The sequence below is a fragment of the Vombatus ursinus genome, unplaced genomic scaffold (genome assembly GCF_900497805.2).
Source record: "Vombatus ursinus unplaced genomic scaffold, bare-nosed wombat genome assembly UNPS02014830.1, whole genome shotgun sequence".
NCBI classification, from domain to species: domain Eukaryota; kingdom Metazoa; phylum Chordata; class Mammalia; order Diprotodontia; family Vombatidae; genus Vombatus; species Vombatus ursinus.
In genome coordinates, this window is record NW_020954608.1 from 38,340,934 (window position 1) to 38,481,765 (window position 140,832).

General features: G+C 37.7%; 3 protein-coding genes across 7 annotated transcripts; 2 read left to right on the plus strand and 1 right to left on the minus strand.

Moving 5' to 3' along the window:
- Nucleotides 1-15,034: 15,034 nt before the first annotated feature.
- On the plus strand, nucleotides 15,035-54,567 carry TM7SF3 (transmembrane 7 superfamily member 3). Of its 2 annotated transcripts, none has more exons than XM_027838847.1 (12): nucleotides 15,035-15,155; nucleotides 32,249-32,403; nucleotides 33,026-33,176; nucleotides 33,708-33,828; nucleotides 36,972-37,143; nucleotides 39,036-39,213; nucleotides 43,525-43,611; nucleotides 45,078-45,158; nucleotides 46,290-46,442; nucleotides 48,900-48,997; nucleotides 50,128-50,290; nucleotides 52,293-54,567. In XM_027838847.1, exons 1-12 carry the CDS (start codon nucleotides 15,065-15,067, stop codon nucleotides 52,553-52,555), a joined length of 1,713 nt encoding a protein of 570 aa, XP_027694648.1. In that variant the 5' UTR covers nucleotides 15,035-15,064; the 3' UTR covers nucleotides 52,556-54,567. The 2 variants fall into 2 exon arrangements, with proteins under 2 accessions (XP_027694648.1, XP_027694649.1); XM_027838848.1 differs by lacking the exon at nucleotides 15,035-15,155 and adding an exon at nucleotides 29,061-29,160.
- Nucleotides 54,568-57,230: 2,663 nt separating this feature from the next.
- FGFR1OP2 (FGFR1 oncogene partner 2) lies at nucleotides 57,231-88,949 on the minus strand. Of its 3 annotated transcripts, none has more exons than XM_027838531.1 (7): nucleotides 88,880-88,949; nucleotides 78,262-78,398; nucleotides 74,294-74,411; nucleotides 67,309-67,451; nucleotides 63,109-63,222; nucleotides 60,331-60,444; nucleotides 57,231-58,404 (listed from the first exon to the last, which is right to left on the minus strand). In XM_027838531.1, the coding sequence occupies exons 2-7, from the start codon at nucleotides 78,394-78,396 to the stop codon at nucleotides 58,267-58,269; spliced, it is 762 nt and encodes a 253-aa protein (XP_027694332.1). In that variant the 5' UTR covers nucleotides 78,397-78,398; nucleotides 88,880-88,949; the 3' UTR covers nucleotides 57,231-58,266. The 3 variants fall into 3 exon arrangements, with proteins under 3 accessions (XP_027694332.1, XP_027694333.1, XP_027694334.1); XM_027838532.1 differs by lacking the exon at nucleotides 88,880-88,949 and adding an exon at nucleotides 88,490-88,579; XM_027838533.1 differs by lacking the exon at nucleotides 63,109-63,222.
- A 125-nt stretch (nucleotides 88,950-89,074) lies between these two features.
- Nucleotides 89,075-121,532, plus strand: INTS13 (integrator complex subunit 13). 2 transcript variants are annotated; one of them, XM_027838528.1, is made up of 18 exons: nucleotides 89,075-89,334; nucleotides 89,762-89,908; nucleotides 91,508-91,743; nucleotides 93,997-94,071; nucleotides 98,092-98,294; nucleotides 98,691-98,771; nucleotides 99,586-99,676; nucleotides 102,479-102,607; nucleotides 104,736-104,820; nucleotides 110,340-110,429; nucleotides 110,647-110,736; nucleotides 112,079-112,257; nucleotides 112,866-113,036; nucleotides 113,983-114,137; nucleotides 114,393-114,623; nucleotides 116,545-116,684; nucleotides 119,536-119,671; nucleotides 121,156-121,532. In XM_027838528.1, exons 3-18 carry the CDS (start codon nucleotides 91,519-91,521, stop codon nucleotides 121,193-121,195), a joined length of 2,121 nt encoding a protein of 706 aa, XP_027694329.1. In that variant the 5' UTR covers nucleotides 89,075-89,334; nucleotides 89,762-89,908; nucleotides 91,508-91,518; the 3' UTR covers nucleotides 121,196-121,532. The 2 variants fall into 2 exon arrangements, with proteins under 2 accessions (XP_027694329.1, XP_027694330.1); XM_027838529.1 differs by lacking the exon at nucleotides 89,075-89,334 and having other exon boundaries at nucleotides 89,677-89,911; nucleotides 91,510-91,743.
- The last annotated feature ends 19,300 nt before the right edge of the window (nucleotides 121,533-140,832 follow it).

Genomic DNA, 140,832 nt, shown 5'->3' on the forward strand with positions numbered 1-140,832 from the left:
CCATTCTGGTTGTCCTCCTTGGGACACGGTCTACAACCTCTCTCAAAGATATACCTTTCTCCACTCAGCCACCAGACTCAGTTGGTCTCCCCACACAGCTGCCAAAGTGATTTCCCTAAAGCACAGGTCTGACCATGTCACCTTTCTGCCTAATAAATACCAGTTGTCCCCTGTTGTTTCTAGCATCAAATATAAACTGTTTGGAATTTCAAGCTCTTCACAGCATGGCCCTGTCTTACCTTTCCAGCCTTCTTACCACTGCTGTCCACACACACTACAATCCAACCATACTGGCTTTGATCCTACAGTCCTTCTTGCTGTTCTTCATTCATAACACTCTCATTTCCCATCTCCATGCCTTTGCACTGGCTGTCCCCCATGCCTGGAATGCCCTCCCTCTTCAGCTCTAACTCTTTGAACCCCTGGTTCCCTTCAAAATGCAACTGGAAGGTGGAGCAGTGGATAGAGCTCTGGCCTTGGAGTCAGGAGGACCTGGGTTCAAATGCAGCCTTAGACACCTAACACTTAATAGCTGTGTGACCCTGGGCAAGTCACTTGACCCTGATTGCCTCACCCCCCCCCCCAAAAAAATGCAACTGGAACATCACCTTGTATAAGGTCTTTCCTAGTTTCCCAAGGGGCTAATGCTTCTCCAAGGTTACTCTGTATCTGTTTTTATATACTCATGTGTTCAAGCTGACTGCCCAGTTAGAATGTAAGCTCCTTGAGGGTAGAGGGTTTTTTTGTCTTTGTATCCCTAATTCCTATTACATAGTAGGGGCTTATTAAATATTTGTTGATTGTTTGATACAAACCCTGGGAAGACAACAGGCTTCTCTAATGTCATTATCAGGTCTATAAACAGGTACTTTAGTCTTGGGAAGAGAATCACCAACTACTAATACTCTTTGTTTCCTCTTTTCATTGTAATGGGGGGGGGAAAGCACTGACTTCAAAAAACTAACCTCAGTCCTGTTATTTACTATCTGACCTTGGGTAACACACTTAATCTCTGAGGCTGTGCCCTCATTTTAAGATTAGGGATAATAATATCTTGTCCACCTAAATAATGCGGTTGTAATGAGGATGAAATGACTGTGTATCTGAAAGAAGTTTGTAAACCATCTGGCCTTAGATAAGAAGAGGCTAACATTTTTTGTCTGTTTCATGGACCCCTTTGGGTGAAACCTAGGGATTCTTCTCAGGATAACGTTTTTAGATACATAAAATATATAGGATTACAAAGGAAACCAATTATATTGAAATTCAGGAAGCAATATTAAAAAAACAAGTTCATGGACCTCAGGCTAAAAATCCCTACGCTACACAAGTATTATTATAGCCTTGTTACTTCACTTAATTTCCCTACTATCGTTACCTAGATATCCTTTCTAGCTCCCTTGGTGGCCCTTACTGCTTTCCCTATTGTACTCCTTGTTGCTACCCTGTTTTATCCAGAGAGAGTATGAGATGGGGGGAGGGGAAGAGAAGGAAATTGTTTGCACTTATACATGCGTTTATTTCATGCTACCATAAGTTGTGGGCCTATGATTCACCAAGTTTCTCGTAGAAAGATGTTGCCTTAAAGGAGGAGACCAATGGAGAATGAAAACAAAGAAACCAATAACAACTGTCCATCTTCACAGAAAGTTGTCTCTCCAATCTGGTCACACTGTTCTGAGCCCATCTCTCCTTTCCTCACCAACAATGCTTACTTCTGGCTTCAGTCTATTCCCATGGGCACCCCCATAAAACAGCTGGACTGCAAGGCGTATTACCTGATGGACACACCGGATATTTATCAATCAAGAAAGTTGGCAACAGGTGAGAATTGAAACTATGGTGGTACCTAAATCCTGAAAAGCCTCATCTTCACCCAAGAATCAGTTCCCAGGTTTGAAACCTAAACACATTCAGTCCAGTCAGATTCTGCTGCAAGCAGCATGGTTCTTACAAAACTACCGCTTAGCAATAATGCTAACCCACAATTTATATTGGCTTTAAGGTTTGCAAGACACTTTACATTTGATCTTCACCACAACCCTGCATTATTCCCTTTTTACAGATGAGGAAATCATGGCTCAGAGGAGTTAAATGATTTGCCCAGTCACACAGCTAAGTATCTAAGACAAAATTTGAACCCAGGTCTTCCTGACTCCGAGTCTATCGTTTCATCCACCGCACCAAATTGAGGTAATTTACTACCTGTGTGACCTTAGGGAAGATCTGGGGCTCGGTTACCTAATGTGGAAAATGAGGTGTAGTTGAACTGGATAACCTCTGAGGTGCATTGGAGCTCTAGCACTTTCAAAGAGATTGTTTCATTTTTCTCAAGCCCTCAACTGGTATCCAGTAATGAGGCAGGGTACTTGGTTGTTATGTCTTGACCATGCCAGAAACAGCTTTCAGTAATGTAAGTCAATTCTATCCAAGTCGTGACCTCAGAGGTATTCTCAGAAGCTTGAGGGATTAAGGGAAGGGGGCCGGGGAAGGTGGGAAATTGGGATGTTTTGTTAGATTCCTTGACCTCTAGGAGGAGTTAAACATGGGCCATAAAATAGACCACATGGGAAGCACATGAAAGAGTAATTTAGACTGTGAATTTACTCTTTCCTTATCCAGTGTCAGTAACAGACCAAGGTGAAAGGAGTGGGATTATGTTTCTGAGTCCTGGGCAAACTTTATTGAGTCTAGATGTCCCGGAGGCTTTAGAAGGAGGCTTTAGAAGCACCTTGGGTTGCTGATTCATTTGAGTTGATGGTGGGAAGAAGCCAAACCTCAGAACGTTAACTTCCCTCTGTATTGTGCAGACAGAGCTGGAAGAGTCTCTTCCTCTGGAGAGAGGAAAAAAATAAAAACACCATTGATGCCACGAGGATCTAGGAATTCCCACAGCTGCAGGAAGGGGTGACAATAAAAAACACCTGCTGGGAACTGGGAAGAATAACAGGGAATGCCTCGAGGCTCAGGGTACCACCTCTCCCAGGGACTGTGTTTAAAAGCTTCCTTACCCCTGGAACCTACTGCCTGAACACACTGCCCTGATTTGCAAGCTGAGTCTGTTCCCTGTTTTTCAGGCCTTCCTTTAACATCGAACACCTCGGTAGGGGCCTCTGTTCATGCCTAGGCTCCTGACTTATCCTCTACTCTTCCTTTCTTCATCATTGATCCTGGGAGGAGGACCTAGTTACTGTGCCCTGCTTCCCTGGACTATGGAAGAAAAGCAATAATGCTCCCGCACTTGGTAGCTATTGGATGTCCAGACACCAACACATCATAGCCTGCCATACTGCTATGCAGAGAAAGTGCACCTTGCTATGTGTTCGCTCAGGTCCCTGAGGTCCCTGTACCCAGAAGTTACCCCAAAGCCTGAACTTCTCTCCTTTCTTCTTGGTGTCATACTCAGCCTCATACTTACAGTCATATGTCACTCTAGAAGTATTGGTGCTAAATAGCCTGGGATCACCAAAAACTTGGGGTCATTTTGCAATTTCCCAAAGGCAATCCAGCCCCTCTTCTATACATTTCTGGACCCAGTTTACTGATCATTTGCATTGTCTGACCAACATGCAAATCCTACTAACTATAGGTTGCCCACTCAATTCATAGTCTGGATGATAGGTGTTCCTCATCCATTTCATTTTTCCTATGTGAATAATTAAGCCGAACTCTTTTGAGTGCCTATGGATCTCAATGGATTATGGATTAGCCATGTAATGTACTGGGGCTGGGATGCAAGGAGAAAAAAATTAAAACTATCTTGTCTTCTTGTAAATGTAAGCTTACGTTCTACTACAGTTGATACATGTAAAAGATACACAATAATTTTGAAGAAAGAATTAATAACTTCAGGGATCAAGAAAAATTTCATAGGAAAGGGGGTACCTGAACAGACCCTTGAAGAACACTAGAGATTCTAAGAGATATCAGTGAGGAAGTCAAATATTCCAAGCATGGGGGTCAATTGGTATAGAGGTATGGAGATGGCACATAGGAAACGAAGCTGGGAAAAGACAAATGTGGCTGCAATGTAGGTTGTATAAAGGGGAATAACTTGAAATAAGTTTGCAAAGATAGACTGGAGCTAGATTGTGAGGGACTTTAAGTGCCAAGGTGAGGAGTTATATTTTACCTTGGAGACATTACGATGTCTGAAGATAGTTTAGCAGGGGAGTGACATGGTCAGGCCTGTTTTTTAGGAAGTTTATTTTGGCAACTGTGGGACGATGGATTGGAGAGGGAAGAACTAGAAATTGGGAAACCAACTGGGAGGCTGTTAGAATAGTCAAGGCCAAAGGTCATAAGGTGTACCAGCCGCGCCGACCTTGTGTCGGCCACGCTGACCCTCTCCTCCTATAAGGAGCAGGCTGCCAGAGTCATACTCACTCTCGAGTCTTCGGTCCTCAGCCGGATAAACACACAGAGACGAGCCATCAGGAGGCACCAACACCAGAGCTTTATTCAGAGGCCATCACAGCAAGCCATCACAGCAAGCCCAAGCAGCAAGGCCAGAGCAACAGAGCGGGAGCCAAGAGAGAGCGCGTGATCTGACCACGCTCCCGTTCCTAAGTACCTACTTAGCCCCTCCTCCCCAGCCCGCTTACTAGCCAATGATTGTAGGGTCAGATACCGGAAGGGGCTGTCTGAGTTTAGCACACCAAGGGGGAGGGAGTGACGTAGGAGTTTAGGACCGGATACAGGAAGGAGGCATCTGGGATTAGTGCATAGACAGAGTACATGACCTAGGAAGTCAGACTCAGATACCGGGAGGAGGTGTCTGGGGTCAGTGCTACACAAAGGGACCCAGGAAGTCAGGAAGGTCACAAGATGGAGGCGTCTGGGGTTGACGTTGCATATAGGGAGGGGACTAAGCAAAGGGAACTCAGTCCTCTGCCGTCCCACTCCTACGTGGCACCACCCCTTGCCTCAGGAGCACAAGCTCCAGCTACTTCCTTGCACACAGCTTATCTCACATAGCACTGCCCACTGCCTCAGGGCTTCTCCGTACCCAGCCCATCCCAGTCCACCACGACTCTGCCTACCACAGTCCCTGCCTCGACTTCCAAAATACCCAGATCTTACCCTAATCTTGCCACAGCGCCCACCTGGTAGTTGCCAACATAGACAGTCCCTCACAATAAGGGCCTGAACTAGGAGGGTACCATGTGAATGGAAAGAAAGAGAATGGAATTTGAGACATTTTGTGGAGATAGAATCAACGAGACTTAACTAATCGAATATGAAAAATAAGGGAGAGGGAAGAGTCAATGATATCTCTGAGGTGATTGGAAGAGCAGTAGTAGCATCAATAAAAATAGGGAAAATTGGAAGAAAATCAAATTTAGAAGGGAAGTTAATGAGATCCATTTTGCATATGTTGAGTTTGAGATATCCATGAGATATTTCACTGGAGATAATCTGGCAGGAAGTTTATGATGAAGGTCTGATGTTCAGGAGCAAAATCAGGATAATTTAGGAAGTTATATGCATAGAGATAATAATCAAGCCCACGGAAGCTAATGAGATCACCAAGGAATCTTGCAAAGCAGAGGTACGTAGGAAGTGCATGCCAGACACGTGGAATGACCAGTGCAAAGGTACACAGAAGTGAGACAGTGTTGTGTTTTAGGAACACAGGAAACCACCACTTTGGCTGGATCATTGAGTCTGGGAGGTGGAGTCCAAAGAGACTGGACAGACAGGTTGGGGGCACATTGCATAGTCCTTAAAAAGCTAAGCCAAAGAGTTTATATCTTACGGGAGAGACAACCAGATATCCCTGAGTTAATTGAGAAAGGGAATGGTCTGCTTAAGGAAAATTGATTGGCAGCTGCATGGAGACTGAACTATAGTGGGGTAAAACTTGAGGCAGGAAGATATATTAGGGGATTAGTGCAGTAATTTAAACAGGAGATGATGAGTCTGAACTAAAATAACTGTGGGAGCAGAGGACAGGGTAAGATGTGAGAGAAGGTGTGGAGGTAGAGATAGAAAAATCTGATGACTGCTTAGATATATGGGGCAGGGACAGTGAGGAGTTCTGGAGAATGCTGAGGTTATAAAGCTGTAAGCCTAGAGGATGGTGGTGGTGCCTTTGCAAGAAACAGAGAAGTTAGAAAAGGAGAGAAGGTAAATAATGAGTTAGAAATGTCTCTGAGATATCCAGTTTAAAGCATCCATTAAGCAATTGATTACTTGAGATTGAAACTCAAGGATGGGACTAGGAATATATACACACACATATATGGATATATACATACTGTCAACTGGACTGAACCAGCTTCTAACCTGTACATGGTTGGAGCCGAACAGAGCAGGCTAGAGACGAGAACAGAAATTTAATTTCAAAGTCAGAGAAAAGGCTTTCAAGCAAGGAGGGAAATTAGACACATGTGCCTGGGCCCTTCCCATAGTGAGGGGACCTGCTTTAGTGTGGGGAGATCTCAGTACTTCTATCAATGATTACGCAGTTAGCTGTAGCCTTGGCAAGGGGGGTAAAAGCAACAGTGTGACAAGTTTGATTCATAGCAGGGCTTCATGACCAGAACTTGTCCAGAACTTGTCCGAGCTCAGAGAACACCTGGTGCTGTCAAAGCAATATTATAATTATGTGATTTTGCCAGAGGGTGAGCTGATCCAGACGGTAAGCATTGTTATGCCAAGCTCAGGGCACAGCTTACTTGCTGGGTCTTAGCTCTGGAAAACAGGGTGTCTCCATTATGTTGACAATATACACACATGTATGTACACACAGGTATGTATTGTGAATGATTTTGGGCCCCTGTCACCTGAGAAAGGTCTAAAACCTGGATTGGCCAATCAGGAGAAAGACATTTTTGGCCTACTCTGAGCTTAACCTACCATAATACTTTGTGTGCTCTGGCATAACAGACCATGGTTTGCTTTGCTCTGTAAGTGAACCCAAAATATCCTTTCCTGTGTCAGCAACTACTTGGCCAGATGAAGTTGACCAGGAGTATTCTTCTGTTTATGACTGCCAAGGACCAGGCATCTTGAAGCTACTCTATCTTGAATAATGGGACTTTTCTTATGTTTTCTTATGTCATATTAATGACAAAAGAAACACAGACATCCTGGATCTATAATTTCAATTAACACCTTGACATTCTCTTATCTTACTGTATTTACAACTTATCCTATTAAGAAATTCCTTGCTCATATTATGGTTAACACATATGGAGACTATAATTTGGTTGACACAGGCATCCTGAGTTGGGATTGCTCTAAGTGTATACAGGGTCTCCTTCAGCTTGCTTACCTCTGAGTTCAGAATTATTTTCTGACTCCATCATGCATGATTCTCTGCTTAATGAGAATAAATAAGCACCTTATAACACATGTACAGAGTGATTCTGTTTGTTCCTTGTTCAAATCTTTGGTAAGGTGATCCCCATTCTGTTTGTTCTTGAACAAACCTTTGGTTAAGGGGAAACTGACTCTTTTGTTTCTTTGGACCAAACTTTTTGTAAATTGTTGACAGTATACATATGCATATATGTATGCAACATACAAGTGTATATATAAGATGTACATATATTATTATTGTTGAGTTGTTTCAGTTATGTTCAACTCTTTGTGACACCATCTGGGGTATTCTTGACAGAGATACTAGAGTGTTTCACCTTTTCCTTCTCCAGCTCATTTTACAGATGAGGAAACTGAGGCAAACAGGGTTAAGTGACTTGCCCAAGGTCAGATAGCTAGTGTCTGAGGCCAGATCTGAACTTATGAATCTTACTGACTCCAGACCCAGCACTCCATCTGTTGTGGTCTGAGAGGTTGAGACCCCTTAAGGTCTGGAGTACAGGACGAGGTCGTCTGGAATGAATTCATAGACTCAAGCATTCTTTAAGTCAGGGTGGCAAAGATTTATTGTTACTCTTTTCAGCGCGCAAGGATTCTTAAGCAACCTGTGAGAGACTGAGGATGGAGCTAGAATTTATATGGAAAAGGGAATGGGAAAGGAATGCCGGGGATACTGATTAGGTAATCTAAAGGTCCAGGTGTCTTTGGGAGCTATGGATGGAAAAGTGTAGGGATTTTACCAGACAGGGAGGGAGATGTCAGAAGCATAGATCTTGGGAATATGGCAGGGGGAAGAATCCTTGGGCCAGCCAGGGACAAAACTCCTTGGGCCAGACAAGACACCCCTCTCTCTCTGCCCTGATTAGAGATCGCTCTGCAACAAGGGAAAGTTTTCTCACGAGACAGGAGCTTACTAAGGAATTGGGGGGCTTCCAGAGACATGATCTTAGGGCTGGAGCCTGAGCAGCCCAGCACTCTCTTCGCCAGCTTTGTGTAGCTGCACCAGGGAGAGAGATAAAGGGTCTTGCTGGGGCCCACTCATGAGTAATTGCTAGGCACAGTGTCGCTGGGCTGGGGAGTGGTTGTCAGAGACAGTGTTTCTGAGACTGGGGAGAAACTGGGGTCCAAGTACAAGCACAAGTACCCTATCACATCCACTTTCTAACTACTTATAGATACACATATATACATACAGACATGAGAGACAGAGCGAGAGGTTAGTACAGAACCTTGGGTGATGCCCACATTTAGGAAATGTGATACGGATTTTGAACCAGCAGAGATTAAGAGCAAGTGGTCAAACAAGTAGGAAGAAAAACAGGAAAGAGAAGTGTCATGAAAACCCAGAAAAGAGAGAATGTCCAGGAGGGGAGGGTGGTCAACAGTATCAAATGTAACAGATACTGCAACAACAACAACAAAAAAAAGGTGAGGACTAAGAACATATTATCAGATGGGCAAAAAGGGATCATCGGTAACTTTGGGGAGTGTAGTTTCAGTTGAGTGATGAGGTCAGAAGTCAGATTGCAAAGTCTTGTTGCTGAGCACATAGTAAGTACAATTATAAATGCTTTTGATTATACATAAATTATATATAGCCTTTGCATAGTGCCTTCTAAATCAAAGGTGTCAAACTCTCACTATAAAACTCCTGCAGTATGGCCAGAGCTAGATTAAAATGCAATTGGGAAATGTTTAACAAAACAAATAAAAATACAATACAACATAGATAAGGTTAGTTTGTGGTTTTCTAAGTCAATATGCAGGAGAATGTTTCTATTTAAATCAGATTTCATTTAAAACAAATTAGTTCTCTGCCTCTATTCCCTAGATTCCTGCTCCCTTCAAGAACTAAGCGGACCTAACATTTATATCGTAAAATCCAGGCTAGGTTTTCAACTTATTTTGCCAGACAGTCTACAGCGATCAGCTGTATACCTCACTGAGACAGCATGGCATATATAGAAGAGTATTGCACTGGAGATTGAAAGAAACCGAGGTTTGAATGCAAGGGCCAACACATACTCATTTTGTGTGTTCTTTGGCAAGCCTCTCATCCTTTTTAGGCCTCAGTTTTCTCTCAGGTAGAATGAGACTAATAATACCTCCCAGGGTTGTTGTGGGGATTGAATGAGATAATGTATATAAAGTACTTTGCAAACCTTAAAGAATTATGTACCAGGATCATAGATACAGAGCTAGAGGGGAAGGAATTCTGAAGCCATCTGGTTCAATCCCCTCATTTTACACCTGAGGAAACTGAGGCTCAGGAGGGTTAAGTGATTTGCCCAATGTCACATGCATAGTAAATATCAAAGGTGAGGTTTAAGCCCAGGTGGTACAGTTGATAGAGTGCTGGGCCTTAAGTCAGGAAGACTCATCTTCCCGAGTGCAAATCTGGCCACAAACATTTACAAGCTATGTAACCCTGGACCAGTCACTTAACCCTCGATGATGATAATGAACTCGAGAAGGAGACGGCAAACCACTCCTGTATCTTTACTAAGAAAACCCCAAATGGGGGTCACCAAAAGTCAGACTCAACTGAAAATGACTGAACAACTTCTGACTCCAGAGCCAGTGTTCTTCCCACTAATCTTCAAATGAGGGAGATATACTTTTCTCCCTAATAAGCAGTTATTTCCAGTTATCTTTTGTTTCCTAATAGATTCCTATCCTTTGGCCCAAGCAGGGCCCTGCCCTGAGCCAGTGGCTGGGGGAAAGATTATCATCCCTTTCCAGCAGCTGGGAGGAGTCTAAACAATGAGGGCTCCTTTTGATAGCTCACACCTCTAGACCATTTGCCCTTCCCAGTGACACCCAGCCCAGTTATATTCTCTAGGATCTTTTCTTAAACATTCTGGGTGACTTTGGGTAATCATTTATTCAAATCTGTGGAGATTTAAAATAAAAATATTACAGTCCTACCACGTCCTGAGACCAGGCCTCTTCCCTGTGTCAACAAAGTGATCATCAGAAACAAGATTTTTTTCTCTTAAAGGTCTTATTTAAAAACCTTTACTTCTTACTTAAAAACCTCCTAATTTCTTTCTTTCTTTTTTAAAGGCAACTGGGGTTAAGTGACTTGCCCAGGGTCACACAGCTAGTAAGTGTCAAGTGTTTGGTCTGAGGCCGATTTGAACAATAGAGAATTTTTTTTTTTTAATTTGTGGTGAGGCAATTGTGGTTAATAGAGCTACTAAGTATCACGTGTCTGCAGTGGAATTTGAACTGAGGTCCTTCTGACTCCAGGGCAAGTGCTCTATCCACTGCACCATCTATCTGGCCCCAAATAGTATTATTATTATTTTTTTTGTTTGTTTTGGCTAGGCAATGGAGTGACTTGCCTAGGGGTCACATAGCTAGTAAGTGTCAAGTTTCTGAGGCCGGATTTGAACTCAGATTCTCCTGACTCCAGGGCTGGTGCTTTATCCACTGTACCACCTAGCTGCCCCCACCTAATTTCTTTTTGCCTGGAACCAATTTTTTTCAAGCCCTGGGTCTTTGGGATCTTGATAATCACCATTACTGGGGAGCTGGAAATAACCTTTACTGGAACTATTGCTGAAGCAAGGAAATAGACTTCTATTGCACAAGACAGTTAACTTGGCATAGTGGGTTGAGCACTGGAATTGTAGTCCAGAGGATGTGAATTCAGATCCTGCCTCACACACTTACCAGGTGTGATGAGGGGGCAAATTACAATTTCTCAGCTTCAGTTTCCTCATCTATTAAATGGAGAATAAGAGTGTCCACCAACAAAGGTTGTTTTGAGAATCAAATGAAATAACATGTTTGTTTTGTAAACCTTAAAGTGTATATAAATATTAGCTATTATTATTATTGATAAGAATTAAAGAAAAGAGTCTCTTTTGTCCCAGTAATTTAGTTTTGAATACCTTCTGGAGGTTTTGCTGAGTTGTTATCTTTGAAGAATTTTTTCTCATTGGAACTTTCCCTTTCCATATATCCTAACTTGGTTTTTCCTTTCCAGTCCTGACCCTTCTAGACAGGTGAATTTCACCTCTGTGATTCTGTTTCCTTACCTGTTGGATGAGTTGGTTGGACTTGTTGACCTTTAAACTCCCTTTTGAACCTAACTACAATCCTATTCCAAACTGGTTAGATGGCTGAACTCAAAGAGTAGTTTAAAGATTCATTGTTAACATGACAGATCTCCATTGGAGTACACCAGGGATCCATACGTGGTCCTGTTGCATTTGATTAGTTGGTTAATTTTAAATTTTTCTATTTATTTTGAACTTGAAAACAAAAAGATCAAAAAAAACCCCATTTCCATGTACACAGCACAACACAAAAGGAGGATTCAATATGAAGCCATGGATCTTCATTTCACACAGTTCCTTAAAAACCCCAACAACTATGTAAGTACTATATATCATTTTCAAAGCTACCTTTCTTTTCTGTGCTTCTGTCCGAGTGTTCTTTACTGTGTAAGGTCCTATGGTATTTAACATTTTTATCAATGGCTTGCTATAGATGGCATGCTTATCAAAAGCATGCAGATGACACAAAACTGTCAGGGATAGTTAACATGCTACATGGAAAGTTATAGAGGGCCATTTTTTCCTTTAAAATATGTGAATTCCTATGAATTTTCTCTTATGATTTCAAACCGTCTTCTGAAATTGGTGGATCAGTTTTCAGATCCATCAATAGTGGAGATCTTGACAAGCTAAAAATAATTGGGCTGAATCTAACAAGATGAAATTTGATTAGGATAAATGTAATTCTCATACCTGACTTAAACAATCTACTTCAACAATACAGAATGGGAGAGCCATGGTTAGAAAACAAGTTGTCTGCAATGGGCCAAGGATAGCATATGTGGTAGAGAAGTGAAGGCATTGGGTACAGATGATTTGTTCAAGAAGTTTGGCAATAAATGATCAACAGTCAATAATAGTCAATAAACACTTATTAAGTGCCTACTATGTTCCAGGCACTGTGCTAAGCACTGAGGCTACAAAGAGGAAAAAGAAAGCTAGTCCTTGCCCTCAAGGAGCTTACAATCTATTGGGGGGAAGAAAATACAAAAGAAAGCTGAAAACTTCCAGATTAGGAGGCAAGGGAAGGTATAGCTGATATCTACCCTCTCACTTGAATTTCTTGTGACAAGCTCTTCTATGTTTCAAATGGTTTTGGGGCAGCTATCTGGGCTAGGAAAGAGAACTTTAAAAAAAAAATAAACATAAGGAATTTGGATTGAGGTAAGGTAAGGTCCAGGGGGAGAATCTATGAGAAGGGACTGAGGTTAGCTTGGTATAAGCAAAACATACCACCTAGGAATAAGTGCTAATTTGAAGGAGGCCGTATGAAGGAAAGAATGCTGCACTTGGAATCTGGAAGATGTGCATTGGAATTCTGTCTTTAATACTTCCTAGCTTTATGAGAAGTCTCTAAACCTCCAGTTTTTAACTTGTCTAATAAGGATAACATTATCCCTGTAATACTAGCCTTACAAGGTTGTTGTGAGGCTGAAATAAGCCAATATGTGTTACGCCCTTCAAGAATCCTAAAGTGCTGTCTAAATTTCAGTTTATAGAAGCTGATGGGGATAGAGACCATACCTGGGATTTCCCTGGCATAGGGAACGGTTGAAGAAAGGTACCTTCTCAGTAACTAAGAGTCATGGAGTTGCCTAGTTATTGTTCAGTTGTTTTTTTCAGTTGTATCTGACTCTTCCTTAGCCCATTTGGAGTTTTCTTGGCAAAGATACCAGAGTGGTTTGCCATTTTCTTCTCCTGCTCATTTTACAGATGAGGAAACTGAGGCAGACAGGGGTAAGTGACTTGCCCAGGGTAATACAGCTAGTAAGTGTCTGAGGCCAGATTTCAACTCAGGAAGATGAGTCTTCCTGACTCCAGGCAGGGCACTTTATCCCCTGTACCATCTAACTGCCCCCAGAATTGCCTAGAGCACTGAGAAAGGAATATAACCAAAACAAAAAAACCCCAATTTTAATTTCAAATATGAGTGGATTAAACTCAATAAAGTAAATGAATGTCAGAATGACCAAAATAAATAAAATTACTTCTACTCTTTTACCAAATGTAGGCTATTGTTGATGGACAGTCAAGAGCGTAACAGTCAATTTAACACCAAGTGCCTGCTGGGGTAAGGGAGGGGGCCATGAGGAGGTGAACAAAAGGGGAACACCAGAATTGGAAGGGGCCTCAGAAGCTCTAGTCCAACCTCTTTCTTTTTATAGATAAGGAAGTTGAGGCTTGGAGGTTATGACTAGCTAGAGGAGGAAAAAAAGGTCTGGTAAGTTGCCTAAGAAAACTGATAACACTGAAATTTTAACCAGGAGCCCTTATGACATAAGTTTCCTGCCATGGGGTACCATTTTGGCAAAGCCTTTAGCAAACCCTGTATCCAAAATTTCTGTCCAGTTGCATAAATACAGAGCATTCTATAAGTGGAGTTGTTCCTCTGGAGTTTAAGCAGCAATTTATGTCGTTCATAAATAAGATTACCAAAGAGTGTTCCCTTATAACGTATAAGAAATCAGTGAGTTGGTCCAACTAATCTATCATCATGAAGCCTAAAACCTAGGTGGCATAGCCGAGAAGGCCCAGGGAATGGGAATCAGGATAGACGTGAATTCAAATTCTACCTCAGAACCTTACTAGCAGTGTGACCCTAGGCAAGTAATCACAATCAGCCTGTTTTCTTTATTTGTAAAGTGTTGGAGAGAATTGGATGTGGGGACTTCTGGGGTCCTTTCCAGCCCTAAATTATGATACTACCATGCTAGACCCTTAGTTACAAGTACTAAGAATTTACATGCTAGGTGCCAAGATGAAATAATCCCTAAATGGCAAAGCAGTAACAAAGCCGCATCGACTTCCAGATTTTTCGTCTCGACTGACTCCCTTGCAGAATTAGGGAAACTACCACAAAATGAAACCAATCTTAAAACAATCCTAGAAAGCAATATGCCCAGGCTGGTCCATTTCTTTTCCTTTACAAAGACTCAGCATTTAAGAGGCTTGGCTAACCAGCATGGTCTCCTTACATGAGAGTTAAATGCTAGGGGCAGCTAGGTGGCACAGTGGATAGAGCACAGGCCCTGGATTCAGGAGGACCTCAGTTCAAATCCAAATTCAGACACATAACACTTACTAGCTGTGTGACCCTGGGCAAGTCACTTAACCCCATTGCCTAGCCAAAAAAAAAAAAGAGAGTTAAATGCTCCCAGGTGCAGGGGTCTACACGTGCAGAGAGAAAGACGTTTTAGGCTTTCTAGGAAGGATCCCCAAAAGCCTGGGGATTCGGTTAAATTGGTCAGCAACCTGGGAAACCTGGATCAACCTGTCCCCTCCCCTGCTGCCAACCTCATTACCTTTTCCCCTGCATCTGGGCATGCATTTATTAAGCGCCTACTATGTGCCGGGCACTGTGCAAAGCGCTGGAGGACGGACGGTGCTCAGGGCTGGCGAGCGCGCTGACCGGCTGGGAATCAGGGGGGAGGAGCCACCGGCTCCTTGGAAGACGCCCCTTCGCGCCATTCGGTGCCCCTCGCCCCCCGCGGGAGGCGGAGCCGCGGGGTGCCGGGACCGGGGCGAGCGCCGGAAGAGGAAGCCTTGAGCTTGGCCCTGGGAAGCGGCGGGGGGCTGCGGCGGGCGGCTGCGGCGGGCGGACAGGTGCGCCGCAGGGGGCGGTGATGCGGCGCCGCGGGGACGCCCCGGGCTGGCGGGGCTCGTAAGCCACCATGGAGCTGCTCGGGCCCCTGCACCTGGCTCTCTTGGGGCTGGGGTTGGTGCTGGCTGGTGCAGCGGAGACCCCGGTGAACTCCAGCTTAGGTAAGGAGCGGGCCTGGCTCGGGAGGGAGTGGGGCCTGCCATTGCAACTGAGACTCTCTCTATATATATATTTTGCGCCGTGCTAATTAATGCATTATTTTTTGCAACAGAACATTTTATATTTTATTTTAAAACATTACAAAATGCTATATCTAAAAATGCTCACGTGCATTTTCAAAAGTTTGCTGGGTGATCCGAATGAATGCCTTAGGGAGGAGAAGGGACCGAGGCCTTCGTTCACCCTGGGAAGAATGATCAGTTGCTTTCAGAAGGGGCTCTGGCCTCCGGGAAGCCTCTGCTGAGCCTCGTCCCCGCTGCCAGTACACGAAAGCCGGGGCAGAAGCTTGAGAATCCCTCTCCCCTGGCTCCTTTTCCCGAGGACATGGTAACCCAGGGTCTGGAGCAGTCATGTTTCTGGCTTTTCCATGCCATTTCTCCAAACTGGGGCGCGGACCTTAGGTAGTTCAGTCCAGGTGCAGAAATAACGGGGTTAGGGCCCCTCGAGAACGCAAAGGTAACCCCAAATGTGGAGCCTCCAAGTCACATCTTAGAGCAATCGTGGCAAGGGAATTTGCTACATCTAGAAAAGTTATGCAGAGAATTGGTCTTTATAAATTGTGTCATGTGCTTTGGTGCATGGAGTCTGACAACAATTCCTGGTTTGTTCCTTTTTTTTTTTCCCCCTTCGTACTATTTGGAGGAGAGATCATCAGAATCATTTAAACGCTGTTAACTTGCTTTAGCTATTTAGGGCCTGAAGGAGTATCTTTAATGCAAGCAAATGAAACAATCAGAACAATTAGAGTTTCAGAGATGCCCAGCTTTGGCAAAACTGAGTTGTACCAGCGGGAATGCTAACTTTTTTGTGCTTTGCTTTGTCTCAAGAAGATGAGATTATGTTTATGCTACAAAGCAGTTATAAAAATATCACAAGACCTTTGGTGTAGTGCTTCAAAGCCTTAGAAATCCTCGCATTAAATCTTTGATGCCCCAATGGCAAAGCATGTGGCGGTATTTTATCCTAATTTTGTATGTTAAAAACTAGCTTGTTAAAGGTTACTCATATGGGGCAGCTAGGTGGTGCAGTGGATAGAGCTATGGCCTTGGAGTCAGGAGAACCTGAGTTCAAATCCGACCTCAGACACTTGACACTTAACTAGCTGTGTGACCTTGTCACTTAACCCCATTGCCTAACAAAAAGAAAAAAAAAGATTACTCATCTGTCAAGTGATGCAGGCAGGGCCAGAACTCAGGCCTTCTGGCTTCTAACCTAGTGCCCTTTCTATTATATCAGGAACAAGATATTATACACGGCCTGTCAGAGCTAAAAACAAAACAAACAAAACACCAAAACTAATTAGAAGCACTTGGCATTTTTTTTTGTAGAAATTTGGCATTATTTTTAACCTGAAAGAGTTTGCTCAAGAACTGCATCAAAAAGTTGTTAATTAATACTTGATGCAAGAGACTTCCTGGCTTTAATGGAAAGAGAGCTCACCTCAGTCTGGAAGACTTGGGTTTAAGTCTCCCTTCTGACACATAACTTGCCTTTGATCTTAATCAGTCCTCACTTTTTACTATTCTAGGCACCTTGCTAACTAAAACCAATTTGCAGAAGGGTTTCTGATCTACATGATAGAGGAAGTTTCTTACATTATCGAAGTCACAGGTCTATTCTTCCCCAGCATACAAAACTCCCCCACCAAAACCAACAACCCCATGACATGTGAGCGTTGGGGAAGCTTTCTGGTATTTTCCTTCTTATCCCTTCATCTGGATTCCCTATGGCATTTCTTCTGGGCCCTTCTTGCATTTCCTTAAGAGGGAACTTAACTATACCCACTGTTAAGTAACCAGACCTATTTTGACATGTATATGTGAGCTAAAGGTGAATAAAGAAAATTAAGGAAGACTTTAATTTAGCACAAGCATTATCAAGATTTTTATGCATCTGGTAAAACCAGAGTTTCAGGTGGAAATGTCAAGTCCATAACACTGGCACTTAGAATGCCTTCCCAACAATTGTTATTGCTGCCTAAAGAGAGGTAGGTGTTTGAAATGGGCTGTGCATCTTAGAGTGGTGGGGTTGATCATAAAACTGATGGCTGGATTCTTTAGGTTAGGTAGCCTGATGCCTGGCATTTGAATGGTGCTGTACCATTGGCAAAGTGCTTCACATGTATTATTTCATTAGTGCCTCAGAAGTCTTTATTACAAGTTTTTATTAGCCCTGCTTTGTAGAGGAGGAAATTCCTGGAAGGTACTTAAGTAACTTACCAAGGTCACACAGTATCCAAACTGAAGTTTTCAGGACTTAAAATCCAGTACTCCATCCAGGATGGGGTGGCTTATAATTTATAGACCCTTAGCTGGTCAGTGAGTCAGTGACCTATCATTAATTAAGTGCTTACTATGTTCCCATCACTATGTTAAGGCTGGAGAATAGAAAAAAAGGCAAAAGACAGTCAATAAACATTTATTAAGTTTGCTATGTGCCAGGCACTATGCTAAGCACTGGGGATACAAAAAGGAAAAAAGAGTGAGAGTTCCTGCCCTCAAGGAGCTTACCATCTATGAGAGAAAGATAACACACAAAAGAAGGTTTCAAGGAGTTCCGTGGGGAGGAAATACAGGACTAGGAGTATGGTGTGGAAGTCTTTAAGAGAAGTTCCAAAGTAGTGCAGCCAAGTGAGAAAGGAGATGGCTGAGTTGAAGGTTGGTGTTCATGGCCCCACTGTTCAATCAGTGAGACACTCTTGTCTCACTGTAATTCGATGGAGAACCACGGCTGATGAGATCTCTTAGAGGATGATGAGGTTGGCCCAATAAAGAGCTTCCTGGTACGTGGTGGAAAAGTCCCTGCTCTCAAACAGCTCAGGGCCTAATGAGGGAGATAACATGCAAACAGCTATGTACAAACAAAATATATACAGGATAAATTGGGGCTAATATCAGAGAGAAGGAAAGGGGGGTGGATAGAGTGCTGGTCTTGGAGTCAGGAAGACTCATCTTCCTGGGATCAAATCTGGCCTCCAGCACTTATGAGTGGCAGTGTGACCCTGGGCAAGTCACTTAACCCTGTTTGCTTCGGTTTCCTTATTTGTAAAATGAACTGGAGAAGGAAATGGCAAACCACTCCAGTATCTTTGCCAAGAAAACCCAAATGGGGTCGGAGTCAGACACAACTGGAAAATGACTGAACAACATTAGAGGGAAGGCACTAAGATTAAGGGGACTGGGAAAAGCATATTGTTGAAGGTGGTCAAATTATGTGTTTTATGGTAACTTTGAGTGGGAGAAAGCCTTATGTAGAGTTAGGTGATTTGGAGTATTAGGCAGGTGTGGTCTATAGCTAATTAAAAATCCACAGATTTTCCCCAAATTTCATCAGTCTGATAGTCTACAGGGGTGAGGAACCTGTGGCCTCCAGGCCACATATGGCCTTCTAGGTCCTTGGGTCTGAGTCCACTTTTACGGAACAAATCCTTTCAATAAGGGGATTGTTCTGTGAAGTTTGGATTCAGTCAAAGGGCCGTGCTTGAGGACCTAGAGGGCCACACGTGACCTCAAGGTTGCAGATTCCCCACCCTTGGTCCCTTCTCCAGAGTTTTTACTAAAGTTAAGAAGTAACTTTGTAATAATGCCTTCCATTAACCCTATTCTCTCTCTTGTATGATGATGATAGCAGTTCTCAATTCACCTAGCACTTTGATATGGATGCTAATTAGCAATGAAATATGTCAGAAACATTTTCCCTGTTATCTGTGCTTCTCTTCTTTTTTCTTTTTTTAAAATTTCATTTATTTATTTATTTATTTTTGGCTAGGCAATGGGGTTAAGTGACTTGCCCAGGGTCACACAGCTAGTAAGTGTTAAGTGTCTAAGGCCGGATTTGAACTCAGGTCCTCCTGAATCCAGGGCCGGTGCTCTATCCGCTGTGCCACCTAGCTGCCCCTGTGCTTCTCTTCTTTAGTCTGTTTATAGTTAAATTTTTATAACTCTAGATTTTGAATCTCCAAACTCCCAGTTCTCACACTGAACATTTATATGTTATATTAAGAATTTTCATATTTTTGTTATTTTATGTCATATTGGTATTCTAATATATTATATTTAATTATATATAATATATAATGTATTAATATCTATGTATTATGATAACATTTTTATATGTTATATTAAGAAATAGTTATGTTGAGGTTTTTATTTTGCATAAATATTCCAGCATTGGTGTCCTTTAAATTCTCAGAGTGTGATATTATAAAAATTGATGTCTTGAAACACTGCAGAAGCCTCATACAACACTGGGTTTGGAATTAATGGACCCAAGTTCGACTCTTGGTAAGGTCACTTACCAACTCTGTGACCCTGGATAAGTCACAGGGTCTTACTCTTTGGGCCTCTGTTTTCTCATCTGTAAAATGAAGGACTTGAAATAGTTGGTTTCTAAGTTTCAAATGCTGCTCCAAATCTAAGATCTTTTGATGCTGTAAGTAGAGAGATAAGATGTGGCTATTCTCTCTCCCCAATATTCTCTCTGTCAGAAGAGATTCTGACAGAATCCTTTTGTTAACAAATCCCTTTACTAAGGGGATTTGTTCTGTGAAGTTTCGATTTGGTTGAAGAGTTACACTTGAGGACCTGGAGGGTCACATGTGGCTTGGAGGCCTCAGGTTCCCCATCCCTGTAACCCATCCACATGCTTTTTGATGCTGTGTAACTCCTGGCCACGTGGTCCAGTAAAAGTCTTCATAGAGGATCAGTCCAATGTGATTTATGTCAGGCCAGAGTTCCACAGGATAGGAGATTGCAGTCTGTATTGATGGAATGAATTGTACTTACATCTGTCATCCCACCAAAGTGTCTTCCCAGTGAGGGTAAGGCCCAGACCCTGACCTATATCCATGATATCTGGGCATAGTTGAAAAATTGGATCTTTTCCATGGCAGGGTCCAGGAGCTCCTCACAGCTCCTATTGGGCAATAAGCTAAGAAGCTCAGGAGAGGTTAGGGTTGTATCGTATTTCATTTTTGTGTCTACAACATCCAAGCACAGTGCCTTGCACATTTTAAAAATTTTACTAGACTTGGGATTTCTTTGGCATAAAGATGTCACAATCAAAAAACTGTCTATTAAAGCACTTTTATTCTTGCTCTGTATCTTATGCTTTTAAAGAGTTTCTTAACAGGAGTGGGGAACCTGTGGCCTTGAGGCCACATGTGACTTTCTAGGTCCTCAGGTGCAGCCCTCTGGCTGAATCCAAACTTCACAGAACAAATCCCAGTAATAAAAGGATTTGGATTGTAAAACTTGGACTCAGTCAAAAGGCCGCACCCAAAGACCTAGAGGGCCACACATGGCCTGGAGGCCGCAGGTTCCTCATCCCTGGAGGAGAATGAGAGGTTCTTAGCTAACTCTATCTACTACCCAGGTTGACTCTTGCCTTGCATATATTACCTGTTTAATAAACATTTGTTTCATTGGATTGGTTCAGGTGCCTCTGTTTCCCTAGGTAGCTATGGGCCTCTTTCTTACCTGTGGACCTGCTGTTGACAGAAGAGGGCCTGGGAAAATACCTGATGCCAAAGATACACAGTGTCCCAAAAGTCTTAGTGCAGTTTTAAGTTAGTAAAGCTTAGAAGTGCACTAAGATATTTTTGGACACCCTATAATGAAAAGAGGGCAGTTTTAAGTTTTTAGTAGCTTAGTTCTGTATTAAGACTTTTGGGACACCTGTTTGATGCATTTGATGGAAGCATTCTCTAATCAAAAGCATTTGAAGGCAAAATACATAGCCCTTCCTTTGTTAGAGGTGAATGACTGTGGGTGTGGAACATGGCATTACTATCAGAATCAGTTGATGCTTTAAGGTGGTCTTGCTGAGCTCTTTTTTTTTTTGGTAAATACTATTTTATTTTTTCCAATTACACATAAAGATAGTTTTCAACATTTCATTTTTTATAAGATTTTGAGTTTCAAATTTTTTCTTCCTCCCTTCCATTCCCCCCTCCCCAAGATAGCAAGCAATCTGATATAGGCTATACATGTGCAATCATGTAAACATATTTCCACATTATTCATGTTGTGAAAGAAGAAAGAGAATAAAAGGAAAAAGCCACAAAAAAAATGAAAAGAGTATGTTTCAATCTGCATTCAGACTCCATAGTTCTTTATCTCTATGTGGATAGCATTTTCCATCATGAGTCTTTTGGTTCTGACTTTGATCATTGTAGTCCTGAGAAGAGCTAAGTCTATCACAGTTGATCATCACACAGTGTTGCTGTTACTGTGCACAGTTTTCTCCTGGTTCTATTCCCTTTGCTCAGCATCAGTTCATATAAGTCTTCCTAGGCTTTTCTGAAATCTGCCTGCTCGTCATTTCTTATAGCACAATAGTATTCCATTACATTCATATACCACAACTTGTTCAGCCATTCCCCAGTTGATGGACATCCCCTCAATTTCCAATTCTTTGCTACCACAGAAAGAGCTGCTATAAATATTTTTGTATATATAGGTCCTTTTTCCTTTTTTATGATCTTTTGGGATACAGACCTAGTAATGGTATTGCTGTATCAAAGAGTACGCACAGCTTTATAGCCCTTTGGGCATAGTTGCAGTTCTCTCTCCAGAATGGTTGGATCAGTCCACAACTCTACCAACAACGCATTAATGTCTCAATTTTCCCACATCTTCTCCAACATTTATCATTTTCCTTTTCTGTCATATTAGCCAATCTGATAGGTGTGAGGTGATACCTCAGAGTCATTTTAATTTGCATTCACTGAGTTTTTTATTTTTTTAACTTAAAAAAAATTCTTTGTGATTGATAAGAGATGGTTTGGCTCTTCGAATAGTGTGCTCTCCCCACCTACCTTTCCCCGATTTTTGAAAATGAAAGTGATATAAAAACAAATATCAATAAAAATTTTAAAAAAATGTCAAAGAAAGGGAAACTTTGTTGGAGTTGAAGACTTGAGTCAGAATCCTGGCCCTGCAACACTTATTATTTTTCTTTTTAAAAAAATTTAATATTTCATTCCCCTTCCCGCCAATTACATGTAAACACAATTTTTAACATTAAAAAGAAATTTTTTTGAGTTCCAAATTCTCTCCCTACATCCCTATCCTCCACACCTCATTGAGAAGGCATGCAATTTGATACAGGCTCTACATCCAGCAACACTTATTACTATATTATCTGGGGCAAGTTACTTAAACTTTTTGGGCTCAGTTTCCTTATCTCTAAATTGAGGTTTGACTAGATCCCTGGTATCACACATGCACTGGCCAAACTTGGACCACAATACTCCTGAGCATGGTTTGAACTAGATTAAATTATAGTTCCTATCTGATTTTATTGTGTTGCTGTTTAATAAAAAATAAACACCTGTGGTTTTCTACATTGATATGTGGCCTGAAGGGATACTTGCCTGTGATTTTGTGGCCTCTGTTTCTCTTTGAGTTTGACTCCATTGGTCTAGATGACTTTAGAGCCCCTGCCCACCTCTGAATCTGTGATGAAATGAGCTCTTCAGCCTGTCCCTGGATAGCCAATGAATGTTCTCTAATTATGCACCTGTCAGTAATTCATCTCGAATACGGTATACAGTACATTCTGAAGGCTATGACTATAGGTTTTTTTGTTTTTTTGTTTTTTGCTTTTTGGTAAGGCAATCAGGGTTAAGTGACTTGCCCAGGGTCACACAGCTAGTAAGTGTTAAGTGTCTGAGGCTGGATTTGAACTCAGGTCCTCCTGACTCCAGGGCTGGAGGTCTATCCACTGTGCCACCTCGCTGCCCCTATAGTTCTTTTTGAGTGTCAAAAAGGAAGAAAAGAGAGAAAAAACATGTTGCTTTGTAATTGAATTGGCAGATTATGAAGTAATTAAGATTGGGTCAGGGGAGCAAGTATGGTGTTTTTTCTTTTTTTGATTAAGCTGAAGCAGGAAAATTCTACTCTTGGCACACAGGTATTTATTTTGTAAGAAACTGAAACTCTATGTATTATGATAAAGGTTCATAGCTCCTAGTAGACAGTGGTACAGAGAGAGATTTAATTTTTAAAAGGGAATCCGGGAGAAGTAGAGCATAATTTTAAAACCTTGTTAACCTGTATAAATGCCTTAGCCTGGTTTGTTTATCTCAGGTAGGGGGAGGGAGGTGGGGGAGTGAGGGAAGGCTGAATATACATTTATCTGGTGAAATTTACAACAAAACATTTTATTTATTTCTGTATGAGTAGCCTGCTGTAGGAAAGATAACCCTCTACCCTTCCTGTCTCCATTTTTCTTGGTGGATACATGTTTGAAGAGTCCAGGAAGGTGGAAATTGGGGCCTGTGGCAGATGATTGTTTAGCTACCTTTCTTTTCTTTCTTTTTTTAAAAATTAAATTTTTTGAGGTTACATTTTAAGTTCTGAATTGTCTCCCTCCTTCCCTTTCCACTCCTCACTAGAGAAGGCCACCATTTGGCACAAGTGTGTGTGTGTGTGTGTGTGTGTGTGTGTGTGTGTGTGTATGTGTATGAACCCATGCTATTCACACTTCTGTTTATCAGTTCTTTCTCTGAAAGTGGATAGCCTCTTCCTTCATAGGCCCTTTGTAGTTGATTTGAGTATTTTTAATGCCCAGAATAGCTTATTCATTCACAGTTATTCTTCAAACAATATTGCTATTACTGTATACAATGTTCTTTGGTTCTGCTCATTTTACTCTTCATTATTTCATGCTAGGCTTTCCATATTTTTCTAAAATCTGCCTGCTCATCATTTTTTATAGCACACTGGTACTCCACACTTAGCTACCTCTCTACCTGCCTGCTTTGGGGGTCATGTCTTCTCAGGTTTCTGTCTCCTCTTAGCTTCAAGGGCATTGCTCCATCTGTCTTACTGAAGAGGCAGAGTGGGTAGAGCAGAATGACCTGGATCTAAATCCCATCTCAGATACTAAATATGTGAGCCTGAGTAAGTCACAGCCTCTTTATGCCTCAGTTTTCTCATGTAAAATCAGGGAATTGGATTTGATATCCTCTCAGTGTCCTTCTAGGGCATGCTTATATATATATTTGGTGCAGTGGATAGAGTACCAGGCTTGGAACCAGGAAGATCTGAGTCCAGTGCTGGACACTTAACTGTGTGACTTAACAAGTCACTTAGCGAGTCACTTAACACCTATTTGCCTCAGTTCTTCATCTGTAAAATGAGGATACACTAGAGAAGGAATTGGCAAACCACTCCAGTATCTTTGCCAAGAAAACCTAGGGTTACGTAGAGTTGGACGTGACTGAACAATAACAAGGTCCCTTCCCGATCTAAATCTGTCATCCCCTGATCATCAATTTCTTTGGTTCCTTACTTACGCCAAACAAAACTGCTGAGGTACAATTGCACCATGGATCCTGTCATGCCCTCCAGCAGCTGCCCTGTCTTTCTTTCCTTTCACTGTTAAAACTTGGTGTTGCTGCTCCCTCAAAATTACAATTCAACCCTTTGCGATCTGGCATTCACTCCACCCTTCAGTCACCAGTTGGTTCCTAATTATCAAATCTGATCGGCCTTTTTTCCATTTCTTATCCCCTTTGATTTCTCTCTCTCTCTCTTTCTCTCTTTTCTCTGTCTCTTTGTGTCTGTCTCTCTCTGTCTCTCTCTCTTTAGAGAAAGTGGGGTTAAGTGATTTGCCCAAGGTCACATAGCTAAGTAAATGTCAAGTGTCTGAGGCAGGATTTGAACTTAGGTGCTCCTGATTCCAGGGCCCATGCTCTGCACCACCTAACTTCGCCTGATCTTTCTTTAGCATTGGACCGTCTCTCCTTCTCTGAAACCCTTTACCACCTTGGCTTTCAAAAAACCTCCTGTCTTACTTTAATTGAACATACTTTTGCTCAAGTATCCCATTTAAAATAGAAGAACTTACTTCAAAATGCCTTGAAACAGGAGTGGAAGTTGGAAGGGCTGACCAGAGTAGGCTCCTCACAAGAAAACTTCAGAAATTGAGTCATTAGTTCTCAGTAGGCAGGAGCCTACAGTAGTGATGTGTCTTGTCCAAATTACTGTTGAAGGTGCTTCAGTTACTCTGGCCCTTTTTTTTTTTTTTGCAAGGAATCTAGTAACTTTGCATTTGACATCTGCTATAGTGTGAATAGGTAGAACAAAAATGTCGTATTTGGTCCCTCTGCTAGTTAAGGAATGGGCTTCTGAAGAAAGTAATTGATAATTGTGACAAAGATATTCTAAAAACAGCTCTTATGTTGAGTTCTCAACCACCACAAAGTGCTTTCTGTAGGCAGCTGTCAATGCAGCTTCCAGGGCCACTTTGGAAAAGGGATATATCTGGGGCAGTGACCCTATTTTGGTGGTATTTTTAGGGGAGACTCATTTCAAGGGAGGAAGGAGAGGGAATAGTAATAATAGATAGCATTTACATAGTATTTTGAGGTTTACAAAGCATGTTATCTCATTTGAAATAGTAATTGGCATGAATTCTGTAGGCTGTTGACCTTTCTTCAGGAAGTTTTTCTGCCTTTCCACGGGATTAAGGTACCAGTACTGTGAGGTCTGTAGGGGAGGAGAGAACTTTTTTAATTGAATTGAACAAGTTGGGAACAAGAACACTGACCACCTAATTGGACCCTAGGTTGGTGTGATTCTGATTTTTTTTTTTAAGGAGTTTGGGGGAAGGATGCAAGTGGCCATGCCATTCCTTTTCAAAAACCTTCATCAGCTCCACAATGTATTTTCAAACCTGGGGTCCGTGGATTGTCGAGGGCTTCATCAAGATTTCAGGAGAGTCCATGAACTTGGGTGGAAAACACATTACCTATTTCTTTTCACTAATCTCTAACTGAATTTAGTATTTTTTTTCAATTTTTCACGTAGGCATCAAACATCATTCTTTTTTAAAAAAAATTAATTTTTAGTTTTCAACATTCACTTTTATAAGATTTTGAGTTCTAAATTTTCCCCCTCCCTCCTTTCCCCCCCTCCCCAAGATGATGTGCAATCTGATATAGGCTATACATGTACAATCATATTAAACATTTTCACATTGGTCACGTTGTGAAAGACAAATCAGAACAAAAGGGAAAAATCATGAGAAAGAAAAAAAGAGAGAGAAAATAGTATGCTTTGATCTGTGTTCAGACTCCATAGTTCTTTCTCTGGATGTGGAGATAGCATTTACCATCTTGAGTCTTGGAATTGTCTTAGATCATGGCGTTGCTGAGAAGAGCTAAGTCTATCAAAGTTGGTCCACCACGCACAATGTTGCTATTACTGTGTGCAATGTTCTCCTGGTTCTGCTCACTTCACTCAGCATCAGTTCATGTAAGTCTTTCCAGATCTTTCTGAAGTCGGCCTGCTCATCATTTCTTATAGCACAATCATATTCCATTACATTCCTATACCACAACTTGTTCAGCCATTCCCCAGCTGATGGGCATCCCTTCAATTACCAGTTCTTTGCCACCACAAAAAGAGCTGCTCTTAAATACTTTTGTATGTGTGGGTCCTTTTCCCTTTTTTATGATCTCTTCATCAAACACTACTCCAGGAAGGGTTCTGTAGGCTTTACCAGACTGTTGAAGAAGGGGTCCGTGATACATACAAGGTTAACTCCAAGGACTTGATAAGATAAAATATAAATTTGTATACAAGTTTGGTATTCAAGGCTTTCTGTGATCTGGCTCCAACCTACATTTCCAGTTTTCTTCACTCTGTTCTCTTTTAAGCATTCTGCTAAAATGTATGTATTAGCTTTTTCCTGCTCCCATCTTTACCCCTCCTGCCTCTAGAGGTACGGTGTAAGGAACCCAGGTTCATATCACAGCTTTCTTACGTACTATTTGTATAGCTGGACAATTGATTTCACCTAAGAGGCAGCTAGGGGGTGGAGTGGGTAAAGCACTGGGTCTGGAGTCAGGAAGACTTGAGTTCAAATGTAGCTATAGACACTTACTAGCTGTGTGACCCCTAACAAGTCATTTAACCTCTGTGTGCCTCAGTTTCCTCAACTGTCAAATAGGGACAATAAAAGCACCTACCCCAGAGTTGTTATAAGGATCAAATGAAAGAGTATTTGTAAAGCATTTAGTGCAATGCCTGACACGTAATGGTAGGTGCTTAGTAAATGTTTATTCTTTTATTCCCCTTAGCTCAGGCACCACTTCTTCCATGACATCTTCCTGGATTGCCTCCTTTCCCCCAATTGAAAATAATGTCTTTGTCTTCGGTTTCTTAAAAATTGGGGAAAAAATCCTATTTTTTGCCTTGTGTGTTTTATCTCCTCTAGACTATAAACTCAAAGATTGTTTTTCTTTTCTTCTTCTTGTTTGAGTGGAAGTTAGAAAATAGGACAGTTTTTTTAATTGACAATTTTCCTGTCTTTGTTGAAAGTAAATTCTTTGTCTTAATTTGCAGTCTTCGTTAATCATTTGAGATTAATTTTTTGTTGTTGTTTTTCCTCAGAACTGTGTAAAACATTGGTGTAAAGAACTCTTTGTGAGGGAACTTATTTTATCAATACAGATCAGCAACTGTTTTGCAGTTTATAAACAGAATTTCCTGGGGGCTGACATATTGTGACTTGCCTAGGGGTGTCTGTCTGTCTGTGTCACACACACACACACACACACACACACACACACACACACACAATGTATGTTTCAGAGGCTGGATCTGAACTCCCAAACTGGTTTTTTTTTTTGTTTTTTGTTTTTTCGCTTTTTGGTGAGGTAGTCAGGATTAAGTGACTTGGCCAGGGTCACGCAGCTAGTAGGTGTCAAGTGTCTGAGGCTGGATTTGAACTCAGGTCCTCTTGACTCCAAGGCCTGAGCTCCCCCAAGCTGTTTTTGAAGGCCATCTCTCTCCTCCACCACACCACACTGTCTAAATAACATCTGGATAAGTATCAAGTGGAAGAGAATTTTTTTAAAAAATCAGAAAAAAATGAGGTAGGAATAAGGAAACCCTAAATAATGAGCTGGATTTAGAAATGTCTCAGGGTCTAATTAGGGTCCGATAGGGGTAGAAAAAGGTAGATTAGTTTTCATTGTTTATTTGTGGACTGGAGGAAAGAAAAATTAGCCATGAGTGATGATTAAAAGTTGAGCTTAGACATTAAATGAAAAGTAGCCTCTTCCTGCTGAATCAGATTCCTGTGAAGACTTGCTAGAAGTATTTTTTTAAGATTTATTGCTTGATCACAGGCAAGATTCAGACTATGCCTATTCTCAGGACTCAATCTCAGGACAATCGTTCTGTAAATACTGTTTGATGTACCTTCTGCCTCTTTCTCTACCTCCTACTCCTAAAGTCTTAAGACCTAATTAAATCTCATGAAATCTTTTTCATGTATGCTTTTTCAGATGTGCTCAGAGGAGTGAGGTTTAGTCCCATTTCTACACGCTCTGTGTTGTCTTCAGGGCAGATGTCTGCCTTCGCTAGCCTGTCTCCACGGGTGGAAATTAATAGCATAGTATTATTTCACAGGGACCAGTTTTTTTTTTTTAGTATCTGCTTCCAATTTTTTTGTATTTCCAATTTTTTGTAATTGCAGTTTTTCATTGAGCAATTACTCTGTCCAAAAGCCCTGTACTAAACATTGGAAATAATGCTATGCTCCCATTCTAATAGGGGAGACAACATATGGGAGATTTCAGCCACTAGTCAGATGGATGGGTCCCATGGTCCTTAGAGTGAAGTGGCAAAACAGATGGCAGCGCTTCTTTTTTTTAATGTCATTGCCTCCAACAAAATCATATCAGTTTCTGATCTTGAACCACTTCACAGTGCCAGGACTTGGGTAGCAAGTTTTTTGGGTCTTCCTATATGGGTGACACACCGTCAAAAGCACAGACAGTTTAATGGTTGTGAAATATGCAATCATTCGTAAGACTTTTTCAGCTTGGTGCTGCTTTGTGTCAAGAGTCCAGTGGGAATTGCTGATGGGTCTTAACTTGCCAAGGTCGTTTCCATGAAAAGCAAATTGAGAGAAGTCAAGGATTATAAGGTAAAGAAAAGTAAAATTCACTGAGTAGCTTTTCTTCTTGCTTCACCTTTATTCCTTCCTGGCTTGGGCTGTAGCTTCCCAAAGAGTGGTCATTTTGTGGGATGCTTTTTACTTGGTTCTTGCCACTCAAGGCACATGAGGCTCCCCTGCCCCTTTTTTGGGTCATCTTCAGGAAATCAGTAAATAGAAAAAGGAAGTGGTATATAGATCCCAACTGTCAGACTGACTTGCTTCCTGAAAAGAGGTCAGCTGATGGAATTTTTTTTTTTCTTAAAACACTTTTATCTGTTCAGCTCATTACCTCCTATTTTGTTGAGCCCGAATGATTTGATAGAACACTATGCCTCGGTTTCTGTTTAGCCATTCAGGGACCAAAATCATAATTAAATGACAAGGCATTTCCTCAAATGAGTCCTCTCCGCAAATATGTGCAAAGTCAGTCTTAGTCTGGAGAGAACTAATTCTACTTCCTAGAAACTTTGGGAGTATTTTCAATTTATGCTTACTGTTTTTTATTTAACTTGTTATTCTTCCTGACCATTCCATTTTCTGTGAACTCTGCTACTGTGAGCATGTTTTTGATTGAAATATTTTGAAAAATTTTCATCATTTTAATTTTAAAAGGCACAATATGGCGCCAGTCATATGACATTGTTTTCCATGTCTACGTCTCTGCGGCTGGAATTCACTCCCTTGTGCACCTCTTTCTCTAAGAAGTCCTAGTTTCCCTTAAAACTCAGCTCAAAAGCCATCCCCTCCTACATTAAGCCTGTGCTAATTCTCACCTACCTTGACTGCTTGTGCCTCCTCTTAAAAACTACTTTGCATATAATTTGTTTGTTTATGAAATACCTGCTTCAGTGGCCTCCCCTGAGACTATAGTTTTTGTGTGTGTGTTGTCTCGCCTGGTGTAAGCTCTTTGAACAGGGATTGTTTAGGCTTCTAGATCCTGAGCTGCCAGGGAACTCAAAGGCCATGGAATCCAACCTGTTCCTTTTATAGTTAAGGAAACTGATATCTGTATGGAAGTTAAAGAACTTGCCCCAGGTTGAGAAGGTAGTGTTATTTTTGTCTCTTTATAAAAAGTGACTGACACATAGCATGTACTTAATACATGCTTGTGAATTAATCCCAGTATCAATATGATAAAAATTGAATTCGTAATCTCCCGCAAACTTGCTTCTACCCCAAACTTTGGTATTTGTATTGCTGTTTACATTTTCTCGCCCATCACCCTTGGCTTTATATTCTTCCTTTGCTTTGGGGAGAGTTCGAGAGAGGGCACGTGCGCACACACATACACACACACACCCACACACACACCCACACACACCCCACCTACCCCACCTACCCCAGTTGAGGGCCCTCATTACCCTTAGCCTGGACAACTGTAATAGCCTAGTCAGTCCCTCTTCTACCTCCTTCAGTCCATTCCCATTTTCCTAAGGCACAGGTCTGTACCTGTCACCTCCCTGATCAAGTGGGTCCTTGGATGCCCCAAGGATGAATAAAAACTCAGCCTGGCATTCATGGCATTCTACAGTCTGGCTGCAACCAGCCTTTACATCCTTATTTCATGTTTTGCCCCTCCTGGCTGTCGCCCAGCAATGGTACTACAGATGTTCACCCTACATCATGGTGGTCTCACTCAAGGCCTATGGTCCAAGTAGTACCGTTTGTGATTTACTCATCACCTTCTTCTGCCATTCATCCATATGCTTGCACCCTCTTTCCATTCAGAGAAACTTGGCCAGGCTTTCTCATCCTGCCTAAACTGTAAGGGACTCACTGGGACCCAGAGCACAGCTCAGCCCCACCATCTAGTCACACTCATTCCCACCCTGTTCCTGATTACCTGCTGGGGCTCCTGGCCCTAACCTTAATTTTCACTAAGTCACTCACCTTTGACTCACCCAACCCCCCTCATTTGCATCCCCCCCCCCCCCCCATCCACCTAACTCACTATTGATTCTTTGCAGTACTGACTGTGTCCATCACCTTCTCACTTATTTACTTCAGGCATTAGGGAACAGGAAAGAAGTGAGACAGGAAGGATCCCTGGGGTGTATCTTGGACCTGTTTCCCAAAGGGTCAGAGTGTGGTTTCAGAAGCAGTGATGTTTACTCAAAAATAAAGAAAAGAGATACCTTATTATTTCTTAGCCTTTTCCTTGTAACTTGATTTTTATATTATTCATCATAACCATTCATTATAATCTTAGAATGGATAATGAAAGCATTATCTTTTTGGTTAAAGTTATATTTGTTCATTTTATCAAATCTGAAGTTACAGTAATTATAGGTCTTTTCACCTTTGTAGATTTCAACTTCCTTGAGGAAACCAAAATATGCATAATACTTTGAAATGCATATTTTATAGATATAAAGTGATTTGGATTAGAAAATGTTGTACATAATTGTGCTTTATATATTTAGAGAGGTTAAAACCTAGAGAAAGTCAGGAAAACATTTTTCCTTCTTACCTTTTCCTTTTAAAAAAAAGCAAATTTTTTTCTCAAAATTTTTTCATATTTTTTTGAATGTTCATTTCTCTTGGGGATAGAGGACAAGAAGTAATTTTAAAAACTAATGTTGAATGAATAGAGATATTAAAGTTTTACTGAATAAATATCATATATTCCAAGTCCATGTTTTGACCAGTTAAGGTAGGAAGAGGAGAAAGAAAGAGTATAGTAAGAAAAAGGGAAAAAAGAAACTGAGGTGAGTAGGACATGGAAGTTCTGTAAGTCTAAAATTATTTATAATAGGTATACTTGTTTGACCAGGTTTCAGGGTCCAGCGACTTTAAAACAGAGGAATGATGTTAGAGGGCATTATTTAGAGGTAGAAGATTTGACTTCAATCTTTTCTCCAGTATGTCTTCTTTTATGGAGGGACTGGGTCAAGAAATTATAATTTGTTTAACTTGTGGAAGGTGAATATATATATACATATATATATATTTTTTTTATATATAATGTGTATGTGCGTGTGTGTGTGTGTAGTGTTATGCCTATCATGATACTTTTACCACCTGATAGTAGAAGTGCAAATGTAATAATAATTTTTGAAAAATCTTCCCATTTCAGGTCTTCTTGAATTTTCTTTGGGGAAATTTAGATACTTTATGCTCAACAAGCCCTTTCCAGAAGAAGCTGTATTGCGTCATATTGCAAGCAACGTCACATTTATTATCTTCCAAGTGCATTCTCAGTACAAGAACGTAACAGTCTCTTTCTACAAGGTCTGTATGAGGAGGTCCCCCAGTTTCAATTCATTTCTGTCTTTGGATCTATTAGAAAATATCTTGTGTATGCTAATAAAACTAAATCTCCCTTCTAAATGATGGACTCTTTAAATTTTGGATTATTATTATTTTTAAAATCAAGATTTCACCATAGTGAGTGAGTAGTGTTGATAAATTAGATTATCCATTAGATAATCAATTAGATTGTAAACTCCTTAAGGGCTGGGACTTTGTTTCTTTCTGTATCACCAGTTCTTAGTACGGCTACTGGCACATAGTTAGCACTTAATAAATATTGATTTATTGGTTGATATTGATGGAAGCAGGTTCTGCCTTAGAGAATATTTGTTAGGGGAATTTATCTTATAAAAAATAAATGCCTTTCATAATTTAGTTTTCTTTTTGACCTGGCCCTTGCCTTATGCTTTTGATAGTGGCCTTTGTTGAGATGCATTTCATAAGGTCTCCAGTTGTTATCCAGCCACTAGCTTGTAGTGTTAACATTGTGGGGAATGTCCAATAAGAGTGGATCATATTTGTAGTCAACATTGCCTAATTCAGTATGTCTGTGGTGGTGGTGGTGCTGTCTGGTGATTTTTTTTTTCCCTTTCTTTTCCAGAATCCTCTTCCAGATGCTTCAGGAACAGGTGTGGGCAAAGGCCTAGTTTCCATTCTTAGACCAGAACAGAGTGTTTGTTCTTGGTACTTAGAGACTTCTGATGCTGATAATGTCTGGAGTGTGGCTATTCCACTTTCTTATTCAGAAAAAGGTAACTCTTGGTTTGAGCTACACGGTCTCCTCTAGCAACCCAGTTAGTGCCTTTAACCTGAAGATGACTCTTTGAGATCACTTGTCTACAGTTTCCTGTGGGTGGTATTCATTGGATAAAGAAGATCTGTTACATTATTAGCCTTGTTAGATTTAATGAATGACCCCCAATTTTAGTCCAGGCTTTAACTAATCACCAGTAGCCCTTGGTGAGTGTTCAACTCTACATTTTTGTTCTTGTCTTGGAAGTTGTATATTAAGAGACATATCTTTCTCCCTTGTCCATCATAGAGTTTTCCTACTTTGAAGTAAGTTTTTCGGTCTTCCCTCTTTTTCCCCACGTCTTTTCCCTTTTATAAATTTCCCTCAGTGGCTGGTGTACCATATAACTGAGATCTGAAGGACATTGACCTTCAGAGAGGTGAATGTTGGGCTGTAAAAAGTTGTAAGCTTTGCTTGTCTGCACTTGTACATGGTTGGAGGATTTGAGGGACATGATCTCTCATAACTTCACTGTTTATTTTGCTTCTAGATCCTATCCCTGGAGCCTGTAATCTCGAGTTTGATTTAGACGTGGATCCCAACATTTACTTGGAGTATAATTTATATGAAACAGTTATCAAATTTGCCCCAGCAAATCTAGGACATGCCAGGTGTGTGTAACTCTCCAAGTTTCTTTTAGATTGAAACCTGCTGTGTTGTAAATCTGTATGTAAAGGTGGCTCAGTGGTTAGAGTGGAAGACTTGGAGTCAGGAAGACCTGAGTTTGAATCCTTCTTCAGACACTTAGCCTTGTGACCTGGGGCAAGTCACTCAACCTTTCTTTGTCTCAGTTTCCTGATTTGTGAAATGGAAGTAATAATAACACTTGCCCCACAGAATTATTTGTTGGTCAGTCATTTCACTCTTTTGACCTCATTTGGGGTTTTCTTGGCAAAGATACTGGAGTGGTTTGCCATTTCCTTCTCCAGCTCATTTTACAGTTGAGGAAACTGAGGCAAATAGGATTAAAGGACTTGCCCCGCATCACATAGCTAGACACTTGTCTGAGGCCAGATTTGAACAAGATTAAATGACTTATATGGAAAGCACATTGCAAACCTTAAAGTGCTCTATAAATGACAACTATTATTATTATCATAGTTAAGGCATAAAGAAAGGGGGTATTCTCAAGCTCTATTTGAACTTTATACATTTAGTTAACAAACATTTATTAATTACCTACTATATGTTTCAGGGATTCTGCTAATTGCTGGGATTCTAAAGATAAAATATATTGGGCAGTTAGGTGACACAGTGTAGAGAGTGATGGACCTGGAGTCAGGAAGACCTGATTTCAAATGTGGCCTCAGACACTACTAGCTATTTAACCCTATTTGCCTCAGTTTCCTTCATGTGTAAAATGAGCTAGACAAGGAAATGGCAAACCACTCTGGTATCTTTGCCAAGAAAACCCCAAATGGGGTCATGAAGAGTTGGGTGTGACTGAAACAACTGAACAACAAAAATAAAAAAGACCAAAAAAATATAAAATCTATCGAAGGGATATTGAGGGAAGGATAGATATTATTAGTGTGATATGGGCCACGGGGTCACAAAGCGTAGGACTGGACTGAACAACAGTAACAACGACATTTATGGCTGGTAAATGTCCCTAAGCAAAACTAAATCTACCACAAAGCTCTCCACTACGGTTAATAATATCCATAAGAGAAATGAAGGAGGATCTGGCATATATTAAAATAGATATCTTTTAAAAATTGCTGAAAGAAAGGCAGGAAGATACTGACATGACTTGGCATAGCTAAATCAGTAGATTCTTTGAGGAACTGAATGGCCCTCTGGGGGTGCTGGACCGATCCAGGGGGTGGTGGTAGCCTCAGGTGCAATTGAGGAGTGTTGAGTGGAGGCATAAGGAAAGAAGAGAAGAAAATTTTAAAAAACCATTTGTATGTGTTTCATCTGTTGTGTATCAGAGTTAAAGTTGTAATGATTACATTATTTTCCAAATAAACACACAAAATGCAAGTTATAACTGATCAGTGGTCAAGTCTGCTGACAGGCCTTAACAAGCAGGTGTTGGCAGATGAGTGTGTAGCACGTTGTCCGGAAGTGGATCATGCATCAGCAGGAATGTGTGCATGTCATGACTTGTTTACTATATGATGCTGTAGTTACATGACATAATATTGCATCATCAGAATTTCAATGCAGGAAAAACCCCACAAATTTGCAGTAAATTATTAAATTTAAGATGTGTCATTTAAAAAATTTATATATTTTTTGAAATGATGCAAATTGAAAAAAAAATTAAAGGGTTGAAGAAAGTAGATTTCTGGGGGGTGCTGAGTAATTTTTTTAAAGGAGGTGGTAGGCCAAGTAAGTTTGGGAACCTTGGGCTTAGATGGAAAGCATAAATGTAGAGGTAAAAGAATAAACAGTATAGTGAGAAAGAAATTAAGGGGCCAAGAATTGGGAAAGAAGAGCCATCTTCATTTGTGAATAGCATCATAGTGTATATATATATGTTATTTATTTATTTTTTTTTAGGCAGTTGAGGTTAAGTGACTTGCCCAGAGTCATACAGCTATTAAGTGTCAAGTGTTTGATCTGAGGCTGGATTTGAACTCAGGTCCTCCTGACTTCAGGGCCTGTGCTCTATCCACCGTGCCACCTAGCTGCCCTAGCGTCATAGTATATTTAGAAAACACTGGAGAATCAACACAAATTAAGAAAATAGAACTTCAGCCAAGAAGCAGGATAGAAAATAAATCCACAGAAATAACCAGCGTTTTTATCCAGCAAGTCCCAAAAGTCTTGGTGCAGTTTTAAACTTGAATGGCTTATATAAATAAGTTCTAATAGTTCTTCTAACCAGTAAAATGGATAGAAGGGTAAATTTCCTTTAAAATAACACATTTTGGTGTTAAATATCTGATTATTCACTTTAGCAAGATACATAAAGGGTTTAAATACAACTACCAACCAGTTTTTACAGAAATAAAAGGAAGATCTACGCATAACAGAATTATTTAGTATTCCTGGCTATGATGTGCTAATACAGTCAGTATTACAAAACTCCTCAGGAAGCCCATCATACCAATGAAAATAGAAAGAAAATGTTTTGTAGAATTAGATGAAATAATAAAGTTCTGGTGAAGGAATATAAGGTCAAGAATATACAGGGAAACTGGCCAAAAAAGCAGTTAAGAAGTAAGGGCATTACCAACTCTTAAATTCTATTATGAAATAGTAATTATGCAAAGTCTGCTAATTTAAAAAAAAGTTAGATAAGCATGATTTAAAAAGCAAACTTAGACTATAATTCATTTCTGATAAAGCTGTTAATTGGTCTGACCATTTTGAAAAGCCATATGGAATAATACAAGAAAAATTTGAAAAAAAAATATATTCCTTGATTCAGTGATTCAACTTCTAACTTTCCAAAGGAAGTTATTGATAGGAAGAAAAGCCCTATACATACGGAAATAGTCCTGGTTTTCATTTTATCTCTGTGTCCCCTGCTTAGCACAGTGCTTTCTTACACATAATAGGTGTTTAATAAATGCTTGTTGGGTTGGATTGAATGGATCATTAAACAGAGAAATGGAATTTACCATTTCTTAGTGTGAAAAGTGGGGCTGTGAATTTTCTACAATTTAAATGTAATTTTAAGCTTTTCCTTTTAAGTCTGTAAAATTATTTTAAGTGCTAGTTTTCTGTTTTTGCTTGTATTTGAGACTTAAGTTATAAGGGAAGAGTGTTTTTGCTTCTGTGTAATTGTGTTTTATTTCAGAGGCACAGATCCTCTGCCCTGTGATCTGGGGACTGGTCTGGATTCCAGGTGGAGACTGCAGTATGATATCTATCAGTATTTTTTGCCTGAGAACAATCTCACTGAAGAGGTGCTACTAAGACACATGCAGAAGATGTCTATGGTGTCTCAGGTAGAAGCCAGTGGTTTCAAAGTAAGTACAGAATTTGATACTGTGCCCTAAAAGTCACTAAACTGGGCATTCTCTTTGATCCATTAATTCTACTCCTAGACCCTTGATACCCCAAAGAGATCAAGCAAGGAAGAAAAGGACCCATATATAGAAAAGTTTTAATAGCAGAAAACTGAAAAGCTGAGGGAATTTCATCAGTTGGGAAATGACTGAACAGATTTTGATATATGAATTGTAATGGATTGTTAGCAAGCTGTAAGAATTGATGAAGGGGATGCTTTTTAGAGAAAACTGGGGAGACTTGTATGAACGTATACAGAGTGAAGTGATCAGAACCAAGAAAACAACTTATACTATTCAGTGAAAATAAGTATAGAAAGGAATGCTTTACCTTTTTCTTTAGAATCAGGTGCCCAGTTTGTGGCATGGTATGAGGGATGCAAAGTGAAGAAAAAACAAAGAAAAAAGAAAAAGTAAAAGCAGCTTTTCAGATGCTACGAAGATAAGGTTAGCCCTTTTAGGGTTATGAATTCACTCTATTTGGTTTCTAATCTTGTGAAACTACTCCATGAAAGATTTACTTTCATGCTTCCTTGTGCCATGGAGGTCACAGTAGGTTCCAGAAGGTCATATTAGCAGAGGAGGACAGGATTGGGTATATCTTACCAAAATGGAAAGGCTGTGAGTATGTGCTCAGTAAAGGATTATTGGTCCCTTGTCTGAAGTCCAGCCTAATTAATCTCTGAGAAACTCATTACATATTGCCTACAAAACTTTAACTCCTTGAAGTACTGAGCTGTCATTTGGGGAGTCTTAACTAATGCCATCCCAAGATGTTTTTCATATTGTAAATTGACCTATTTAAAATGCATAAGTATTAGTTGAAAACAGGTATGACCTGATGAAGTGATACAGAGAAGATAAATGTGGGCATTATTTATCTACCATCATAATAGTCCCACAAACGGCCTTTGGTTGAGTTTGAGGAATATAGTGTGCTCAAAATAAGCCAAGCATCATAAATGTGAAACACTTATTTCTACTTACGTAAGGAATGGGGGACTGGTATTTGAGCCTGAATAATCTCAGTTTTGCAGGCAAGATAAATTCTTAAGTTTTATTGAGCTGCAGAAACTTTAATGATAAAATCCTAACCCTCAGAGTGATATACTTTGTGCATAGGCACAGTGCTTGGCACACAATAGATGCTTAATAAGTGTACATCAGGGGAGTGATTGATAGGCAGGTGTCCCTGTTTAGTTTCTAATTCAGGAGGGCTTTAAAACTTTGAAATCATCTAGAAGGCAAATGATTAAACTTCAGAGCAGTTAAACATCTGTGTATTAGTGGTGTCATATAAGACTGCCCTAGAGGTGGTTGTGTGTGTGATAGAAGCAGTAATTCATGATTGGTATTTCAAAACAGATGCATCTGAGTTTAGGACAAGTGCATTGCACGTTGTTGTGTAATGTTGAACCATGTTATTTAGTGGTGAACAGTGTTGTTTAGCTCCTATGACAAGGGAAAAATGAAAACTTGGAGATGAGGAGGTAAATTGCCCAGTTACAAAATGGAAGCCTAGGTGAGCTAGAAGACAATTCAGTTTGTCTTCAAATGTCATTCGTGGATTTTGTTTCATTTCCACAGCCTAGGTTATGAAAGTTTAAAAACTGTGGAAGGGCTTCTGAAGATGCCATGTTAAGTCTTCTTCCTAATGGGGGGTGCAAAAGCTCTACCCTCCAAAGTGTTTGGTGTCTGCTGTGTAGAAAAAGATTTCAATGAATTGTCATTTAAATATAACAGATTGTCATTTAAATATTATTACTACGGGCATGTTGAGCTTGTGATATGTTGAGTAGAGTTTCTGTTTAGTTTTGGGCACAAAGTAATTAAGTTGTCATTTTTTGTTTCAGGTTGCTACCCTAAAATCTGGTGATAAGACCATTGCTTACTTCTCATCTGTCCCAGGACAGGGTGTAATTTATAATGTTATTGTACGGGACCCCATTTTAAATACATCAACTGCTTACGTTCCTGCTCACACATATGCCTGTCGCTTCAATACAACCCTCGATAATTGTTCTTCTCTTGGTGAGTGCATTAATCTGTTCATCTGAAAAAGAAAGAACCCTTTGCCTCCAAAGACTGGTCTAGGCAAATAAGGAATTTCAATATGGTTATCAGTGTTCCTGCTGTCATTTTATATTTTTAGCCCCAATGAGCTAAAATTTGTGATCTTTTTCATTTTTGTTGTCTGTGTTGTTCCCCAGCAGATGTTTCTTTACCCATTACCATACTCTAAATCAGGAATGGGGAATCGGTAGCCTCGAGGTCACTTGTGACCTTCTCAGTCCGTGGGTACGGCCTTTTGACTGAGTCCAAGTTTTACAGAACAAATCCTTTTATTAAGGGAATTCGTTCTGTGAAGTTTGGATTCAGTCAAAGGGCCGCACTCAAGTATCTAGAAGGTCACCTGTGGCCTCCAGGTTGCAGGTTCTCTACCCCTGCTCTAAATCTTTAACACTTTCCTTTGGGTCCAGTAAGACCTGCCTCCTTTCCCCCCCAGAGTATTCTACCTTGGCTATATATCATTTCTCTTCCATATTTTTTGCTAGCATCCTGAGATGCTCTAGAGAATACCTGGACCTTAGAGAAAAGAGAAATTTCGCTTTTAAAAAATTTCCACAATTTTATATATCTTTTGTTTTTAAAATTGCCTTCATTTCCAAATTTATCTTTTCTCTTCTTTATTTAAAAAAAATACATGTACATTTATTTGTTAATTTATGTATGTGCACATGGTTCTAAGCTAATTTCAATATTTGGTTTTAGAAGCTATTAGCTAAAAAAACTCAAGGTATGTATCTGCAAATGAGAGGTACATGTTTGATTCATCATTTTTAAAAATTAAATTTATATTTTTTCAATGAAAAAAATCCATTTTCTCTTCTTCCCATTGCTCCCCCAAACCCCTGAAAAAGAAAGCAAATAAAACCCTTCTAACAAACATGGGTAGTTAAGCAAGTCAAATTCCTGAATTTTCTATGTCTAAAAAAAAAAATCTTTCATTCTGTACCTTGAGTCTATCACCTCTGTGTCAAGATGTGGATAGCATTTTTCATCCTGAGTTCTCTGGAATCGTGGTTGGTCATCCCCTTTATCGGAGTTCTTAAAGCCTTTCAAAGCTATGTCTTTACAATGTTATTGCTAGGGGGTAAATTGCCTGGTTCTGCTGCTCTCTTTGTTTTATTTCAGTTTGTACAGGCCTTCTCTGATGTCTCTGAAACAATCCCCTTCCTCATTTCTTACAGTACAATAGTATTCCATCACATTGATATACCATAACTTGTTCAACCATTTTCCAGTTAACTCCTTCCCCCTCCCGGACCCATCCCCATTTCCTCTTTTTTTTTTTTTTTTTTACCACAGCAAAGAGTTCCTATAAATGTTTTTCTATCTATGAACCATTTTTCTTTTTCTTTGATTTCTTTAGGGGTATTGATCTATTACTGGTATCACTGGATCAAAAGATAAACAGAATTTTATAAATTTTGGGGTATAGTTCCAAATTGCTTTCCAGAATGGCAGGACCAGTTCCTAGCTTCACCAACATCGTGTCAATGTTCCTGTTTTGCAATAGTCCTTCCCCTCTTTTCCTATTCAGTGAGCTGTCTCCCTCTAACAAAGAATAAGAAAGAGAAAGAGAAATTAAACAAAATTAACCAACACATTGAGTCTGACAGTATATGCAGGAAGAGGGAGATAGATGTCTGATGTTCTTGCTCGGGTTAGGACAGAACTCCTTTCAATTTCACGGTCTTGGGTTTCCCTGATAAAGTTTCTCAATCAACATTTGAAATTTTCTGAGTACTTTATCAATATCAGACCACATTAGTAAATGAGTAGAAAATGTATCTTTGATAAAACAATTGAAATAGACTATGAAAACCAGCAACAGAGGTGAAAGGAGGCATCTCATAGAAGCATGGAACTCGGGGGAATCCTTTCATGTTACCTTGATGTGTGGCCTTGGGAAACCCTCTTAATTCCTTTGAGTTTTTCCTCCTCTGCTAAATAAGGAGGTTGGACTGAATTATCCTTAAAGGGTCTATAGTTTTGAATCATGGGTTAAATAGAAAGTTGCTGTACCCTCAATTTGTGATTTATTGGTAAGTGTGATGGCTCAGCAAGTAACCTCATAGCTCTGTCTTTCCTCACCACTGGTAGGTTGATAACCACCATCATGATCAAACAGGAAAGCTTCTAAACCAGGGATGGGAAACCTGGGGCCTTGAGGCCACATGTGGCCATTTAGGTTCTCAAGTACAGCCGTCTGACTGAATCCAAACTTACAGAACAAGTCCCCTTAATTAAAGGATTTGTTCTATAAAACTTGGACTCAATCAAAAGGCTGCAGTCAAGGACCTAGAAGGCCACACGTTCCTCACCCCTGTTCTAAACAGTCAGGCTGCTAACAATTCCCAACAAAAACAGACCTTTGAGGGACAAAATAGTATTTTGGTTTTGTTTTGTGAAAGTGTGAGGAATTTTAATATGACACTTGAGGAATATAGGTGACCCTGTTTTAAAAATATATCAAAGGATCATTCATTTTTCACTTGACTCTCAAGAGTTACTAGCACATCAGTGGCAAATTGAGGGAGCAGTTCTATCGCTTTTTTATGAATAATACCTATTTTTCCCCAATGTAAAACATTGTTACATGTAAAAATGTAACACGTAAAAACAATTTTTAACATTCATCTTTAAAAATTTTGAGTTCCAGATTCTCTCCCTTCCTCTCTCCCCTCTCCGAGACGATAAACAATTTTATATTGGTTTTATACATGTGCAGCCATGTAAAACATATTTCCATATTATTCATGTTGTGAAAGAAAACGTGGACCAAAAAAATCATGAAAAAAATAAAGAAAGTGAAAAATAGTATGCTTTGATTGAGGAGTTTTATCTCTTGAGAAGCTGTTAGACTGTATATTTGAGAGTAAGAGTCATGGGATCAGGTTTTCATCAACACCAGGAAATGTTTAATTACCATGCTTCATTATTAATTATGTTAAGACATAAAAAAAAAAACTTTCTTTACTGCAAGTTGTGCAATTAGCAAAATGGGTTTTAATTTTTAGAACTGTGACTTCCAGTGTATTAATAGATGCTTTCAGGATTTGTGCTTTGAAGCAATGATTTCATCAAGTCCAAAAATATAATTAAATGCCTATTTTGTGGACCTGTAGAATGGCATGGTTCAGATCAAATAAGATGAACTTTAATAAGGATCCATGTAAAATTCTTTGCTTATGAAGTTAATTTTTTTTAACTCAGGTATGAGATGGTTAGAACGTGGTCTGACAACAGTTCATCTGAGAAATATTTAAAATTATAGTGTACTGTAAGCTCTGTATGACAGTGTGAGATGTGACCAAAAAACCTAATAAAAACTCAGGCTGCGTTTAAAGACATAGCGTTCAGAACATGAAAAATCATCAGAAATTGCATTGTTCTTCAGCCTGGTCAGACTTTTAATCTGTAGTATTGTGTTTAGTTCTGACGATTATAATTTAGAAAGGGTATAGACAAGCTGCAAAGTAGGGTACTTCTGACTTGATGGTACCACATTCTGCCTTGCTGACCAGACGTGTTTCTGGATGGAGATGAGGGGCTGCATCCAGCTGAGCTGAATGCCACAGCATTGTTGTTGAATGTCTTTGCTGTGTTTGGGCAAATAAAACCTCTTTTTATGAACCGTTCACAGACTTTCACAAGCCTCATTTCCTTCCAACATTTAACCTGAACTAACAGAGTGCTGGCATTAGGCTCACTCTCTCAGCTGTCACAAGGATAAGCGGTTTGCTGTGCTTTGACCCAGTGGGCAGAATTAGGAACAGGAGATGAAGAGAGGCTTGAAAAATTTGGTGACAATTAGAGCCACGTACAAGTGGAATGTTCTGCCTTAGGATGTGGTGGAGGTCTTTAGACAAAAGCTGGCTGACCACTTCGGAATGCTGTAGACTGGAGAGGGAATTCCTGTTTATATGGGGATTGGACCTGCCCTCTAAAGTACATTTCAGCTCTGGGCTCTTGTGCTAAAGGTGGATGTAGCAGCTATTTAATATAATCTGTTCATTTTCTTTTCCTGTGACCTTTTGGTCTGTGAACACTAGAAGGACCAGAGTTTAAGAAGACCTCAAAGCATCAAGCTTTGTCAGTTCGTATAAGGCATTTTTAAAAATCCCTATAGTAAAGATAGTAGGATGAGGATTTTTATTGAAAAGCAAAATTTTTGTGTCACTTTATACTCTTGGCCCTTCTAGTTGTTAATTAAACCTGGGTAGCATTTTAGATGACCACCAAATATGACTCTTATTTTATTTTAATTATTTCTAGGAAGGATTTCAACCAAAGTGTTTTTCACCATTTTTGCTATTCTTGGTCTCTTCATTTGTTTCTTTGGACACAGATTCTGGAAAACAGGTATTCTCTACCTTTTTAATATATTTCTGTGCTCTTCTGAATGTTACTAGTGTTCTATGACCTAAACAAATAATATCTCTGTACATTTAACCAAATGTGTGAGGAATTACTCTGCATTTTTCCTTTTCTTGACACTTAGAATTCTACTTTTTCCCCTCAAAAGAGAAGGTTGGTTTAGGCACCACATATTTGTATGGCCTTACAGAGTTCTTTTGGTGAAATTCTGTTATTTTTTAAAATCACTAGATTTTAATGTGAAGTTTTTTGGAGGAATAAATATTGCATTTTATGTTGTGTAGATGAGACACCCATTGCAGTGTCCAAAGAGTGTTTTATTTGTCATGGTCTGTGCCTGTAAAAATGCAGGCCACTAATGGACTTGTGTAGAGCAAGTTAGAACTGTAAAGTCCTCAGTAACAAATGGGATGGTAGGAATAAGCAGTGATCTCATCCTGAATCCTGATGAAGTTGACTGAGACTTACATCCCTAAGGCTATGAAGGCTTTGAAAAAAAAATCACTATTATATTTTCAACCAGAGAATCAGAGTGAGCTGATAGAACTCAACATATTTTCTTAATTGCTGCTTCATTTGTACTCATCATATTCTTGTCACATGAAAGAAGAACAATACGATGAATTTATGATGTGACAAATTGAGACCTTTTCCCATATGCAGACAATTATTGCTAAGCCCTTGGCATCTCCAGACATGATTACTAGATTTTACATTAAAGTTACATAGTTCTGTTGGTTATTCATGTTAAAAGGGGAAATGGTATAGTTAGTAGATCATTCAGATATCACATCTTTGGGTTTGGACTGCGTTAGACCCAAAAGGTGCAGGTTTACTTCCCTTTTTTTAAACATTAATATTTTTATTGATATCTTTTGTTTTATATCATCTCATTGCCAAATGTAGACTGTAAACTCATATTGTACTTTTCCCACTTAAAGAATCATCCCTATAACAAAATATTGGAAAAAAAAATCAGTTAAGCAAAACTAACTAACATATCAACCAATTTACTTCTCTAATTCATTTTGCATAGGTTAATACAATAATTCAGTTTGTAATCCTTGCTAAATTTAGTTTGTCATCTTTGTCAAAGTTGGGAGTGGTCTGTGTGTGGGTGCTGGTAGCAAGCTGGGTACCGGGTTTAGATGATGATAAATCTTCCTCGTTCACAAAAAGGATAATTGAAAGATGATTTGTATATACTGGACTTGTGCCTTGCTGTCATTACTGTGGGCATGTTTCAAGATTAATACTATTGAATGGCTGATAATTCTGCTCAGTTCTGTTATGCCACATAATACTGTCTTGTTCCTTTGTCCTAATGTGTAGGAAACTGGGTGCTCAAGGGCATATTGGTAAATGAGAAGAAAATGTTATCTTAAAAATTCACCAGTGTACTTAAATACCAAGCATTGAACTGTGGTTTCCTCTTTGTGGTTTATTTTTAGAACTCTTCTTCATAGGCTTTATCTTCGTGGGATTCTTTTTTTATATATTGATTACAAGATTAACTCTTCTTCAATATGATGGTAAGTAAAAATAAGCTATTTGCTGAGTCGAGAGGGGAAACATTGAATTAGTTCCCCAGCCTTCTCTTGGCTCCTTGACAACTGAGACTGAATGCTTGGCATCGTGGATGGAGAGCTGCCTTCTGAGTCAGGGAGACCCGGGTTTGAGTCCGGCATTTGACACATACAAGTCACTTAGCTCTTTAAGGTTTTAAATTGCAGGTAGTTGCTGATCTGTGTTGATAGAGGGAGTTCCCTATACCAGTAAAATCACAGGTCCAGACTGCTTATTGCATGTTATAGTATGATAACCACCATCACATTTTAATCCTTCAAGATTAATGCCAGAGATGAGCAGGACAGCTTGGAAAGCTACGGGTTGAACTTAGAAAAGAAAAGCTGTGTAAACTAGAGTTCTGCATTTTCATGTACGCTCTTCTTTTTCTATTGTACTATGTACATGGAAGTGTCTGTTTTATTTGGTGTTTCAATTCAGAAAAAAAATAAAATAGAAAACATCATGACCACTGATAGTGTCGGAGTAATGATTAGAATGTTGATTAGGCCACTGCCTACAAGCTATTATCCACAAGGTTTTTTGAAAAATAATATTTTTTCCCCAATTATATGTAAAGATAATTTATAACATTCTTTTTTTTTTTTTTTTAAGATTTTGAGTTCCAAATTTTCTCCCTCTCTCCCTTATCTCCCTCCTCCCTATGAGATGGTAAGCAATTTGATACAGGTTATACATGTGTTGTCATACAAAACATTCTCATATTGGTCATGTTGTGAATATGTTTGTTTTTAGAGGCGACTTTACCTTGTTTATAATGGAACTGCATTTGTTTGCCTTTGGTTCTAGAGTTTTTCTGGAAGTTAAAAAAAATTAATGTATTTTTATGACTCCAGCCTACTTAGTGCTAAACTTGTTGAGAGATTTTGCAAACCAAGGCTGCTGTCAGGCAGGCTTCTTGGAGAGTTCCTCCATGAACTGGGCTGACATGTTTTTGTGGGCGGTTGAAGAGCCTTGTGATTTTAAATCCTAGTTTGTCACAGATGTTAAGGCTGAGTTTGTTTGCTTCAAGTCATGACTGCAGATGGAGTCTGAAATGTGAGTAAAATGGTTTCCTTTCCCCCCTCTTTGAATAGATCGCCTGATTTTGACTGCAGTTGCTGGAGGCCTTGGTGGAATTCTCTTGGTAATGGTTTGGTGGAGATTTGGGTTGATCCTGATTTGCATGCTCTGTGTTGGGCTAGTCCTGGGATTCCTCATCTCATCAGTGGCTTTCTTTACTCCACTAGGTAGGAGATTCTACAATTGTATGTTTAGGCCCTTTGTTCAAAGAATTAAATTAAAAAAATTCAATTCAATAAAATTGTATTTAAGAATTGGAAAACTATTCTTAACTTGTTGTACAAAAACAGGGGTGGACTTCCATTACATAATTTTTTTTTTTTAAGGGAAAGAATTTATAACCAGTTTCTCAAGTCTCTCTAACCATAGTCTCCAACGCCCCGTCTACCTTTCCTCACCAGTCATGGCATGCATGAACCGATCCAATCAGGCACATCTCTCTGTACTCTGCCTCCTTCCAACATATTGTAGCATGCTCATTCCTGCTTTTGTGCCTGTATTTCTAATGTTCCTCTAGCTTGAAAAGACTTTTCTACATTTGATTCATCTTTTAATCTCCATTCACAGCTTTTCCTGTCTTCTGAACTGCTATGGCATTTGTGATGCTGCCTCGATGCTCCATATTTAATTCTATTATTGCCTTGTTCACTGTTATTTCACGGGCATTAATCCTATTTCTTTAATTGTATATATTTTGTATGTATGTACATCTTTTCTCCCTCAATAGAGTATAAGTTCATATAGAGGGTAGGGATGCTTTTTTTTGTCTTTGTTTCCCCAATTGCCTGGCATACATAGATACATAATGAATGCTTGGTGATAGCTTTATTTTGTTGGGTTTTTAAGAAAAAATTATTTCATTAAATATTTCCCAATTACATGTAAAAAAAAATTTTAACAATCATTTTTAAAAATTTTGAGTTCCAAATTTTCTCTCTCACTCCCGGCCCTCCCCCCTCTTTGAGAAGGCAAGCAATTTGATTTTGATTATACATGTGAGGTCATACAATACATATTTTTATATGAACCATGTTGCAAAAGAAAATGCAAATAAAACATTGAAAATATGAAAAGTAAAAAAAGTATCTTCCATCTGCATTCAGAATTCATTACTTTAAAAAGATTCATCAGTTCTCTCTAGAGATTGATAGGATTTTTTATCATGGATCCTTTGGAATTATCTTGGATCATTGTCTTGATCAGAGTAGCTAAGTCTTTCACGGTTGATTCTCCTTGCAAAATTGCTTTACTGTGTACAATGTTCTCCTGGTTCTGCTTACTTTACTTTGCATCAGTCCATATAAAGTCTTCCCAGGTTTTTCCGAAACTATTCTGCTTGTCATTTCTCATAGCCTAATGGTTATTCCATCACAATCATATGCCAAAACTTGTTCAACCATTCCCATTTGATGGGCGTCCCTACAATTTCCAATTCTTTGCCATAGCAAAAAGAGCTGCCCTAAATATTTTTGTACAAATAGGTCCTTTTCTCTTTTCTTTGACTCTTTGGGATACAGAGATGGCTTTATGTTGTTTAAGCTTATTGCGAGCAAGCATCATGTATTACATTTTGTAGCATTTCTACCAGCTATTCTGAACACACAGAGTAGGAAGTGCTTCCTGGTGGTGTTTAGAAAAACAAACTCAACACTTATGTGGGCAGCCTTTGTGGTTTATGTAAAAAGTTCAGTTCAGCAGACATTAAGTACCTGCTGGGAAGAGAGTACCGTGCTAAGCATTTATAATCTAGTAAGGACAGAACACACACATGCAGGCAACATTTTTATGGATATGTATTACTATGTTGTGAGGTTAGAGGAGTGAGGGGGGGTGGCTGTTATTACCAAGGTGAGGAATTAAAGGATGGCTCCTTGGGAGAAAGACATTTCAGTTGAAATTTAAGGGATGGGTAGTTTCTTATGCACTTAGGACATCTAAAAATATCCTGGAAAGGAATGTTTAATACTGTTGTCCTTTTCCCCTGCCAACACCAAAGGAAATGGCTTGTTGTCTTCTTCTGTGGTCACTTACTGTCTTGCTGCTGTTTCTACTTCCTACAAAAAAAATGCACATTTCTTGTGACATTTAGTAGTTTGGTAAGAAGTGTTTTGAGAATTAGCTTCGTGTTCCATAGAAACATTGACTCATGTATGGGAATTTGGTTTGAACATAGTTTTCACTGTAGGATGTTTTTGATATAAACTTTTATTCTGTTAATGTTGTATGTGAGACCCACTTTAGTGAGAGTTGATAGCTAAATATAATACCATTTACTTAATAGCATCACTTAATGGTGTGTGTGTGTGTGTATGTATATATATATACACATATATATAAATAAAAATAATATATATGTATATACACACATATATACATATACATGTATGTGTATATATGTATAATGTTTGTGTATAATCATGTACATATAGACCTTGTAAGATAAAGAAATAACTTATTGCCTTTTCAACTTTTTATACCTTTCTAAACCCTGTAAATCTGACATCCATAACTTTCAGTTGCAACAATGTGTAAGGAGCTAAAGTATATCTGTTTTCTTTATGTTGAGAAAATTAGATTTCCTCTGGACTATTTGTGACTAATAATTCTTTCTTTTTCGTTTCCAGGAGACTTGAAGGTTTTTCACGATGATGCTGTGTTCTGGGTGGCTTTTTCTTGTATGACCATTTCGATTCCGGTAGTTTTCATAGGTTGCCTAAGAATTGTAAGTATGTCATGATTTTCATTCGTCGTGTGGTTCTAGCCATTGATGTTTTGTATACTGAAATAATAAACGCTTGTTTAAAAAAGTAAGGGGGGACATTTTGGAGATACAAAAGGAATTATTCTAATGAGGAAGAAAAGAAGAAAGAGGTCCCTGAAGGGACTGTTGTGATTAGAGAGACTAAGAGTGGGGAGAGAGTGTGTGTGTGTGTCCGTGTCCGTCCCACATTGGAAGGGCTGCCTTGGGTCATTGTAGGTTTCCCTTCACTAGAAGTCTCTAGATGGGACAGGGCTGGTCCTGGAGTCAGGAAGGCTCATCTTCCTGAGTTCTAATCTGACCTCAGACACTTACTAGCTGTGTGATCCTGGGCAAGTCACTTAACTCTGTTTGCCTTAGTTTCCTCATCTGTAAAATGAGCTGGAGAAGGAAGTGGTGAACCACTTCAGTGTCTTTGCCAGGAAAACCCCCAGTGGAGTCATGAAGAGTCAGACATGATTGAACAACAACAATTTTTGGTGAAGTATAGGTCAGCCTTGATGGCCTCTGAGGACCTTCCAATTCTGTGATATTCTGTGGCTTAGTAAAATTATCAAAAGTTTGGCCTTTTTCAGTTTGACATATTGGAGGAGAATGCATTTGTTGTATGATTGAAATTGCAAATCCTTTTGACCTCTCTCTGTTTCCTCATCTATAAAATGGATAAACACATTGTGACCCACCTCACAGTGTTGTTGTAAGGAGGCAGTCTTGTAAACCTTCAAGTACTATGTAACTTAATAAGCAATTGGTTATAAAGGGTTGAGTCAGCATTGAATTGTCTGGAAATTGCAGTTCTCCATCAAGGTTAATATCATCTTAGAATAAGGTTTATTCAGAATAAATATTTATTGAATGAATTGATGCCTGAATATGTCCAAGCAAGTATGAGGATGCAAGCAATTTGTAAAGTGGATTAAAGATTTTAGCTTTGTCTGTCATGGTGATGATAACCCTTACTGAAATCTCAAGACTTTCCTATAGTGACCCTCTGTGGGTTAGACAGGACTCTTCCTGTAGCTGGCACTTGACTGAGAATCAATGTTCTTTTGGAGACTGGAGTCTGAGACTGTTTTTCACATCATCTCTTGTAGCTGAACATACTGGCTTGTGGGATTACTGGCTCCTACTCTGTGGTCTTGGCCATTGACAGCTATTTTTATACCAGCCTTTCATACATCACTTTGAATGTACTTAAGAGAGCAGTCAACACCGATTTCAACAAAGCTTACACCAACGTGCCTTTTCAGACTAATGGTAAGTATCTAAACCAAGGGACCAGTAGGGTGGCTGGTCGGGAGTGCCGATGCACCTATAATACAGGTTGTCTCAAAAGTCTTAGTGTAGTTTTAAGTTCAAGTATATGTTTCCAGCCAGCTCAAAACTAACTTCAAGAAAGCACTCGATGAGGTGAAACTCCTTCACCTTCAAACACAGCCTGTTTATAGTAACAGTTCACATTAAGGTTTGCAAAACGCTTGACCTTAAAGCTTATTGTTAACAGTAACATTTGGCATTGGGGAGAAGAGTTTAAATTCATGCGGTGGGTTTCAGTTTGAGTAAAATTTCATAGTAGTGGAGGGATTTTTGCACTCCACCCCTACCATTCCCTCCCATCCCCCCATTAAGATCTAATCGAATTTAGGAAGAGGAAGTAAGAGATAAAAGCAGCTCCTTATAGAGCTCTGAGGGTGTATTACGCATAGTACATGCTTAATAGATTTTTGTTAAATTAACCATTAGGAACTAGCTGACTTATTTTTCTGTGGGTTCCCTTTCTTTACTCCTGCTATTCAGTGTTGGACTGTAGGAATAGATAGATGGTATACTGGCTAGTATATATTAGAGGCAGCTAGATAGTGCAGGAGATAGAGAACTGGACCTGGAATTGGGAAGATTCATTCTCATGAGTTCAAATCCTGCCACAGACACTAGCTGTGTGACCCTGGGCAAATCACTTAACCCTGTTTGTCTGAATTTCCTCATCTGTACAAATGAACTAGAGAAGGTAATGGCAAACCACTTCAGTATCTTTGCCAAGAAAACCCCAAAATGGGGTCATGAAGAATTGGACATAACTGAAATGAGTGAACAACAAGAAAATACTGGTTAAAGTTCTGAAGGTGGAATCAGGAAGACCTGCTTTCAAATCCTGCCTCAGTTACTTACTAGTTGTATGACCCCGGGCAAATCAATTAAAATCTGTCTCAGTTTCCTCATCTGTAAAAATGGGAATAATAATAGGACCTACCTCTCGGAGTTGTTGTGAAGTTTAAATGAGATAATATTTGTAAAGTACTTTGCCAACCTGGAAGTGCTATATAAATACTAAGTTATTTTATTTCTTCTGTTTGGCTCCTCTGTGCTACAGGGTATAGGCATAATTAGGATTTATCTGATTTTTTCTAAGGTACCAGCAGTTACTTCTTTGTCTAACCCTCCCTCTTCCCTGGCTTGCCTTTGAAAGGCCCTGAGAACCTGAGAACTGAAATGGGGAGATTTAAAAATGAAAGCAAATTGAACAGAGACTTTAATAAGTGTTCCATATATAGTTTTTGAAGCAATATCCACATTGTAAACCTTTTCTTCCACCCCCATCCTAGCCATACCTCCATGTAATTCATTCATTTCAAATTACAAGAAGTTATAACAAAAAACAAATATTAGTGAATCAATTACATACTGTTTCTTTTTACCTACTCAAAAGATGTGAGAAAGACCTATTGCTGTCAGTGATGGGGACCTATACTCCCATCTACTTGGGTAGCAATAAAAATGGTTGAAAATGGGGTGGACCCTAATGTTTGCCTTCAGTGTGTACAAAATGTCCCCTAAGAACTATGTCCTTGTGACTGACCATTATAGTAGCTATATATCAAAAGATTAATGCATTATGTAATAATAAAAATAATAATAATAATGTTTTTTGGTGAGGCTATTGGGGTTAAGTGACTTGCCCAGAGTCACACAGCTAGTGTTATGTGTCTGAGGTTGGATTTGAAATCAGGTCCTCCTGACTCCAGGGCTGTTGGCTCTATCCACTGTACCACGTAGCTGCCTCGATGATAATAATAATAATAGTTAAGCAAGTATATAGCAAGTATTGTGTGCTATGGGCTTTATAATTATCTCATTTCATCCATTTGAATCTGGGAGAGAAGCGCTGTTATTATCCTCATTTTACAGATGAGAAAACTGAATTTAAATCTGTTGGATTTTGAGATATGAGTTTGAACCCTGTATCTCTCTCTTTTTATAGACTTTGTTATTCTGGCTGTCTGGGGAATGTTGGCAGTAAGTGGAATTACATTACAGATCCGGAGAGAGAGGGGACAACCGTTTTTCCCTCCCCATCCCTATAAAATGTGGAAGCGAGAAAGGGATCGAAGAGTCACCAACATTCTGGATCCCAGCTACCACGTTCGTCCGATACGAGAGAGATTCTATAACAGATTAACACAGTTGAAGCAGTTATTTCAAGGGGAAGAGGCAGCAGGAGAAAGAACGCCTCTGCTACTGTGATGGAGACGACCCGTTATTGCTTCCCTTTTCTCCGAAGGACCAAATCAGCATGAACGTTCCAAGCAATGCTCATCAGCTATGGTGCTATGCCTTGATTGCTTAAGAAATCCACAGAGTGTTTGAAGGTCAGCCAGCATGTGTTGCCTGGGATAGTGTGTTAGGCTGTGTTAGCCTCCATGTGCCTGTTCACAAGGTTTGACATGCCTTCAAGACATTCTCATGATAAAGTGGTGTTCAGAGGCAGTTACATTTTTGTCTACGCGCTGTTGAGGAGAATGTCTGGAGGCGGGAGTGGTGTGGAATGAGTGAGATGGCAGGAAATGTCTGTTGATGGTAAGGAAGCATTTTCCCATTTTAAATTATCTGAAAAGAGCTTTGAGTTTAATGTTCAACTTAATCCATTAAATATAGGTAATAAGAAAGGAAAAGTACATGGGCTGGTGGGTATATGAAATGGAGATGCTAAGGCCCATTGTCATATCATTCTTGAAATCCCTTAATATTTCTCACAACCCCTTAAAATGTTTCTTTTAATTTGTCTAATTATGGTAGTGATTTATGCAAATCTGAGACTTAATCTTTATTTGTGGTTGCTGGAGATCTAGGGACCTGACAGTATACCCAGTGTCAGTACACCTAAAGTGTACTGAGTGTACTTTGAATTTTAGAGAATATACAGAGGGATGAGAAATGAATCATTTAATTATCAGAAGCTGACCAGTAATGAGGAGTGATCTTTGCTATTCTCTCTCATTAGACGTCTGTACTCTTCCTCATTAGACTATGTTATGGAAAAGGCAATCTTTATTTTTTGGCTTGAATTATATCCATCATCTCTGATGTTTCAACTGACTCAAAAGAGATAAAAATGTATAGATAATGAAGCCTGATGACTTAGTTTTAAAAATCCAAATAAATGTCCATCCAGTCTTGCCTTTTTTATGGGCATTTCCAGCATAACACTAAAAACTTGTAACAAATGTTTGTTGAGAATATGTGGGTTGTGTTTTTTCTTTTAGAAAAGAATTTACACTCATTAGCTTTCGTCCCTTTTTTTTTTTTTTTTTAACAAAATCATACAAAGTTAAGTGTTTTTTATATTGTAACTCTTATTAGCTGGTGTTGGCACAAATATAAGAAAACTTGCCTGACAGTCTCTTCCTCAAGGCTCTTGTTACCTGGGTGGTTGAAAGTGAATTTAGTGGAAGGGAGGATAAAATGCAATGAAGATCATTAGCGTTGGGACACAACCAACTTTAAGTTTTATTCGTTTGTCGTCCGAGAGCCATTTTTTTCCCACCACAAGAAGGCATTATGCCCTGGACTGCTAACTCCACAACAGGCCTCTTGTCCCAGTTCTGCCATAATAATGGACAGTATGAATTTCAAATTAGTTGGAATTTCTTGCACAAGATTATATATGGGTTAACCACTGTTGCTTGAAGCAGTGTAGCTTTCAGCAGTTTTCGTAGTATCATCCTTGTGATAGTTGGAATTTCTAGTTTTTGTTTAATTTTTACCTTTAAAAATAGTCTTGGAAAATTAAAAAAAAAAACCATAAATGAGTTTTTTGTACTGATTGTCTCTACTGTCCAACTTCACCTCATTACAATGGCCTTTTGGATTTAAATGAAACTCTTTCAAATATAGAATTCTGAAACCTTTTATGGCCCATGGATAAAATTTACACTTTAAAACCTTTTCCCCCTCCCCTTTTTTTACATTAGGCATGTAGCCTGTGCCTATGGGATGCATTTCCACTTATTATATTTATTTGTAAAGTCAAGGTTTGTTGTTAGCTAGGGATTGTAAGGGTAGGGCACTTAATTAAGGAAGAAAACACATTTTGTTTAACTTTCAAATAGTCATATTTTGTGAGTAATCAAAAGCAGAAATTTGTATGTCTTTTTATAATAAATACATATTTCCAAAAACCCTACTCCAGGCTATTTACCTTATCTGTTTTCATTTTTGGAAGAAAAAAATTAGAATAAAGCATGTTGTTTATTTAACTGTGAAATTTGATATCTGGATTCTTACCCCCTTCATGAAAAGTGTGAATTAGAGAATGTATTTAAATTTTAAGTACATACAGTATTGTACATAGTAACTCAGTATGCTCTAATAGAGGTCTTAGAGTTTCTTCTTCCAATTTTTGCAAATAGCACTTAAGGTTTTTCTAAGCAAATTGGTAAAGACTTTTTTTTTGCCTGTTTTCATCTATAGTGTAAAAACTGGCTTTTGTCTCATCATACATGAATTTAGGTTTTTTGATAAATAGAAAATCTTTGCTACTATTGATTGATGTTGAGGGCAATGAAAGAATATTATAGGCCAAGTGTATTTTTTACAATTTGTCTTCAGGTGGCTTGACAATACTGTCAAATTTGGAATTATTTTAAAATAGGGTCTGTTTGGCTGTCACACACTATTAATGCAATTCAGTTTGGGGACAGCAGGTTAAAATGTACTTTAGTGTGAGGGTGCTAAAAAACAATCAGAACATTTATTAAATACCTACTTTTAGAAGGTTCAGTAGTACTGAAGCTGCTTAACTTGGGAACTATCTTGTTGCACAGTTGGAACATGGTTATGGTTTGGGGCTGAAAAGAGGTCAACTGTGGAATCCAGGTAACCAGAGATAGGGGTTTTTTGTTTCTTTTTAAGCAGGAAGGCTTCTCTGCTTTTTCATACTGTGACTGCTTGTAAGCATGGCTCTGCTTTACTGTTAGTAAATTTGCTTTATTGGTACTTTCAGGGCATCTATGGGAATGGGCAGTCTCTCCCTCCAACATGCCATATTTATGTTTGGAAGATGTAGAGTCCCAGAAACTGCTGGAAAGACTCCAGTGCTCTATTCATCTTTTTTTTTTTTGGTGAGGTAGTTGGGGTTAAGTGACTTTCCCAAGGTCACACAGCTAGTGCGTGTCATGTATCTGAGGACAGATTTGAACTCAGGTCCTCCTGACTCCAGGGCTGGTGCTCTATCCACTGTACCACCTAGCTGCTCCTACTCTATTCATTTTGGAAATGAAATTCCTCTCTTTAGTTTTTAAGTCTATACAACTTTGTCCTAGCTGATCTTTCTAGCCTTTTTTTGGACATCATTTCCCTCCCTGCACTGTGTGATCCAGGCTTCTCTCTGTGCCATTGCTCTGGCCAAATCTTAGGTCTGGAATGCCCTCCCTCCCAGAATCTCTCTCTTCTTTAAGATACAGCTTGGGCACCACTTTCCTACAGGAAGCCTTTCCTGATCTTCCTGGATGCTAGTGCCCTCCTACCCAGCCTACCTTGTATGGTTGGCGTTTATTTCTATCCACTTTGCTACATATGTACTTCTTGTCTTCACCTTGAGAATGTAAACTTACTGCAAATAGGGACTATTTCATTGTACTTGTATCCCTAGCACAATGACTGGCACATAATGGATGCTTAACACTTGTTGGTTGATGACACAGCAATGGATTTAGAATCAGTAGACCAGGGTGTGAGTTATACTTCTGGGATACTTTAACTACTGAGGTGTGTAGATGTCAGCACCTAATCTCAGGATTATCTCCACTTCATAAATCTGTTGTGAGGAATGCTTTTATGAACAGTATGACTATTCACACATATACGTTCTTAATAAAATGCTTGTTGACTGACAAACCTTTGAGAACAAGAAAAATTATGTATTTCTTTTTAAGTTATTGGAAAAATAATACTAATTTTATCAATCATCTTTATTGATAAAATTATACAGTACACATTCCAAATACACATTTCAAGCTTCTGGATTACAAAAATAATGCGTATGTGATGAAAACTTATTACACAAAATGACACTCTGCAAAACCCTAAAATTAAGTCTCAAAAAACACAATATATCTCTGACAGTCAAGAGGAGATAAATTAATTCACAACTTTATTTACAAAAATACCCATCAAGCATTTTTTTTTTTAATAATAGCTGCCTCAAGATTGCCACATACTAAATCTTAACAGTGCAGCTTGTTTTATTTTCTTAAGTTAAATGGGATATAATCAAAATTATCTGGAGAAATCTGCCACCAAGTCAAGTACTGCTTCTTAATCAAAATAAGATAGAGGACAGCTACCAAACAATTTTAAGGAAAAAAGTATTTTTTATTGGAAATCTTCACTAAGGCCTCTGGAATAAAGTTTTGTTTTATTTTAAATAGAAAACACCCAATGTTTGCGAAGGTAAGTTTGAGTAAACAGTTGTTGCTTTTACTCTTAACAATATGTGAGTCTTCGCACACTACCAGATACTGCTGTAAGAGTATTATTTCAACAGAGGATCTAAATGGAATTTGCATTCTGCTCATTTGAGAAAGTTGTTTCCACTATACGTTTTATTTAAATAATGGCCCAAACTTCAGTTACTTCTTTACTTGGTTGTCTGTTTTGAAAATTCACAAGATGGTAGTAAATAACTTGCAGTTTTTATAAAATCCAAGAAAATGAACCATTCCCAAATCCCTGTTTCAGTGTGATGGCCATAAAAAATCTGAAAGTTATTGGGAACATGAGCTCAAGGGCAGATTCAGAGAGACCCACAGTTATAGTTTCTTTGCTCCTGTTGACATCTAATAAGAAAAATAAGCTTTTATAAGGAATAAAGCTTTCTTTTTATAAACCAGGTGAAAGCTGATGTTTACTATTAACAAGGCTAAAATAAATACATTGTTTTGTTTTGTTTTTTTTTTGCCCACTTCAAATGTCTCTATTCCTGGCTTGCTAAATCAGGCCTTCCAACTGAGACAGCTGGGTAATGGATAGATTAATATTCCTAAAATCAACCAGAAAACAAATCTGACCAAATTAATATTTATTCAGGAATCCAAACCTAACCCTTCCCCCTCTAAAGTAGTAGTTCAACCTACTGAATAATCTTGTCTTCTATATGGTTTTCTTTCTCAGAAAGTAGTATAGCTTTCTTTTTCATTACTGAAAAGATAGTTTCTACATTTCTTCACCTTCAGTAAGTTTTGGGCAGTTATTCCCCAAAATGTTATGATCAACTATGGTATGTTGCTGGCTAAAACAAAAGCACCTCTTAGGATCTAGGCTTGAAGAACAAACAATTTATGGCCTATGCCACAAAACCAAAGTGTTATCAATCTTTTAAATGTTTTGGATAAGCTTGACATCTTTGAAAGGCGTTTCCTAAGAAATGTAAAGGTAGGCCCAGTACATGTAAAACATAATACCATTTGCTAGCCTTCATATCAAATAGAGATCAAATTTAGGAATGGACACATTTCCTTTTCTCTAAGTCCAAGCTAAGAAAATGTGGATTTTTAAAAATGGTATAACTGCATAAATTCTATGTAGAGCTTTATATATATTTAATATTTGGATAAAAAAAGTTAAGAAAAATAGCGTAGCAGGGGCCTAGTAAGATCAGTAGTTTCTTTATATGAGAACTTTAATTTATCTAATAACAATGGCTTAAAGTTTCCACTTTCCCATTAAAAACTTTAATAGGAATAACAAAGTCAATGACAACCAAATATTGATCTTCTGTTACTGTCTTTTTAAAATGTCATTTGCCAGTGTACTACACATAATATAAAAAGAATGAAATGAAGGGCTGATTTAAGATTGTGATTTTTCTGGTGCTCAATTCATTAACAATTTTTTAAGTAAACCCTGTTTCCTTATTAGGAGCTGTGCAACAGAAGCTCAGTGATTTTCCATGTTCTTTAGCTCTTCCTCAGGCTCAAATCGCTGCTGGTTACCAATGCTGACAAAGATGTACTCTCTGATGCATCGTCTTTCTTGAGGCTCAGGAATGATTCTCGTGTTATTTGAAGGATTTCTCTCAAGCCTTTGTTTTCTTGCTATAAGAATATAAATAACAAAATCAAATACCACACATACATCAAGGTGCATATTATGAAAGGTAAACTTTCTGGGGGGGGAAAGGAAATATGATGTAGAAGTAACCAATCAAAAACATTTCACAACTGCAAAAATATTATACATATATTTTTGGTCTAGAATTGTGATTTCATCAGTAGAGGTATACTGTTATGTAAACTTCCTCCACCAATGCAAGTTAGTAACATGCCTATAACTTACAGTTTTAAAGAGGAGCCTACAGCCTTGATATGTTAAGTGACTTATTCATCTACAGCCATATAGCCAGAATGTCAACACACATTTTTAGGATTTAGTTTCCTCAAATACAAGATGACAGGGCTGGATTAGATGCCTTCAAAGGTCCCTTCCATCTCTCATAATTCTATGTGAATAAAGCCAATTCTTCTGATTACAAGGTCAGCCCCTGTATCCATTATGCCAAACTATCCCACATAAAAAGAGTATACTAAAAAATAAATGTAGCTATCAGCATACATCAGGAGAATGTATTTTTCTGGGGTAGGAGAATGTATACTGCCTACCATAATTTCTACTTCCTTTTCCATGGTACCATATTTCTTAAATTATGTTAATTTTAGATTTGAAAAGGAACTTAAAGGTTATAGAGTCCAACCCCCTCATTTTATAGAGAAAAACCTGAGTTTCAAGGAAGTCACATGCTTGTTGTAACCCTATCCTGGGACTAGAACCTGTTTTAGAATTCCCAGTCTTTTTCTTTATACTGTGCTACAGTATAGTAGTAAGAAACCACTCTTTTTGTCTCCCTCAAAATCCCTCACAAATGCTCGGGGGAAAAAAAAAGACTGTTGGGCAGTTTGTGATTTCAGTAAAAGCAATGTTGGTTATTAGTGGAAAATTTGGTGGTTAACTTTTAACTTCAACTTTCTAGTAATGATTATTTTTTTTTAAGTGATTTTTTTTTTTAAATTTTGCTCTTTGGTGAGGCAATGTGGGTTAAGTGATTTGCCCAGGGTCACACGGCTAGTGTTAAGTGTCTTAGGCCACACTTGAACTCAGGTTCTCTTGACTCCAAGGCTGGAGCTCTATCTATTAGCTGCCCCAGTCATGTTTATTTTCAAAGGAGTTTTATTTCAATTTTTCATTGACTGACTTATACCATTTCTTTGTTAGTCTTATTTTATGTTTTAGTAACATAAAGAACATAGCTATTCATTAAAGAGACAAACTGTACTTGGCCATCTGTCATCAAATAACTACACTAGTTTCAAAATGATTTTTTCCTATGAGACTTATTCACTGAATTCAAGAACAATGGCTCCTACTTCGGCAGCTACAAACTAAGTTCCCAAAGCATTTATATCCCACCAAAGAATGTAATTAGATTTAGAAAGAATGTTGTGGCTATTAATGAAGAACTTATAAAAATGATGTAAGAAAATACTAATTTAAATGAGTATGAAGTATAGTGATTTGGAGAAATTTAACAGGGGTGGTTTTAAAATCAGCTATCACTAATTACTACTACTGGTCTGTCAAATGATTACTGGTCCAAACCAGGAACAGGAGGATTGTATAAACTTTTTATATTGTGAAGAGGATCTATGTTTAATGGTATTTAACGTATATCATCACTGTCATCCATATGAGAAGAATGTATGAATATTTCATACTTAAGTACAAAAACACATTTCTAAACAGCTGGCACCCTTAAGTTGTTCAGATTCAAAAAGAGCTATTCACCCCTAAACACAGATTCAAAAAGAGCTATTCACCCCTAAACATCAATTGGGTTTCATTACTAGCTGAAACATAGTTGCCACTTTTCAAAAGCCAAAGAGGTGCTACATTACACTGCTCCCTCTGACAAAATTTTTTTATTTAGCAGTGGCTATTTCAAGTTATATCCAGAATTTAAAACTTACTTCAAGTTGAAAAATTCGTTCCTGCTCCTTGCAACCCTGCTGCTCATCAATTTCAATAGCTTTCCTCATTACTGCTGCCATTTCTGTAATCTGGTCCACATGTACTTGTAATTCCTTAAAATAAGAGAGGGAACAGGGGAAAAGAATTATCAGATCAGAATATTATTTCTTCAGTTAATCTAAAGTATTTCCAGAGCTTCCCCCTACTTTGTGTTCTCATATTAAATTTATATTCTAAAAGGTGTCAAACATATTTATTTACAGGACTGTCAAGTTAAAATGCATATACTTTAATGGAAGACAAACAGCAAAACTCATTTAACTCATACTTAATTGGTTGAAAAAAAAGTGGTTAAAGAATTACATTTTCATTCTGTTTAAACCTCTTTACATTGTTATTTCCAAAAAAAGACCACCTCTGTTTTTTCTTTCTTTCTAATATCATAATGGACTAATTTCACTGAAAAAGTAAGAAATACTTGAAACAGATTCTGCCTCCTACTTTTACCTTTATTTTCCTGAGTATGATTTTCTCTGCAATTTTTTTTATTATTCAGAGTATGTAGATTTGTGCTTTCATAATCACATTTAAGCAAATTAGTTCACAATATCTTAAAAATGAAAGAAAGCCATCATTTCAGATATAATTCATTTTCCTTATGAATAACTTTAATGTACTTAAATTTTTGATAGACAGTTAAGGAATATTTTACTAAAAATGTTAACCAAAATGAAATTGTAATTTATCTTCTAAAATAAGCTATATTTTAAACTGGGAATTTAAACTAGGCGCCCAAAGATCCACATGTCTGCTACAAGAGGCAATGTGGTAAAATAGAAAGAATATTGGCCTTGGAATAATAAGTTCTAGTTTAAGTCTTAACTCTCACTCTTACATTTAACCTCTCTGCTTTAAATCCTCATTTATAAAAGGAGGACATTACCTAAAATAGCTGAGTTTTTAGGAGGCTCAAATGAATACCTTACATACACATACTTTATGTACACATAATGTACATAAAGTGCTTTGTAAACCTTATATAGCTACATGTCAGCTGCTATTAATTATTAATAATCCAAGTTTCAGTTTTCTTTTTTCTATAAAATGAGAATGTTTTTATTACCATCTCCTAGAGCTGTGAAGCTCAAATGAAATGATGTATTTAATAAATATTTTATAACCATAATGTTGGCCACTGTAGTAACTGATAGAACACATAAGGAACATTAGTACATCTGTAGTATTCTCAACCATATAACTTTTTTAGCCAACTGAAAATGTAAGCTAAGCTTATCCATTAGTTTGGTAGGAAAAGCTATACATAAAAAAAATGTATTGATGGTTTTGATTATTACTTCATGACAAACTTGTCCAAGGATGCAATATTTTTACAGACAACTGGAAATACTTCTATGATAAAAATGAAGTAACATTCACAAGTAGTTAGAGGCAGAAAACCAACAGCAGCAATCAAACTAACATTTATGTAACTAACTCTTAAGTTTGTTTCATCAAACCTACCTACTCTGAATTTCAAGGTGAGCTCATGTGAGGGAAATACTTTAGCTTCCAAATGGAAGCATGAGGGGGCAGCAAGGTGGCACAGTGGATAGAACACTGGCCCTAGAGTCAGGAGGACCTGAGTTCAAATTCGGTAACACTCACTAGCTGTGTGACTCTGGGCAAGTCACTTAACCCCAATCGCCTCACCAAAAAACCAAAAACCAAATGGAAGCATGAAAGATAATATGCAACATTCCAAATTCTGCCACAGCAAATTCTACTACAAGGAAAATTTATGTAGAGTACATTTCCAAACCCCAGTCAAATTGCCCCACTTTTAAATACAGTTGTATACTAATATACCTTAAGCACTTAGTAACATTGAATTGTCCTAGAAAGGTATCAGACTCTTTGTACCAAACTTAAAATTAGAGGAGTTAAGAAGAACTTTAGAGGCTAGAAACCAGAGAAATTCAAGATGGCAGTACAAACTTACGGTCTGTAAATAAATACTTAAATCTTTAAAGAAAATGCCACAGACCTTTTAATAAGCATGAAAGGCAAACGCTTCTGCTTTTAATAGTGATTTTAAAAATAAGGGAAAAAGTTATGAGTCCCCACAACACAATGAATTCCTCAGTCCCTTACATCAATCCCTTATAAACTCTGGGACTTCTACTTAAATTTAATATGCATGACACACCTGACCTTCTAGCAACAGAGTTAAGACAGAATGGAAGAAACACTATCTAACTGTGACCTTATGAAATGTAGAAGCAACCTAAGAATCCTAAAATAATGATTTTAACTTCTTGTTAATTATCCCTCAATGCACATTATTTGATTCACAAAACTATTTGATAAGTCAACTTAAATTATTGTCAAGAAAATGATTCCTTTGATGTCCCATAAGTACAAAAATAAGATTTTAATCAACAGTTCTTAAAAAACAAAAACCTCTAAAATTTTATGCAGTAACAACAGTCAACAAAAATAAAGAAATGGAAGGCTCATTCTACTTTATGCTATATAACTTTAAGTCTAATATGTCATGCAATACATGGTAGACATTACATCATAAGAATGAATGAGAGTGGAGGGCTATACTCTGCACTTTCATGCTTCTGTCTGGTAGTCACAAGCATATTTTATTAATTAATTTTTAGTAATTTGGTAATTTCATTATTTTAAAATCCAACGTTAAGAGTTAAAACATCAAACATTGGCACCCCCCTCCAACCAATCCCCCAAAGTCAATTGTTTTATTAGTGTACATTCAGATTTGCTTCCAAGTGCCTTCTCTCCAGTCCATGTTGAGTTCCTTCAAGGATTCGTCGAGGTGCACCAAGGAAGATTCCTTCAGGGCTGTGACGGTGTACCATGTCAATCTGTAGTACAGAGTCATTATAATGTTAATACGGATATGATCCGTAATTTAAAAATTGAATGAGTTAGTTCATGCGTGTTAGCCAACTGCTTTATTACTTGAAAAAAAATTTTTTTAAAGAGTTCCAAAAAGACATCAGTTTAAAAAGGGATTAAAAATTAGTTATTATTTAGGCTAAAAATCAGCCCTTCCCAACTTCCCACTCACACCAAAATGTGCTCAAAAACTTAATTGTGGGCACATAGATTTACAGCAGAGTGTAGCCCTAAGAGAGGGATTGCTTGTTCCAAAATTCTGTCATTATGATATTTTAAAAGTTGTTCCTTTTGGGTAAAAATCAAAATCACAAAACATCAATATGTATTAGGAAATAGTCATTAATTATTATGGAAGACTGATAGCAGGACTTTGGACAAGTAGCTCTGCATCATGAAAGGAGGGTTTAAGAGTCCTAAAAAATAATGTCTAATTGTTAAAAAACAGATCAAGGTTAAGTGGTACAATCTCAGTTCAGCCTGTTTCTTTTATAGTCACTATTGGATGAGACTAGAAAGTTCAGCATCTCAGATTTCAGCAAAGAGTCTTTTCCAGGATTGCTTGTTTGTTTTTTTTCCCAGACAAGTAAAAATTTTATTGTCCTGGGGTAGAAATATTTCAAAAGATATGTCATTTCTAAAATGTAAGGTATTTTGGGACTTCACAGGAATTACATTTTTCTTATCAATAATTTCATATTGACTCACCATTAACCTTTTCTAATGTAAACATTTTATGCTTTTAGCATTACCTTATTTGGCAACAGTTGGATTTTTATGTCCAGTAAGAATGCTACTTGAATTTCCAAGGATTACATTTAGATAAAATTTTGCATTGTACCATTCTAGATTTTGCAAGTTTATTCAATTTATTGTTTTACTGAATTAAATAATCATTTATTGATTGTTCCTGTGATACAAATTATCTAAGGAACTATATATATGGGATTTTAAAGCTATTGAGACTAAGCACTCCTTGGCTTTTAGATTTTGCATTCTTCCAATCTTCAGCCTCATAAATGAAAAAAAAAATTATAACTTCTTCATTCTGAGTACCCTCTCCAGTGACACAGAGGACTTTCACAGACCTTTTGCATGAGCTGTTGTGGCCCAAAAAACTACCTAATGGCCAACCATTTGGTAATAAGCAATTCTCACTCTAAGTGTACAAAGTTATTCTCAAATAACAAGGAAATATATATATATATATATATTTTTGGTTGGGCAATGGGGGTTACGTGACTTGCCTGCGGTAACACAGCTAGTAAGTGTTATGTGTCTGAGGCTGGATTTGAATTCAGGTCCTCCTGAATCCAGGGCCAGTGCTATATCCACTGGGCCACCTAGCTGCCCCATCAAGGAATATTTTAAATTAATGCCTTTAATGCTGTAATTTAGTAATTCAGACAGTTAAAAAGACATTCCAATAATCATTATTTATATTTTAAATACTATGAAAAGTACAAAAAACAACTTTTATTCAGTCAATTGTTGCATATTTTAGATAGCAACCCAGTTAGGATCAATTTAATCATTAATATTTTAACTGACTTTTGTTATTACTAAACAGAATTGCTATTGATCATCAGTTTACTTTGTAGCCTATGACTTCACTGCTGCTATTGTTTCAATTAGTTTCTTTGCTGACTTCCTAGGATTTTCTCAGTAAACTATCTTGTCCTCTGCCAACAGGACAAAAACAGTTTGGCCTCCTTTTTGTCTATTGTTTCTTTTCTGTCTTAGTGCTATTGCAAACATTTTCAGAACTATGTCAAATAATAACGGGAAAAGGAGGCATTGTTACATTATTTCTGGATTTATTGGGAATGCTAGCTTTTGGTTTTAGATCCTTTCGTGCCTATACATCGTAGGGTTTTTTTTTTTCAGTAGCACAAGTGAGTATTGTTTTTTTCTCAGGCTTTTTAGGCAGCTATTAAAATAATTATGTGGCCTGGGATTTTAAAAAATGATTGTTCATCTTCCTAATGTTGAGCCACTAGAGCCTTTATGTTAAAAATCCAATTTGATCACAGGGAATGATTTGTCAGATAAATTGCAATAATTCTTTGGCTAGCATTTAATTTACATTTTAAAATAAATACTCATTAGTGATATTGGTCTATAGCTCTCTGCTTTATGCTTTCCCAATTTAGTCAGCCAACAAACACTTCTTAAGTACCTGCGATGTGCCAAGCACTGTGTTAAGTGCTGGGGATACAAAGAAAAATATAAAGACAAGCCCTGTCTTTCAGGGACTTTGCCTTTCACAATCTAATGGCAATTAATAAGTTTTGGTATTAGGACTACATTTTTCTCCAAAAAAGGAATCTGGCAAAATGCTTTCTCAATTCTTAAGAACAGCATAGGTTCTTTTTACAGATATACATCCATCTGGACCAGGGGTTCCTTAATAGCTGCTAGTTCAATTTCCTTTTCTGAAATTATATTACTTAAAATCACTACTTAGTGATCTGTTATTGGTTACAGTTTTGTAGATAATCCTCTATTACACAGAATTCCAAGTTTTGTTGACATCTAACTTTACGCCGTAAGTTCTAGTAATTGTTTTTATTTCTTTTGCATTGTGATTTTACTTGTTCATTTTTGTTATTTGACTGACCTTTCTTCTTTTTAATCAAATTAGTTAAAGTTTTATCTATCTTGTTTATTTTTCCCCAAGAGCCATATTTTTAACTGAAAAGCTATGGTTTTATTAATTGGACTCATCAGTTCTATAGTCTCTTTGTTTCCAATTTATTACTTCTCTAATTTTCAAGATTTTCTTTTATTTGCTTATTTTAAGGTTCCTTATTTGTTAGTTTTCTAACCTTTAAAATTATATATTCAGTTTATTAGCCATATCTAAGTTGTCTCATCATTATAATTGTCTTTCATGTAGTTATTATTTCTGTTATTCTTTGAACCACTCATTGTACAGGATATTAACTATAGGTTCTATCTCTTCTTGTGTTCTATAAATTGATTATTATTTTTATTTCATTATGGTCCACAATGGACATTTAATATTACTGTACTTTTATATTTATATGCAATTTGTGCCCCAATGCAGGATCTATTTTTATAAAAGTGTCATGTGGTGCTTAGAAATACATATATTCTTTAAGTGGTCCCATTTAGAAGGCTTTTACCTCTGTATTTTTTAACAGTTTGTTCAGTTCTAGATCTTCCCTTTTGCTTCTCTTGCTGTTCATTTGTTCAGCTGTGAGAGAGGAATGTTAATTATGATTATCCTTCAAGACAATCTTCTAAGAATGTAGGTTAGTATTAGCCAGTCTATTTTCCCAATCTTTTCTTAGACAACAGAACCATGGATGTCTAAAGAGGTGAATGGCTAAAAGCATACTCTGTCTTTCCTGCTTTTTCATCTCACAGAAAGTAAGTTAATGGACAATCCTATTTTCTTCTTGGTGGCCTAGCTGAAGGCTATTGTTGAAAGAAATTCTGGATCAAAAGTCCTTTTATTCTAGTCCTGAATTTTCAATTGCTAAATTCTGAGAGCAGATAAATTAAGTTCCTCTAGAATAAGTAATAAGTTGTCTCAATACTTAAAGATAAGTATCTCGTGATGAGTCTCAAGGGTTTAAAACGCATCTGAATTAAGTCACATTCTGTTGTTTGCTGTTTTCTTTTTTTTTCCTAGAGTTTTCAGTATTTTCATTTTCTGGAAGTCATTTTGAAATACACAAAGGCAGAAGATCAAAATATTCTTTAAATACATCTTAGAAAAATAAAATTTCGAATGAAGACTTACCTGTATTTCCCTAACTAGACTTTATGTTTTAATACACCATACAAAAGATAAGAGTAAACATCAGAATTTAAGGTAGGAGATAAACAGGAGAAACACTTTGCAAATCTGGAGATAAAGAATGGAAATGGAAGAAACCACAGCTGAAAAGACAGTATGTTTAAACGAAGCTGCTGTTATTCATGAGTGTTTTTTTTTAACCCGAACAAAGCAAAACAAATAAAGTTAACCCATAGGTCCCCTTTTCATTTTTAAAGGTTTAGACAAAAAGAAAAAAAAATACCTTGGAATGTTGCTCCTTTAGCTTCATTATAATACCTGGGTCATCCTTTTTGCTGGCCATTAGCAACCTAAACATCTGCTCTCGGTACTTGCTCATTATGAGTTCTAAAGCAGACTGGTGTTCTTCAAGAGATGTGCGTAATTCTACCAAAAATCAAAATACATGTTATTCAAATTTTGGAATAAAAAGGCTAAGTAATCCTTTTGGTACAAAAAAAACCCAAATCATTTTCTAAAAAGCAAGATGTCTTTTGTTAAAACTGGATGAAAATGCAAACAAACAAAAAAAAGATTATTCATCAACTGATTATTTTACTCTAGAAAAAGAAGGTGGAGCTGGCTGAAAGAGCTGGCTGAGCAGTAGCTTCTATGGATGGTATTAAGGGACCTTAAAAGATGGGTAGCATAAATTTGACTGTCAGTAGAGAGCAACGTAACATCACTAGAAGACACAAACAGTGCTACCACATCAGAGGCATGAGCTGCCCCTCTTGGTGTGTGCCCTCATTATAAATACTTCCATTGTGTATAACCTATGCATGATCCCTATGCAAATCCACACCTCTCACTAAGGGTGTATATACATATATGTAGGAGAATGATCATCCATCAGGGCTAACAAATAGCTGACCCTATTACTTCCTACTAATGTATAATTTTCTGGGCTTGAAATTCAAGTTTTGAGCTTGTGAAACCACCTACGGTCTGATCCTTCATTTCCTACCCAACTGGACTACCTGCAATCTCCATACTGATTTAACTTAGAGATGAGAAGGCTAAGATAAACACAAATAGTCTTTAAATATTTAAAGAGTTATCATATACTAGAAGTAGTTTTATTTTTTTTTTCTTGGCATGAATGGGTAGAACTCGTGCCAATGGGTAGAAGCTGAAGGGAAGAAGATGTGGTTCAATATAAAGGAAGATCTTAACAACCAGAGCCATTAAAAAACTGTATGGGCTCACTCAGTGTATTCCTCACACTGGAAGTCTTTACATTGACTATATATGAGTTAAAATATGAACAGTGGGGAAAAAAGGTTAAACAGAGAGGACTGAGATATTCGGGACAGAAGAATTACCTCTAACAGGAAGAAACTGGGGAGGATACATAGAAAGGATAGCAAAGGATACATAGAGGATAGCAACTAAGCTGAGTCTAGAAGGAAGAGAAGCATTCCAAAATACTAAAATATAGAAGCAATCCATTGAAAGCATGATTTAGGTAAGGAATTAGAGCAATTACCTCTAATGAGTTCTTTGAACTCAGATTCTATAAAATTAGCACCTGGTTCTTATCTGTTTCCATGCCTTTACTTCGATCATTTTCTATACCTGGAATATCTAACCCCATGGTTCTCAGGTGCAATCCTTCTTATCCTTTAAAGCACAGCTTAAATACCAATTATATTCCTCCTCCAAGTCAACAGTGGTCTTTTCCTTCCTTAGGCCACACAGAGAACACTTTCTCTGGACCTTTTTTGAGCACAATGCATTATGGTACTTTGTTCATGTGCAATATCCCCTCCCTACTAGAATGTATGTTTCATTGAAGGCAGGCAATCATATCTTTGTATCTCCATCAGGATCTAGCACAGTACCCTGCATATAGCTTATTGAATGAATGAATGGGCTGCAAAACTCTCAGTATCCTGAGTTCAAGTAGGATGGTCAATGTCCTGGGCCTGATGTGGTGGAATGTAACAACACAGGTTCTGGGTTGTAAGCAGTACCTGTATAAAATCCAAAGCAAAAAGCCCAGCACTATTTGTACTGCTTTTTGGTAGAGGGGCATAAAGGTCTACCAATGATGTTGACCACTAATAGGCTGTGGTAAAGGTGATGTACAGACAGGAAGTAAAAGGGTATTGCATAGAAGAGTTACTTCTTTGCTGCCTCTGCTAATTTGTAGAAAATGGAGGAGAACTCTGGGAATGTTTTATGTATTACACTTTGAAGATAAACCTGCAGGGATAAGTAGAAGTTCAGTATGGTATTAGAGTTAGGAGTAAAAAAGTACAACCTTCATTTTTGTGTCTATCCTCACCACTTTACTAAAAGAGCTTTCTCTAAGGTCATTAATGACCATGTTGGCAATTTCCAGTTTTGACAAAAATGCAAATTTCACTGATGTCTTTTCTCTTTACATTATAGTCATTTCAAGTCTTTCCTTAGACTGAAGCTTACCTTGTGACAAAGACAAGCAAAAACATCCAATATAGTAACTGAATCTGACAATGTATGCAATATTCTGTCCTGTAAGTTTTCTACCTATTGGTCTCTGCCTATGGTCTTATTAAGACCAAAAAAGAATGTTTAGGGGCAGCTAGGTGGTACAATGGATAGAGCTCTGGCCTTGGAGTCAGGAGGACCTGAGTTCAAATCTGACCTCAGATACTTACTAGCTGTGTGACCCTGGGCAAGTCACTTAACCCTGACTGCCTCACAAAAATAAAAAAAAAATAAAAAAGAATGTTTATCTGTTCTCCAGGAACTTCACTGTTTTTTTTTTTCCAATTACTTAGGCTTCAACTCCCTTTTTTGGCAATCTTGTCATTTGCCTTATAGTAGTCCTATCTTCTCTTAGGTCCTCTCCTCTTCCTCCTTCTGTCTTTGCTTCTTGCCACTTCTCCCAGCCCCCAAGCCATCCCAAAGCCCCTCCAAGATAATCTGACACTGAAGACCATTCCCCCTCCCCCAGCACTTCCCTTCCTCTCCTTCCTACCACATTCACACACTGCCTTTCCTGACCTGAGATGCCCAGACCCAGTGAGCTGCTGCCTGCTCATACAACTTGGAAGAAACAGTAGTGCCTGACTCTATTCCACCACTACACTTTACCCTCCACTCTGCCATTTCCCCCTTAAGTCCTCCAGGACTTATCATCTGCTCTGCCAACCCCTAGCACTGTCATCAGTCTGCTGCTGACCCTTAACATTGCCAGGCCTTTTAATCTGCCCTGGAGCTGAACTGTCTTATATATATTGCTTACTCTAATTAAGAGTGCTCTCCCTTTGAGAGCAGGGACTGTCGAGCTTGTTCTATTTGTATCCTCAGTGCTTATCAGAGTGGGTAGCACATAGTAAACACTTAACAAATGGTTTTTGTTATTAATTCATCACTTCACTTTGCATTCATTCATTCAAATCTCATGCTTCCTTGAGTTCTTCACACTTATCATTTCTTAATGGATGGACATGACACCTTTGTTTCCAGTTCTTTGTTAGCACAAAGAAGGTTACGACTATTTTCACACTGCTATCCAGAACAGCTGGACTTCATGCCTCCGAAAGTGCTCTAGGTTTCACAAGATTTAGAATTGGGAGGCACCTGGAAAGTCATGTACCTGAAGCCCTTATTTTTCAGATGAAGAAACCCTAGGGAGTTAAGTGACTTGGTCACATAAGTAGTAAACAGTCTGTCCTCTGACTCTCAAATCTAGTGCTCATGCTGCCCCCCCCTTAAACTTTTTTTTCCTTACTAATATTTTATTTTTTCCAATTACATGTAAAGATCGTTTTCATCATCCACTTTTATAAGATTTTGAGGTCCAAATTTTTTTCTCCTTCCCTTCCCCCACCCCCCCAAGATGGCAAGCAATCTGATATAGATTTTTTTAATTAAACAATTTATTTATTAACTTTTAGTTTTCAACATTCACTTACATTAAGATTTTGAGTTTCAAATTTTCTTCCTCTCCCTCTCCTCCCCCCTCTCCAAGATGGCATGCAATCTGATATAGTCTCTACTTACACATTCATATTAAGCATATTTTCACGTAAGTCATGATGTAAAGAAGAATTAGAACCAGTGGGAGAAACCATGAGAAAGAAGACTCAAAACAACAAAAGAAAAGGAAAGCAAATCTGCATTCCATCTGCATTCAGATTCCATAGTTCTTTCTCTCAATGTGGATAGCTTTTTCCACTGTAAGTCTTTTGGAGCTGTCTTAGAGATCCTTGCATTGCTGAGAAGAGCTAAGTCTATCAAAGTCAGTCATTGCAGAGTGTGGCTGTTACTGTGTACAATGTTTTCCTGGTTCTGCTCATTTCACTCAGCATCAGTCCATACAAGTCTTTCAGGTTTTTCTGAAGTCTGCCTGCTCATCATTTCTTACAGCACAACAGAATTCCATTACATTTATATACCACAGCTTGTTCAATCATTCCCCAATTGATGGGCATCCCCTCAATTTCCAATTCTTGGCCACAACAAAAAGAGTTACTATAAATACTTTTGTACATGTGGGCCCTGTTCCATTTTTTATGATCCCTTTGGGATACAGACATAGAAGTAGTATTGCTGGGTCACAGGGTATGATATAAGTTATATATGTACAATCATATTAAACATATTTCCACATCAGTCATGTTGTGAAAGAATTAGAACGAAAGGGAAAAACCACGAGAAAGAAAAAAAAGTGAAAATAGTATGCTTCTATTTGCATTCAGATTCCATTATGAGTCTTTTGGAATTGTCTTAGACCATTATATTACTGAGAATAACTGAGGCAATCATAGTTGATCGTCGTACAATGTTGCTGTTACTGTGTACAATGTTCTTCTGGTTCTGCTCCCTTTATTCAGCATCAGTTAATGTAAGTCTTTCCAGGTTTTCCCGAAATCTGCCTGCTCATCATTTCTTGTAGCACAATATTATTCCATTACATTTATATACCACAACTTGTTCAGCCATTCCCCAATTGATGAGCATTCCTTCAATTTCCAATTCTTTGCTACCACAAAAAGAGCTGCTATAAATACTTTTGTACATGTGGGCCCTGTTTCATTTTTTATGATGTCTTTGGGATATAGACCTAGTAGTGGTATTGTTGGATCAAAGGATATGCACAGTTTTGCAGACCTTTGGAAATAGTTCCAAATTGCTCTCCAGAATTTTTGGATGAGTTTACAACTCTATCAACAACGTATTAGTGTTCCAGTTTTCCAACATCTTCTCCAACATTTATCATTTTCCTTTTCTGTCATATTAGCCAATCTGATAGGTATGAGGTGGTACCTCAGAGTTGTTTTGATTTGCATTTCTCTAATCAATAGTGATTTAGAGCATTTTTTCATTACTATAGATAGCTTTAATTTCTTCATCTGAAAAATGCCTGTTCATATCCTTTGACCAGTTATCAACTGGGGGCTCATGCTGCTTTTTATTCTCCTTGACCTCTCAAAGGCACCAGATACATTTTCCCCTGGGTTTCTATGACACTGACCTTTTATAATTTTCCTTCTGCCTTTCTGACTTATGCTTTGCTAGTTCTATACTCTTTTCTCACCAGTCAAGTGTAGGTTTTACCTAGGATTCTTTCTAGGGCCCTATACTAGCTTCTCTATATACTATCTCCCAGTGATCTCATAGCTTCAAATATGACCTCTATGCAATAGCTCCCAAATCTCCATCTCCATCTCTAATATCTCCCCAGAGTTCTAGTTGTGTATTTTCAACTGGATGTTAGCACCTTACTCTTAATATGTTTAAAACCAAAGTCATCATCTTTTTTCCCCCAAAATGACCCCCCTTCTAATTTCTCTTTTAAGAGAAATGCCATCATGTCTCCCTAAAAGCCTTGGAGTTATCTTTGACTCTTCTATCCTTCAATCTCTTTTGCATCTGGCACTACCCTCTTAATCCCTCTCCAGTCCACGATGGATTGACCTGCAATATATGTATGAGAATGATATACTCAGAAGTGTGCTTCAGCAATGTCCCTTTCACATAAATGTAGAAGACAGCCTGGAGAATGGGAGAGACATGAGCAGGGATATCAATTAGGAGGATTTTTTAATAGTCTGGGGAAGAGCTGATGGAGGCCTAAACTATGATAATGGCTATGTGAGTGAATGCAAGTAATGAGGAGTAAAGGATGACGCTGAGGTTGTGAATCTGAGTGCCTGCAAGAACAGTGGTTTTCTTAATAGAAACAGAGAAATTTGGAAGGAGATGGGAGAGGAAAGACTATCTAGACTATCTAGGAGAAGAAAGTAGTGAACAGGGTCAAATCTTATAGAGAGGTCAAGAAGGATGAGTACTGAGAAAAGGCCCTCAGATTTGGCAATTATATTAACTTCGGAGAAAACGGTTTCAGCTGAGTGATGGAGTCAGAAGTCAAACTGCAAAGGACTGAAAAGTGAATGAGAATGGCTGAATAAGTTATGGTATGTCAATGTGATGGAATACTTCTGTGCTATAAGAAATGATGAAGGGTATGGTTTCAGAAAAACCTGGGAAGACCTATATGAACTGATGCAAAGTGAAATGACCAGAACCAGGAGAAAAATTTATACAGAAACAGCAAGATTGTAAAGAGAATCAATGATCCACCACAATTTCAAAGAACTCTTGATAGAAAAATGCTACCTACTCCAGATAGAGAAATTACTGAATAAACTGAGTGAAGATTGAAGCATATTTTTCTCTTTGCCTTTTTTTCTTTCAGAACATGCATTATGTGAAAATACATTTTGTATGACTTCATATATACAAAATGAGTATTTTAATTCTTGCCTTCTCAATGGGAGGAGGAGGGAGTAGAGAGAAAAAAGGAATGAGAGGAGAGGAAGTATGCAGTGGATAAGATTCTTAATTCAGGCATGGGCTAGACTACATGGCCAGTGAATTCCCTTCTAACTCTAAAATTCTATACTGGAATAATGCAAAGCAATTAAAGCAGAAGAAAAACAGAATATACTCTACTGTATAAACATAAGTGGGAAATGAATAGTAACATGGACGAAGAATTCTGATGTAGACTTAAAAATGACAAAAATAGCATGACATTTAATGTACTGAAATTAATTTCTTTAAAAGTAAATAATAGCAAAGTAAGTTCAATTAGCTATACCAATATTTGCTTATAATAAATCACAACAAAAACTTATTGATTTATTTTAAATTCAGAAAACAATCCAGTCTCACAGCCACTGAAGAGGTTTCATTCTTAATTTATCTTAATTAGAAGCACTTTAGCTTACCTTTATTTTCTTGCTGCAATTCTCTGATTTGTCTGTTTTCTTGCTGAATTCCCATAACTAATGTAGATCGTGGTCGGTGCCTTGCAACCTCATTAAGTTCTTGAATTTCTTCTTGATACTAATTGTAAAGATTGAAGGAGAAAAATAATTTCATAAAAGAAATATTCATTTTACTAAAAAAAAAATTGGAACCTAATTTTTTGATGTCAGTTACTCACTATTTCTTACAAATCAATAAGCAATTTACTCTCTGAACGGCCCTTTTTTGGGGAGTGAGATCAGTGAATGAGGAGGTCAAGAGCTGTGATTTTACTGGCATAGAGGAACTCCTGGTGGAATTTCCCTTCTTTCCATGAATATAATTTAGCAATTCATTCATAACTTACAGAAAGCTGCCAGGTGCACTGAGAGGTTAACCCTTGCCCATGGTTACAAGACTAGCATATGTTGAAGGGAACTAGATAGAACCCTTGTCTTTCAGAGATTAATGCCAGCCTTGTATCCACTATGGCACAGTGCCCCTCTGTGAATATTTCTATGATACATGCAAATGAGACAACATATTTTCAGTTCTTTTCATATACTTTTTATTATTCATTTGGAAAATTAATGAGTCATTTTTACATCCAGTTCATTGAACTGTTTACAGTACAGAATTTACATCACTAGTAGACAGGGAAATGTATTAACTGTTTCAGATAATTACAATAACAAATGTAAATGTTAGTTTGTTCCATTATTTTGTTTGTTAGAAACTATACTACATGACTCTCTATGTATTCTTGCTATATGGTAAATTTCTGAAAAGTAAGTTATATTTTATTATCGACTCACATTGAAAAATCAAGAAAACAGTCCCTATAGCCTTGAAATGAAAACTTTTGACCTATCCCTAAAGTATATTGGGGATTGTAGTTCACTACTTGTGTATTTTGCAGCACTTTTCCAACCATGACATCAGTCTATTCCTGCTGTGATTTCCCTTGATTACTGGGGACAAAGGAAAAATTTCCTAGCCTAATGACCCCAATTCTCTAGAAACTGCTCCTAGAACTCTCATTTGGGAATTTGCTGTTAGTGGAGCTGGGCGGCAAAATTATACCTTAGCAGTACAGAATTTGACTTTACATAGTATTAAAATCTGAAAATCCCAGTGTTAGAAACTTGAGATTTTATAAAATAAGGATTTCCTCCTTTTAAAATTCTATAACCAGGAAACTGAGTCAAATTTATAAAATTAAGAGTCATTCCCTAAATCATAATCAAAGGATACAAACAGGCAGTTTTCAGAGGAAGAAATTAAAGCTATCAATAGTTATGTGAAAAAATGCTCTAAATCACCTGCAAATTAGAACAACTTGGAGATACCACCTCACACCCATCACATTGGCTAAGAAGAAAGAAAAGGAAAACGACAAATGCTGGAGGAGAGATGGGAAAAAGATACACTAATACACTGTTGGTGGAACTGTAAACTGGTCCAACCATTCTGAAGAACAATTTGGAACTATGCCCAAAAGAGTATAAACTGTGCATACTCTTTGACCTAGAAATACTGCTACTAGGTCTATACCACAAAGAGATCAAAGAAAAAGGAAAAGTACCCATATGTACAAAAATATTAAAGCTGCTCTTTTTGTGATAGCAAAGACTAGAAAACTGAGGGGATGTGCATTAATAGGTGAATGGCTGAACAAATTATGATATGTGGATGTGATGGAATATTATTGTGTTGTAAAAAAAGGGGATAGTTTCAGAAAAACCTGCCAAGACTTATATGAACTAATGCAGAGTGAAGTGAGTAGAACCAGGAAAATAGAAACAGCAAGACTGTAAAGATAATTAACTATGAAAGACTTAGCAACTCTGATCAATGCAATGATCCATGACAATTCCAGAGGAGTCATGATGAAATATAATACCCTCTTAACAGACAGAGAACTGATAGACTCAGAGTGTAGACTGAAGCATTTTTTTTCCCTCTTTTTAATTTTTTCTTGTTTTAATTCCAATCCCCTCCCTAGCCCCAAACATGGCTAATGTGTGGAAATATGTTTTGAATGACTTCATATGTTTAATTGGTATTGTGAGGGCAACTAGATGGGGCATTGGACAGAGCACTGGGCCTGAAGTCAGGAAAACCTGAGTTTAAATATGGCCTCAGACACTTATTAGCTGTGTAACTCTGGGCAAGTCACCTAACCCTGCTTACCTCAGTTTCCTTATTTGTAAAATGAGCTGGAAAAGGGAATAGCAAACCACTCCAGTATCTTTGCCAAGAAAACCCCAAAAAGGGGTCATGAAGAATCAGATATGGCTGAACAACAACAAAAACAACTTCTTGCCTTTTCAATGGGTGGGGGAGGGTTAGAGAAAGGGAGAAAGTTTAGCACAGAAAAAATAAAAACAAAATTTAAAAAAAGAAAAAAAATTCTGTAACTTTGGAATTCTAAGAATTGAATTTGCTTAAAAGCAAGAATATTCAAAGTGCATTAAACAACATTTAAGGGCCCCCAGAAGAAAACAGATAAGAAAGTACTGCCCTATATTTTGGAGTTTCAGAGTTGAGGAGCTGGATATGCTAGGAATCTCCCACCAATGTAAACCACCCCACTACAGCCATATTCCCAAGTCTTACTGGGGCTCCTTTCCCTCTCACACTGCCAAGCACATGGGCAGGGGAGAGCGTGTGTGTTAACACGGGGATGATATGTCTATGGTATTTGAGCCTGGAACTTCATGTGCTTTTTCCCAGTTATACATGGTATATTCTATTCTATAGTACTAGAGATTGTAGGTACCATAGATTTTAAGCAAAATTTTATGGATTGGCCTGGGAATTTAACTACAATGTTTTCATGGGAAAATACATTCCTTACAATTTACAAATGAGCCTACTGTAAGAAGCTGGTTTCTTATCTATATGGAAGAAGAGAAGGCAAAGAACTTCCATCAGGACAAAAGAATAACTATTAGGAAACATTAGAAGACTGAACCCTGGGGTATGTACTCAGAGTACTTGAATAACTTTCTAGCACTGGAAATACTATGCCTCTGGCATATTACTAGTTGTAAATATCCTATTTTAAAGATGACAAAATGTGCACGTGCATTTTTAACATTTTAAGTGCATCCTGCTCTAATGTCAGTAGTTCTAAAGAGCCCACGTCTTGGAAAGGACTGCCACAATGAAAAATTATGATAGTACTTTTCTAACTGCATTTTTTATTGACTACAGAAATGCATTACTATGCAAAACTATTATTAAAAAGGATTATCTAGTCACTCTTGGCCATAATATCAATTTCTTGTACTTTTATACAGGTATATCAGCAGGGACAAAATGTATTACCTCTTCAAATTATAAAAGCATACACATTATAATAGGAGGTTCAGCAGAAAAACTCTGGAGGCAGAGGATTTCAGTTCACATACCTCTGAATCTGACTGCCTATATAAATTTAATTTAACCTCCCTACATTTCAGTTTCCTCTTCTGTAAAATGAGGGGTTTGGACTAGACAGCTTTGAAGGTCACTCACCGAACTTCATTTGGCAGAAAAAGTATATGAAACTGAAGCATAAGAAAAAAGTAGGTGAGACTAGCTGTACCCAAATATGTTAAAATTAAACATAAATATAAACATAAACATGTAGCGAAAAGCTACATATACTAATGTTAAAAGTTAAGATCTTAATTTAAAATATTAAATTACTTTTAAGTTCTAGGACTGCTAAAATGATTTTTACATTTTTGAATAAAGTTTTATTGTGTTTAAAAATAAAAAAACCTAATTCTTAGCTCACAGGGCCCTGGATATGGCCCTCTAGAAGTAGTTTGTTCTCTCCTAAATCAAGAGAATTACAGATGCAAATAGGTACTAACTAAACACCAATGCAGCTCAAGATACATCTAAAAAAAATGAATGTTTGCTTTTATAACGAAGTAATAAAAATAGACATACAAACCTGTTTCATTGCTTCTACTCGCTTGTTGAGAGCTGTAGTTTGTTCAATCAGAGATTCTGTTGCATTGTCATGGTCTCTTAATCGTTCAACTAGTGCTTTAGCATCTGCAAGAGCTTTTTCAATTGTGCAGCTCATTTCTATAGGACAAGGAACAACAGTAAGTAAAATCAAGTTTGTGTTCTATTGCTGCTACCTTACATATAGTAACATCAAGTTTGTTTCGATATTTTTTTTTTGTTAGCATTTAGTTATAAGCCCTAAAACTGTATCAGCATGGTTCATTCTCTAGAAAAGAGGCATCTCCGTGTGATACATGATATCTTTGTTATTCTATTTTAACCATGTCTTTAGGTTTCCTCTACAAAAATATAAAAACTACCACCCACAGCTTATAAAATTAAGGACTAACAAAAATATATGCAGTAATATGTAGGACCAAAATATGACTGTTGAATCATACTAAAACAACAGAAGCAGAAGCAATCATTTATCAGCTCTCCTCCTCTCCTCTCTTCTTAACTCAAAACTCCCCTGCACCATCAACTCTTCTTTCCTCCTTGGTTTTCGTCTCTGTACAGGCTTACCCCATCCTAACATTCTTCAATGAAAAAAGACAAGAGCAGAACCCTGGGGGAGGCTGCAGAGTTATGGCTTGGTAGAGTGTCACAGGATGGTCAGAGTGGAGTTGGGGGGAGGCAGGGCCAAGATGACAGAGTAGCAGGAAGAATGACAGCAAGCTCCCCCTCAAAAAACTCCTTCTAAGAGATCTAGAAAACATACCAAATTGAATTCTGATTATGAAACCCAAGAGCTCCAGTGAGGCAAGAATTACAGGGAATTATTTTTCCATCTCACCACAGATTAGGGAGACAAGTCTGTGGGCAGTGGCAACAGGAGCTAACCTTGAGGATTCCAGCACAGGGAAAGGCTGTGTACCAGGGTAAGAAGAGGCCCTAGATGTTGCATAGAGGGGCCTAAACTTGTGTAGGGTGCAAAAACAAGTGCCAACTGACAACACTATTGACAATACCCAGTTCCTGGTCACAGAATTGGGGGTGGACTGAGGAGACCTATTGCATTCCAGGGTGAGAAGCTTTTCCTGACCATGGCTGTATACCAACCAAGTTACAAATTCAAAAGCAAGCAATATCTGTGTGGCTCAGGCACTAGGGGTGAAGTGAGATCTAGGTTCCAGCTTCTAACTCAGTCAGAGGAATAACCAGGGCAGGAATCCCAGACCAAAGGGAAGCTGACAGTTCTTTCACTGAACCAGCAGAACTTTCCAGCTAATGAACAGTGGCTGAGAGGAATGGTAGTTTATTAAAACAATAAAGTAGTCATGCCCACAGGCTTGTTGCTTGGACCTGGGGGGCAGCGATCAGACTTTTCCCTGGATCAGATCACTATGGGAGAACTGAATGCTTGTTGGTCAGCAGCTTAAACTGTCCCTGAGATCCTGGAATAATACATTTACATTCAAAGAAAGGAGCAGCAGGACCAGTCCAGGTATTTCCTCCAGAAATGTGCAGAGCCTAGTTCTAACATTAAATCTAGACAGGAAGTAGGCTGGAAGAATAAGCAAACTTTAAAAAAAAAAAAAGAATCCCATTATAAAAAGCTATTATTTGATAGGGATACTCAAGACACAAATCCAGAAGAAGACCAAAGAGCTACAAGCAAAACCTCAAAGAAAAACTCAGCTTGGGCACAGATTCAACCAGAATTCCTAGAAGAAATAAAGCAAGAGTTTAAAAAATTAATTTGAAAATGTTTTATAAATAAAATGAGAACACTAGAGGAAAAAATTGGAAAAGAAATGGAAGACATGATTTTTTTCTTTCTATGGAAGAAAGTGAAAGAAGAATAAAAAGCTTGACAAAAGCTATAAAACTTTGCCCACGCAGCATACTCTCTGAAAACAGAATGGCCCAAATAGAAGCTATTGACTCCATGACACAAGAAATATTAAAATAAAGTCAAAAGGAAAGCTAATTTAAGAATCATTGGACTACCTGACAGTATGACTGAAAAAAGAGCCCATAAATATTTCAAGATATCACAAAAGAAAACTATCCAGATCAATGAGAACCAGAGGGTAAAGCAGAAACGGAATTGATAAGTCACCTCCTGAAACCCCAAATGAGAACTCACAGGAACATTTTAGTAAAAATCCAGAGCTTCCAGGTCAATGGAAAAATGCTGCAAGCAGCTAGAAAGAAAGAATTCAAGTGTTGAAAAGCCAGAGTCAGAATCATACACATTTTTATCAGCCACCACTTTATATACTTTGCCTTCTAGAATATCATATTCTAAACTCCCCAGTCCATTATAGTGGATAATGTTCAAAAGTTGCAAAGAAACCAAAAAGAATGAGATATGTGAAAATGCCATTGGATTAACAGTTGAAGGCAGCTAGGTGGGACGATATCCTGGATAAAAGTGCTGGGCAGGGAGTTAGAAAAATCTGAGTTCAGATTTGGTCTCAGACACTTACTAGCTAGATTAGATCCTATTCTGTCTCAGTTTCACATGAATGAAGTTCAGGTCAATTGTGCAGTGTATGTGTGTATGCACACACACATACATGTGCATATATACGTGTATGTATATACACATACTGTACCGCACAACTGAATATACATATACATGTAGAAACTTTGAAGAATAAGCATAGGAGTCATGAAAAACATAAAAAGGTAAAAATGAACAATCAGAAAGGTCTAAACAAGGATAAATGGATTCCATTTTAATATGATGAGATGTATGTGTCCTTCTAAACTCTTGTCATCATTAGGAGTCATAAAGGAGCCTAATTAGAAGGCTCAGGAGTGTTTCTATTATATCTTGGTGATCTTATAAGAATAAAAAGAGAGAAAAAGGCAGAGGAAGGAAAGGGAAAAGTATCTCACAACACTGGGATGCCTAAGTAAAGGTCTATACAAACAAGAGAGAAGTGGTGAAGGAGGCAGCTGAGACCTAAACCTCACTATCTGAAAAGGTCATAGGAGGGAAGAATACATATATGCACAATTGCATACAGAAACAGATGTCACTCTACAGAGAAATAGGAAGGAAAACGAAGATAGGGGAATTAGATAATAGATTAAGGGATGGATTAGTTCTCAGCAAAACAAACTTTTAACTAAGGATACACAAACATATGTATAGCTTCCCCCCCACCCCCGATGGTAAAGAATTGGAAACTGAGGGGACGCCTATAAATTGACATTTGGCTAAACCAATTATGTCATAAAAATAGACAGAATACTACTGTCCTGTGAGGAAATGATGAAGGGGATGATTTAAGAGAAACCTGGGAACTCTTGTATAAACTGATGCAGAGTAAAGAGAACAGAACTAGGAGAACAATTTGTACAAAGACACTGATATCATAAAGACAACTAATTCTGACAGACTGAATTCAGAACAAGACAATGATGAACCACCCACCTCCTGATGGAGACGTGAAGACTTGAGTATTTTTTTTGGACGTGGACAACGTAGAAATTTATTTTGATTGAATATATATGTCTGTAAAAGGAGTTTTGTTTTTTCTTTCTTTCTCATTTGAAGGTAGGTGAGGGCAAATCTCTCTGTTCATAGAAGTACCCACCACACTTAATCAGACTCTCATAATTCCTTGTCTGGATTACTGCAGTAGTTATCTTCCCTTCTTCCACTTTTATTTTGGTCTAACATATTCTACACATAGCTATGAAAATAATCTTCCTAAGGCATAGGTCTAGCCATACTTTCCTGCTTAAATCTTCAGTGGCTCCCTAATCCTTTCAGAAGAAACTAAACTCCTCAGACTATCATTTAAAGTTCTTGACAATCTTGAAGTACAAATCTTGGCATACCTTTTTAATTAAATATATTTCATATCATTCCCTTTCATTCCAAGAAATCTGGTCTTCTGGCTGTTTCCTCAACTTAGCATTCCATATCTCACCTCTGCCTCTACACAGATGATCTCCCAAGGTTGAGATGTACTCTATACTAACCTGTGCCTTTTAGTATCTTTAGTTTGCTTCAAAAGTCTCATCAAGTGCTACATCCTTCTTGAAGTATTTCTTGATTCATCTCCCTCCCCCCAAATATTTGTTCTTTTTCCCACTCAAATTATCTTTTATTTACTTATCTGTGTAAATGCTGTAATCTCATCCAGCCCTCCCCCCCCCAACTCCCAAGGCTTAAGTAAGCCTTGGAAGGCAGAGACGGTTTCTTGGGTACTCCCTGAAGCACAATGCCTCGCATAAAGTACTCAATAAATGTCTCAGTTATAAACTAGTTTTATAGGTAAATCTAAGTAAAGACAACATATAATTAAGTGCTAAAAATCGTATTGTAAATACTGATAAGGGCTGAAGACTAAAGAAATATAATAATAAGCCTAGCTAGAATAGTCAGGAAGTCTTCACTGATGGCTCCAAAGTCAGGAAGACCTTCCTTGGACACAAACAACTTCTGGCACAAGATGTGCAAATCATGTAACATTTCAGTCCTCCAGGCAGCTCTCTAAATTACAGAACAGTTGTTGATCTTCATCAGTAGAGGGAATTTTCTTAATGGGAGTTTCCTATAACAATATATTGATAGGTCTAGTTAAAAAAAGGTATATGGTTATGGGCTGGGCTCCATTCTAGCAGGTACCCTGGTAGGTACAATAGTATAAGAAATGAGTCACTACTAGCTCATATAACTCTAACAAAAAGAGATTTACTAAGTCATAGCAGGAGAAGGATATTCAACAAAGAAATAGAGATGCCCTTGCTTCTGAGGTGCCCACAGTGGTCTGCCAGCCAAACAAGAGAGAGGCTGGAATTCCTATAGCTTTCTGTACTCAGCTGACTAGGAAGTGACTCCACTGGCCAGTCTTTAGTTCTCTGAGACAATTGTGTCTTGAGGATGGTTTCAATAACTTTTAAGGAAAAGAAGTAGACCAGCCCACATGGTGGGGGGCCTCTGGTAGATGCTGCTCCTACCTCATATATAAAGCACTTTGCAAACTTTAAAGCACTTTATGTATATTATTATTTTTATGAAGGATAGGTATAATATATCATGAACAAAAAAATCAACAACATAAAAAAATACTAGGAGTAACACAGTTCCACTATATTGTAAAGACTGACAAATGAAGTGACATAAAACTGTGTTTTAACTGGACACTTACTAGTAAATTCAAACATGATCTGACTGCTACAAATGTTTTTCTCCTAAATAGGATCTTTGCATTTATTTCAGAAGTCAAGTGGATACTATTTTTATTTCTCTTATATCTTGCCTATATTACAGTCGTGTTATTTTCCAATCTAGACTCTAAACTCAAGGACAGAGAATATGGTTAAATTTCTCTGGTAGCCCATAAAGAATCTAGCAGTACCGTGCACGTAGTAGCTATTCAACAGATATTTCTTCAGTGAATGGATTTTGGATAGAAAGATTTACTGTAGCTTAAATTAATCAACCAAAAGTCATCATAAATACACTTCTGTAGCCATTATGCTGGGTACTGTGAGTAATAAAATGTATTTGATAAAAAATAATATGCAAATACTGAAAGGAACTGTGAATTATAAGGAATATAACAATTTTTTAAAATCACAATACACTATATTTTCTAAAATTGACTTGAGTTGGACAGTTTTAGAAAAATAAAGGAAAACATTTCAAATCAAATGCTTTACCACTTAGGAGACCTCTGAGAATGACCTATTTGTCTAATTTTAATAGGGTCCTCAGTACACCCTATAAAAACAAACCCCAAGAGCAAGACTAGTCCCCATTTGTGGTTTTCTTGGCAAAGATACTGGAATGGTTTGCCATTTCCTTCTCTGACTCATTTTCCAGATGAGGAAACTGAGGCAAACAGGGTTACATTACTTGCCCAGGGTCACACAGGTATTATTAAGTGTCTTAAGGCCAGATCTGAACTCAGGGAGATGAGTCTTCCTGACTCCAGGCTAGGTACTCTATTCATTGTGCCACCTACCTGCCTGTATTTTCTAAATAGGGGTTTACTAATTGAGTTCCTTAACCACTGTATTAGATCAGGCTACCTCTGGCCAGGAGAAAGAAAAAGCAAAGTAAAAATTTCAAGACTTTCTTTCCCTAAGACATCTGCCCAAAAGTTTTTTTTTTTTAGTAAAGAACAAAAACAAAACTCCATACTGATATCTGACATGTATACAGCAGCTTTAAGGTTGGCAAAGAGTTTTATGAACATTATCTCATTTGATGAACCATATTTTTAAGGCAGCTAAAGAAAACAAGAGGTATAGTAGGGAGGTGAACAAAAGGAAAAGGGGATGTTAAATTTAATATCTTCCTAAAATAAATTATATGACAGAAGTTCACAGTTTTGTATATGATCTTTAAAATTTATTTCTATATTGAATTGTTTGATTGAATAAAAAAGAAAATTTCAATATAAAAGGAAGATTCAGTTTTTCAAGCTAATATCTATGTCTAATAAGTATATAATCCACTTATATTTGTTGGCAACTATTTTAAATATTATTCTCTTGCCAATCTCATGAGTTTCCCCTTCAAAGTTTGTAACTAAAATGCCACAAACAAAACCAAGGATAAAATTTTGGATAACTGCTCTTCCTTTGAAGTTGTTAACAAATGCTAACACAGAAATGAGGAGATTTGTTGTACTATACTACATAATAATAAAAATTTTCAAACCTGTCTATTCAGGGAAGAGAACTAGAGAAACTAATAACTTTATCTGAGTAATTTAACGCTCCAGAAATAAATGCTTAGAGAGGTACAGAAACCATTACCACTTGCATATTCATTTCCTGTAAGTGAAACCGCAGAACATTAAAGTACTGTATGTATGTTGTTTTTTATTGGACCAGACCTATTATTTCATTAACATAAGTTACTTTTTCCACCAAAGCAAATCGAAACTAGCCTTAAAAATATAGTCTTACAGAGCTGCCTGGGGCACTGAGAAGATAAGTGACTTAAAAGGAGTCACAGTAACTAGTATGTGTCAGAAGCAGGGCTTGAACCCAAACCCTTCAGACTCCAATGCTTGTGCCTCTAGTTTTACCTTCATACTGTTTTTTTTTTTTTTAAATAGAATACATTTGCCTTGTTTAGAACTAAACTATAAAATACTATTTCATAACAAACCACTGGGGGGGGCAAGGGAGAAATTCTTTTACAAACTCTCAAACCTCTATTTGTCCCCCAATTTAGATAAGTTTGGGTTAAGATAAATTATCTCAATTTATCTGTTTATCTTAAATAGCTAATTAGTTGAAATCCACCTTTAGACCTCTCCCTCAAGAGTATGAATTACAAATTTTTTAAAAAGAAAAAGTTGTTTGTGCATTAGCCACACTGCCTCTCATCTACCTTATAGCCTAATGCTATAACATGCACAATGACATTTTTGGCAGAGGCTTCAGTACATTCTGTTTCTGATAAAAGAGAACACACACCCACCCTCAATAGTAGTTGCCAGCTGCTTAGTTTTCTCATTTGATTAAGAAGAATTTAAAGAGAAATCCAGTCACTTTTATTCTTTATTCAATCCACTGTCCATCACAGAGAAACTTAGTGAATATTAATTTAAGTTTAGAAGTAACATGTTATCAGCTATTTAATTTAAAACTTAAATTTAAAAGCTATTTGATTTAAAACTCTTCAGTATGGTTATTAAAAAGTTCTCCAAAAAAACATTAGAAATCATAAATTTCTTTAGAATCATGACCTTATTTATTTTTTTATCTCCCTCAAAATCTAGCACAATGACTTGCAAATGGCAGGCACTTAAAAATGTTTCTTCAATGAACTCAAACACTGAATTTCCCTTGTGCACAAAGGCCCAGGAAGGAGAAAGCTATTGGACGCTCTTGCCCTAAGAAGGGAGGAGAAACGTCAGAACAATTTAACATCAACACCTGATTATCTGCAGGAAGAATACAGTTCTTTTCGTCTATGATGTGTGAATTGATCCTATGATCTTTCAGGGACTTCCTCATCTGTAAAATGAAAGGTTTGTATTACAAGATCTCTAGGGTTCTTTCTTGTCCTAAATCCTATTTAACTCTAAGAGGTCCCTGTCCTCAACTCTCTTTCATCTATGTGTGATTTTTGTTCCTCTCTCTTAAAGACATTGATGGAAAGTGCCACATACATTACAGTGAAATGCCCTCTAGCTTAATATTAGGTATAGTGGAAAAGGTGCTAGGCCCACAGTCAAAAGACCTAAGGTTCAGATTCTAGCTACTTACTAGCTGTGTGACTGTGCAAGGGACTTAACTGCTCAGATACTGTTTTCTCATTTATATAAAAATGAAGACAGTAACTTGCAGTAACCACTTCATAAGGTTGTTGTGACTAAAGTGCTTAAATTGCTACATAAAAGTGAATAGTTAACACATAGGATCTTAGAGACCATACAGTTTTAGCCTCTTATTTTACATATGAGGAAACTGAGGTCTAGAGAGGTTAAGTCACTTGTTCAAAGACATAGAGATAGTAAGGGACAAAGAAAGGGTTTGAATTTGGCTTTTAAAGCTCTTCATAGCTTGGCTTCTTCTTACCCTTCCTGTCTAAAACTTACTCCCCCTAGGTACTGTCCGATCCAATGACATCAGCCTCCATGATGGTTCTGATACAGAAAACTCCCCCTCTCCCACTCTGAGCATGGCTGTCCCCCATGATTATTAAGTCCCTCCTCATCTCGGCTTTCTTCAAGTCTCAGCTAAATTCCCTCTTTCTGCAAAAAGCTTTTCCCGGTCCTCTTTAGTGTTTGTGCCTTCCCTCTGAGATTAGCTCCAATTTATTCTGTATATATTGTTTGTACATAATTGGCTACACATTGTCTTCTCCTTTAGACTCTAGCTCAGGAGTGGGGAACCTGCAGCCTTAAGGCCACCTGCGGCTTTCTAGGTCCTTGGGTGTGGCCTTGAACAAATACTTTTATCAAGGGGATTTGTTCTGTGAAGTTTGGATTCAGTCAAAGGGCCAAACCTGAGAACCTAGAGGGTCACATATGGCCTGGAGGCCAAAGGTTCCCCACCCCTGCTCTACCTCCTGAAAGCAGGTGCTGTTTTTTAACCCTTCTTTTCCAAGCACTCCAAACAGTATGGTGCTTAGGAGGCACCTTAATAAATGCTTGACTAGACCCAAGATCCTCAGACTCTCAATCCAGTCCTCTTTACAATTAAATTAAATTCAACAAATATTTATTAATGCCTGCAATAGCCTGCTGGTGGGTCTGACTGCCTCAAGCCTCTCTCCACTCGAAATCCATCCTGTATTTAGCCACTAAAGTGGTTTTCCTAAAACACAGATCTGATCCCATCACCCTGCTAGTCAATAACTCCAGTGGCTTCCTATCGCTTCCACAAATGCTCCGTTTGGTATTCACATACCTTTGAAACCTAACCCCCTCCTACCTTTCACGAACAAGATACTCCCGGCATTCTCATTGGCTATCCCTCATGGGAGTGGAATGGTTTTCTTCCTATGATCCAACTACTGACCTCCCTGGCTTCCTTTAAGTGTCAATCAAAATCCCACCCTGTACAAGAAGCCTTCTCTAACCCCTTTTAATTCCAGTGTTTTCCCTCTTTTAATAATTTCCTATTTATCATGTATACGGTTTGCTTTGTATATATTTGCTTGCATGTTATCTCCTCCATTAGACTATAAGCTCCCTGAGGGCTGTTTTTGGCCTCTTTTTGTATCCCCATTGCTTAGCACAGCACATAAATGTTTACTGAATCGCTATGTGCTAGGCACAGTGCTACTGATTCACAGAGAAAAGCAAACTCGACCAGAGACAAAATTTACCTCGTATCATAGGTTGACAGGTTAGCAAGCTATTTATGAAGTGTCTACTATGTGTCAGGCACAGTGCTGCTGATTCATAGGGAAGAAAAGCTGACCAGTAACAACCTCTATCTTGTATCAAAGTGGACCAGTCGGCAATCCACTTATGAAGCACCCTACTATGTGCCAGGTGTTGAATAAAACTGAAGTTGACCAGGGACTGTATTTATCTTGCATCAGTCAAGTCAACAAGCCATTTGTGAAGCTCCTATGATGTGCCAGGCACTGTGCTAGTGATTCACTGAAAAGAAAAGTGAAGTTAACCAGGGACAGTATTTATCTTGCATCAAAGTCAGCAAGCCACGTATGAAGCCAGGCACCGTGCTGGATCATGCTCACTTTGGGCCATTCGGGAGTCAAATACCTTGACTTGGTGTATGTATACTTGAATAACGACACGTTCTACGTCCAAGACACCTTTTTCTTTTTTTTCAGTATCTTTCATCAGCTGCGCCCACGCCTCTCCCGGGGGAGCCTGGGGAAGAGCGACGACCTTTGACCCGCAGAGGGCTTGGACCTAGGAGCCCGAGGGACACAGCCGGGCCTCTCCTGTCCCCTGGGCCCGGCCCCGAGCCGGCCCCGGCCCCAGGGAGCAGAGAAGAGAAGGCCCTGGAGGAGGAATGAGGCGCTGACTAGGCTTCTCCCCCACCTCACGCCGGCGAAGGGCCGTCCGCCCCCGCGGGGGGCCAGCCAGGTTTCCGACCTGCATTCGTCCCCCTCTCCCTTCCCCCGAGCCGCTGGGGCCGGTACTTACTCTCGTCTCCCTCTCCGCCTCCGCGCCGCCTCCGGGTCGGCCTGTGGGCGGGTTCTGCCGGCGGGGCCCCGGCTGCCCCCGGAGGGCCGGGCTCCACTCGTCCCTACGGGGCCGCAGCGCCGGGCTAGGTCCTCTCAGCAGGTGACGGCAGAGCCGGGCAGAGACAGCAGCGAGGGGAGGCGGCCGGATCCACCCCCCATCACGGAGCGGGGGGCGGGCTACTCACACTACCTCCCGCGCCAGAGGAGCAGGGGAGGGGGGCGGGACGAGAGGTGCGAGAGCACCTCAAGCCTCGCGAGACTTCTTTACCCGTGCCCTTTTCCCCTTTTGGGTCGCGGCGCGGAGATTTGACCGGTGACACTCTTGGACTACTCCCGCGAGAGGCACAGAACGTCTGACCCCTCCTCTTTCTTTTCTCCACTTCCTCCCTCCCTCTCGCTCTTCTCGGGCTCTCGGTGAGTCTCGCGAGCTTTGTCAGTGGAACTAAAGCAGGGCGGAGAGAGAGCAGGCGAGGGGGGGGCCCCTCTACCCTCTGGGGGCCGGATGCGTTTTAGCCGGTGCTGCGGTTCGTGCTGCAAGGCTAGCAAGGGTTCCCCGACGGCCCAGACCATCCACTCCAAGGGGTGACTAGGGGTCTCAGTCGGGGAGAAAGCCCGTAGAGGCCGAGACTTTTTTTTTCCTCCCTGTCTCCGCCCCCTTTCCGTATTTCGTGGCCTGGGCTTCCTGACCACTGAGGGGGAGGGGAGCTCGACGGGAGCCGGAGGGGCGGGACTAAGGGGAGCCGAACGTGGGGGGCGGGAATTAGGGGAGCTGCGCACGCGCGCCGCGCGAATGTGTTTGTATTTTTGCGTGCGTGTCTGTGTATGTATGAAACTGAAAAAGGGACCGGGGTGCAAGAAGATGAATACGATGCTCTCCTCTCAGTCGTAGCAGACACTCTTGGCCGTCTGCTGACCCTCAGCAGCCCATTCCAGAGAGGCTGTGGCTCCTAGCCTTTGGCTCGTTTCCACAGCAGGACCAGGCATAAAAGTAAGCCAATCTCTATCCTGAAGTTTGTATCCTATCCATCCACTTCGCGGTTTCCCCCTTTTCTGCATTTCCTGGAGATTTTATATCTGGTTCATTCTGTAAAAGAGCTTCCTTGCAGATATGGCATATATGAAACATGAAAGCAAGAAATGAAAATAGCTTGCGGAAACAAATCCTATGAAGTAGAAAGGTTCTTTTTGAAGAACACTTCAACATCCTTGCTATATGCGTTTCTAAGGTAGTCTGTTTAATCAGTTTCAAATATACAAGGGTTTTTTTTGTTTGTTTGTTTGTTTATTTGGTTTTTTAGTGAGGAAGAAATTGCCCATGAACAATAAGTCAAAACAAAACAGATAACCTAGATAGTAGGCCCCAGCAAATCACATTTTTAAGGGTTAGCTTATATCTGTGTCGATTTGGCTTTGGAAAGTCATCAGATAGTTAACTTTTAGTTTTTTAGAAGTTGATTAATATGATTTGGTCTCTTCCAGAACTTATATTATCACTTATCTCATTACCTGCTTTTTATTCGTTTTGTTGGTCATCAGAAGTTGCAAAGAAAAAAAAAAAAAAAAGGTCAAACTAGCTTAATTTTTACATTTTTTCATGATTTCTTAGGAATAAAGCCTGGAAGTATTGACTTTAAATAATTTTTTTTATTATTGTAAGTAGATAATATCAGTATAGTGCTTTAAATTTATAAAAACATTTTTCTCATGACAGCCCTGAAAAGTATGGACTTCAGTTCACATCATTACTGGACCCCAGACAAGTAATTTACCTTCTCTGAGTTTCAGATTCTCTAACTGTAAGATAGAGATAATTAAACTTGTACTCTCTCTCTTACCTCCACTGAATAGAAAGCCTCAGAGTCAGAAAAATTTCCAAGTCCCACCACTGAATCATTTGGCTATGTGACCCTGAACAGGTCACTTCTCTGTACCCCAGGCAAATTCCTCATTGGATGATTCTTAAACTAATGAAATAACAGGTCAGGTTAAAAAAAAGAACAATAACCCTTGCAGAGTTCTTGTAAAAAAAAAAAAAACAAATTGTAAACCGTTGTAAAAATGCTAGAGAAATGCATAAGATAGTACAAGCATTGTACCCATTTTACAGAAAACAATTGGAGTACAAAGAGGTTAAGTGATTTGCATAGGGTCACAGAGCCATAACTCAATTCTTTTGACTGTTAGACCATTGTACTTTTCACTGCAAACCATGAAAGGGTTGAATATGGAGAGCTGACTATATAAAATTGTTAACATTGAATATATTTTGAGGACACAGTGACCTAGGGGTTAAAATATGCACCAAAATGTTATGTTCAGTGACAACTTCAGTGAAATAGCTAATATAAAGATTAATTTTTCCAGTTGTAATACAGTAAAAGTCCAACATAACATGGCTTATACCAAAAATTGAGAAACATTTTGATTAGAGTTGAGACCTTGACAAATTATGCTTCCAACTTGTAACATGAATATTATGTTCCTTACCAAGTCTTCATTATGGAGAAATTAGATATTAGTCAGGATTTGTTTACTTTTTGATCTGTCTGTTGTTTACTTTTCATCTCATATGTCTATTTCCTTTCAGGTAAAAAAAAAATGAAAATTTTTTCTGAGTCTCATAAAACAGTATTTGTTGTGGATCATTGTCCATACATGGCAGAATCATGCCGACAACATGTAGAATTTGACATGTTGGTGAAAAATAGGACCCAAGGAATCATACCACTGGCACCCATATCTAAATCATTGTGGACTTGCTCAGTAGAGTCTTCCATGGAATACTGCAGGATTATGTATGATATATTTCCTTTCAAAAAGCTGGTAAGTATTTAGTGTCTCAGATGTGCTGGAAATCATGAATTTGAGATATACTTTATTTGCGTATATGTATTTTAATTATATTGGTATTGCTTTAGACTGAAAAGATCATAGTACTGCTTGTATTCCATTTAGTATAAGAATTATCTCTTTGAGATTAATATATGATGATTGCATAATTAAGCCTGGAGAATTTGGCAGTATTAAGAAAATTATATTCTAAAGAGTATCAAGGGGATTACTCTTTTATACTTAAGTGAGTTATGATCTTGTCATTTCAGATACTTAAGTATTTATTGAGTGCCTGCTTCATATGAGGCACTGTGTTAGATGCCAGAGAATCAAAGAAAAAAATGAAACTGTGTTTGCACTCAAGAAGCTTATATTCTATTGGAGAGAAATAACTTGTACACATAGATGTACACAAAACATATACAGAGTAAATGCAAAGTAATTCTAGAGGTAGAGAGCCCAGGCAACTAGAGGATTCAGAAAGGGTCTTTCGTGGGAGGTAGCAATTGAGCTGTACTTGGAAAGAACCTAAAGCCTCCAGGAAATGGATTTGAGGAGGGAGATTATTCCAGGCCTGGGACACCCTGTGCAAAGGCCTGGTCGAGAGTGATTCCATGGCTTGTAGGGGACACAGTAAGTAGGCTAGTTTGTTCTCCCTTGACTAATGTAAGTCATGATATTTAGTAGACATTTTTTTGTGACTTTGCTGTGGCAGAAAAAAATTCATCATCTGATGAATAGCCTTTTGGGGATGAACTTCTCTGTGTTTAATTAAGCTGTTTTTCTGTGAATAGTCTCTTGCTGGGACTCACCTTGAAGTTTTTCTAGCTTGTAGGGAGCTGCTAGAACTTAAACAGTATAGTGAAAACCTCAGGATTATCTTTACACCACTAAGGGGCATCATAGTAGGCCTTTAGTGAAAATACTTTTAAAATTAGGATAATCTATTAGTTTAAAGGCATATGGAAGATTGATAGGTATTTTCTGTTAACATTTTCTTCATGATTTAGGATTACATCTTCAAGAATGTTAACTTGATATACAAAAGTGGATTTTTATTTATTTGTTTATTTTTTGCTTTGTGTAATATTGGAGAAGAGAGAAGGAATCTCTCATCTCTTTAGTTATTTAGCTGGGTTTCAGATATTTTTTAGTAAGGTGGATATTGTGGAGTCTAATGTGAGAGTCAGGTATGTATATCTGGCTGTACTCTGAAGTCAGATATCAAGGAATTTTAGATTATCTGTGACTTTTTTTTTTAGTGGAAGGAAGGGAATGAACTTGTGATTTCATCAGTTTTAGGAAACTCCTGTAGAGAAAACTTTCTACACCAATGTGGATTGGCCATTCATCATGGGATAGACCTCAGAAAAGGGTACCAGAGTCATAAGAAACATATTGTTCAGAGTCAAGGAAGTCAGTCTAAGTATCTTTTAAGTTGCCCAGGAAATAGAGGACCTACCTAAGGCAAGTGATGCTAGTGCCAGAGAGACCTTAAGAGAGGAAGCAGTGGTTAGTTTAAGAAGGGTTCCCAAGACCAATTAAAGGAAAAGAGCAAAGACTAGAATACACAGTAGTGGGAAACTAGACCCAGATACTAGCAAAATTGAACTGTCCTTGAATTATGAAGTTATATTTCCTAACTTGTTTCCTAACCATTCTCTTTCTTTCCAAGGCTGTATGGATGATAGAGATGTCACACACACATACATATATTTTTTATTTTTTGTTTTATGTTCTTGACTTGTGATTTCATTTATGTGGAAATTTACCTCATCAGTGTAGATTGGCAGTTTATCTTTAGAGAGTTGACTGGGCTACTGAGGGAATAGTGACTTGGAGCTGTTCACACAGCTTGTATGTGTCGAAGGCCTGACTTGAAAACAGGAAAAAGTTTAGAAACTCAGAAATGCATAAAATGCATGTGTAGTATTTTATAATATCAAACCACATTTTACAATAATGTACTGTAAGTACTCCATAAAAGAAAAAGAAAAAAATCAGACTTCTTCTGCAGTGTGAAGGGAGGGCCAAAAAATTTTTACACAGATTTTTGAGATTGAGGGGGGCATGATATGGAAAGGATAACTATAAATCTGTATCTTTCCTTTATCTTTAGATTGAAGGAAATTCTTTATGTAACTACCATGTAATTGTTTGGTAACTTTGAGTCAAACTAGTCCTGCAACAAATGTTTTTTGTAATTTGAGTTTAGTTGTTAAATACAACTTTGTAACTTTTCAGGTGAACTTCATTGTTAGTGACTCTGGACCTCATGTTTTAAATTCTTGGACTCAAGAAGATCAGAATTTGCAGGAGGTATGTTTAGTTTCTGAAATATGATGATTTGAGAAGAAAACAAAATATTCAGCTAATATAATGGTGTTTTCAATGAAAAACTAGAGTTCTGAAATCTTATAGACCTTGTAGATTGAGTTGTATTTCTCAAATATTTAACCTTTGATTAGTTTGGGAAAACACCAGTTTTTAATATTTTGAATCCTATTGTATTTTCACTATGAATACTTTTTGCAAGTGAGGCAGATAAGAGTCAAATACGTGCAACACAGAATTGAAGTCGTTCATGTTGAAGTTTTGCCACTAATGAAAACTTCAGGAAAAAAATTATTCCATCTCCTTTGGGTTTGTTTTTTAAGTCACAGAGAGCACCAATCAAGGAATATGTGTTGTGGTAATTGTCATTTTTGAAACATTGTTTAATATCGTAGTTACAAGTAATAGGACTCCAATATTGAGTCACTTAGGCTAATGATCATAAACGTGTAAGCCATAACATACATTTTGTACTTTTCCATTGCCCTGACTCAATCTGATACTGTGAGTAACTTTGGCTCTTGATTGGATGAGGCTTTCAGCCTGCTGCACCCATACATCCACCCCACATCCACCACACTCTCCAGTGTGTACTTCCACTGAGATATTGCCCCCATACATATCTCCCACACTTGAGTGACCTTGGCACTGTGTGGCCAAGTTTCTGTATTGCTGTGTTATATGTATGTGCGTTGTTTTCTTTTTTTTTGCCTGTTTGCTCTACTGCATAATAATAAAGTTCATGCTTGCCCTAACTTCCTGGGTACCCATTTTCTGTAAACCATGAACTGAGATCCTTGCTCTAATGGAAGCTGTGAGGCCAAATAGAACATGTATATCACAGGGATAGGATTGAACTCATGATTTTTTTAGCACAGGGAGATCTCTGGATAAAGAAACTCCCTCCACCAATCAAGACAGCATCTTCTCTTATTGACCTATCTTTGTACTTGTTGTTTGTGGGCAGCTTGGTGGCACAGTAGATAGAGCACCAGGCCTGGAGTCAGGAGGACCAGGCTCAAATACTTACCAGCTGTATGACCCTGGGCAAGTCACTTGGCCTTGTTTTCCTCAGTTTCCTCATCAGTGAAATGAGCTGGAGAAGGAAATAACGAACCCACTCCAGTATGCCAAGAAAACCCCAAATAGCATCACAAAGAATCAGAAATGAATGAACAAGTATTTGTTATTTCCCTCCAGTAGAATGTCTGGGTTTTTTGAGCATATGATTTAGATTTTATCTTTGCATTCCCCACCACCTAGCAGAGTGCCTGATGCATAGTAGCATTTCATACATGGTTATTGAATAAATGAATGAATGACTGCTGTGAGGTTCATATAAAAGGACTGGTGTTCTTTCTCCTTCCAGTAGAAAAGTGGGGATTATGGATGTGGAATGTTTCATTTTCTGTAACTGTTAGAAGGAAAGATTCATGGGGGGAGGGGGAGAGGGAATGGTAAGAAATAACCATGATATGAAAACAAAAGGCATAAATAAAACATTTTAAAAAGGAAAAAAAAAACATGTATATCATAGAGTCATGGAATTTAGAGCTGTAAGGAATTTTAAAGATAATAATAGTTAATATATGTAAACTAAGCTGTTGTAAAGTACTTTCCTTATGATAAGCCCATGAGTTAAAAAGTATTGGTATTATCTCTACAGGTGAGGTGACAGGCTCAGAGATCTCGAACCTTAATCCCTCTTAAGTCTAGATCTTTTCATTATATTGTTACTTCTGGATTTCAAGATAATTGAGATGTTTGTGAGAAATTCCTCCCCCGCCCCTTCCCCCTACACCAGCAGATGTATCTGACACCTCTTTTGGGTGCAGTTGTCTTTGAAAGTATACTAAGACTGTGCTTCTGTGTGAGTACATTCATAATATACATAAAATAGCATTCAGACTTGATTGCATGTAGACAATACTTAACTTTATAAATTTATTGTCCGTGGAAGTGGTATTCTATTTCAGGTTTGCTTCTTTCTGAGAGAAATAAGAAGGGAGCTTATACTCCTTTATCATATGAATTCACCACGGGTGGGGGTGGGGGGTGGGGTAAAGAGACATAGCAGCTTCTGACCTCATCACTTAGTCAACTTAAACAGCTCTCTCAGAGGTTTCCGTCAGTCTTTAATTACTCGATCTAGTGACTTTTTTTCAGTACTTATCTTTCTTGACCTCTCTAGAGCATTTGGCACTGTTGATTATTTCCTTCTCCTGGACACTGTTCCCTTGTTTTGGGGGCACTGCTGTCTTCTGCTCAGCCTCTTTTCTTAGATCATTATCTATGATCTTCCATTAGTAATAGGTCACTCTCAAAGGTCACTCTCAAAGATCTTTTCTGAGCCCTTTTTTATACCTTGCCAGTGATCTCATCACTTCCCATAGTCCAGTCGTGCCCAGCTTTCTACTGGACATCTCCAGCTGAGTGTTCTTTAGACATCCTAGACTTACGTTCCATACAATATGCATGTATTAATCTTCCCCTAAAACCTACTTTTTAGTGTCCCTTTTTCTTTTGAGGATTTTACCATCCCTCCAGTTATCCAGGTTTGCAGCAGCAGAGTGGTCATCTTCAATTCCTCACTTTTATTCATCATACTCAATGACTTGACAAGTCTTGTCAGTTCTACTTCCACAACATCTCATATCCTCATATCCCCTTTTTCCATACATATGACCCCTGTTCTAGTTCCCCTTCATGATCTAGGTACACATGAGCCGCTGAATATGAAATCACACCTATGTCAGTAACTGGTTACTTTCTGTCTATTGAGATATATAGTTAATTTCATTATTTACAAAGTCAGGTGTTTGCCAAGTCTAATGACTTTTTTGACCTTCCTGTCAAAAATTTGTGTGATACTTCTAGTGTGAGTTTCTGGATCACAGGATCACAGATTTAGAGTTGGAAAAGATAATAGAGGTCATTTAGCCCAAACTATTCATTTTGCAGCTGAGGAAACATGTAACTAACCTATAATCACAAATGAGATTTGAACCCAGGACCTGTGTAACTCCAGATTCAGTTCTCTTTTCACCGTATAATACTGTTGAAAGGCTTTTAAACTCTTAATTTTTTAATCTTGAACCCTAATTTTTACTATTCATCCTTCTGCCCCAAGGTATATGCCAACTTTGAAGTGTTCAATTTAATTCAACAGATTTGGGAGGAGGAGACAGCTAGTTGGCACAGTGGATAGAGCACCGGCCCTGAAGTCAGGAGGACCTGAGTTCAAATCCGGTCTCAGACCAAACACTTGACACTTACTAGCTGCGTGACTCTGGGCAAGTCACTTAACCCCAATTGCCTAAAAAAAAAAAAAAAAAACAAATTTGGGAGGCAACGTTGGGAAGAGTCCTAGATTTGGAGTCAGGTTTGGATTCTGGCTTTGTGGTTTACTATGTGTGTGATCTTGGGCAAATCACTTCAAGTCACATCTGAGGCTCTTTTTGTTCAGTCTCATAATCTGTGAAGAATGAGGGTATACTTGTGTTAAAGAGATGATTCAGAGCTCTGTATTTTTCTGGTTTAGCCAAAACAATTTTTTATTAGTTGTACGAAAGAAGAACTGGATCATGGACATTCCAACACATCACTACTATATTCCCCATCATAGTTTACTATAGCTAAACAATCTTTGAAAAAAAGTCAAATGAGGTTGGCATAAAATTAGTTGGGAAAGGGAAGTACAAAGGCAGCAGTTTGATAAGGGTATATAATTCTGAGAAAGACTCAATGGCCAAGTGAGAGATATGGAATATTCTGAGGAAGGTAAAATATTAATGAATAATTTTGGTTATGGCATATTGAGTGAGTACTTTCCATTGTGTTGCCTAGAGATAGCCAGATTTCCCACAGGAAGGATAATTGCAATTATTTGCCTACTCATAATATGTTGTATAATGTCAGGTTCTGTAGAAGCAAACCAGATAAGATAAACCTAAAGTCCTGATTCCACACTTGTCACCAGTTTTTTTTTCTCTTTCTCTTAATTAGTTAATGGCTGCATTAGCTGCTGTTGGACCACCTAATCCTCGTGCAGATCCAGAATGCTGCAGTATCTTGCATGGTCTGGTTGCAGCGGTGGAAACCCTCTGCAAAATTACTGAATATCAACATGAAGCTCGCACTATGCTGATGGAGAATGCAGAACGTGTTGGAAATCGAGGAAGAATAATCTGTATTACTAATGCAAAAAGGTGTGAAATTTCCAAAACGCAATAATTTGCTTATTTGCATTTTTGTTAAAATGCTACAGAAATAACTTAAAAATTAAGTTGAAAACGGTCCTTTTGTTATAGAGCTTATGTCTTCTATGCCAAAATAACCATTGATTTTTTTTAAAGGAGATTTTTAAAGTAGAAATTTATTTTTAAAATACAAATATTGTTCAGTCTATTTCTTTGGAATTGACTACATTTTCTAACATTAAGCTGTTTATGGTGGTATTTTGTTGAAATAGTCTAAGATCTATCATTAAAAGTTTTGTGTCTGTAATTTTGTGTGTGTGTGTGTGTGTGTGGTTAGATTTTTCTAAAAACTAAATTTCTTAAAGTGTGGTTTCTTATGATCATCTTTGTTTTTTTAATCCATAGCGATAGTCACGTACGAATGCTTGAGGACTGTGTTCAAGAAACCATACATGAGCATAACAAACTTGCTGCTAATTCAGATCAGTGAGTATAAACCGCAAAGAGCATGGGTGTATGTTTAACAGAACCCTGGGAAATAACAATTACGTATTTTAAAGGCAACAGTTAGAAACAACAAAATCCTCAGCTAATTGAACATATTTCTCATGTAACTTGTTTGCCCTTTCCCTTTTGTTTTCCCCAATATTTTCGTAGCCATCAGTACTTGTTTTGTAGCTTTTCCCTTCTTAAAGAGGGGAAGGGAGCTAAAAGGTAGAATCTGCAAATATCTTCTCTGTTATAGTTTTCTTGGCCTTAGAGTACTATTTCCTTCAGATTCTAAGAGACCAGCAAATTGCCAGTAATGCTACAGAGTTTTATGCACATGGAGTCCAAATGTCTGTATTTTTAAGAATTACTGTGGGGGTAAAGCAAGAGAATTCTTGTCTGGTTATGGCCAGTGAATCATTAGGAAAAGGTTTATTAATGAAAACTTTTTCTCTGTCTTTTAGCATAGCAATATCTTTTTTTTTCTATAAAAGCATCTGTAGTAAACATCTAGGAAATTACCATTCTAGGTTTATTCTCTGATTTGCCTTCTAACACACAACAAATCATTCCTAAGTTGTACAGTGTTAAATTATTATTAATTGACCATAATTATTGAACTTGTATGGACATGAAAATTTCTTAAATATTTAGCCTTTACAATAACCATAATAGCTACTCTGGTACTTTTTTTATACTTTGTTAGTTCCATGGAAATATACATACAAAATGGGAGACGTTTAGCTTTTCTTCACATGAAGAAAATATGTGCTGCATTCTGACATTCTAAGTAAAACATTTATCTCTTAAGTCTCATGCAGATCCAAAAGTGTGAATTAGTTTTGATCCATACCTACCCAGTTGGTGAAGATAGTCTTGTGTCAGATCGTCCTAAAAAGGAGGTAAGGTCTTAAGTAAGTTACCAAAGGCAAGGTTATGGGTTGTAAATAATACACAGTGAGTATGAAGTTTGCATTAAACATTTGCTGTATTTCTGAAATCATTTACAATGGAAAACTTATTCCTAAGAAATCCTACCCGAAGGAAAAACTATTTTTAAACCTGTTTTCCTGTTATACTTTTTGTTTGTTTATATTAATCCATATGCTCACATGATATCATTTTGGCGTAATTGTAACTGAAATTGTGGAAGTAGAATTCTATTGATGAAGGCAGATAACAAATAATTTTTAAAACAGACCACATCTTTTTAGTCATAGGATTGGCTGAAAAGTTCAAAGAACATGAAGTTCCACTGTGCTTTAAGTGCCACCTTAAAGGTTGTCTACCAATAAAGTCTCTCTTCTGAATAGTGTAAAGAGGCTAAAAGATTCTTTAAGTGAGGTGACAATAAAGATAGCTTTGGCCTTGTATTGATACTAAGCAAGGCATAAAACAACACGTATTTTTATTTTATTTTATTTTATTTTTCTGGTAAGGCATTTGGGGTTAAGTGACTTGCCCAGAGTCACACAGCTGGTAAGTGTTGTGAGTTTGAGGCTGGATTTGAACTCAGGTCCTCCTGACTCTGGGGCTGGTGCTCTATCCACCGTGCCACCTAGCTGCCCCAACAACATGTATTTTTGCCAAAAATTTTTGGCAACTGTCGTCAGAGAAGTATATAAACAAAAAAAGATTGGTAAACCAGTAAATTGGGTACTTTGTGGTGTCAAGAGAAATGGAGGAAGTCCCAGTGGACCGTCTAGGACACCCTTAATGGGGGCTCATGGACTAGTGATATGCAGGATGTGCAGACGTATGGGTGGTAATCTGCATAGTTGGAAAGAATGCACACATTGTTGAGATTACAGGTCTACTGAAGTGGATCTGTGATTTAATATGTGAAAGAGACCTACAATTAATGTTATAATGATAGTGAAGAAAAGGAATATTGTAGATTTAAATGATACCTGCTCAGCATCTTGTTTTTAAAAAATATTTTGATACATCTCTGACCTAGAGTTCTTCATGTGTATAAAATATATTACTCTCTGCAATTGACAGAAATACAGTAAGTAATAATTTAGTAGCTAGTATTTATGTAATATTTTAAGGTTTGCAAAGTACTTTATGTCACCTCATTTGATCCTCACAACAGTACTGTGAAGGAGGTGTTATAATTATCCCCTTTTCACAGATGAGGAAACTGGGGCTCACAGAGGTGAACTGATTTGCCCAGGGTCAGAAAGGTAGTAAGTATCTGAGGCAGGATTCAAATTCAGGTCTTATTAGTCTAGCTCTCTATCTGCTGTACCACTTTGCTAATCCTGTAGTCTTCAGAATTATTTTTTACAAGGAAAATTAAACAAAGCTAATAATTCAATCCAGTATGATATCTTATCTTTACATTTATTGAATAAATGTTTTTTTGTTCTCGGTTTCTCTTTCTGATTGGGAGGTACATAAATTTTGCGAGAGACTGGTTGTAGGTTTCAGCAGTATGGTTCTTTATTTCATTAGTACAGATTGTAGCACTCTGTACCTGGGTGGATGGTTTTAATAAATTGTTGTGGACAGCACATTTTGTTTGTTTTGTGTTTTTAAATGTCTTATTGATGATTTTTTTTTTGCATCACAGTAATTTCTAGGTAAAGCAACTTCCCCCTCCTCTCCCAGTATTTGTCCATCTCTTGTAACAAAGAAAAATATTTAAGCAAAAATAACAGTTACTCTGACTATATTTGACACTGACTTCTGCACCTTTAGTCCCTGGCTTCTCTTCTGCTGTCCTGGACCAAGAAAATGTCATTGTAGTTACTCATCATTCAACTTCTTGTTAGTGTTCTTTACATTTACATTATTGCTTAGTAACATTATATATGTTGTTCTTGTTCTGCTTGACTTTACCATGCATCAGTGCATATATTCAGGCTTATCTGAATCCCTCATTTGTTATTTATTACACAATATTCTATCATAGGGTGAGTGAGGACTTTTTTTTTATATTTGCATCCTCTGTACAAGAGTACAGTGCCTGGCACAGAGACATTTAAAAAATTCTTGTTGATCTCTGTAACCTTGTTTTCAATTACGGAGTGGCCATTTTGTTTCCAGTTCTTTGTTACTACAAAAATGTTGCTGTAAGTATTTTGGTATTTACGATATTTTCTTTCTATATTTGATCTTTTAAATATATTCTTAATGGTATGGACTCTAGATCAAAGGGTATGAAGGGTTTAGTCACTTCTCTGGAATGATTCCAGATTGTTTTGCACAAAAGATTGCACTACTTCCCAAATCCACCAACCAGTATTTTAGCGTACCTGTCTTTCCACAACCCTTCCAATACTGTTTCTGTTTATCCTCTTTGCCAGTTTGGTGGCTGTAAGATGAAATCTCAGAATTGTTTTAAGTTGTTTCCTTTTTTTAGTGATTTGGAACATTTCTTTTAAACTGTCAGACCATTCCTAGTAGCAGGATGTGAACAATGAACCCCTCATTCTGTAGGCCAAAAAAAAAAAAATTTCCTAAAAGACCATTTTGTCATATCTGCTTTGTTTTCCATTTATATTCTTTTTCTTGAATTCCATTTGCACTTGAAACCAAGAAAACTTAGGAACAAAATAAATGGTAATTTTAATTAATTAGATGGGTCTTAATTTTTTAAGTTCTGTAAAACAATATTAGAAAATAGCATTTAAAAAATAAAGTATTTAGTGACAGATTCTAATTCACTAATACTCTATAATATTTATTATTTGTAGTTGTCTCCAGTTTTAACCAGTGAAGTGCATAGTGTTCGAGCAGGACGGCATCTTGCTACTAAATTGAACATTTTGGTACAGCAACACTTTGATTTGGCTTCTACCACTATTACCAATATACCAATGAAGGTAAGATGAAAGTTTTTCTCATCTTGGAGGGACTGTATTCCTATTTTAAAAAATTATTTTGAAGTTTACTGTTTATTTTAATTGGATCTTTGCATTTTTTTTCTCTCCATATCATATTTTCTTTTTTTGGTAGCCCACATTCACTGTATGTGACCAGGTCAGTAACTATTGATATATCCCTTGAAGGATCACAGAACAAAATGCCATATTGTTATTTCACCAATTAAGATTAGACTATATAAATTTTTTTCTGTTCATATTATTTTGTACAAAATCTAATCTATTCACGTCATATTATTGCTGTGTCTGTGATTCTTTTCCTGATAGCTGTGTTACTAGATTTTCCTCATTTTGTGCATTCTAGTGGAGCTTTTCTTTCCTCTGTAATTTTCTTAACCATTTAACATAAAGATGTTAATAACTAATAGATACTGATCACAAAATAATAGGCCATGATTTTCAGTTGGCTTATTGCTTTCTAATGTTAGGAAGAATTGAATTTTTGTACATCTATTACTCAGTTCAACAAACATTTATTAAGCAAGATGCTAGGAATACTCAGACAAAATTAAAATAATCTTTGCCCCCAATTCTACTCCCATGAAGGCTGGAGGTAGATTTTCTTAGGACTCTTGAGGCTCTTTGTATCCATTATACTATATACCAATGCCAGTTATTCCATCATTAAATTATGATTTAATTATCTACTTAGCATTTTTGCTGTTACACTTTGAACAGTAATATGAATGAGAAGGTGACAGGAGTCTTTTTAACTCTTTTCCTTTAAATAATATTGAGAAGGAAAAATGAATCTCTTTGAATTATATTGGCTAGACCTTCAATCGAAAATGTGTGCTTCCTCAGTAGAATCTTTTGTACATAACAGTTAGCAAATATGGTGGAACTGATTTGCTTTAATATCTTAAATATGATTATAGTGTACTGTATGACAAAAAAAATAATTTTAAGTTGGCATATAGTTTGCTTGTATCTTATTGATAGGATTGGTGTGCTGTTGATGTGACACTTTTCTACTTTGGACCTTTTAGAATACAGTGTGCTGGAGTCTGTGTTCACTGTTTTATGAACACAAGTTCCTAAGATGATGATGATTCTGTATTTGCTAATTGATGTATTATGGTGCTTGCTCATCTGTTGCAGCTATTTAAAGATGCTATCTTTAGCCAAAAGTTTTATTTTCAATTTTGAGTGAATGGTCAGTTCACTTGTTTCAGTTGTATCTGACTCTTCTTGACCCCATTTGGGGTTTTATTGGCAAAATATCAGTATCATAGAATATTTGAGAATTTGAAAAATGTGGACTAGGAATAAGAATTAGGTTAAAATTCCAAGACTGCATCTTACTAGTTACATGACTTAAGACACTTTATTTATCTGAGCCTGCGTGGCCTCCTATGGGAAAAAAAAGAAGAGAGGTATTTATACGTGGTCTGCCTAGTTCAGAGGGTTGTTATGAGTATCAAATTAGATAATATTTTTAGAAGTATTTTGTAAACTGTAAAAATATAAGGTGTTATGGTAATGATAAAACTAACTTATTAGTTTTATATACAACCTTGTAACATTAAACGATGCCCAAGAAGCAATACTAGTTACAGTAATAGGAAGCCAAAGTAATACTCTTAGCTAGTGATGTCAAACTCAAATAGAAAAGGGGGCCATTAAATCCTATATAAGGATCCTTGCAGGTGCATATTAACTTAGAAGACCACGTAGTAAGAATGTTTTATTGTTTTTTTATTTATTTTGTTAATTACTTTCCAATTACATTTTAATCAAATTTTGCTACACTTTGGAGTGTTGTAGGCTGAATGTGGCCTTGACACCTTTGCTTCAGTACTTCCAGAGGCAGGAGCTTCTTTCAGTTCTGATATGATAACCATGAGATTATTTTTCCTAATACCCTTGAGAATTATTTTTCTTGATTAGATTACATATTGGGGGAAAAATTCTTGCATCTTTAAATAAGTCACTGAGCAAACTACTGCAAAGTTAGAACTTACCCCTTTCTAACGTATTTGACCATTTATCACCTTCAAGCAAAAGCCAAAATTATTAATTATTTAATAGTGTGAGGAAACTGATTTTTAAATGTCTCCAATTAAAGGAAGAACAACATGCAAACACATCTGCCAATTATGATGTAGAATTACTTCATCATAAAGAAGCCCATGTAGATTTCTTAAAAAGTGGTAAGTAAATCATAGTGAATTATTTTTGATACACTATAATAATGAAAGCATTTAGAATTGTAATTTTTGTTAAAACCAGTTGTACATTTCTTAATCCTGGAAGCTAACCTATAAAATTATTCATTCAGTGAACTCTTAAGGACCTATAGCATGCAGGTACTATTGGTTCCGAGCAATTTCCATTTTTCTTAGAACCTTAAAGTGCTCTGTATATTTTTTTAAATGGGGCTTTAAAATCTCTTTGTGATTTCCCCATTGTCATTTGATTTCCAAGTCCATTAACAAAAGTCTTGTGTGGACTGATTTTTTGGGTAACATAGGCTATTTCACTTTGAAATAACAATGCATAGTTTGGTTTTAATTAATAACAGATAACATTCATGTAGCACCTTAAAGTTTGCAAAGTTATTGTATGCATTATCTCATTTGAACCTCACAATAGCCCTATGAAACAAGTACTATATTGTTATTATTATCACCTTTTTCTTTCTTTCTTTTTTTTTAAAATACCAATGAGGTAACAGGCTTACTTGTCCACAGGTGTACAGTTAGGTCAATAATAATGATAATTTGTATATTTGAATGAATTCTTAAATATTTAAATGTCTAGAACTGAAATGCATTTTTGAAGTGAGCAGTTGCTCAAATTCCTTAATTTTAGAGTGAGCAAACTGATAGAAGTGAATTTGGAGTACAAAAAAAAAAATCTGATTTAAATTTTGAGCAATTACTGCTTTTTATCCACTCAGTTTCCTAATGTAAGTTGCAGGAATTCTCTTCTCCATAGAAAACGCTTGCCTTACATGGGCACTAAGAAGGCTGATATCTGGGGTTAGAATAGCTACTCATATTGCTTAGATTCCAGTTTCTTTGTAAACCACCGGGAAGTGTTTTAATCTAGAATGACTAGCTTCCCTGTAGCACATGCACAGATTTGAATAGTTTGCCAGGGGCCGCTTCTAGTCACAGCAGATTGTATCCTAAGGCTCTTGTTTGTCCTGCTGTGCTGATTGGTAAGTACTGGTGCTATGTAAATGCTAGTTATTATCATCACTGTTATCATTATCTTCTTTTTTTGGCGAGGCAGTTGGGGTTAAGTGACTTGCCCAGGGTCACACAGCTAGTAAGTGTCATGTGTCTATTCTGAGACCAGATTTGAACTCAGTTCCTCCTGACTCAAGAGCCTGTGCTCTATCCACTGCTCCATCTAGCTGCCCCCCCCAATAATTGTCCCATAATTCACATATACATAAGTACAACTTTGACCTGGAATATTGGTTGGAGTTCCTTTGGCACAGATATCCATTCTCTTGCTTCACTTTTTTTTTTTTTTTTTGGGTGAGGCAGTTGGGGTTTAGTGACTTGCTCAGGGTCACACAGCTAGTAAGTGTTGTTTCTGAGGCCAGATTTGAACTCGAGTCCTCCTGACTCCAGGGCCAGTGCTCTATTCACTGCACCACCTAGCTGCCTCATCATTATTTCTTAATACACAGTGATATTCACTAACTTTTTTTCAGCGATTCCCCAGTTGATGGAAACATGGTTTCTAATTCTGTGCTATTACGAACAGTGCTAGTAATATTTTGATATATATTGGGCCTTCGTTTCTGTCTTTGACTTCCTTAGGGATTGGGGCATGGAACCAGCTCTCGGTTTCTTTATATCAATTCACTGTATAATTTGGATATCAAATCTTTATCAGTTATATTTTATGCAAATATTTTTCCCACTCTATGGTTACTCTTCTAACTTTATCTTCATTGTTTTGTCTATATTAGTATAACTTGAGATCTGGTAATGCTATGTACCCTTTTTTTGTATTCTCATCATTTCCCTTTAGAGTCTAGATCTTTTGACCCTCAAAATGTCATTATTTTTGTCTACCTATGCAAAGTAATCCCTTAGTAGTCTGGTATAGCACAAAGTCTAAAAATAAATTTAGATAGTATTGTCTTTTTTTAATTGTATTGGCACAACCCAGCTATTAGTGGTTTATAGTCACATGATTTAGACTTTGTATCTCTAAAGAGTGTTTTGAAGTTTCATTTATATAGCTTTTATGGCTAGCTTTGTAAGTTAACTCCTTTGAGTATGTTATGTATTTTGAAAGGAATTTCTCTTCAGATCTTTTCTTCTTGGGTTTTATTAATACTGTATGGAAGTATTGATGATTTTTATGGACTTATGTTTTAATCCACTTACTGGAGCTATTGATTATCTCAGTTTCTTCACTAATTATCTGGTATTTTCTAAGTGGATCATCATGTCATCTGCAAATAGAGATAATTTTATCTCCTCTTTGTCAGTATTTATGCCTTTTAATTTTGTTCATTTATTTCATTACCATTTGCTCTAACTGGCATTTCTACAACTCTATCAAGTAGTGGAGAGAGGGGTGTCAAAAAAGTCTTTTTGATGTATTTAGGGTTCAGACCTGTTAGAAGAATGCATTCCAGAGTATTTCAGGCAGTGGTAGAGAGGATGCTTTCTTGACATGGAATCCCCTATACCTTCCAAAAAACTGGATTGTGGCATAAAAACCTTTAGGACCTACGGGCAGCTTGGTGGTGCTCAGTAGATAGAGCTCTAGCCTTGGAGTCAGGAGGACCTGAGTTCAAATCCAGCCCCAGACAGTTGACACTTACTAGCTGTGTGACACTGGACAAGTCACTTAACCCCAATGGCCTCACCAAAAAGCAAAAAAAACCCCAAACTTCTAGGGTGCCCCCTTTTCCCCCCTCTCCGTGGGATCACTTTATGATATTTCCTCAGCATTCCCTTTCTGCTGAATGTACTCAACTCCTTCTCTCTCTATGTTCTCTTCTCCCCCTGTTGTTCTAGTCTTAGTCTCTCTTAATGCTAGAGGTAGGGAGAGAAATTATACTTATCCTCCTGTCCTTTAAAGTCCTTACCAAGCATTACCTGAACCTCACTTTTCCATTGCCTCCTCTCCTTTTCATAGGGGTATTCCTACCAAGGTGGCATATTATCTATGTAAGTGTAGCATATCTGTGATAAAACCCATCCTGATGTAGGTCTGGAGTTACTGTGGAGTACAAAGGGCTTGGAAAGCCCCCTCTCAATTTCTAAACTAGACCCTTGGCCCATGCATCTCATGTGTACCTATATCTCGGATAATATGGTGGACGTGTGATTGTCAAAAACCCCGCAGGATTAACTGCAGAATCTTTAACATTTTGCCTGTCTGAGTTGCCAGTTCCAGCATAGCACAGGTAGTGAGCATTACCATCTACCTGTCATTGAAGTCTCTAGTACATAATTCCAGATAAGTATTGGTCTTTATGAAATGAAATCTTTCTGGGAGGAGGAGGCAGAGTTAGGAAAAAAGTGCGATTGACTGAGCAAGTCTCAGTTAGGTGGTGAATGATCACCTCAGTGAGGCTGATGTGAGATTGGGGGAGTGTGAAGTCACGGACGAGGTTTTGCAAGAGTTTCCTCTTTCCAGGACCTCTATGCTTTGGTTTCTTAGAGCATTTGCTTGGATTTAGCTTTAAAGGAGACATTAATTTTTGAAGTGCTGGGGATTCAAAGACAAAAATAAAATAGTCTGCTCCCAAGGAAATTAATAATAGCTAATAATAATAGCTAACATTTATATAGTGCCTACTGTGTGCCAGGCACTGTGATAAGTGCTTTACAATTGTTATCTCATTTGATTCTCACATCAACCGTGAAAGGTGGATGCTATTATTATCCTCATTTTATAGTTGAGAAAACTGAGGTAAACATTAAGTGACTTCCCCAGGGTCACATAAGTGGTAAGTGTCTGAGGCTGGATTTGAATTCAGGTCTGCCTGAATCCAGGCTTGGTGCTCTCTCCATTGTGCCTAACTTACATTCTATTGGGGGAAAATAACAGGTACACAGGGGAAAAAAATACAAAGTAATTTGGGGAGGAGGAAAATAGAAACTGGGAAGGTGGGGATCAGTCTAGGTTTCCTGGAGTCACATCAGTTGTTTTCCTGCAGTGGCATGTAAGCTCCTTGAGGACAAAGGTCTTTTTGTTTTTGTCTCTGCATTTCCAGGGCCTAGAACAGTGTATGACAGGATAGGTGCTGAATAAATGCTTGTTGAATTGAGTACACACACACACACAGACACACACTCTCTCTTTCTCTCTCTCTCTCTCTGTCACTCATATAAAAAGACAGTGTATGTGTGAGTGAGTGATGAGTGAGTTTGGATCCATGATAGTATTAGCTGTTGGAGTTCCCTATGAGGAAATTCCTTCTAGCAGTGCAGATCTGCAAACTTTCTGCAATTTATAATTTACTTAGTTGCCTGGGGATCCCAAGAGGTTAAGTCATTTGTCCAGGGACGCATAGCTATTATGTGTCAGAGGTAGGACCAGGTCATCCTGATTCTGAGGTTTGGCTTGATAACCAGTTCCATCATGCCACTGATGGTCTGTATCCCAGACCTGAAAGATAGCCTGGGCCAAAAGCACAGAAGTAGGAGTGAAATATCATATAAGGATGTTAGAGGTTGGAGTTTACCAGGGGAGGGAGGATCAAGAATCAGACTGCCTCTGTAATAGACTGCCTTTGGGGAAGTGCCTGGCCACTTGGATGCCTTCTATCTTTATTGTGTCTGTGAGTAGGACAATCCAGATCAAGAGCTCAGTGAGGAACCTTTGCTAGTGCTCCAGAAATTGCCCAGGCCCTCATTGCCTCCTGCATAGACTTACAACAGCATCTGAAGCCTCTCTGCTCTCTAATCCATTCTTAGTCTGGGAGTCTGACCCCAAAGGTTCTGTAGATAGATTTCAAGGGGTCTGTGAACTTACTTTGATAACTTTATTTCAGAATAATTGGTTTCTTTTGTAATCTGTGGATTTTATTTTATGCATGTAAAAACATTCTGAGAAGATGTCACTAGGCTTCTTGGGCTGCCCACACAGGACTTCATGACCCACTAGAAGTGAAAAATCCCCTGCTCTCATCCAGCTTCCATCCATCGGTCTTTCTGCTTCCCTGTTCAAGAAGGCTTCATGGTTCCCTCTTGCCTCTCGGCAAAAATATACTCCTTTGTTTGCTAATGCTTCAAAATCCAGCTCTTATGTCTCTTTAGACTGATGCTCTGCATCTTCTCGTCAGCCTGAGTTACTTGCTCTTCCCTCTACATGATAGTCCATCTTGTGCTTCTGTGCTTTTGCCCCAATGCTTGGTGTGAATACTCTCCTTCCCCACTAATGGCTTTGGTGAGCCCTAGCTCGTTTCAAGGCTCAGCTTCAGTGCTGCCTCCATCTTATAAGAGTCCTTTCCTGATTCCTCAGTTGTTAGCATTCCCCACCCCCAAAATGACTTGGTATCTCTTTTATGTGGACTTGGTATGCCCTATGTAGCGAAGGTACTTGCTTTTAATATTTCTCTAGTATGGTGCATTGAACATAGTAGGCCCTTAGCCTTAGTAAATATTTGTTGAATTAAATCTGGTATCTTACATAGAAAACTGAAATGTGTACTTTCATCTGCATTTTTTTTGTTGATATATTAAAGGTGATCTCCATTTGGGTGGCAGTAGTAGAGAAGGCTCATTTAAAGAAACAGTAACACTTAAATGGTGCACACCAAGGACGAATAATGTTGGTAAGTACTTAAAATAATTAAGCAAAATAAAGTATTAAAAATAAATTATAAGGCACTTATGACATTTTTAAAAATGATAAATAGATTTTTTTCCCACTAATTCTTTTTATTTCATCTTTAGTCATTATTGTAAAGGTCATGGGGGAGGTAACTTCTCCCTCCTATAATGGAAGTGTTGCTTTATGCTTATTTACTTAGTGTTTACTTTGTGTTTCAGAATTACATTATTGCACAGGAGCATATAGAATTTCACCTGTAGATGTGAACAGCAGACCTTCCTCCTGCCTTACTAACTTTCTTCTGAATGGTAACTTTTTCCTTTTTTCCATTGGTACAATTTCATGTGTAATTTTATAAATGAGAATACTTTGAAGTAGGTGTGCTAGTTCACCACAGTTAATTGCTAACAGATTCTAAAATCTGATCTGGGTCTGGAAAATTGTTTCCTCTATATCCTTTTAACCTTTTTCGCACTTATTTCTTAGAATTTAAACATTAAAGAACTCACTGAAGTGATTTTTCAGGGATTCAGGAAATGACTTGTGTTTCTGATCTTCCTCAAGTATTATGTTTCATTAATGAACATTATGACTAAAATATTTTCTGATTTTTAGTTGTTCCTCAGATTTCAAATTAATATTTTGAAGGGGAAAATAACTTAGAATTACTTCTTTGATTCAAAATAGTTTTTTCCTAAACTATAAAATTGTTATGAACTTAGTCAACGTTATAGCACAAAGCCTTTTTTTTTTTTTTTTGGTCCTGATCTTCGATTTGATCAGGGTAGGTAATTCTTGACCTAGAAACTCATTCTACCAATGCATGTTTGTAATTTTTAGTCTTATGTGTAGCCTGGGGACACTGAGATGTTAAATCACTTGCCAGTAGTCTCACAGTTGGTATATATTAGAGGAAAGACATGAACCTAGATCTTGATGACTTCAAGGCTGTGGACTTAGTGGACTTTTGTCCACTACGTTGTCCTGCCTCTCTTTGTAGCATTATATCGAATCATTTTTATAAGTAACTAAGAGTAACAATGTACCCTTGTAGTAAATTTAATTTTACTTTTATGTTATACATTGGGAGGATAGAATGGCTACACAAAATTCAGATTTCAATAAAGGTCTTAGAATTAAATATTGAATATTTCTAGGAATGCAGCTGCTCAGAGCTGTATTCTACTGCAGAAATCTCCAAAAGAATTTCCTTTTAGAAATGATAATGGTCCTTTGAACAGGATGGAAACATAAACTTCATTCAGAAAAGCCTTAATAGCTACAAGAACTCAAAACTTTTAGGTGCTTGTGGTAACAATGAAGCATCATGAAATGGACTTCCCTTTTTGTTGCTGCTCTTCTAGAGACTGGCCAGAAGTGCTGTCACTTTCTTTTTTGGTATTCAAACAACTTATGAAACCAACAAGAAAATAAGATGTTTTACCAGAAACTAAACTTCAATAGCTTCCTTTATATAAATCTGAAAAATTAGAGTAACCCAGTTAATTGAGGCTGGAATACAAACCTGGAAGGGAAAAGACCTGCTGGATAAAACCTGTGGTTGGGTGAACGAAATGAATCATCCAGGAATATGTTTAAAGAGGAAAAAATCACCAGTTTGAGTTAATTTGCTGATCTTCTTCTTGACAGGTCGTTCTGTTCTACTGGAACAGCCACGAAAATCAGGTTCCAAAGTCATTAGTCATATGCTTAGTAGCCATGGAGGAGAGATTTTTTTGCACGTCTTGAGCAGTTCTCGATCCATTCTAGAAGATCCTCCTTCAATTAGTGAAGGGTGTGGTGGGAGAGTTACAGATTACCGGATTACAGTAAGGCTCTAATGTCTATGAGTACTGCTTCCATGTTTTGAATTTACCAGGCTGTTAAAGGGACTTTTCTGAGTAAGATGGCTTGATTTTGTTTGTTTGATTCTGTTTCTGCTTTGTTAATTTTGTGAAGTAAATAGTTTTGCCCACAAGATTGATTTAAATATTTAATGATAACTGTATATTCATCATATAATCACTTTAACTTTAGTGGGAAACCAAAAACTCTGTCCTTTAAAGAAATTGAACTTCTCAGAAGTTTTAGCCTTCAAAACATGTAAATACAGCCCTGTTTTTTCCATGTTTTAAAGATTTCCTTATTCCAAACATAGCACCATAGCTTTAGTTTTGGCTCAGATCTCTTTATATGTTTGAGTACGTGAGTGTATATGTATATGTGCATATAAACACATATAAGTACAAGATTTCTATCTAGAATTATCAGAAATGTTTCTGGACACACACTGCACAAAACAAACAAAAGATAGTGTCTTATGTTTCTTCATTGCATGTCATAGAATATAAACTTTAAGAGAGGTTATTAGTTTTGATCCATACTGTGTAAATTAGAAAATATAGTTTCTAATTTTATCTTGTTTGGTTATCATTAGGATTTTGGTGAATTTATGAGGGAAAACAGATTAACTCCTTTTCTAGACCCCAGATATAAAATCGATGGAAGTGTTGAGGTCCCTTTGGAACGAGCAAAAGATCAGTTAGAAAAACATACTCGTTATTGGCCTATGATTATTTCACAAACCACCATCTTCAACATGCAAGCAGTAAGTAATTTTAAATTGTTGCACAATTTCAGTTTTCCTTTTTGGCTACACAGTTTTGCCAAGCATAATAAATAATTAACTTATTATGTAACAATTATATGATTTATTCTGATCAATATAAGGGATGCCAGCTGTGGAATATATACAGTAGAAGGTAAGCCTGTTGCAGTAGAAAGAATACCAGCATGGGAGTCAGGAAGTTTGGGTTCTGGTCCTGGCTGGTCGTGCATTGATTGTGTGCCTTCAGGGAAGTCATCTCTGGGCCTCAGTTTCCTTGTATACAGAATAAAAGAATTAAATTAAACCAGCAGTTCTGTAATAGCTCCTTTCAGGGAATCCATCAGATCACAACTATTTTCATAATTATGCTGATATTCTCATTTCTAATATGGTCAATAATGATAGATGAAACCTACATAAATAAAACCTCCTTAGAGGGTTTTCAGTAATTTTTAAGCATGTAAAGGGTTTCTGAAAACAAAAAAGTTTGAGAACCTCTGGATTAGAAAATTTGCAACTTTCTGTTTCTATGAAATAAGTAATTCTACAATTACTCATATAGAATTTTAGAGTGAGAAAGAACCTTACCCTGTAGTCTTCCCCCTCATTTTACTACTAAAGGAAGCTGATTCCCAAAGAGATTGTGATATAGATATTGATACATATAGATAATTGATAGCAAATCTGAGAGTATAAGTCTTCTGATCCTCCAGTCCATTGTTTGTATTCAAGAATCTCATTTAGAAGATGTTTTAGTGAAGGGAGCATGGCGGTATCCTCCCCTCTTTGAATAGGGAATGTAACTTTTTAACGAGCTTTAATTTTGTTTGAAGATTGGGTCTTGATTCTTGAAATATTTAAAATCATATTAAATATTTCACTTTGACTTTAGGTACTTTGGTTGTTCAAGATATTTGAGTTTTGTTTTTTTTTTTTTAATTAATAGGTAGTTCCATTAGCCAGCGTTATTGTCAAAGAATCCTTAACAGATGAAGATGTGTTAAACTGTCAGAAAACAATATACAACTTAGTTGATATGGAGAGAAAAAATGATCCTCTGCCGATTTCCACAGTTGGTACAAGAGGAAAAGGCCCCAAAAGGTAGTTGGTTGTTTTTTTTTTTTAACTCTTTTCACATAATTTAAATTTTAAGAGATTAACATTTGTACTACAGTAATTTTTTCTGGTTATCAAATAATATAATTGGATGCACAATAAGTATCACATAGGAGAAAATGAATACCATGTTTATATTTCTTTTTTTCCTCAGCGTTGGTTAACTTTATTTTATGGCATTTTAGCTCTGGTGCGTTCTATTTTATATGAAAAAAATTGTTTTGCATTTCTTTACTACAGAGATGAACAGTATCGTATTATGTGGAATGAATTGGAAACCCTTGTCAGAGCTCATATCAACAACTCTGAGAAACATCAGCGAGTCTTAGAATGTCTGATGGCATGTCGGAGCAAACCCCCAGAAGAAGAAGAGCGGAAGAAACGAGGAAGGAAGAGAGAAGATAAAGAAGACAAATCAGAGAAGGCGGCAAAAGATTATGAGCAAGAGAAGTCCTGGCAAGATTCAGAGAGGTGACTTTTAAAATTTAATAAATGAACAATAGAGGATATTGGCATGTGACACATTCTGCCTACCACACATTTGAATATTCGAACATTTACATATTAGTGGTTTATTTCATCTAGTTTTATCATTGTGTAATATAACATCCTCTCAGCCATACTCTCTTTAACCATCATAATCAGATTTAGAGCTGGAAGGGACCTTAGAGGCATCTAGTTCAAGCCCCTTATTTTACAAATGAGTAACAAGAGGTGCAGAGAATTTCAGTGACTTTGACAAAGTTGTACCCGCAGGAAGTAGGAGGTGCAGTGCTGGGATTCAGTTGATTGATGAAAACCCATATCTTGTAACTCCAAATCCAGTACTTTCCCGCCATACCACAGTAACTTGCTCAGTGTCATACATATCTTTTTCCTAATTATAGAGAGAGAGATTGCTTTATCAGTTACATTTATTGTCATTTTAAATTGGGGGAAAAGTAGGGATCAGAATTTATATTTTTCAGAAGTTGAAGTTATTTTTGCTATTAATTGCACAGTCCCCTTAATAGTCTACTCAGTTCGTGCACTGTTTAGTGAAATAAAGATTAAATTTTGATAAATTGAGCAAAAAAGTAATCCATAATTATAAATATGTTAACTGCTCAACTGGCTGTTTGTTTGCATGTACATAATTTTCCTACCCCACCAGAGGTGAGGCTCTGAGCCATGTAGAAGTAATAACAGTATGGTTGAGGGCTTTTGATTTAGGGTGTTTTGTTTTGTTTTATTTTGTGTTTTTAGTTGAAGGGGCTCCTTTCTTCCTACTTGAGGGAACTGAGATCAATAGCACGTAAAAATAGGTCCACCTTGTCAACAAAGAAAATTTCTTCTCTTCATATCTTTTGTATCCTAGAAATTCTTATGTGTCCCAGAAGTGCTTTTCCCTCCTAACTCTGCCTGAGGAGAGGAGGAGTCTTGGTTGCTAACTTTTGGAACCTAAGAGACTATCTATCATAGAGGGAAAAGTCTGAATAATAGTTTTGCCTTTTTTCCTAAATTGGTAGAAGTAATTTTTTTCTCAACAATTTTAAAGTTATTCCTAGAATTGAGTTAGTTTCTGTCTGTAAATTTATGTTTTTAGATTTTCTTAAGTTTTTCAAGCCTTTTAAAGCTATTTTTGATTTAGTGACATTTTGTTTTTATTTTTCTCAATTATGAACTTAAAAACAAAAATAAAACTTAAACATTGCAACATTCAAAGGACAAAGAGGATCATATATGAATTGTTATATGGTTTACTTTTTAAAAAGGGTATATTAAATTTCACAGAATAGTAATAAAACTGCCCTATTTTGTTTTCCCTTCTGAGCTTGTTTTGTTTGCTTTTATTATTTTTAGATTGTTTTGTTGATATTCTTTTACTATTTTTTCTGTATCAGTATTACTACTCAGTAACTTCATTTCCCCCACCTCTAATTCCTCTCTTATCAGAAATTACTGTAGTCAAACCAAACAAATCAGCACTTTGGCCAGGTCTCCTGTGCCATCGCCTCTCTGCCAAATGGTAGGAAGCACACTTTCTCATCTGTCCTGGTGGTGATCCCAGTTCTGAAGTTTTTCAAAATTTTTCCTTTATGTTGTCCTGCTCTGTGTGAGTTCTTAAGTAGTATTCTGAAAGTTTCATAACAACATTTCATCCTATTCATTTATTTAATTATTATTTTGCCCAGGTTGAGATTAAGGGTTTTTACTTCCTATCACTTTATGCATTTTCTAGGTCTGTGTGTATGGTTGGAGATATGAAGATTTGGGGAGGGAGGGGAGGAGGAGCGTGTCTTTTTGTTTTAAAGTTATCCTTTGTAGAGAAATGTCGATTTCCAAAGACTGGTAATTTTAAGAATCACGTTAAAAAATATGCCTTAAAATTCACTGTTTGAATTTCCTAAAGATTAAAAGGAATTTTAGAACGTGGAAAAGAAGAATTAGCTGAAGCAGAGGTTATTAAAGATTCTCCTGATTCTCCAGAACCTCCAAACAAGAAGCCTCTTGTTGAAATGGATGAAACTCCACCCGTGGAAAAGTCCAAAGGTGAGAAGAGCTGGGACACCCTGTTGTGAGAGGTTCTTAGAATCCAGTCATCTCAGACAGCATCATCTAAATGGATATTTGTTGTTTGAGGCAACAAAAATCCTCCCTGCAGCACCTTTGATTTTCATTGCCTGGAAAAATGTTGGAATGAGAATTATAGTGATAACGCCATTAATTTCCTTTGAGAATAAAGTATTGTAATGAAGTCCAATTTAAAGTAAAAATGAAACCAAATCTTTATGAATTATGCAAGGTAGAATTGTGTGCATTTCAGCCATATATGACAAAAATACCTTGTGCCCATTCCCTTTTTGTTGAAGGTGAACAAGACTGATTACAGAATCAAGACATTTTTCTGTTGGTTTTCTTTGTTCCCATTTCTCTCATTCTATATTTTTCTCTTCCCCAAGTGTCAGTCCTTCTGTTTACTTCAATCTTTCCCCTTGTTGACCACCTCATAACTCCTAGTTAAAAAACAAAACAAAATATTTGCATTGATTATTTTAGTGTGAATGAGTTTTAAGCAATTTATTGTTTACTCATTGCATTTTAAAATCTTTACTTGCATTTTAAACCTTTTAATTCTAATTATGGAATAAGCTGTCTGTCCCTGTTAAAGGATTTATAGGCATCAGCAAGCAGATGAGAAGGTAAGTTTTTGAGAAATGCCTCTACCTTGAAAGTAACTGGTGTTTTGTTTTTCTGTTTGTTTTGTTTTTGGTGGGTCTTGTTATAAAGGAGAGGGGCAGGAAAATGAATTAAGGATTTGTCCAGTCCCTATAGTTGTAAATCTGGATGCCGTGATTCTCTGTAGTCAAAAGAGCTGCCATTTTCATAGTGCTTTGAGATCTGCAGGGTGTTTTTACTTATATCACCTCATTAGAGTCTCATCACGGCTCTATTACTGCACCTTTTTTTCCTTTTTTCTTTTTTACAAAGAAGGAAATAGAGGCACTATGGGGCCAAGTTGCCAATTGGCATATAACTAGTAAGTTTCAGAAGGGAATTCAGCCTACAATCTTCCTAGCTCCCCAGTCTGTCCAATTTTCTGCTGATCAGGGTGCTCCTTACCAGAATCTAGCCTTGGATTTAGGAGCAGAAGCATGGAGTCCAGCTGACCACACTGCATTGCCAGGGGCCTTGTTTTTTCTTTTTTTTTAATTTTAGGAGTTCAAAGAAGCCTGTGTTGCTTAGACTTCACTCCCGAAACCTTACATCTGCCCTGCCTTAAAAGAGGCCTGTGGCACCCTGAACACCTCTGATGCTTATTAGTTGTGTAGACTTGAGCTGAGCACCTCAATTTCCTGGCCACAGTTTTCTCATCTGTGCAGTGAGGCTTGTATGTGAGAGCCCCCGAAGTCCCTTCCAGCTCTGCATCTGTGGTCCAGTGAGCCTTTCTTCATCCTCCTTTCTTGTCTCCTCCTTGGTCTTCCTTCTCATCTTCTGCATTCTAAAATTTCCAGATTCATACTGTTTTCTATCACAGTCAACACTAAAATACAATTTAAAACAAATATAAATATAGTATAGAGCTTGTGTGATAAACTGAAAAACATCCCTGTTCCTCCTGTTATCAGTCAGCGAACAAACATTTAGTGCTAGAAATAAAAAAGGCGAAAAACAGAGAAACAGTCTCGTCCCCTATTATCTTTATCTCTCTTAGTGAAGTATGGCATTAATATAGATCTCCTTAATTGTGGTATTTTCTGGCATATGGGTTTGTAAATAAATATATATTATAAATTAACATCTCAGGTAAGTTATCAGGAGGAAGTGAAATTATATTTTGAATTGAATACTTTAAGGTCAGAATATATTTGACATCATTTAGTGACTCTTTTGAGATTATTTGACAATATCAACATATTTAGCCTTTGCTAGTTTTGTGCCACTATTTCTTGAGGGCCCAAAGTACCCCAGTTGAGGGAGAAGAGGGTTGTAGATAGCTTACTTCTTCAAGGTGAATAAACTATAACCTGGAAGTAGAAATAAAGGTTCCCATATGTTAAAACACATTCTGGTGCTTTAGAAGGGAAGAAAATTATTCATGATAACCTAGACATCTACTTTACTGTCAATATAGCAACTTTCCTTTCTCTTTAGGCTCTTAGCAGAATACTCTGAGGGTAATTCCATGGGGAACAAAAACTTTAGATAGAGCTTAACTTCTTGTAATAATAGTAATTCACCTTTATATCGACTTTTGGGATAACGAAGCAGTTTCCTTACATCTCTGTGAAGAATAGTTTTTACAGATGAAGAAATTGTGTTTGAGAGAGGTCAAGTGAAGCTTGGTAGCTACAAAACTGAAACAAGTGTGATTTCAAATCCACTAGTCATCCTGGACACTACTTGGCCATAATTTTTTTCTTTATGTTTTACTTCAGTGTGCTCTTTTGAATCCATATAGTTGCATTTTTCAGTTGCTTTATTTTTCTCTTCACTCAGATCATGAAGATATATCAGTAGAGACAAAGATATACTTTTGTATTATCAAACTTCAGTCCTTTATAGAGAAATAAGAAATTGCTTGAAAATAGTGGAAATACTTTTTCCTAACCATTTTTATTAAATTTGATGTCTTAGAAGAGAGAAATTATTTTGAATGAAGGGAAGATAACTTGGTGGGTACGAAATAGTTTATATGTTTCTTTTCCTTTTTTTTTTTCTTTTCAGAAAAACCATTTTATTTAATCAGTTATCATAAAGCATTCTTTACTAAATGGCTGTAATATAAAGATAATTTATTCTTTTCTTGGTATTTTATGAAATAGGATAACATTGCCACATGCTTGACAAGTCTAAAATTGAGTCGATTATTGAAATAATTTCCATACCTCTTTTTTATTAGGGCCAATGTCCTTGCTGTCTTTGTGGAGTAATAGGATTAATACTGCCAACTCCAGGAAACACCAGGAATTTGTTGGTCGTTTGAATTCTGTCAACAGTAGAGCTGAATTATATCAACATCTTAAAGAGGAAAATGGGTTTGTATTATTGAATATAGTGCCTTGCATAATAAGCACTGTCACAAAAGCTTCCTTTTCCTTCAGAAATCCAACTCAGTAAACATTTTAAATGCCAGAGTGGTCTATATTTTTAACCTTGAGGCAATAGGGAGCCAACTGAAACTTCCTAATAGGACTGCGAAAGGGTCAGACCTGTTCTTTAGGAATATCAGGTTGTCAGCTTATATGGAGGTTGGGTTAGAAAGTAGAGAGGCTTGTCATTAGGACACAAATTAGGAAGCTGTTTCAGTAGTAGTCCTGGGGAAAGGTGATGAGCCTTGTTAGAATTATTCTTAATTTGAGATGCCATTGGGATATTAGAAGTGGAAATGTCTTAGCAGGCAGTTGGAGAAGGAAGACTGGCACTCAGGAGAGAGAAGAGAGCTGGATAAGTAGATTTGGAAGTAACTTGCAGAGAAGTGATAGTTGAATCCATGGGAGCTGATGAGATCAACAGACATGATGTTGAAATCAGGAGAGAGAAACCCGTTTAGAGCCATTAGCTACACCCGCATGTGCGGGGTAAGACATGAATGGTGATACTGCAGAGGAAACTAAGGAGGACAGGTGGGATGAGAACCAGCAGAGAGCAGCGACAGGAATCCCAGGGAAGAGGAATTACCAGTCTTGTGAAATACTGCCAAGAGGGTCATTAATGATTAATAAATTTAGTCTTTTGTTAATATGTTAAGATTATTAAAGCTGGCAGGTGTAGAATTTTTTACATTTGCTGTCAGAGGATAACTTTTAAAAATGCTCAGAAAAACTCTTTGTGAAATTATAGAAGAGGGTCACTAATATGCCATAGAGTATAAAGGGATGAAGTGAAATACTATTCTTTTTAACACAGTAGTTTTGACTGGGAGAGTTAGGTTTAAATTCAAATAAGATGCAGACTTTTTTGTTTCTCAGCTATTTTTGAAGATAAATTTCATTTCAAGCTTTCCATAGTCTGGCTCCCACTGACCTCTCCTCTTCATGCACTCTGTTCTAATCAGACCATCCTGCTTGCTGTTTCCTGTACAACACATTCCATCTTGCTCAGGTGCCACCTCCTGCTCCTGGCCTTTCCTGATTCTCCCCCTTGCTCCCACCTCAGTTATTAGTGTCCTCTTTGTTCTTGAAATCTCTTTGTATTTATCTATGTACATGTTGTGTTCTTCTAGTAGAATATTTGTTTCTTGATGGCAGAACATTGTATCGTTAGTGCCTTACACTAGCAGACATGTAGTAAATTTGTTTTCGTTTTTTAAATTGCAGTTGAAAATTTACTGATAAGAAAGAAGGGAAAAATCCTTGAGTTAAGTAGTAGGATTTTGCTTTGGTCGTTTGAATATGTTGAAATTTGACTTTAGTTATTTCAGTTTGGGAGCTCTTTCGAAAGATTAAGATCTTTTAAAGAGTAAGACCATCTGTTAGATGTTTTCTTCTTCCAACATCTTTTTTCCTCTTCTTTTTCTCAGGATGGATACAACAGAAAATGGAAAAGCAAGCCGGCAATGAGCAGTGACTTGAAGAGCTAAACCTTAGTATATGGCGTAAACTGTTTTATGCTAGATTTGATACTAGTACTTTTTCAGCAAGATTGTATAGTTACATTGCCTGGACTAGTTTTTACAATTTTATAAATTTCATCTAATTTGATCTTTTTGTACAAAATGTAGAACTGGCACATGATAAGTGAAGGATTCACAGACGGGATTTGTCCTACAAATCATAAATGCATTTTGAAGTAAAGAGCATTTCTTCTGGAAATGTTAAAGACGGTCTTGTATCTCTTTGCCAAATAAAATTGTTAAAATATCTTTAAAATAAAATATTGGAGAATTTTTAAAATTTAAAAATATTGCTATACTTATTTAGCCAAAGCTGGTTTTAGAATTTTTTTTAGAAATGTTTTGAAATATTCTAAGATTATGAGAGTTAATAGATAGCCATGATTTTAATCCGGCTTGTTAAGCTTTGAGCATTCAACAGACTACTATGCAAACAATAATTACTATGCAGGGTACTGTGCTATCTATCAGCAGTTATGTTTTGTTTATTTTGCCAGCATGGACAATTTTTTGTCTTATCGTTGATGTTTTCAGGGAAATCTATTTTAAAACAAAGCTTTTCTCATTTGCTCTTATTTTTTAAATCATTCTGGAAAATAGTGTTTAGTAATGTTCGCTAATTTTTTGAAATCAGGACTGAGAATGCCACTGTGTCTCCTGTCATTGATTAGAAGATATCTTTTTTTTTTTTTTAAAAGGCTGTGATGTAAGTGTTCTAGGCTGGAATCTGGGCAGATCTCAAAGCTCTCACCAAGTGCTGTGAATGTCTTGTCTGTATAGTTACAGAGTTCCCCACTGCTCTAGATTTTCTTGGGCTTCTTGTTCTCTTAAAGATTATTCATCTGGAAGATGAATATTGACAAATAATAGTTTTAGGGCTCCCAATGAAAAGGGGCAGTTTCTCTTAGTCTAGATTACCGACCCAATTTTAATTGTCGTGTCTTTTTTTGTTTTGTTTTGTTTTTTGGTGAGACAGTCGGGGTTGAGGGACTTGCCCAGGTCACATAGCTAGTGTCAAGTATCTGAGGCTGGATTTGAACTCAGGTCCTCCTGACTCCAAGGCTGGGGCTCTATTTACTGCACCACCTAGCTGTCCCTGTCATGTCTTTAAAGAACAAGGAAAACATTCTTCACTTGAACTTTACCCATGCTGTGAAACTTGTCTGTCCTCTGCCTTTCAGTACAAAGGCAATCCATGCGTAGAGCCATAGGCTTTGGTGTTTCCATGAAAATATGATCAATGTAGATAACTTTCTAAATTTAAAAGTAGCCAGGTTTTATTTTCTGTCACCATGCCAGAGTAGCTTCTGAGTATGTACTTCTGCTTTATTCTATGACTGCACTAACTAGAAGTCCCTGTGTAAGATTCTTAATTGAAGCTTTTATGTTTTCTTAATTGTGGTGAAATCTAAATGTTCATTAATCTCAATATCATCACAGAAGAGTTGAACTGATATATAAGTACATATACATATACGTGTGTGTGTACATCAGAAATACGATGACAATGTACTTCAGAAATAGCTAGGGCATGTCAACATAAGTCTCACTGTCTGTAACATAGCCAATATTCCAACAGCCTATTCTAAAAGAAGAAAAACTAGTGTTGAAGAACTCATGAATTAAATAAGTAAATTTATGGATTTTTAAAAACTTTACATCTGCCTTCAGAAATAACACTAAATACTACAGAGATATTTTTAAAATAAGCTTATAGGTGACTTGAACCCTTGAAGATAGCACTGCTTTTGTTCTTCTGATTGTTGCTGTTATCTCTCACTTCAGCAATGTGCATCACCTTCATTTTCCCTCAAGTATACTTTATAAGGCGCCACTGAATTGTGTTAGTGCTATTTCTAGCACATTTGGAGTTAAAGTAATAAATGTAATTAAAGAACAAGAGCTTTTAACAAAAAAATTTATAGGCAGATCCTGTTAAATGAGAGCAAATCTAACAGTTTGCCTGACATGAAGCAACTTAGTGGTGCACAGGGTAAAGCCCTGGACTTGGAAATCAGAAAGACTTGAATTTAAACATGGCCTCAGATACTTCCTAGCTGTATGACCCTGGGCAAGTCACTTAACCTTGTCTGTCTCTGTTTCTTCCTCTATAAAATGGGGATGATAATAGTACCAATCTCAGGGTTGTGAGAATGGAATGAGATAATACTTGTAAAGTGCTTGGTACAGGTCCTAGCAAATAGATATTTAATAAATGCTTATTATAGTACTTGTTGCTACATGTTTATAAACACTATAAAGATGGAGCAGAAAATCCCATGTGAGTACTTGACAATATTAGCATCAGGGAAAGGACTACTCTTTCCTCAAGTAAAGTGAATAGAAAAAAGCATATGCTTCCTTATACAACCTAGGAAGTTAAGATTTATTGTAAACTAAGCAGTTGTCTAAATGAAATAAAGATTATTTTAGGGGGAAATGTAATCTCCCATTATCTGGACAAAAGTGTAGATATATTTACATCTCTTCTGGACTTGATCTTCAGCCCCTAAACTTTGTGGCGTCTGTCTTGGCTACACAGAAGTCTCTCTGACTTCCTGATTCTTTTCCATATGAAATCTTTGATAATCTTGATAATGAAATCTTCCATATGATCTTTGATAAGTGACTCATATAAGGGACTATTGCTTTAGTTAGTCTGGCTCTAGATACCATGGAACAGAAATACAAATTCAAGCAATTTCTAACTATTAAATTTATGACAACAGACAAAGCTCTTTTGGTACATGTGTGCGCACACAAGAGACAAGGATATGTGTTGGTGCTGAGAAGCTTTGTTGGCCACCTACAGCCCCAGTTGTCCATTCTGGCCCCTTGAGATAAAGTAGCACCAAGAAGTCAGGCCTCCCCAGAACTGGTGACTCGTTCAGAGTGGCCACATAGATTAGGACTAGTACTCTTTTACACTGGAGAGGAAAGCAAGTGTAACCCCTTTAAGAAGGCACCCATCAGGAGCATACTAAGAATCCCCTTCTCCTGAAGCTTTCTGGAAACCACACACTGCAAGGAAGGACTGTCTGCCCCTGCGGCTTCTCCCTGTGTTTGGATGGCTCCTCCCTCTTTAAGGAGGACAGCCCAGTCATCCTTTCCAAGACTTTCCACCATGCTCCCTCCCCAGGTACAGATTCTTTTGTCTTCCTTCCCTCTCCAGGCCCCTGCTTTTCAGCTTCCTTTTTTGTGTTTAGGTGGGGTAGTGAATAGAATGCTGGGTCTTCTGGGTCAGGAAGACCTGGGTTCAACTGTAGCTGTATGACCCTGGGCAATCATTTAAACCTGTTTGCCTCAGTTTTCCTCATCTGTAAAATGGAGATGATAATAATACACCTACCTCCCAGTATTGTAAGGATCAAATGAGATAACAATTGTAAAGCACTAAATACAGTGTCTAGTGCATAGTAGGAAATATATAAATGTTAGTTATTCTTATCATTGGGGCAGCTAGGTGATGCAGTGGGTACAGTGCCAAGCCTGGAGTCAGGAAGACTCCTCTTCCCAAGTTCAAATCTGGCCTCAGACACTTACTAGCTGTGTGACCCTGGGCAAGTCACTTAACCCTGCTTACCTCAGTTTCCTCATCTGTAAATTGAGCTGGAGAAGGAAATGGCAATATCTAGTGTCTTTGCCAAGAAATTCCCAAATGAGGTCACCAGTAGTGGGATATAACCAAAAAATGACTCGACAACAATAAAATTATTATTGTCAATAATAATAGAAGAGTAGTAATTTTTTTATGTTTGTTGTGCAAGGATTTAGGTATTTTAGGAACATTGTTTCACTCAGCCTTTTTGTGAATCTGTTTTGCCTATGGGTTGTACATTAATTCTTAGTCTAGCCTAGATGGTGATTGTCCACATCAGCCCTGGGAACCATTCCCACAATTGTTTAGATGAGGTAAGTAGTGACTTCATAATGTCACAATGTTTATGAAGTATACACAAGCAGGTTTCTGACCCCCATTTTCCCTATATCTGATGACATTGTCTCCACTATATATTTGGCAAATATGGTGGGCAAATATGTAAATTAAGAACCCTTCCCTTGTATACATTCGTTGACTAGGCAGGCCAATAATTGACAATCCTATTGCTTCCATGTACTAGCTCTATAAATTTCAAGTCTCCAGCCATCCGTCAGAAATTCACAGGAGGGGAGTGTGAAGGAGAAGAATTCAACGATGTCTGATGAACAAGAATGATCCATTGGATTGAGGGCTGGTCACAAAATGCCAGCCTTGTGGCTGCTAACCAGAACCCTAATATGTTTTTCAACAAGTTGAGGCACATTAAGGTCGGATACTTGCTTAAGGACATAGTCATGATGGGGCACAGTTCATGAAATAATTTACATTTACTGGTAAATTTCAAATTTCATCTCATGCCTTATACCCTCCCCTCTCATGAGAAACAATACAATTCATTTACTCTGAATAGATTTATCCTTAGTGTTGGTAGGGGACCAGGTTAAGGTGACACTGTCGTTGTGAGATAAGGGAGATGATATAGAAGACAAGGGAGGCAAGTGGTTTCCAATAATTTGGGTAGCTGAGGTAGAATAAAAGGAATATATGAAAAGGTGAGGGCAATTTGGTGGCACAGTGGATCACTGGTGACCTGCAAGAATAAATTCAGTAAGAATTTCAGTAAGAGATTCTGCTGAAAGGAAACAAATTCAGTTGCAAGAGGCTGAAGAGAGAATGGGGAGTGAAATGCATAGGATGGAGGCATCCTGTATTGTTGTTTAATTGTTTTCAGTTATGTCCCACTCTTCTTCGTGATTCCTTTTCAGGACTTTCTTAGTAAAGTTACTGGAGTGGTTTGACATATCCTTTTCCAGCTCATTTTACCGGTGAGGAAATTGCACAAACAGGGCTAAAGTCCCCTCCAGTTAAGTAATAATAGTAATAATAAATAGCATTTATGTGGTTCCTACTTTGCATTAGGCTATGCTAAGCACTTTATAAATATTATCTCATTTGATCTTCACAACAACCCTGGGAAGTAGGCGCTATTTATTATTGTCCCCATTTTACAGTTGAAGAAACTCAAGCAAAAAGAATGTAAGTGACTAGTCCAAAGTTAGTGGCTGAGGGCGCATTTGAACTCAAGCCTTCTTCCACTCTATGCATTGAACCCCTTGCTGCTTTAGTTTTATGAGCCGGTATGATAGTTTATACTAATCTTCATTGTAAACACGTTAATTAAGACACTGAAAAGTGTGGCAAAGTAGGGTAAAGTAAATTCCACAACTTTGTCTTGGGGCAGTGTTAATGTCAAGTGTCACCTCAGTCTTGTCCTCAGTTGGGTTTCTGAGGGGTATGACTGAGGCATGAGCACATGTGAACAGCCAGCCTTTGTGTTCAGCTCCCTGTGACTCTGGAAAAATTGGGCTCATTCTCAACAGTTCATTGATTGATCAATATTCCGTGTTTGAGTGTAAATCACTCAGACCATACACTTCAGTCCATAAGCCTCTTCTTTTTTTTGAATTAATTTATTTTTAGTTTTCAACATTCACTTCCATAAGCTTTTGAGTTTTAAATTTTCTCCCCCTCCCTCTCCAAGATGGCATGCAATCTGATATAGACTCTACATATACATTTCTATTAACACAAGCCCCATTTTTCATGTATCTAAATGCACTTGTGAATTTGCTAGCTCTGCAAAGGGCTGTCTGGACAGATGCACTACTTAAATAAATAAACAATGAGCTCTCCTTGGGAGGGGACTCTCGCCAGAATGGTACCACACTGTGAGCCTGACTCCAAGAGGCTGAAAGTGGACATGGCATCTTCCTGGACCTGAAAAGTGCTGAGTCAGGTTTTCTGGAAGAGTGGTTTCCGGATTCACGGGTTCATAAAATAAAACCATTTCTTTTTGTTTGTTGTTTTTGTTTTTGTTCTAATTTTTTACTTTTTTTTTTAACTTTTTAAAAATTTTTTTCTTTGTTAAAACTGTTTCTATAGGAAGCGCAAACTCTTGCATCTCCAGAGGACTTAAGGAAGCTCCCTTTACCTAATCATGCTCACGATTGTGTCAAGATTTTGGCCACTACTGCTTAGCCACAAGAGGGACATTAACAACACCTCTTGTATGTGTCCCCTCTCAGATAGCCCTTGCCCTGGTGCAAGCTCTCATCCCCCATGCCTGGTCTGTTGTGATGGAAGTCTGGGTGGTCCCTCCCTGCTAGTCTCTTTCCACTAGTCCCTCCCCTATTCTATTGCCAAAATGATTTTCCTAAAGTTCAGGTCTGACCATGTCACATTCCTTACTCAATAGACTCCAATGGATCCCTATTGCCTCCACGAATAAACATAATGATCCCTTTTTGGGCTTTTAAAGCCTGTCACAATTTTGCCCTCTTCCTATATTTTCAGTCTTCATTTAGTTTACTCTTCTGTACACATTCTGCAATTCAGTAACACAGGCTTTCTTGCTGTTCCTCACTCAAGATCCTCAGGGTACTTCAAGATTCAGCTCAAATCCTACCTTCTTCAGGAGGCTTTTCCCAGTCCTCACTTCCCCTATCTCCTGCCCCTCTTCAAAATTTTTGTTGTTATTGTTCAGTTGTGTCCAATGACTCTTTGTGACCTTGTATAGGATTTTCTTGGCAAAGATGCTGGAGTGGTTTGCTATTTCCTTCTCCAGTGGATTAAGGCGAACAGAGGTTAAGTGATTTCCCCAGGGTCATGCTTCTAGTAAGTGTCTGAGGTCGTATTTGAACTCAGGTCTTCCTGACTCCAGGTCCAGTGCTCTATCCACTGTGCCATTTAGCTGCCTCTAGACTTCTAAGATTACCTTTTTTCTATTCTGTATAGATATTGTACATACATAGTTGTTTGCATGTTGTCTTTCCCATTAGAATGTCAGCTTCCAGAAGGCAGAACAATATTTTTTCACTTTCTTTGTATCTTCAGCATAGTACCTGGCACATAGTAAGCATATAATAAAAGCTTATTGACTGACTGACTCAGTAAATGTCAATCAACTCAGCACAGATCCATCCTAATTTAATTGACCTTCTGAGTTAGTATTATGAGTATTGTTAGTGTCCAGGCCAGAGATTGGTTGAGAAAAGACTGGAAAGATAAATAAATAGAAGGGTCGCCTTACCCATCTCCTTCACTTCTTTTGATGTGGGTTCATTTTGTATCCTGAAACTCTGCTAAAGTTGTTAATAATTTCAAGTAGTTTTTTGGTGGATTCTCTAGATTGTCAAAGTATAACATCATATCATCTGCAAAGAATGATAGTTTGTTTCCTCATTGCCTATTCTAATTAATTTCGTTTTCTTCTTATTGATATAACATTTCTAATACAACATTAAATAATGGAGGTGATAATAATGGGCATCCTTGCTTCATGCTGATTGTAGGGAAGGCTTCTATAGGCTAGAGAGCAGAAGACATGACAGTGGACAGATCTCCAGTTTCTGGTTTATCAGTCCTCAGATCTGGATGGTGAAAACTAAGTATTTAGGCATTTTGGTGGATCTCTGATTTCGCCAACAGGTAGTCCTGTGTGATTACCTTCTGCCCCTTTTCCACTACTCTGCCAGTGGTCACCATCACTGCAGAAGGGGACCACATAAGGACATTTTCTGGTTTTGTCCATTTTGTAAGTATGTTGTGTGTGTGTATATATATATATATATGTATGTATATACATACATACACGCACACACACACACACATATAATATATATATATATATATACACATACACATATATATACACACACATATATAAATTATCCCCTGGTTACTAACCTTCTGACAGTGAGCTTCTCTGTGCTAAGTAGGCTCATTGTTGTTGGTCATTAGAGATAGGGCGTCTGTTAGGGCAATACTCCTCCATGCTAACATAAAACATTATAAATAAAGGACCATATTAATGATAAGCTATTGCTTTTTCTTAACATGCAGATTGGCTCATTAAAAATAGTTTCTATTTATATAAAATTATGAATAATTCAGGCAGCTAGGTGGTGAAATGGATAGAATGCCAAACCTGGAGTTAGGAAGACTCATCTTTCTGAGTTCAAATCTGGTCTCAGATACCTACTAGCTGTGTTACCCTGGGCAAGTCATTTAACCCTGTTTACCTCAGTTTCCTCATCTGTAAAATGAGCTGGAGAAGGAAATGGAAAACCATTCTAGTATCCTTGCCCAGAAAACCCCAAATGGGGTCATGAAGAGTCAAACATGACTAAAAAATGACTGAACAAATGAATAATTCATCTTAAACATATTATTAAGGGGCACAGGGATAATTTGGAGGTACATCCCTAACTTTTGAAGGTAATATCATGAAAGACATTGCATCCTCCCACAAAAGGTATCACTGTCAGAGACAGAATGAGCTTGATGGATTGTAGGTCTAGTTCAAACATCGTTTATATTATTTTGCCTCAGTTTTACATGTGAGGTAAAGAGGGGGTTTCAAACAAAGTGCATGTTGTTTGTTTTCTTATTTATTTACTTCAAGTATTTTCATTTTGTTATTTTCCAATTACATTTTAAAAAATTTTAACATTCATTTAAAAAAATTTCGAGTTTCAAATTCTCTCCCTCCTTCTTACTCCTGCCGTACCCCTTGAGAAAACAAGCAATATGATATTAATTATACATGCGACATCTTGCAAAACATATTTCCAAATTAGCCATGTTGCAAAATACACACACACAGAAACAAGAAAAGTAGAGTGAAAAAGTATGCTTCAATCTGCACTCATCGGTTTTCTTATATGCCATCCTAGAAACCTAATGCAATTCTTTTTGATATGTATTTGGTTTCATATGAGATTACCTAATGCAAAACTAGAGGCTAACTGATGGCAGGTTAACTGTAACAAAATTTGATTTACCAAGGCAGCTTACTGCATTTCAGTGATGATAGGTGTCCTCGTGGATAAATTTCCATTTTCCCTATAGCTGTTGTGCAAAACATAATCTGAGTTGATTTGTCATGGCAGTCAGCAAATTGAAGCATGTGTGTTATACTATTCTGGGAGGGGGGATTTGGAGACATCTCAGACCATAAATAAAGCACAATTAAATTCAGAACATGCACCTATCTCTTCGACTTTCATGATATAATGCTACTTGTTTCAGTTAAAACAAAAACAAAAACAACTTTGGCTTGTGGAGTTTTGGTTTCTGTTTGTCTTATTCTCACACATCCTGTTTGCTAGGTAAAAAAGAATTGATTATGCTTTTTCTTTTCCAGGATTTTGTTCATATATTGATATCATGTTTCCATGGCTAGGCTGGCCATAGGTAAAATTGTGTAACAGATGAGTTTTGAGGAGAGACCGTGGAGGATAGTGGAGAAGATATTGGACTTGGTGTCAGGGCTTGAAACCCAGCTCCTACACCAAATTAGTTGTGTCACCCTATTCAACCTCCCTAGTGCTGGACACAATGACTCTCAGTATAGCTCCAAATAGCATTCGTTTTTAGACTGACATATTGTATTGATGACTCATATTGAATTTCTGGTGAACGAAAGTCATCAGATCTTTTTCAGACTAACTGCTATCTAATAATCATATCTGCCCTGTTTTGTACTTGTGTAGTTGATTTTTTTTGAAACTAAGCGTAAGGTATTACCTTTATCTCAGTTAAATTTCAGCTCAGCAAGATCAGCCTAACACCCTAGCTTACTAAGATCTTTTGGGATCCTAAATTTATCATCCAACATGTAAGCTACCTCCTCAGCTTTGCATCATCTACAAATTTGATTAGTATGCCTCTTCTGCCTTCATCGAGGTCAAAAATAAGCCCCAATAATAATAATTTAATAATAAGCTCAAACAGCACAGGCCCCAACATAGATTCTTGGTAAGCACTTTTGGTGAGCGTCTGTTTCCCTGTTTTATGCCTCACTTGATATAATCAGAGAGTCATTGAATAAAATTATTTTGTCATTATCCAGCAAATAATTTTGCATGATTTTGACATATGTGTGGGAGACTTTGTGTTGGAGGAGAGCCTTTAAGGTGCATTTTGCACTACCAAATCAAATGTTTTTTTTAAAAAAATCTATGAGCAATAAACATAGTGGAACCTTGTGATACATCTTTTAGTCAATTATGTTAAGAGTAAAAGATGTAATCCACTGTGGAATATCCATTTTGCACGCCTTCCTTTTCCCTTCTACTACCCTCATCAAGGATGCTCTTAATGTATGTGTTAATTATACCCATAAAATTTTATGTAGTTGGGAAAGTAGGAATATAGATCAGTAGTTACTTTTTATTCTCCCGATCACTTTTTTTTAAATAATAAAGTCAAATAGCTTTTCCTTGACTAAAGTATCTTCCCTGCCTTGAAATACCTTGAGAATCAATGTCTAATGTCCTCAAAATTGTTTTGCCTCCAGCACAGACCTCCTCTGTGTATACTTGAACTAGTCAAATTATTTTCCCATTTTTGTTTTCTTCAGTAGCGTTTCCACTTTCTTTATGAGTGCTTCTGAATGGTGATGTGAAACTTCACTAGTGACCTTGATGGTGAAAAGAATTTACAGATCTTTTCCATCTTTTGTCAATTGCCCTTACAGTTTTATTCTTAAATGCCCTTAGGATAATTTTGCTTAGTTGACTTCTTACCAGGGTTTCTTTTAACTATTTTTTTCCTTCACTAATTCTCACTATTTATGAGGCAATGTCATTTGTAATCTTTCACCATCCTCTTCTCTAAGATTTTATTAAGGAGCTTATATTCTGAACTGTTGTTACTTTTGACTGCCATAGCTCTTTCTTTGACATTTGTCAAGTTTTTGATGAATAAGATGGTTTTTAGATTCCATTTTATCTTATTCATTCCATCAGACTTCTATTTGAAATTGTTCATTTTTGATCATTTTTAATGTTTATGTTTTAAACATTGGAACGTGTTTCTCATCAGTTAAAGTAGAAAGCATTGGGGTTGGTTATCCTGTTGAAGGAAAAGTTAAGGAGTGACTTAAATGTTAGTTGAAGAATGAAAGAATGAAACTGTAATGAAAGAATGAAACTAAGGACAATAGACAAAAGATAAAAAATGATCACTTTTAATGTTCTTCCTTTCATTTAGTGCCTATTTTTTTCTTAGCATCATCAGTTTATTTAGATACCCCAGGTTGGAGTTCTTTTAATCAATGCCTTATTTTTTCTCTTATAAAAATGAAAATAAAATCGTTCTTCTAGCTTTGTACTTATTTTGATTTTGTTCTAACAAGTAATCTAGTTTACACACAAGAATAACTCCCAGATCAGAAACAATTCATTTTCAATCCATTATAATAAAATCATTTCTATTTTTTGTGACCTCATTCAGTATTTGCCATGTGCAACACCTTCTGGTTTTTTTTTTAAGAAAATATTCATGATATATGGATTTGAGGCTTTTGTGTAGAGTAAAAGTCTGTGGTCTCTCTCATTTCTTATTTTTTTTTCTTTTTGGAGGATGGGAATAGAGATTTGTGAGCAGGTATATGATTAATCAAATATCAGTTGCAATTAGTTTTCTCTAGCTATTTTTTTTTTTTGGCTGAGGCGATCAGGATTAAGTGACTTGTCCAAGGTCACACAGCTAGTAAGTGTTAAATGAGGCTGGATTTGAACTCAGGTCCTCCTGACTCCAAGGCCAGAGCTCTATTCACTGTACCACCTAGCTGCCCCTCATTTCTTACTTTTGAACCACATTTCTCAACATATATAGTTACTGGGTATCAGGGTTTATATTGACATGGAGTATCATTAATTTCTTCATAGAATTTCTCTACCTCCTCAATATCTACAACTGATGTTATACATAAACTACAATATTTTACATAGTGATCTTTTTATTATTTATTTCTAAAATAGTTTAAAAAATTTTTAACTTTATTGTTAATGATGTTAAGATGATACCTTTCAATGATAACTTTTCTCATCTTTTCTACCCAGAACAGAACCTTCCTTTGTTACAAATAAGCTGCCAAACAAAATCAATGAACTCACTGGCCATTTTGGAAATACATGTCTCATTCTGCATCTATAGTCCACCATCTATCTGCCTATGTCTCTAGGCTCCATATTAATCTTCTGAAGTCATGATTCATCACTGCATTGTTCAACATTCTGAAGTATTTCAATGTTATTTTCCTTTACATTATTGTGATTATCATGTAATTGGTCACCATTGATCTCCTGGTTCTGCTTATTTCACTTTCTATAAGTTCCTGAAAGTCTTCCTGAATTCTTCATATTTGTAATTTCTTATTGACCAATAGATTTCCATTATATTCATTACACTTCATAGTATGTTCAGTCATTTGCCTAATTAACTGATGCATCCCTGGGCAAGTCATTTAACCTTTTTCAGTCTCAGTTTCCTCATCTGTTAAATGGGGGGTAACAATAACACCTACCTCATAGGGTTGTTGGGGGGCTCAAGCAAGACAGCCTATGTAAAGCATTTTACAAACCTTGAAGTACTGTATAAATGCAGTTGTGGGATATCTCCCCCAAATCTCCTCTGGGGGAGAGAGTCTCCTTACTTTGGCACTTCATAACTGATGAGACTGCGGGTCTGAACTAACACTTAAGTCAGTCCTAAACCTTTCCTTCCCCAGGGTAACTAACCCCAATGTTTTCTACTTTAACTGGTGAGAAACACTTTCCAATTCTTCAAACCATTTTTGCTTTTTGTCTTGGGACCTTCTTGTGATTCTAGAAATGCTTTTGAATATTGAAGCTAGAACTTGATACTAAGGAAGGATCTGATGAAGGATACAGCGAGTGGAGTATTTGACTAATATGGTATATGACTAAAATTTAATACTTATTGCCAGAGGAAGTAACACCAACCAGAGTGTTCCCTGAGGAAAATAAAACAAATCTAAATCTTTGAACAGGGCAGCTAGGTGGCACAGTGGATAGAGTGCCGGCCTGGAGTCAGAAAGACTCATCTTCCTGAGTTCAAATCTGGCCTCAGACACTCACTAGCTGTGTGACCCTGCGCAAGTCACTTAACTCTGTTTGCCTTCATTTCCTCATCAGTAAAGTGAGTTGGAGAAGAAATGGCAAATCACTCCAGAATCTTTGCCAAGAAAACTTCAAATGGAGTCATGAAGAGTTGAACATTGACTGAAAAAATGGCTGACCTACAACAACCAAAATCTTTGAAATTACCCTTCAGGAATTTATCCCAGATTGCATCAGAATGATTGACACTATGACAAACATCCTACTTTAGTGGAAGCCCAGTGTTTGACCAAACTCTGAACGGAACAATAGATCTTTATGTCCTATGAAGTAGGTAGAATTAACATATGTCTCTGGAAGTGAGAGAGGACCTGCACAAACCGTCAGTTTTCCCACATTTAGAACAAAAGAATTGATGTCTAAAAGGAAATTAGAATCTGTCATTCTGATAAAGGCTCAGTGAAAATAAAAACCCCTCCTCAGCTCAAACTCATGTATCATTGTTCTGAAACTAAATTAGCAAGCCACTCCGAGTTATAATTAATATAGCAAGGGATCTTTAAGGTTCTTTCTAGGCATTACGTGATCCAATAAATAGAGGTTTTAGAAGGATCTTAGATTGAATCAATTTATTTTATAACAGTCATAGCAACGGAAACAACACTGTTTACTCTGCAGCTTCCCTCAACCCTTCCAAGATCCTTCAGGTCTTGTCATGAAAATAAACAGGTAGGAGAAGGCAAGATTGGAAAAGTGAATTGGGCACACTGTATGTTTGGCTGACTTTTAAAGAGCTTTGGCAGTGAAAGGGAGGAGTAACAAAGGAAGGTAGCTTGAGGGACTAGTTAGGGTAAGTGAAAGTTTTTGATGTATGTCAGAAATCTGGGCATGTTTATTGGTAACTGAGATGAGTAAGGCAGAAAGGGAGAGAGAGAGAGAGAGGGAAGGAGAATGGGTAAGGGGGGTTGTAGAGATTGAGGTAGGGAAGATGTAGGAAACCATGAAGGATGGCCTCAATTTTCTTGGCAAAATAGAAGAGGAGATCATCAGCTGGGGTAAGGAAGTGAAAGCAAAATTGGGACCTTAAAAAGAGAAGCTTAGGTTTCCTACCACTGCTGCAGGAAATATGATCAAATATCAACGGAGAATTAAAATAAATTGTGTTGTAATGAAGGCTTGGAATGAGATAACAAGAATTTAAAGTGAACTCAGTTGACATGTTTTTATGACTTCCTCTAAGGGTATTCAATAGCCTAAGAGTAGGACTAAAGAAAGTAGATGGTGGGAATGACTTTATATTGAGAATTAGGGTACGACATTTAAATTAGTTTAATATACATACGTTGGATCGCATACTCAAATGTTTTTAAGGATGCACAATCAAAATAAGTTTGGAGATGCCTTCTCTAGAGACAGATAGATTGTAGTCCTGGACTAGCTGAATATAGGAATCTCAGCTGAGGGCCATCCAAGATACTATCTGCCTAGACATGACAGTACTCACTTTTCAATGCAAGATAGGTGGTGTCCTTGTTGCGTTTATGTATTTTTCTTTTTCTTTTTCTTTTAATTCTGAACTTTACAAACACTAAGTAAATCGGGCACAGTTCAAATCCGGCCTTAGACACAAAACGCTCACTAGCTATGTGTTTTTACCTCACAAAGACCCTGGGCAAGTCACTTAACCCCATTGCCTAGCCAAAAAAAAAAAAACAAAACCAAAAACAAAACTCAAAAACAAAAAACAAAAAACAAAAACAAACAAAAAACAATCAAATCTAGCCTCAGACTCATAACACTCACTAGCTGTGTGACTCTAGGCAAGTCACTTAACCCCAACTGCCTCACTTAAAAAAAATTAGTTTAAAATATATAAGATCAACATGTAACTTTCAAAGCTGTCCTGCTTGACTGTGGCTTTTTTATGGCCTTCCTTCTATTCTCTTGAGATTCTGTTTCTCTGGCAGTTATTTGGTAGGAAAGGGAGCACTCCCACTGTTATAGTTGGGCAGGTGTGTGGTGTTAACACAGAGGAGGCAATATATGACTTCTTGTCCTTTTTCTGGGCAGCGCCCAATTGCTCTAAAGCTAGAGATAGGCATGGATTTTCTGATAATTTATATGTTGAAACTCCAAGGATCTATGATTTCATTAATCTGGGTACTATCCTCTCCAAACACAGATTTCATCCTTAATAAGTCAGTATTCACGAGTTGCTGCAGCAGAAAAATTCATTGCTTTGTGTCCAACCTCCTGTGAGTTTCTCTGTATTTTACTAGTCTGATCCTTGGATAATAACCACACAATGCTTTGCCAGGCCCATACTTGAGGACTCTCCAGCTTAGTAGGTCCTGCCAGAACTTGCATTTTGTTGGCATAGGCTTCAAGGACCTAGGTCACCTCGAGCTACAGTGAATCATCTAGGAGGTCTTGTGTGGAATGTTCTGAGAACCTTTCTAAAATAAATTTACTTTGGGAATTATCACTAAACTATTCCCTTGCTCTCTGGTTCTAAGATATATGGGTAGTTTTCTTCTATAATTTCTTGAAATATGATGTGTAGGTTCTTTTTTTTTATTGTTGTTCATGGCTTTCAGGTAGTCCAATGATTCTTAAATAATTTTTCTTCAATCTATTTTCTAGGTCAGTTGATTTTTCCCTATGAGATATTTCGTATTTTCTTCTATTTTCCAGTCTTTTGATTTTATTTTTATTATTTCTTGATGTCTCATGGAGTCATTAGCTTCATTTTGGCCAATTCTGATTTTCAAGGAGTTATTTTCTTTAGTAAGGTTTTGAACCTCTTTTTACCAAGCCATTAATTCTCTTTTCATGTCTATTTTACACAGCTCTTATATTTCTCTTACATTTTTTCCTCTACTGCTCTTATTTTCTTTTTAAAATTAGTGTTTGCTCTTTTTAAAATCTCTTTCTTGAATTCTTCTAAGATGTCTTGTCTTATGTTCAATCTGCATTTTCTTTGTGTCTTTGCTTTGTAGATGTTTTCAAGTCAGTGCCTTCTGTGTTTGTGTTTTGAGCTTCCCTATCACCATACTAGCTCTTTATGGTCAGGTTATTTTTTTGTTTGCTCATTCTTCCAGCCTACTTCTTGACTTTGGACTTTATATTAGTGTTGGGCTCTGCTCATTGTTAGTGGGGATTTCTGGCCTGAGCTTTTGTCCTCTTATGTCCTTCTGCTTCTTTCACAGCTTCAGACACTTACAGAGTCTGTATATTTTCAGTGCTTTCAAAGAGGTGTGATCAGAGGAAAGGTCTGTTCACTGGCCCCCTAGTTTGAGTCCTGCATATTCCTGACTCAGGTTTCAGTCTGTTGTCTAGTGAATGGTTGAGTTTCAGTAGACTGCTACTGGCCTCAGTCACTGTTAGCCTGCTGGGGGGTTGTGCAGGTTAAGAGCAACGGCACTGCTGTTCCTCCTTTGGTCTGGGACATTTCATGCCCTGGTTATTTAATTTCTGGTTTATGTGCTGGGCTAAAGGCTAGAACTGTGTCACTGCTCTGTTTCTGGGCTCAGAGCTATGCAGCTACACTTCTGGTACTTGTTACTTGTTCAGTACTCATCTAGGGCCATGATTGTTCATGACTGCTCCTCTCTACTCTGGACCTCTGTTACTGGCTAATGGGCAATACAGTTGTCAGATGGCAGCTGTTCCTATACTTAGCAGTCGTTCAGGGATCCTCTGGAATTTCTTTCTACCCTGGTGCTTCTTGCCCGAGTGCTCTGTCTTGGTTCCATTTCTGTCCTTTGGTGCTGCAATGCTCTCCATCACCACTATCACTGGGTGCTCCTGTCCAGCCCTCACTCCAGTGTTACAAGACCTCCCTGTTTGTTTTCCTAAGCTGTCCTGGTCTGGAAAAATGTCTCACTGTGACTTTTTCTTGGCTTTCCTGATCAGAATTCAAGCTGGTGCTTTTTCTAAGTTGTTGTGGAGGAGGTGGGATGAGTGAACTAGGCAAAAATATTTCCCGTCATTCTGCCATCTTGACTCTGCCTCACACTAAACTGTTCTCAATTTGGACCTCTATCTTTGATCATCAGGCAGGATCAGAGACTTGCTATATACTGTTCCCCCTGCCCCTCCATCTCCTGCACAGGGAATGACAAACAAGCCTGAGCTACAATTGCTATTGGGATAGGTGGCAATGTACTGTTGGATGGCTCCACTTAGAATCCCTGTGATTCAGAGACATCGGGTAACCAGGATGAGACTCCTTTCACTTGCTTTCATGCCCTCTTTCCTCGTACCAATCCACATCTGTCCTAATCTGCCTGCATCAGCATCCCATTCTACTCTCCTTTTTTTATTGTGTCCTATGGAATACCTATTTTCTTGCTATGAACTGTTCTTCCTATTACATTCCTTCCTCTCATGTTCCTCCATCTTCTTGAAATCAGAAACCAGACTCCCTCAGAAGACACTGCTTCCTTTGCCATCCCCTCCAGTATTGGATGCACTTTCAGTCATTCCACTTTCAGCTTCAGATGCTTACTATGTGATCCAGGGCAAGTCAGTTAACCTTGGTTTGCCTCAGTTTCCTCAACTGTGAAATGGGGATAATAAAAGCATCTAATTCACATAGTTGTTGTGAGAATCAAATGAGCTAATACTATAAAGAATTTAGCACAGCCCAGGGCACTGTGCTATATAAATACTTATTCCCTTCTCCTTCTCCTCTTTCCTATATGTCCTCAACTTATATTCTTTGATTCCTAAGAATAATAGTTTATTCCTTCAGCTAGAATTAGAACATTTTCCCTAGAGGAAGCAAACAAAAGCATAATAGAGTGAAATAAATGAACTTATTGTAATCTAGTTGTATATAAATGTACATACATATATAAATATATATATATATATATATATACATGCACACATATATACATACATACACAAATATTGTCATATTGGTAGGTACCAGTGGAAATATTTGATTTCCTTACCTGGAGTTAAAACATTTACGTTATTTAGAGCAATACAACACAAACTGGAATTGGGTTTTTAAAAAAAAATTTATGGCAGATTTGTTGCTAGATAGATGAATATCTGTTTTATGGACTTTGATTCATGTTACTTATGGTAATTCTTGGCTTGTTCAGCTAGAGTTCCAAAATTCTAGCCATTTTTGTAGCAAATCACCACACACTGGATTTCCAAAGGTAGATTTCTTGGAGCACTTTTGTGTCTCTAGTCTCTATTTAGATTTCTAGGGCCCCAGGGGCAATATTTGAATCATTCCATTAGATTAAAGCATTCTAACCATTTAGAGCAATGCAACACAATTTAGAACTTTCAAGGTGGACTTGTGGATGTGTAGTTTTTTAACTGGATTTGTATTTAGAAGTCTTACAGCATATAGTCAAATGAACAAACTGTGGAACTTGTTCATCTCTATTTCTGCTTTTTCCTGTGTTTTTCTGTTTCTCTATCACATCCCCCCCTCATATTTGGAATTCACTTCCTTTTTACCTCTTAACCTATATTTGCCTTTAAAGACTAACCTAGGTACCACCTCCTTCTTGAAGCCTTCCCTGATTACCCCAGTTAGTAGTCTTTCCTCTCAAATGATCTTATATTATTCTTATTGGTGCACATGTCACATTCCTTCAAGAAGAATATAAGCACCCTGAGGGCAGCTACTATTTTGTTTTTGCTTTTGTATTCCTGGTATTCAGCACCAGGTGCTTAATAGATGTTTGCTCAGTTTGAATGCAATTGAATTAATGTTTGTTCAGTTGCCAGGAAACTGCAGGTGGAATAGCTTCAGTGAAAATTTTACATAGTTAACTGTTCCTTACCTGAGGTTTAGTTATCCCTTCACTCCCATCTCTTGAATAGTTGGTAACTGTGCTTACTAATGTACATTTTTCATGTCAAACAGACAATGGCTTCTAAGACAAGAGAGGGTGAGGCTGAAAGGGAGTGAGAGAAAGCCAAGTCGATGCACGAAGAGGCAACACGGTGTAGGAAAATATCAACACGTCTTGCACAATCAATCACTTAGACTGCATCAGCAAGTAGTAGGCTATTTGTAACTGGCACTACTACTGAAATGAGTAATTTCAGGAAGAAAGGCTGTATTACTGGGAAGCAGGATGGTCTGGTAGGATGGGATACTGGACCTGGTGGGGGAGAAGACTAGACTTCAAGTTGCTGTTGTGTCTCTTCCCAGCCCTGTAACTGTGGGCAAGTAATTCACTCAGGTGCTGAGCCTCACTCAGCTTCTTCATCTGTACCATGAGAGATAGTGATATTCGCACTACTTATCTCACAAGGCTGTTAGGAAAGCCTTTTGTAAAGAACATTGTCATTACTATTACTTTCTTTTTTTTTTGGTGAGGCAATCGAGTTTAAGTGACTTGCCTACAGTCACACAGCTAGTAAGTATCATGTGTCTGAGGTCAAATTTGAACTCAGATCCTCCTGACTCCAGGGTAGGTGCTCTATCTGCTATGCTACCTAGCTGTCCCTGTTACTGTTACTTTCAATCAGGATCTGAAAGGGCCTTGGGAATCATCTAGTAAAAAATTCTTCTTCTTCTTCTTCTTCTTCTTCTTCTTCTTCTTCTTCTTCTTCTTCTTCTTCTTCTTCTTCTTC

Coding starts and splice junctions, on each gene's coding strand:
- TM7SF3 (XM_027838847.1), top strand. CDS start 15,065: ATGGAGCTGCTCGGGCCCCTGCACCTGGCTCTCTTGGGGCTGGGGTTG. Junction 43,612..45,077: donor ACACAGATTCTGGAAAACAG/GTATTCTCTACC, acceptor GTTTATTTTTAG/AACTCTTCTTCATAGGCTTT. Junction 46,443..48,899: donor GGCTTTCTTTACTCCACTAG/GTAGGAGATTCT, acceptor TTTCGTTTCCAG/GAGACTTGAAGGTTTTTCAC.
- FGFR1OP2 (XM_027838531.1), bottom strand. CDS start 78,396: ATGAGCTGCACAATTGAAAAAGCTCTTGCAGATGCTAAAGCACTAGTT. Junction 74,412..78,261: donor GAGTAGAAGCAATGAAACAG/GTTTGTATGTCT, acceptor CTTTACAATTAG/TATCAAGAAGAAATTCAAGA. Junction 63,223..67,308: donor TAAAGGAGCAACATTCCAAG/GTATTTTTTTTT, acceptor TCTGTACTACAG/ATTGACATGGTACACCGTCA.
- INTS13 (XM_027838528.1), top strand. CDS start 91,519: ATGAAAATTTTTTCTGAGTCTCATAAAACAGTATTTGTTGTGGATCAT. Junction 98,295..98,690: donor TGTATTACTAATGCAAAAAG/GTGTGAAATTTC, acceptor TTTAATCCATAG/CGATAGTCACGTACGAATGC. Junction 113,037..113,982: donor CCATCTTCAACATGCAAGCA/GTAAGTAATTTT, acceptor TTTAATTAATAG/GTAGTTCCATTAGCCAGCGT.